We start from the raw sequence: 144,179 nt of genomic DNA, 5'->3' as shown, positions 1-144,179 counted from the left end.
GTATGGAATATCCCTTTGATTGGTTTAGGTCAGCTGCCCTAGTGATGTTTCTCTCCTCACTTTTTTGCCCACCCCCTAGGAGGGTTAGAGAAAGGCCCAATGCTGTGCCACTGCTGCTCAGCAGTAGACACAACACTGGTGTGATAACACTGCTGTTCCAGCTACAAGTACAGAGTACGGCACTGAATGGGCTGCTGCCGGGAAAGTTAACATTCCAGCCAGACCCAGTACAAGGGAGTGGAGCATCTCCCTTAGGAGGAAAGGCTGAGGGAGCTGGGTCTCTTTAGCTTGGAGGACACTGAGGGGTGACCTTATTAATACTTATAAATATGTAAAGGGTGAGTGTCAGGAGGACAGAGCCAGGCTCTTAGTGACCTCAAATGACAGGGCAATGGGTGCAAGCTGGAACATAGGAGATTCCACTTAAATATGAGATAAAACTTTTTCACAGTGAGGGTGACAGAACACTGGAACGGGCTGCCCAGAGGGGCTGTGGAGTGGCCTTCTCTGGAGGCATTCAAAACCCACCTGGATGTGTTCCTATGTGACCTGATCTAGGTGTTCCTGCTCTGGCAGGGGGATTGGACTAGAAGATTTCAAGATTCCGTCCAATCCCCAACTACATGAAGTTCAACAAGGCCAAGTGCCGGGTCCTGCACCTGGGGTGCAATAACCCCAAGCAGAGCTACAGGCTGGGGGATGAGTGGTTGGAAAGCTGCCTGGCAGAGAAGGACCTGGGAGTGATGGTTGATAGTCGGCTGAATATGAGCCAACAGTGTGCTCAGGTGGCCAAGAAGGCCAACAGCATCCTGGCTTGCATAAGAAACAGTGTAGCCAGCAGGAGAAAAGGAGGCTCAGGGGCGACCTTATTGCTCTCTACAGATACCTTAAAGGAGGCTGTAGAGAGGTGGGGGTTGGTCTGTTCTCCCACGTGCCTGGTGACAGGACAATGGGGAATGAGCTTAAGTTGCACCAGGGGAGTTTTAGGTTGGATCTTAGGAAGAACTTCTTTACCAAAAGGGTTGTTAGACATTGGAACAGGCTGCCCAGGGAAGTGGTGGAGTCGCCATTCCTGGAGGTCTTTAAAAGATGTTTAGATGTAGAGCTTAGGGATATGGTTTAGTGGGGACTGTTAGTGTTAGGTCAGAGGTTGGACTTGATGATCTTGAGGTCTCTTCCAACCTAGAAATTCTGTGATTCTGTGATTCTGTGATCCTGTGATCAAGAACATACAGTTTTACCAAGGTGTTACATAAAATAAGAAAATATCCTTTAACTTTATTTCTTAAAAGCCTAATGGCATGTTAAATTGAAGTTTATATCCTATCAATATATACTAGCATCTCCAAAAGTCTATTATAACTTTAGTTTATGTTAAATTTCCTTACAAACAGGCTATTAAACGTGGCTGAAGTAAAAAAGATCGAATCACTTACAATGTAAGATTATGTTATACCTGATAGGTTACATATCTTATTGCTCTCTATAGATACATTAAAGGAGGCTGTAGCAAGGTGGGCATTGGTCTATTCTCCCACACGCCTGGCAACAGGACAAGGGGGAATGGGCTAAAGTTGTGTCATGGGAGGTTTAGGTTGGATATTAGGAAAAAATTATTTACCAGAAGGGTTGTTAGGCATTGGAATGGGCTGCCCAGGGAATTGGTTAAGTCACCATCCATGGAGGTCTTTAAAAGATGTTTAGATGTTGAGCTTAGTGATATGGTTTAGTGGAGGACTTGTTAGCGTTAGGTCAGAGGTTGGACTAGGTGATCTTGGAGGTCTCTTCCAACCTAGATGATTCTGTGATTCTGTGATATGACACAGATAAAAAAATATGATTAACTTTAATGCCTCAAGAGAAATATTCTACCCAGAAAGAATGGCCAAAAAAAAATAAAATAAAATAAAAAGAAGAAAATGTGCTAAACCATCTGGTGGAGCATCCATGAAGGAACCAAGGAAATGTCTGGCTGAAGAAAAAGGTAAGGATCAGTGGAGCAGCTGGAAGAGAACATCAGGCTGTCTGGTAAGACTGGTAAGACAAGGATAAATCCACTGGCAACAGCAAGTAAATCAAAAGACAAAAGTTAAATTAAATTGCAGAGTGAGTTAATTAAATGGTAGCAACGAATAAATACAGGCCAAAACCCCAAAGGCAGCAATGGAAAAGTTAATCAAATAGCAACAGTGAGGTGAAAAGTGACAGAGTTAATTAATTGCAGCACAAATGTCAGATGGTCAAATGGCAGGAAAAAAAAAAGTTAATGCTTATCAGCAGCAGATGACATGTGGAGTATGTGGAGAATCCAGAAGACGGCATTTGTACAAATGCTACAATATGCTTTTGTAGGAGGCTGGAGAGGGTCTTTCCTGGAGACCACCTAGTGCAGCTTGGCAGAACCATAACCAGCTACAGCCTGCCAGGTAGGTTAACCACAGCCTGCTCAGGATGTTTGTTAGAAACACAACTCCACTGTGGGGACTTGCTACATATTCCCCATGAAGACAGGAGAGGTGAGAGGGTGAACTCACATTCCTGGGCACTGTTTTAAAAGGGACAGTAATGCTGCAAGCAAGACTCATGTCAGTTTACATTATGAGGCTAAGCTGGGGTGATATATACAGCACTTTATTCCTAACAGGAAAAGGACTGTGAATCTTTGTGTTATACAGCAACCAGGTTATTTTGCTTCCCAATTAGACCGTTGTATACCAGAGACTAAATGAACAAACTCTTATAATATGCAAATAGCAATAAAATAGAGGTTTAGTTAACTATTTATCTATTCATTCATTCATTGTGTGGCCTACATAAAACCTAACGGTACCTCAGAGCAGCTTTTTCCATGTTTTGGCTGTAGTCAGTTGTGCTCACAAAATATGCAGATGACTTATGAGGGAGAGGAAACAGTACCATGTAGCATTTCTGATTTGGAAGTGAGTTCTATGAAAAACAATCACATATCCCCAATTTCCCCCTATTTTTAATGAGTTAGTAATGTATAGCTTTCCCTTCTAGCCTGTGAGAACTTAATTTCTAGATTGGTGAAAAAATTTTCAAAAGCTTTTTGAAAGGCCAAGTACACTAAAGCTACTGTATCATTCTTATCAACATGCTTTTGACTGGAGTAAAAACCATTAAGAGACTTGCGAGGAATGACTAACTCTACAAAAAACACATTTGTTGTTCGCAGTCTATTGAATTATTTATATTTCCCACTCATTCTTTTTAATAGTTTCCACCAACTTGCTTGAAACCATGACAGTTGCAAAATCAGAGCCAACAGAGCTGTAGTGCACTAACAGTGGGTTACAGTCAAGAATTTTATTACTCACACCATGTTCTCCAATCTCTGTACCAAAAAGTGAGACAAAATATAGGATGATTTGTTTAAAGAAGAAAACTCAAAGTAATGTCTCATCTAAATGCAGTGCCATGCTCTCTGACTAAATATGGGCTTATTTCACACCAAGAATTGCAGAAAGACAAAGAAACAAAAGTGAACATGTGAAACATCTGGATTTTTCTGCCTAGTGAGGTCCCATGATAAATGCCTTGTTTCTCTGCTAATGTAAATGAGCAGCTCCTTCTACAGAGAAGCAAACCTCTGGAGAAACAACACCCAGAATCAGGATAAATAAATAAATAAAGATAGATGCAGTCCAAAGCTAAACATAAATACCAACATCTCTAGGAAAATGAAACAGAGACCTACATTTCCATCGTAGATTTTACCTTTCAAAAGCCTTATCTATAAAATCATCAGTCAATCAGCACTGTGATACACTCACTGCAGTGACCTTGCATAAAAGCACATACTCATCCACCACAAAGAAGTTTAATAAAATTTGGTATAATTATATAAATATATTGATGCAAAGTACTCTCATTCAGGGTAACTCATTTGAGAAATGAGACTGGAATGGACAAAGGTCAAGGCCTGATCAGTTTCAGAACAACCAGTAAAGACATATCTGTTAACTGTACCATCAGAAATGCTTTAGGAAATTATAATTATTACTATTAATATTATTAATAATTATATCAATATTATTTTTAATAATAATAATAATAATAATAATAATAATAATAATAATAAATGGTTAAGCAGAGCTTACTAGACAGTAAGGACAGTAAAGAGAAACCAGTCAAAAAGACATGCTCGGAGCAAGTCTAATTTTCCCAGATTGAGGATATTATTGAAACACTGCTACATCAACAGGAATCTTTACATTAAATCCTGTTCTGAGATCCAAGGATGACAGACAGCGGTTGATAGTTACAAATGCCTATAGACAATTATATGGCTACAGCAGCACAACTTGAACTCCCCATCCTTTAACTAAAATAAATAAATAAATCTCTTACAGTATTACCACGTATGTCTGCTGTACAATTACAGAAAGCAAAAGTTATTAGCTGCACATAATTGTGAATAGCATATCCTAGAACTACCACAAAGACAACAATGGCTTAGTTTTTCTAAAATGCCTATTTTAAAAAGAAAGGCATAAATTATAAGTGACTAGGATGTAGAAAACAGCAGGTTTTTTTAGCATGAATAATTTCAGATTTTTTTCTGCTAAAAAAAAAAAAAGCAATTCTTCTTAAGCATTTGTTTATATACAAGCAAAAAAGAAACGGGCATTTTGATCAAGTAAAATATCTGTATAATTAAAGCATCTTTTTTTTTTTTTTTAAACAACATTAACATTTTTAAAACAACACTTAAAACAAGTCTGCTGCATTACTAATTATGGTTCATTAAACAAGAAGGAAAACACCTTCGATATTCCTGACAACTAATAAATAAAAATAAGACCTACACCTACAAGATGTGATTTCATTGCTTCCAGTTTTATGCAAATTAAATTCAACTTGAAGCTAATTTTTGAACGTTATGAAGCTTCAATTAAGACAGGAATACTTGCTCACCTGAGTGCAGATACTCTAGTAGAGTAAATTGCCATAAATTGCTACTCAACCACGTGAAAACAATTTGAACAGCTGGACAGAACACGTCTCCTAGAGGTAAATACTGAAAAGTGCTAAGACAGTTTTGAAGACATAAATTTCCCAGGACAGTTCCCCATATTTGCATTAAGACAACACTTTAATGCTTAGCGATGCTTCTTTTCAAAATAACTGCCATATGCAATAGCCTCATGTAAGTGAAAAAAGATTTGTTTGGAGGAGACTCGAGATCCATCACCTCTAGTGGGAATCAGGAATGAAAATAAGCTGTTTTTGCAAACTTAACACTTACATACAATCCAGAGCCTGTCTTCTGTTTTCTGCAGTGTTCAATATTGTTCTGTGTAAATTCATGTTTAATAGTAGATTGCAGCTGAACTATTCTTTATCCATAGTGGCCACTGGGAAGACTGTGGTGGGTGCAAGGGTGCAAGGGCAAAACTGGAAGTACACTACTGGTGAATTTTGAGGTTTCAGAGTAAACAGTAAGTAGCAAGGGAGGTGGAAAGTTGTAAAGCTTAACCACAACGTACTATTTAATCCATTCAAATATGATGAAAAGTTTTGGAAATGATCATAGGAGCCACTCCATGTACGGACTTGCAAGCAACAGATAGTAAAGCAGTGATAGTTAAGCTTAATTTAATAATGGCAACCTCTTCCAGTAGAGAACTCATAAGGAAAAAGTCCATACCATGAGGCTGAAGAAGACAATGATGAGTGTTTTTTGTTCACTGTTTTTCCTCTGTCCCAAATTCACTGTTTTTAGCGTACCTATAAAACCTCACTTCATCTACACACTTTTATTATAAAATTGTCTATGTTAATGTTTATGTAAAATTTCAAAAACTCCACAAAAAGGCTATTTTAGTTCTGCTTGCTTTATACTACTCCAAGTAATAAAACTATTTTTGTATCTATAATACTACATGTGATAGCAGCAGACTTTTTTAAAATATATGTTCATATTCAGGATTCTTACATGTAAATGTCCAATATTCCTCTAAACAATAAATTAGTAAATGTATTGCTGAAGTTGAAAGCCTCGTTAACTTAAAGAGGAAATGATTAGATATGCCAGCTCACATTCAAAAAAAGTCAAAATGAGATTTTATACAGGCATCCTCTTTATCTTGAAGTCCAACAATGAGGAGAAAATTTAGTCATCCATGGACATATGTCAAACAGTGAAGGTTTTCTGACCTCTTAACTAGTGCTTGTAACTTTTAATATTAATTCCAATTACAAGAAAGTCTTTTTAGATACAGGTTTCATGAGTCTCGATTGTTTCAGGTTATGGGGTGTAGGGGACAGTTAGTCCTATGTTGTTTCAATGCATCACTGAAAATGCATTATTTATTAGTTGTTTCCCATGCAAACTCAAAAACTGAAGTACACTGTGAAATCAGTTTGCAGTATGACAATGGCACTTAAACTCCAGACTTAAACATTCAAACTTGCTGTATAATATAATCACAAGCCTGAGATTTTAATAAACTGGCTTTTATCTTGTTGGTTATTGGAGGGTGGGGGGAGGAATAGAAGAAGCAAAATAAAAGCCTATGTAACACTCCACAGATTGAAATAAAATGTTGTTTAGTGTCATTTTAAAGTAGATGGGATATTTTCACAATTACATTATCTACATACACTGGAATCCTTAGTACTTTTGCACTTTAGGAAAATGATATACAGTACTTGACTCAACACTATTTCTCCATTAATATATGTTACTACTTCTCCTTTTCCTCCTTCAGAACAAAACCTCTCAAGTATAAATCATCAAAAAAACAAACAAACAAACAAACAAGAAGAGAGAATATATCTAGGAAAGATTGATGCCTGAAAATCTAGAAAGATTTTCTGGATTTTCTGTGAAGAAATATGAGATTTGAAGGATGTGTGAATTCCAGTCAGTTACAAAAAAAAAAAAAAAAAAAGTCAGGGCTTGGTGGTGGCAATAGATACATGATAGTTTGGTCACAGAAACCTCCATGTTTAATTGTTTAATTCTGTTAATTGACAGCCTGTGGTTGGTGTAGCCGTATCTCTTTCCATTGTTGTTCTACTGAAGATAAATAAATTATCTTTGCAGCAGAGTCATGTACCCTGAACACTAGTTATAGAGTATGTCTTTTTTGGTTTAATGAATATTTAGTTATACATAATGCATGAGTAGAATAACAGGAGAGCAGAACACACAGACATGCACTATAGGAAAACACATATGCATGTTAAAGTTGGACAAAAGATTACTACATACAACTCTACCCATTTGCATCATACTATAGAGGAGCACACTTAATACAAGGAGTTAATAGACTCAGCTGTTTGAGCAGAATTTTCTGAGCTCTGTTTCTAGATCTCCTGGGAACTTTGTCTGGGATATTTGAAGGACTCTGGGAATTCTTAAGGACCTCCAGGGTACTTGTGGTTCTGGAAGGATGGCTACAGAAGGTTACAGAAGGTGACTGCTAGTGAGCTCGAGAAGTCAATGGAACTGCTGATGTCTACCTGTGTGCTCAGCAATGGTGACATACTGCATGGTATGGTGCCCAGGACTCCCTGGGCAAGAAGCTGCCACACAGTACTCCCCAGCTCCCAGCACGACAGAGATTTGTCTCAGCTGAGCTCCCAAGGCTGGATGCAGCTCTCTATGTTTAGGACTGCTGGAAGTGCATGGGCAGGGGGAGATGGCACCCTTCTCTGCAGGAGGTGTGCACTGACATATTCCTAAGTTAAGAGTGCTACCATGGATAGATGCAGGCTTTTTAGGAAGAACAATCTGGAACAGCATGTAGTGGAGTTGCCCATGATGTGAGAGAGCGATGGGAATGCACAGAGCTCTGTCTAAGGATGGACAGTAGGTCAGGCAAGAGTTTGAGTGGCCAGGATTAGAAAGAACAGTTCAGGTGATGCTGTTGTGGGTGTCTGCTACAGATCAGGAAGGCCTTCTTCAGACAGCTTGAAGAAACTTGGTCCTTATGGACCTTGAACCACTCTTCAGGGTATAAGCAGGGCAGGGTGGTTTCAGGAGTGGCACAAGCACAGTAGGGGCATACTCCTTTGGGACTGGAAGATTAGAAACAAAGCACAGCAACCTAAACCCATGTTAGGAGGGAAGTGCCCTTGCTGCTCAAGATATTCTGTCATGGTTAACAGCAAGACACTGTTCACACAGTGAGCTCTAGTGTATAGATTTCTTGGCAAGATATGAACAAGAATGGCAAGAATGTGATCACTTATTGATCACAGAAGCAGAAAAGATCATAATTTGGCTTGTGTCTTTAGGGGAAATTGGTTACCTGAGATGTCAAACAGGCAAATAGTTCAATCCACTGAAGGCAAGAAAGAATGTGTCAAAATAAAAAAGGGGGTTGTTACTACTATTTTAACAGACCAAACCTTACTCTGTTTAAATATACCCTGATATATCACTTTCTATATTACACAGATAACTCCATTAGCACATTTTGAAAAATGTAACCATAGTTATTTTTACATTACTCTGGTATCAGAGATGACTATATAATTTTTCAGGAGTTAACCTACTCTTGAGGTAGTACATTCAATAACTTTCATTCATCAAAGTCCATGCTTCGGTATTGTTTGTACCATAAGTTCCAATGTTGGTGTAATTCACATTACTTCAAAAATAGTGCCCTCACCCACTCCGTAACACACAAAGTGCATGGATCCATTATCCCTCTTTTCAGCTGCTTTCCTCAATAGTTCGCAGATTTTCTACAGAGAAGAATGACTTTTTTTCCCCTCGTTTCTCCACATTCTTCATTTGAACTTATTTTTTTCCTCTCTTTAAATTCCCGATTTTATGGCTTTTAATCGAATTGTGTTTTCATCTTCAAAGTCTATCATTAACCTAGGTTTGCCAGTTGCCTTATGTCCTTCTTTGTTCATCTCTTGTCAGTATCCAGTCTTTTTCTTTTTGCCACCTTGATGTCATCTCTTGTTTCACCAGTACTTTCTAGTCTACATCCAGACTATATTCTTTTCTACACAATCTGTAAATAAATAAAAACTGAAGCAGGTTTTACTTTGGGTTGACTATTTTCAATGAAACTTTGCTTTTAGCCTCTGGTAACTCATCCTGAGTCTGATTTTCCACCAAGTTACTATTGTGATTATCCATACCAACGGGCAATTAAATATCACAATATTTAATGTGGGTATTGCAGAGAAATACTGAGTATGTTGATCAGTTAAGTGCCCAAATTCCAAGTCTTTCATATAATATCACTCAGTGAAAATGGCCCAATCTGGACTTTAATAACTATTCTAATAACACACAAGAGATTTACATTAATAGCTCAAACTCCTGCTAAGCAAAATCCTAAGTGATTTCTTTCAAGAAAAAAAGATGCATATGGGCACAACGCTTTAATACTTAAGTGTCTATTATAATTTATATTATAAATCTAGATTCTAGTCAATGTATACTACTTGCTTAAAATTAGATCAATAAATTTCCACAATTTATATTACTTTTAATAAACAGAATTAAGCTCTGTTTAAGCTTAAGTGGAAATCTTCATGTACTTTTATTCTTTTCTATAAATATAAAATTTAGAGCATAAAAACGTATATTATCAAAATTGACACAATTAGGGATTTTTTTATATATTCAGATAAAATAGTTTTAAATTTGCTACGTAATTTATTACACTTTACCTACAGTAAATAATTTTGCCAATAAGAAAGAAAATCAATTTTCACAAGTAGGATAAATACACAATTCAATGACTTTGCTATATGTGCATTGATATTTATATACTAAATTGGTGGAAATCAATATGACCATTTGATAGATAGTGGGATGATTTGAACTAAAATTTGTTCAAAAAAGTCTGGCAAATCTTGTGCATGAAGGGGAAAAACTGTTCTGACTGCCATGAACACAGGTTCATATGTATGGAGGAGAACTTAATCTTGATTATGGACTTTTATAAAAATACTCACTGGAATATTGCTAATGCAGTTAGGATGAGACTAGTTGCAATAGTGAAGCCTTCAATGATCATTTACTGCTTCTCTGTTAGGTACAGTGACTATAATGGGCAGTTTCTATTCTATTAAGACATCTCTTTTCACATTTAATTTATGATATAGTTGTATTGTGAGCTGGCTTCTCCTGAGAAGTAGTAAGAGCTATTTGTGAAATTTCAGGTGGCAAAATATGATGTACACTTATTGACAATATACTGAAAACATTAGAAACAGCTTCAGTTTCATAAAAGGATGTGTTTTGTCTCAGATACCAATAATGTCACCATAAAAATCAATCTTAATTAATGTCATACTACTTTGCTCGCTCTACCCCTGAATATTTTTCTTCATTTCTACACATGCTAATTTACCCAAGCCCTTCAGAGATTGTGAGTGATTAGGAGGGAAGCACAGAGACAACCATACAAGTCTCAGTATTTTTTTGTTCATATTTGGTCAAAAACATCATCAACTTTATCTTCTCCATTTTCCCTTATCTTTTCCACACTACGTACATGTGGAGTTTGTTGCTTTTACTATCTGTATCACACTCTGGTTGTTATTCAGTCTTTGACATTTTTGCTATATAGAACTAGATAACCATCACACTAACAAATTTGTCCTTTTTGCTTTATGCAATTCTTGTATCATGGTTGCATTAACAATGTAATTAAATCACATGTCAACATGTTGGCCTTTATATATTGTTCATTATTTGTCAAGCTATGAGCCATCATAATGGCCTAATGGGAGATTTTAAACCACCTCATTTGATCAGATTAATCAATTTACTGGTGTAGAATAATATTTCTGTGCTAGTGAAAGGCATACAGTTGCAAAAAAAAAAAAAAAAAAAAAAAAAAAGTTTTAGTCCAAATTCTAAATTTGAATATAGATATAAATATAAGTTATATAGAATCATAGAATCATAAAATCATTAAGGTTGGAAAAGACCTCCAAGATCATCTGGTCCAACTGTCCCCCAAAGTATATATGTAAGACATACGAAATTCTATGCCATACTATTCTGGTATATTTGAACTATTACTTGACTATTTACTATTACTTCTTTGTGCCCAATGCTTGTGTACAACCATACAGTACACAAAAATCATTGACACAGCTGTTGTAGACAAGACAAATACTACTAGTGTACAAAGAACAGCATATTGATCTTACTATACTACTAGTCATAACAGAAAAGGTTAAAGAGGCAATAGCTTAAAGTATTTCTATAATAATTGTATATCAGCAATATGCAATTACCAGTTTTATGAGTTCCTTCTATGTAATCTGAAGCCATAAAGCCCTCTTTAAGAGAATCTAAGATATCCTTCTTGAATTATTTTTCCTACTGATCTATGGCATGTTAGCTCCTGTCCTCCTTTTAAGGAAGATACTGTTAATAGAGTTCCATCTTTTGTTTCCTGTACTTGACAAGCTGTATTTAAAACTTACAGTATGATGTAGCCTACAATAAAGACATGCATATGATAGGTGGGAGATTATTAGGGTCTCTACAATCCAGATCTGCACATCACTGAGGCTTTAAAATTGCAAATAAATAGTGTTCATCCTGATCTGATCAAAGTCTGGATAAAAAGAATTAATTAAAAAAAAAAAAAAAATTAAAGGGGGAGGAAAATAACTTTGGTAAGACTGCATAGCAACATATGCAGCAGTAAAAATACTCTATTTTCCTACAGATAATGCTATATTTAGAGTGCTACTTGGGTAAGGAGGATACTTTTCTGTATTTAGTATTGTAAATAGAAAAGGACTCTCCATTAAATGAAACATTAAAAGTAGCTGTCTACATAAACTAACACCTACAGCAGTTTTCTGACATGCTGAGCACTGTTCCAAAGAAGAAAAAAAAATCCTTCTTCCATGATATCTCCTAAAGCATCTTTGTGTGTGTGATAGAATATGACATCTGTCTTATGTAGAAATTGGTCTAGAAATGCACCCATTGCTGTTGGCAATATTCAGAAAAGAAAGATGACAAACCACATGTCTCCAGAAAACTGGAAGGATATCTTTCTAAACTCTGGAAACAATGTAAGGTCCTCATCATTAAAACAACACAAATTAAAAGTATGATTAGTTACTTAGGTTGAGCCAGATGTATACAAGAAAAACTAATAAAATATTATTTTACTGAAGATGAGAGCCAGAGAAAATTCATTTGTTGTAACCAAGTAAAGAACTCAAAATGATGGGATAATCTTTTAAATGTTTATTTGCATAATTTGAGAAGTGGAGAGCTTACAGACAGGTTTTATTCTATTTCTGAAATATATACAGTACATCTGATGGCAGACTTTACACGACTTGAAGACTTGAAGATCTATGCAATTCTTGACTACAGAACTTTATGATCATTTATTGTCCGTTTTGATCTAAAGGTCTGTGGTGGTTTTACTCAGGTGGGCAGCCGAGCGCCACCACAACCGCTCTCTCACTCCCCCTCTCCTCAGAGAGGAAGGGGGAGAAACAACACAGAGAGCTCAAGATTTGAGATGAGAATGGTTTAATTAAAGGGAAAGGGGAGAAAAAGAAACAGAAGAAAAAATTAGGCTGTGCGGAAGCACAGAAAGAAGGAAAAAAAAAATTATTCTCTACTTCCTATCATCAAGCAATGTTTGGCCACATCCTTGGAAGCAGGGCCTCAAAACGTGTAGTGGTTGTTCAGGAGGAACAGCCCTCTCCTCCACAAGAACCCCCCTTTTTATTGCTGAGTGTGACATCAGGTGCTATGGAATATCCCTTTGGTTGGTTTAGGTCAGCTGCCCTGGCGATATCCCCTCCCCATCACTTGCCCACCCCCAGCCTGCTGGCTCTTGGAGGCTTGGAAGGAGTCCTGATGCTGTGCCAGCACTATGCAGCAATAGACACAACACTGGAGTGATACCAGTACTGTTCCAGCTACGAGTGCTGAGCACAGCACTGTGTGGGCTGCTGCAGGGAAAGGTGCCTCCATCCCAGACAGACACAACACAAGAATTCAAGAACTCTCTTAAGACCTGAGCTGTGCAAAGAGACAAGAAAAAGGGAGGAAAATTAATAAAGTACTCTTGAGCTATACTTGAAACTGAATTTAGGATAAATTTTACATATGTACAGTAGATAAGTACTCAGATCAGCAGATACTAATTAGTGAAGAAAAGCAACAGTTGTGTCTGATCTTTGCCCAAGAGCTCTGATTGCCCTTGCACTACCTTTTTTGCCCATGCACTAATTGTCACTAATTGTTTGATCAATTGCTACTCCTTCTTATTAACTCCTCTGGCTATTGGTATAACAGGGAAGGCATTACACCAATATGTAAGCTCATTTTTTATGACATAAATGTACATGGAGAGAAAATGGCAAACAGCTAACAAAATCTTGTAATGGAAGTAAACTAAAGCCATATTATTTCTTCTCTCTTTAAAATGTGCAATGCAAGAGTTTGAATTGCAGTTATCAGAATGACCTTAATTCTAGTTTTCTAGCTTCTAAGCACTTTATCTCCCTACTTAGAAAGTCTATAAAAAATATGTATATATGCACTTCTATATGCACATACACTTATATATGTAAGACTTTACTTCAGAATATTTCATAAGATACTCAAACATCTTAATTGGCATCTAATCATTTCCCTCTCTTAGTATTTGAAACAATTAGAGATTTCATATTTTGATCACTGTGAGATGCTAATGACTTTTTAAAGGAACAGTTGTAACCAACAGAGGTAATCATACTATACAGTCCAGTGTTATAAAATTATGGTAAAATGTTGAATAAACCTATATATTTAATACCGTCCCCTTCAAAGCTTGAGGAATCAGAGAAAATAGAGTAAGTCAGAAGAGAAAAAAGCCACAAGAGCAGAACTATAATTAGATACTTACAAAGAGCATTGTGGGTTTATTGCGTGGACCATTATAACAATGCCTCAAACAAAATTTGTGCTACATATGCTGGATTATGAAATCCATGTATGTTTGTTTGTTTTTCATTACTGTGAACTGGTATAGATTTATGTAATTATATCTACTAGTGACTAATGTTCTTCACCATGTTTTTTCTAAAATTAAATTTTAAATTCCTTGGCAAGAGATCATAACCTTTATTTTCCTATGTAAAGCACCTCATAGTGTTCTGTCCACTATAAATTAATGGATAAAACATGGTTGTTTAAGCATCTATATTCCACAAACCAAACACTGATTATCACACACTGAACCAAACTTCAAAATATAAAACCAACCCCTCAAAAAATCTGTTTCACACAGATTTCTAGTAGCAGGATGCAATTTACTTTATTTGTTCTTAAGAGAGTGACAAGATATTTGACTGCCATTGACTGTAATAAATATGAACATAGACTACTAATATCACTACTTTTTCTTTTTCTTTTTTTTCTTTCTTTCTTTTTTTTTTTTTTTTTTTTTTCAGACTGCCTGGAATAATTGCTGGAAAGGAATTAAACAGCTTATTCAAGAGTCAAAATACCCATGCAAGTCTGAGTTGAGCTTAAAGCATTTTTTCATCATCTTTTCTTACTGTCCTTTCATAATTTTCTTTTAATTCTAACCTTCTCAGTCTCTCACTAATTCATGATGTTTAATAGTTTCAAAAACATCCAAAAACATATTCCCTTTCCGAATTTCATATTTTGCATCAGAGCTTTGTTCTGCATAGCTTTTCCTCTTTTGTGCTAACAAATTCTTCTGATTTTCCCTAATCAGAATTATTATCCTGGAGCTAATGTTTGCTTTATATTGTGAACTCTTCAAAATGGAAAGAAACTCAGTCTTTTAAGCATTAGGTGACATGCAGTAGCAGTAGTACAATGTTTGCTGACAGTCTAAGGTAGAAGAAGGAAGGAAGGCATGTTGAGAGACATAGTACGGTGCCTTGCAGACATTGAGAAATTTTAAAACATTTTTGAATCTCTCTGTACTTGAGAGATTTACAAAATGGTTACATCAAATTTAGTGTTTATTCTACATTAAATTAAAAAAAAATAATAATAATTTTAAAAATCTCAATATGTTCTATTTCCTGACTACCTAAATGTGCAGTAAAGTACATAAATATTAGTTTACAATTTTCTACTTTTACAGCATTATTTACCTCAGATATTCACAGTATTATCATTAAACATTCAATAGCAAAAGAGAAGTGTGGAGCAATTGAAAATAAGTACACAAATGAAACCTTGCATATATCTTATGGCATATTTATGCCTTTTTAGTTTTTAAGTAGCATTCAATGTGACAATTAAAGGATATGAGAGTTTTTTTACAGAAAAATAATATTTAATATTAGACTAGGCCAAAAAGAAAATAATTAAAAAAAAAAAAAAAAAAAAACATTTTTTCCAACTATACCAATAATAAATCCTGTAAATCTTGCATAATTATTTTAATACACATTTACAGGAAATGAAAATGTTAATCTCTAGCAATGCTTTTGACAGGGAAAACATATAACATTCTTTTTATATGTGTATGAACTGTTTAATATAAAGCACTGATATTTACTTATAAGCTGTTATCTGCATCTTTTGTTTGCATTACAGAAATTGTATTACATCCATGCAATGATTGTGAGCACACAATAAAAGAAGATGTAAAGAATCATTGTTCAGTGCTCCAGCAATTAAAAATAAAGATGAAAAAAAATGCATTTTTAAATGGGGAAATACATACTGCAATATTTTTTGAAGAATAAGTATTTAAATAGTGTTCAATCTTAAAACTTTTATTTCTCAAAAGGTGGAAAAGGATGTATACCGGTTTCCACCTTTTTCCTAACAAATATTTGCACTACATTAAGAGCTGGCCCTGTTTTCACCTATCTTCAGTTTTTTACTATACACTGTCATTTCTGTTGATCAATGCTTTTCAAATTTTAAAGGCAGCCTGTCTAAGAAGACTCAGGGATGTGGCAAACTCAAAAAAGAGGAAAGACAGAAAGTACATTACTACTAGGTAATTTATAAACTGGATTTAATATAAGAACTTTTTTTTTTTTTCCTGTTTTTGGCAGAGGTATAGAGGGCACACATTCAAAAGCAAGGTCAAAGGTATTTTCAACATATGTGAGAGAGTTTCCAGGGAAATCTAGAAAACCTTGGGATGAAAAAGAGTATGATTTTTGCCAGATGCCACAAAACATGCCACTACATTACTTCTTTGGAATTGGAAAGTAGTACATAATTTAAGATGCTTTTGTATCAGATAAAGGAATTAAGTAGTCACTGAGAGTCTATGAAGTTTTATATTATCTCCATTTTGTTAATCTTCAGACATTAGAAAGGTAAGCACTAAAGTGCCTTACGTGTAAAGCATATCAAATACATACAATGATAAGATTTTTGCAGGTTGGACTGCATCCATCATGTCATTGTTTCATCAATATGTCAATAAGCTCATTGTGGATCATGCCACCAATGACAGTGGAAAAGCAATGATATTTATTAATGATCCTTTGATACTAAAACCATTTCTACTTTGAAAGTATCAAGATTTGGACTTTAAAAATGCTTTCTTAGACTTCAAAGTTCCTTTGAACACCCAGACTCCTCTGTTTCAAATGGATTTTCTTCAATGTTCATTAAAGATAAATGTTTCATTATGAAATTAATAGCCCAATATTCTGTATCATATTCTGTGAATACAGAATTGGAAAGGGAAGGGACACAACCTGACATCTACGCACCAGGCTTTTCCTGGTCCTGTCACTGGCCAGCTGGAAGAACAGGAGGTGGATGATCATTTCCGTTGCTCACTTAATTTCACAGCCCATTCTAAAATACATTTCTCTCATCATCCCAGGAGGCTCTTCTGTCATCAGGAAGCCAGAAACGAGGTGAGGAGGAGGCACTTCTGCCTTGGCAGTGCCTGATGCACAGCACAGTTATGCTACATTAAGAATCATTATTTTGTGGTTTCTCTGCCATGGAAATTTTTTTTTTTTTTCTTTCTGGTGTTGTACTCCTCTACGGAGGCTTTATCTAGTCCCAGTCTATATGAGGAACATTGAAAAAAATTAGGCATCTTGGCTGCTTGTATCAACTATCTTATACCAAAGAAGAGCTTTTTTTTTTTTTTTTTTTAACAAATAGCTGATGTCTTTAAAGTTGTCAGTCACATGCCCTTTTTAATTAACAACAAATTAAAAATGCCATCACTAGACATGTAGACAAATGCCACGTAGACATCTATACATACAGCATATCTATACATCCATAAAATGTACATCAAGTATACATAAATTATACAGAACTCATATTAGTGAATACTTATTTCTACTAAATATATGGAATTATTTTCATCCCCTATCAAACAGACTTAAATCTGAACTACAAAATAATATTTACCCTTACTTACTACACATTATTTTTTTTCATCCATTAGGGACAAAATTATCCCTAATCATAAATTTCTACACTGTTCATCCAAGCCAAGTAGTGTAAAATTCTAATGGAAGCACCTAGTATAAAATAAAATAAAATAAAATAAAATAAAATAAAATAAAATAAAATAAAATAAAATAAAATAAAATAAAATAAATAAAATAAAATAAAATAAAATAAAATAAAATAAAATAAAATAAAATAAAATAAAATAAAATAGATAAAAGGGAAACAAACAACTTACCAAAAAAAAAAAAAAAAAAAAGGCTTGGACTATCCATGAAGAGAAATGGAGGAAGTATGATCAACTTTTATGATAATATTTGACTTTTATGCCATTGCATAGAACATGGAAAGGATTATAAGGGAAAACATGGTGACCTATTTGTACTGTGATAGCCCCTACATGTCCCTTTTCATGGATAAGGCCTTGTAGCCTTGTATTGGCTCTAAAAATGTAAAGCAGAAAGACAAATTCAAACAAAGGTACTTACAGTCTAAATTGAACAAGTGCTAAGAATAGAGACAGTGTGACACAATTCTGCTTTAGCTGATAAGCACTGATCTTTTTGCACACTATCTAATTATGTGATATCAAGGTATGTTTCAAGAGGGATCTAAAAAAGAGACCAAATGTTGCTTTTTAAACTGATAATGGCAGTACAGGTATTTTATTGATAATTTAACACCTTAGAGAATTCTTCTTTTCCCCATCATAAAATCATAGAATGGTTTGGGTTGGAAGAGATTTTAAAAATCATCCAAATCTAACCCCCCGTTCCATGGGGAGGGACACCTACCAGTAGACGAGGTTGCTCAAAGCCCCATCCAACCTAGATGTTAGCTAGTGACAACTCTGGTCTTAATTAGTCCTTGTTTCTCAGCTTCCTTCTTTGTCTTTCACAATAAAACAGAATGGTTAAGGTTGGAAGGGAGCTCTGAAGGTCATCTGGTTCAATCCCTTTTCTTAGGCTGGGTCACATACAGCAGGTTGCCCAGGACCATGTCCAGATGGCTTTTGAATGTTTCCAAGGATAGAACCTCTCTGGGACACCTGTGCCAATGATCACTTACCTCCATTGTTTTGTTGTTGTTTAAAAAAAAAAAAAAAAAGTGTTTCCTGATGTTCATACAGAGCCTCCTGTGTTTCACTGTGTGTTCATTTCCCCTGGTCCTGCCACTGGGCACTGCTGAGATATTAAATTGAAACTTAAATCATCATATGGGTTTACCTCCACAGAAGTACCAATTTGCAATAAAAAAATAGCATTTCACAATAGTCTGTGTATATTACAAAGCAACTCCTCGTTCCCTGAGCTGATCTACAAAACACTACCCTTCCATTTTCTGCTTATCTCATCAGTGACTGTGCTAATCTTTTTAAATTAGTTTCCAAAAACATACAAACATTGTTTCAGTACTAAGACCACTGTGAGGATGGACTAGAAATATAGACTTACATACAAGTCATAGAAGATACTGAACTTGTGAGAGGAGAGGGCTTTATCTTTGTCACACATTCTCAGTGCAATCCTTCCAATTACTGTGCTTTGGCTTTCAAATTATTGCTGCACATGTTTTGTCCTGGAGAGCACAAAAATTAAGAATATGTTCTGTGTTGGAAAGGGGACGATTGGTGAGAACTCCGAGTTGGAGCCAAACAAAGTACTAATGACAACATGTACAGCAGTTATATCAATGTGGAGCTAATTATCTCTGCTGGGACACCCAGCTAATCAGCACAACTGTTAACCCATGCTACTGCACTTGTACAACTTTTTCAGTTAAGCTACTGTGCCTATTCAGGTCAACACTGATCCATGCAGCTCGCTTGGACCCTGGCAGAAGGACCACAGAGCATTGTGCTGGGCTGCAAAGGCATGCCTTGGAGTTCCTTGTGGAAATCAAGGAAAATGCTTTAATGCCACAAATGCCAAAACTTATTTTTGAATGTAACAAGCTTTTCACAACACATTTTGGTAGTGCTGATTCTCTGAGTTTCCTGTTTCAATCAGCTTGGATATATCTTTATTGGCAAAAGGTCTTGGTTTCTGTTCGTGATGCAGCATGCTCTGAGTACTTAAGCTACAGGAATCAGCTTTTTCCATATTTTAAAACAGAAAATTTCTTTCATTTACACCTGTCCATATGCCTGAGTTTAAAAATACTAGGATGAAGTTTCATTAGTACAATTTGCTTGAAATTTGGAAAAATTGCACCACAGATTGTGGCTTTATTAGTCTATGTAAAGGGTTTGATTCTATGAAAACAAACAAATGGTTGGGCAGTGATAGTTAGAATCAAAGCAAATAATTTATGCCCTTTAGATCTCTGATATTCGTGTTTTGACACTGCCACAAAATGTATGCAAAAATATGCCAAGCGTACATCCCCATGTACAAAATAAAACACTATATTCTACTAAGGTCTAGAAGTCCTGTCCTTGAAACAGAAGCAAGCATGAGAAATCCAAGGACTGTAATTATTACGCCAGCTGCTTGATGATTCTTTCAGTCTGGCTTTGTCTTTCATTTCAAATATATACCTGGGCACATTGTCTTCCCTGTTTGTTTGTACTAATTACTGTCATTCTGCCACTTTGCAATGTTTAAGTAATCCATATGTTTGAATTCAATCTCTTTTCCATGTTATTTCCATTCAACTGAATCATGCAGAAGAGGAAAGACAATCATTCAAGGAGTTTAATTTATTTGTAAGTAAAATACTGAATCTGAGTTACCATTTTAATTTTTACCTAAGATATATGTCTGGGAGCACCTACTAAAGCAACAATAGAAAGCCATAAGATCGAGCTGTTTTCAGAGAGAGTATTTTAAAATGCAATATGCACTAGGTTTGCTATTTGTAGTGACTACAGTAACTTATGTAAGTGTTATTTAAGGAAGGTAATGCCAGAAGATGAGGCAGATATGTTTTGTGATAATCAATTATATAAACATATTCACACTAAAGGAAATGCTGTCTGGCTTCATGTTATGTTAAATGAGTTGTTTAGGAGATTCTGGTTTTTCACTCCTACCAGTTTACAACACCAATTCTTTTAATCTCTCATATGTTTCAGATAATCACAACTTTTACAGGTGATATTTAAAAAAAAAAAAAAAAAAAGTAGTAAATAAATGTCTGACATGGCATTTTCTGAAGTTATTTTCCCAAATAATTTGAAAATAATAACTCTATGAACAAGATGGTGCCCATATTTTTAGGCCAATTTACCTAATAATTTTCAAATGAAACATTTTAAAATATTTCAGATACATACCAAGCCACTAAACATGAACTCAGAAGTAAAAGAAATGTATTTACATCAGAAAGTCCTTTGAAAACATTTTCAAAGTCCTTTTATGTTAAGTACAAACTACTTCTCTTATCATTACATTTACTGCTGTTACTCATTATCCTTTCAACAGCAATCATATCAGTCTGAGAAACTTTAGTCTTTCAGGCAGACAGCTTTTTCTGTTTCTGTTATGCTTTCTGGCAGTGTTGTAACCCACAGCCCTTATTTCTCATAGGCTACTACATACTTCACCATCCTAATGCCAGCAATACGTTGCTTTCAAACTGAAAGAACTCATGGAAACTAAACCAGATGTTAGGAGCTTATTCTGTTTGTTTCATTTACTTCAAAATAGTTTTACTTTTAAAAGATCTTAGGTTCACTTCCCTTCTCCATTAATTATTTCCTAATAAGCAATGAGCTGGCTTTTTCTACCTAAATTTAATGAAACAGGTAGGAGCCATAAGACATTGCATATTATTGCTTAATTGCCTGACTGATTAACTGCTCATTATTTGCCTAAATGTTAATTTTCTGTATTTCACATTAACTGCATGGTTGCTAAATGGCTATATTGCTTATACTTTTCTCATCTACTGTTCTTTCTTTGGAATCTATGCATTTCTACCTCTACAGCGAAATTTCTGTTGCCTTCTTTGTTCCTCCCACATCAACAGCAATCCTTAGTTTTGTTTCTCTCTAAACATTGCTTCCTCTTTTCTTATCCTTTTTCAATTCAATAGAATTTGCAATTACGGTTCCTTCTATACTGTTTTTCTTTACCCTACATTTTCCTCTCTACTATGTTGACCGATAGGCCTGAAATACACTGCCCTAAGCAAAAAAGCTTGTATTAGACTGATCTGATTTAAAGCCTATTTTAAGAGACCTCAGATGGTATCAAATAATCTAATGCAAACTGCATAGTTTATAACAAAAACAGGGCAAGGGATCTTTAGGGCTGAAGCTAAAGTCACAGTTAGCATGACAAGAAACGGGGAAAATTGGGCCATGAGGTTAGTAGTAGCCTATCCAAGCTGTGCTGTAATAATGTTTTCTGTTCTTTGATCTAGATATCAAAATAAAGACAGGTAGAGCTGAGTACTGACTTTAACGGGTGCAGGCAACCTGTTGTATTTTACACCTTTCAGACAAATCCTTCCAACTTCAAATAGCCAACAAAGTAAAATAAAATAATTATATAGAAGGTGAGCAGGCAATCTCTGAAACAGTTTATGCATACAAAATTGTCTATAGTGTCAGAAACTGGCCACGAAACAGTTAAACTGGGATCTTAGGAACAGAAAAAGTTCAGGTCGAGCAACCATTGAATTCAATGCATATTACGTCTCTCAGATTAATATGCCTGCTACCTTTCTTGTTGTAGATGTTAAGCATATGACAAATCTCATCACATCTTTCATTTATATAGGCAGGCAGGCAAACATAAGTCTGCTACAGTCCTGTTCTATGATTTTTTTTCTACTAAATTTTGTTTAGGAAAATCATTATATTTCAAAAGTCCAAAGTACATTTTCAACTGTGTTGAAAAATGGTATCAAGTTACATGGGTGGAATATAGCCACTCCATTTGTTGCTGTTGTTGTTGTTTGTTTATAAATTCCATTAACCATCATTTCATGTCCTCTCTTATTACATAAATGGATGTCTGACAGCCAACCTAGCTGGCTTATGAAATCTCTTTATTCCTTTAACTCTACTGAGCACACACAAAATCTCATCAGTGCAAAATACTTGTTTACTGTCTTGAACTAAGCAAACATTCTAAATCATCCTTCCATGGAATAGGTGTGCTAGTTGCAGACATGGCTTTAATAGAGAAAAAAAAAATAAATAAATAAAAATAAAAATAAAAACTTCAACTCTTCACACATATCTGGCCCATTATCCACAAGGAAAATTTAATTAATCTCCAGGAAACACTCATTTTGTTCTAGTCTGTGTACCTGAACTTGGTGTATGAATTGACAGAGACAGACCTTGCTGAGACTCCAGTATACCACTAAGAATTTTATTTGCAGAGAGAGAGATTTTATCAGTCTGATAATACTATTGAATTCAAAACCACAAACAATTTTATTCTGTAACAAATTGAACATTGTGCAGATCTAAAATAGTTCTGGTTGAAAAGCCTACACACTTTTTACTGCTTACAATAATAAAATGAAGTAGTACTCATATGACTTGGATATTTATGCCACAGAAAGAAGAGTTTATCAGCATCTTGACCACCAGATTCAAGAGGAAGGTTTTTGTCTGTATGCTTAAGATATTCTTTTAAAATTTATTTCACAAAGAATTATGTGGATGCACATAATACATATTATGTGGATGCACACAATATCTGCCTGTGGCTACAGATACACTCTCCTATTGCATCCTCTGCATTGCCATGAATCTTAATTCCCACCATGATCTACTATGCTAGATAAGACCCATCCAGACACCATCATGCCCAGGCTGCTGTGTCAGTCAGGCATATGCCAACAGATGCTCCCTCCATCTCAGAGGAAAGCTCTGAAGTACACACCTGTGACCATGGCTGGAGCCAAAGCCCCACAGCAAGGGCAGAGGGCACCTGTGCCAGGCAGTGGTGGACCATTTCTTTCCCCAGCTTCCCAACACAGAAGGCTGGGACCAGACCTTCAGCCAGGTGGGAGTAACAGGGGCTGAAAGGTCCCACATTTGCCCAGACTGATGGAACATGGCATTACTGGGGCAGCCTCTGGGCTTTTCACAGTGCTGCAGGACACAAGCAACACTGCACGTGAATGTGGAAAAGCAGTACAAAATGCCAGGTCAAGATAACACACACATGATAACAGCAAGGAAATCCTCAAAGGGATTTTTGGGATCCCCAAATGACCACACAAACCAGAAGACTTGTCTGATGAACCCATTAATTGTATACAATTTTGAGGAAAGATCCACACAGAGTGTGGGTGGGTTGGGACCACACAGCTACAGTAAGGCTCTTGCAGTCTTCAGGCAGGTGCCATACACCTTTATTTTTCCTTGATTCAATGCTGTTTCATGTAATTGCTCCAGTCTGCGTGGGGGTACATCTCACTTGGGGTCTGCCATCACTTCACATCCTCTTACTACCTTCCACTGCTTCTGCTCCTGCCTCCCTTTGGTCCCCTCCTTGCTGGCTTTCTTCTAGGCTGCAAGGATGTGCAGAATCATATGAAAGACTGTATTCAATTTACATTCATTTAAACCGCAGTATCTAGAACTGGATGACATGCCAGGACTGCTGTGGAAGACAACAACCTTAGCCAATACAAAGGCCTGAAGAGGTTGTTTTTTTAGTGACTTAATCTGTCTTTCAGGGTTTGCATTATTAAACTTTTGTCAGTATATTTTTCCAATTTTGTTCTAACAGTTCTGAAATTACTTTCTAAATAAACTTAATGGCCTGAACATAAAGTATTTGAACCGTTTCTTTTTTCTTTTTTTTCCTATTGTGAAGTAATTTTTCTTTAGAAGTTACTAACAGAATATAAGATTGATGACACAAACCTTTTGTGTCGTCTTTTTTTTTGTTTGTTGTTTGTTGGTTGATTGGTTTACATTGTGTTTCAGTGTTTACCTCTGGAAGAAACATGCTCTGTAGTGGAATTGTGATAAAAATAAGTTTCTTCCTACCATGATGAACTTACTCAAAATATCTGCCTGATTCTTGTGCAGGTCAATTTTTCTTCAGCCTCCCTTACTTCCTCATAACAGAGACTTCTGGAACTGGACTTCATATTAACTATGGGGCATCGATCATTTTGCTGCTAATCTCAGGAGAGACTCAGCCACTGTTCTCAACCATAACTGCTGCACTGTACAACCTGGATCAAGATCTGTACTTAATGTAGCTGTCATCTCCATTTCAACCAGTTAGCCAGAGAGCTAGCCCTTGATAAATTATTCAGCAGGACAGTCAATGGAAGAATATGATGACAATGCACACCAAAATAAATAAATAAATAAAGTTCATTAAAAGTAAAACAATTACTTTTTATCATTATTCCATTGATTTACTTTTTTTTTCTGTCTTGTCCTACTAAAGCCGAATGCCACTTCTTCTTCCTTACAAACTTTTTCAAATTTATCTTGGATAAAATGGATAATGTAAGGTGAATAATAGAGAACGAGAAAGTGGGAATAATAAAAGGTAGCTGACTTTTTTTTCCCAATGTGTATCAAACTGTCTACAACATATACGAAAATAGAAGCCCAGTGTTGTGGTTTAACCTGGCAGGCAGCTAAACACCACAGAGCCATGCACTCACTCCCACCTAGTGTGATGGGGGAGAGAATCAGAGAAAGGTAAAATGCATGGGTTGAGTTAAAAACAGGACAAATAAGATAGAAAAGGAAGGGAAAATGATAATAAATAAAAAAATAACAATAAAAAAAATAATTATAAGAGACACACAGTGCAACTGCTCACCACCCACTGACCAATGCCCAGGTCATTCCCAAGTAGCAGCCATCCCCCTAGTTTTATTGTTTCCCAAGGAACAATAATTGCTTCCCCAGTTTTATTGTTCCACATAATATCACATGGTATGCAATATACCTTTGGTCAGTTTGGGTCAGCTGTCCTGGTTCTGTCAAACCCCAACTTATTGTGCACCTCAGCCTCCTCACTGGCAAGGAAGCATGAGAAGTTGAAAAGTCCCTGACTTTGTTTAAGCACTGCTCAACAACAGCTAAACATCAGTGTGTTATCAACATTGTTTTTCTCTGAAATACAAAACACAGCATCTTACCAGCCACTATGAAGAAAATTGACTCTAATTCAGGTGAAAACAGGACACCCAGGAATTTTTTACAGCTGCAGAAAATTGTACCAATCATATTGATATGAATGGAGAAGAGCTATAAAAATGATGTGTTGGTGACATTAGTAGCAGTGGGTCACCAAAATCCTAGTGCGTATCTACCTGCAGATTCTCGGGACAATCATATTTGAAATAGAGACACTGACTAAATGCTGGTGACTCACATGGGTGAGATAGGCTGGAGAGATTAACCACTGTTATTCCCCAAATGATATAATGAGATACAGCTAAAAACAGCACGCTCCTATGCAGAACTCAGAAATATTAGGAGGAGCTTGAAAACTGATGCCCCCCTGTCCTCCATGTTATTGCAAGCAGCCTTGGCTGGATTGCCTGGCAGTCCAAAGATTATCTTTATGCCTGACCGCTCAGCAGACTGCTTACTTGCATCTGGGCACTGGTAAGTATGAGGCTGAGAGTTTGAGAGACTGAAATCAGTTGTGCTACAGGCTGGGAGATGAGTGGTTGGAGAGCTGCCTGGCAGAGAAGGACCTGGGAGTATTGGTTGATAGTCAGCTGAATATGAGCCAGCAGTGTGCTCAGGTGGCCAAGAAGGCCAACAGCATCCTGGCTTGTATAAGAAGCAGTGTGGCCAGCAGGGTTAGGGAAGTGATTGTCCCCCTGTACTCGGCTCTGGTGAGGCTGCACCTCAAGTACTGTGTTCAGTTTTAGGCCCCTCACTACAGGAAGGACATCGAGGTGCTTGAGTGTGTCCAGAGAAGGGCAACAAAGCTGATGAAGGGCCTGGAACACAAGTCCTGTGGGGAGTGGCTGAGGGAACTGGGATTGTCCAGCTTGGAGAAGAGGAGGCTCAGGGGCAACCTTAATGCACTCTACAGGAACTTTAAAGGAGGCTATAGCAAGGTGGTCTATTTTTCCACATGCTCAGTGATAGGATGAGGGAGAATGGGCTAAAGTTGTGTCAGGGGAGATTTAGGTTGGATATTAGGAAAAACTTCTTTACCAAAAGAATTGTTAGGCATTGGAATGGGCTGCCCAGGGAAGTGGCTGAGTCATCATCTCTGGAGGTCTTTAAAAGACGTTTAGATGTAGAGCTTAGTTGTTTGCTTATGGTTTAGTGGAGGACTTGTTAGTGTTAGGTCAGAGGTTGGACTGGGTGATCTTGGAGGTCTCTTCCAACCTAGAGGATTTTGTGTGATTCTGTGTTTTAAATTTATCTTTCCTTCCCATGAGGTATTGCACTGAGCTACTTAAATGTTATTATGCACAGGGCAACTGAACAATTATTATGTTTTCATGAGTTTCTAAAGATACATAAAGTGTATCTTTTGGATATATCTGGGTATATATATACTGTGATAAGCAATTCAACATTCATTCATGCAGTTATAGGTAGTGAGATGAAATCATTCATTTGTTAAATAAAGGGTCTCATTTCTAATGCTAAAGTACAAAAGAAAACCAACATTTCTAGGACTGGGCTGATGCCTTCATTCTTTCTTCAGGCTTTCTGCACATGGAAAATTCTCAGGAAAACTGTGTTAAAGCATGCAACTAAGTTAACAAAATTTGAACTGACGTTGTATTTGAAAACTGTAAGAGTCAATGGAGAATATATACAGGTATATATAGGTTTACAGTAAAAGTCACTGTTCCACAGGTCTTGAGAAGGTCTGTAACACAAGGACTTTTTAGATACCCATGAGGATGTATTTCTTTAAAATGTCTTGGAATGTCAAGCTGTCCATAATTTAGGAGACGGATTGTGGAGAGAAACATGACACCTCCAATGCTTACAGTAGACCTCAGGGTAACATGAAGAGATGAGGCTACTCCCAGAAGCACGGTCCCCTATGGACTAAAACAAGAGGATTAAAAAAAAATAATAATAATAATAGTAAAAAAAAAAATAATAATAAAAAAAAAACATAGTAATTAAGGTTTTTACGTTCCACCTTGTTAAGTTCCTATTTAAATATAGAAAAGAGAGATTTTGAAAAGCAACTTCTGCCAAACTTAGGACACCAGATCCCATACTGGAAAACTGCCTGGTTGCTCTCTGGAATTTGTAGCCAATGAAAGGGAAGGCCATTGCACCAAGTTAATGAGGACAGAATTACAGCAAATTTGTGGGTCCGTTACTGAATTACAGTATAAATACAGTTTGTGGAAATTGAATTTCCCTAACCCTGCCGTACTTGAATTTTTAACTTTAATATTTTCTCAGTTTTCTCATATTTTTAATAAAAGTGTTCCTGCAAAATATGAATCAAAACGGTTTTATGGTAGAAAATACTGGTTCAGCAAAATATTTTCTGGTGGATTTGCTGAACAAATATATTCTACATAAGAATTCTCAAAAATTAAGAACAACTTCAGAAAACAAAAACAAAAAGAAAAACCTCCACCGCCACCAACAAAATATATAGATTTTAAACAAGTGTTTACATTTGTTGTTGGTGTTGTTTTTATTGCTATTTTATATTGTCTTGTGATATTAGCAATGGTAATCTGACAGGTGAGAGATTTGCATTATAAACACATGAAAAATATGTTTATATATACATATATATATGTGTGTGTGTATATCTATCTATATAGATAGATAGATATACACTGACCAAAATACTGTAGAAATTAATTGTTCTGGTCACATGTGGGATAGCCAAAGGGAAATTCTGACAATGGCTTCATGCTCAACACGATGGTCTTTAAGGAAAATATCTGGGAAATTTTTACAGGGCAGAGGAGGGAGACTGTCAGCAGCCCAGATCTCCTCTGCAGTGAAGAAACTAGAAATGCAGGAATGCTTAGTATTTGGAGATTTTCACTTTCAGCTAGTGAAGATAGGTTATGCTAAAAAAGCAATAAAGTAAGTTCATATTTGTTCTGATTTTCCACAAAGTTGTTTTTCAAATGGATTTTCTTACAGGACCACTAATATCAGTAAATTTAGTCAGTGACTGTTTGTTTGTTTGTTTTGGTTTTGGTTATGGTTTTCTAAATGTGGAAGTTCTATATTTTTCATAGCACAAAAAACTCACCATATGACTATTTGTACTTTCTGAAGTGTGTATTGGCATAAATGCAAGTAGAAGAAGCACAAGCCTATTTAGTTACTATGCATCCTAGCTACAGGATCTCAGAAACTGGAAAGTAGATTTGCTAAATTACCTTGACTGTAGTTTCGGGTAATAAAATACTCAACTTATCAATGTTAAGTAGGCCTCATATGACAATTGAGAAATAAAGTGCTGTGATGCAGGAATTCAAAATTTGGATAAATTCCTTGTAAACTGATTTATGGTGCAACTTTTGTGTTACTGTAGGGGGCCAGTGAGGACATTGGTATTCCTACATTTCTAAATAGAATTGCATATATACTTAAAAAATAAATAAATAATACTTTAGTGTACCAAAGATACATAGCATTTTGTTGGGGGTAGTAGCTTTGGCTTAGTGGGAAAGTGGGGGTTAATAAGGAACTAAAAAATTTTTAATAACATTTCCACACAAAGAAAAACTTATAGCAGTAATGTTTTTTAGATAACATGAGTATGCAACTGACTTATTAAATAGTTATAGCCAGTAAAATATATAACTTACAAGCTTTTACTTGTTAAAAGGTGTCATTCACCTTTAAAAATCCAATAGTACAGTATAAACATAATGATCAAAAAAGTCCACAACTGTGATAACAACTGTGGAGTGACTGAATTATTTCATACCACATACAAAACAATCAATCTTGTGAACTGTGGCTGAAGATGTAAACAGCATTAAAGAATCACCTCACACCTAGTAAAAGTTCACCTCCTTACAAAGAGAACAAAGATAAGTAACAATATCAGTGTTTGTTAGGGTGACCGATACAGGTCCAGAAGTAAGAACTAAGTATCAATCCTATTGGCCTCATCCTCACATAAATACCACATGAGTAATCGTAGACATGAAAGAATTTCTCTTGTAAAATAGGATAAAAGACAGAATGTATCTTCTGAGGAATAAGCAAAGTAGTTGGGTTGGTGGGGGAATCAAGGCCCCTCAAAGGAACTTAAAGAGGAAAAAAGAAGAATTGTTGAAACAGATTTGTTTGGCATGGCTGCAACATTAGAAAAAACACCCTCAACTATGTTAAATCAAATAGAGTTATTAAGGAAAAAAAAAAAAGTGTAGAAGCTAACAGCACACTTCTCAGATACAAGCTTAGCATAGTTTGCCTCTTTCCCATTAATCTTTAAATGCATTCACTGCATCACATAGCTGTTCCATTTTTTGGAAGGCATGTTCATCTCAGGACATGGAAAATGATAGAAAAGATATTAGAATTTTTATCTTCATCTCCACTGAAATTAATCAATATAGGGTCTACTAAATATTTAAATCATTACTGGTGAATGATTTTTGTGTTAATATGCATTTGATTAATTTGTTTTACCTACTCATCTTTACAAGTGAGTTGCGATTAGTATGTATGAATCAATCGTTTTTGAATAAGCACTTTGAATAAGCACTGAGTGGATGCAGTAAGTTGTGAACAGCACCGCTTATGGGGGCATCTTTTTGTAATGGATTTTAAAGGTAAGTTAAAGTTTCTCTCTTCAGAGAGAAAAGGGGGGAGTAGGAAAAAAAAATATTAGCATACCATGGAGTTCATGTACATTTTGTTTAGACAATATGTTGTAGACAAAAAAGTTTGTTTTCAGTAGGAAAGATAAATACAATTGGATTGTTAAGAGCATTGTATACACTTCAGGCCACACAGAATATTGATAAAACTTTCACAGAAAATATAGAGTAACTGTAAAATGCTCTCTGTCACTTCACTTAATAGACTCTCTGGCCTTCATGGCACCTCTGCTATGAGGAAAGACCGAGTCTGTTCAGCCTGGAGAAGTGAAGGCTTGAGGGGATCTCAGCAATGTGGATAAATATCTGAAGGGAGGCTGTAAAGACAGAGTATGTCTCTCTTCAGTGATGCCCAGTGGCAGGAGCACAAACTGAAACACAGAAGCCTCCATTTGAACATAAAAAGAAACTTTTTTACTGCGAGGGTGAGTGCACACAGGCACAGGCTGCCCTGAGAGGCTGTGGAGTCTTTACCACCTTCTGCACAACCTGCTGTGTAGGTCCTTGTTAGAGCAGGGAGTTGAACCAGATGACCTCCTCCAGAAATCCCTGCCAACCTCAACCATTCTGTGATTCTGTGAGTAAGAAATTCAGTGAAAGGTACTTAGGGTTTTTGTAGCAGCGGGCATAGAAGTTCACGCACCTGTGATATACATAGTTTGAAGAGTTTAGTTCATGCTAGATTTAGTGTTTTTGTTTGTTTTTGTTTGTTTGTTTGTTTGTTTTTCACATACCAAGTATATCACCAGGCTTGTGGCTTGCAGCTGCATGAAGGACCAGTCATTGTCTCAGACCCTTATGTTTCTTACAGACTGCAGAACATTTGATGTGCATTGAAGGAGTTTCTTGTTTAATTTTGTCCAGAAGGAAATCATGTGGCACACACCAGAGTGACTACAGTGTGAAGCAAGATAATGTGCATTAAGTAACCAAAGAATGTACTTAAAAACTGATGTACTGCTGTTAAAAATAATAAATAATACTAACAAAAAAGTCATATAGACAGCCAATGAGCATCCCTCATAAAACACAGAACCTCAAACATGTAGTAGGAAAGAATGTTTATTTTATATTTTCCTCCATGTACAAGATTACCTTTATTGAAAAGGAGTTTGCAGACCAAAAACAAAAACATTGCTCCACAATCAAAACAAATATTTTTTTTTATGTCCCTTGTGTTTCTTTACAAAATTCACCTCACTTTTCTAAGTATGTTGCTGTGGTGAAAAAGCAGAACTTCCTCATATTGATACAATTCTAATAGTTTTTTTATTATTATTATTTATTTCATGTTGTAACTCATAGAATATCCTGAGTTGGAAGGACACTGAATCATTGAATCCAGCTCCTGGTCCACACAAAAAAATCAGACCCTATGTCTGAGAGCATTGTCCAAACACTTCTGGAAATCCAGCAAGCTTGATGCCTGGGGAGCCTGTTCCAGTGACGAACCACTGCCTTTTCCTGATTTCCAACTTGACCCTCCCCTGTCTCAGCCCCATGCTGTTCTCTCATGTCCTGTCACTGTCCCCAGACAGCAGAGCTCAGTGCCTGCCCCTTCACTCCCTTCAAGAGGAAGCTGCAGGCTGCCGTGAGGCCTCCCCTCACTCTCCTCTATTCTGGCTGAACAAATCAAATGACCTCAGCCACTCATATGTCTGTCATCCCCTCTAGACCCTTCACTAACTCGTGTGCAGCAGAAGAGAAAAATATCCTGGGTCAGCTGTACCAAAACACATTTTCTCCCTCTCTTCCTAAATGCTGTTCTTAGTATAAAGATTTTTTTTTCTTTTCATATGAAATTAAATCATACAGCTCTACCAAATCTATGGTATCTACTAAATCTTTATATTGTAGGCCAAGTATAGATTTACTTGGTGGTTCTAGTGGTTAAACACCATATTTACAAACCTTGTATCTTAAGTCACAAAATGCATTAAAGGGGTATGCAGTAGAAGGATGTGTGATTCTACATTCTTACACATTGCATTTGTACTCAGCTTCACATAGAAAGGACCTCAGTCTTGTCTTCAGTGTCTCTGCTAAGGAATTGCTGGAGAACTAGAAAGTGGCTATGAAACAAATTCTGTCTTTAATATTTGCTTTCTCCTATGCTTTTTGAACAAATTTACTAAGTTCCATCATATTTATTTGCTTGTAATCGCACTAAAGTTAGTCAAATGATTGGTTCCAAATCTAGACTATGTGTTTAAAGAAAAAACAACTTCAAAATTAATCTAATGCACTGTAAGGGCTCAAGCTATGATGAAAGTGAAAACAAACAAACAAACAAACAAACAAAAGCGATATCTTAGCGATATGGTTTAGTGGAGGACTTGTTAGTGTTAGGTCAGAGGTTGGACTCGATGATCTTGAGGTCTCTTCCAACCTAGACAATTCTGTGATTCTGTGAAAAACCCCTATAATTAATTTTTAAAAGCCTATAAAATATATATTTTTTTATTATTTTCTTTTTTTGCTGGTACATACTGGAATATGTTTCTACTATTTCAAGTGTAACAGAGGTGTATGGACATCTGATTAAAAAACTAACCTTTGCAAAAAGTGTTGTCATGAGAAGATGTGAATTGGATTATTTATTAGTGAAATTAGGCCCATATGTAAAAGTAATAAAGATTCCTTCTCACGGAGCTGAGCATAAGATAATTATATCAGTAGCACATGAGAAAATACTGTATATATTCTTCATCCAACAGAATTCCTATTCCACCACCACAAAGGAATTATTCTTTTAAGGGATTCAAAGTCACAGCTTTTCCTGCTTCTCTCTCAGAAACAATTTTTTAATACTTTCCAGAGGAATAGTTGCCTCCGAAATCTCACGCTGGAATAGCCAAAAGAATATATCCACGCTCCAAAGTCTGACATGAAAGAGTGAAAGCCTTAAGTGACTTCTTGATTTCTAATTAAACCAGACAGATCTCTGAGTACTACAAAATTCCAAATAATGTCAGAACACATTGTATTGACAGTCAGCCCCAAACTAAAAGGACCGAAAATTTAGCAGTCTTTCAGGAAATATAGCTACAGCTTTATTTTGGAATAAACCCTCATAAAGAGCGAAGGAATGGTTTCAGTTTTGCTACACACTCTGCAACTGTTGCTGCACCTTTGCTACCCAAATAATTCTGTTGCCATATGAATGACTGTGTAATGCATGTTGGTATGCTGATGACATTTGCCAACAGCTCAGCTATTATCTTTATTTCAATAGAACTGAATTTTATTGACACGCAAATGAGCAGCCTAGGAACATCCATTCTTCGGATCAAATACAAAAATTGCATTCTACTGTAAAATATGCAGATTAAAAAATAATACATAATTCCAGTACATATAATTTCAATGGCAATATTTCATTACAATATATTTTTTCCTCAAATCTTGAAAGTTAATCACACTGGGACAGCAACTGTTGTGATGGAATATAAAAATTCAGATTTAGAATATGAACTAAACAGCTTTGGCATGAGTTCTGATAAAAGAACATTCAAGTACCAGAAGTAAATCATTCCAGTATTTGAATTACATGTGAAAAATATTTAATCTACCATTCTTTCCTCTTCAGTATCTTGTTCTTCCCAGTTAAAACACTAATGAAGATGCCTTAGTATTTTGACAGATAACAAAAAGCATAACATCCTCTCCCAGTGCTTAATGATATATTTGCTTTAAAAAATCAGTGGTACAGCAAAACCCTATGATGATGACAGTCTATCATTCTTCAGTTCAGAGTTCCTCACTGTTTTCACAACTGACATTATGTTTAACAGATCACTCTATTTTAACTGAGTCTCCTTCCTCCCCCAAAGTGCAAATAGTACCTCTGTATGATTTTAACACTAAATGGATCTTTAAAATTATATGCATATTTAAGACACATATTTAGGAGGGAATTTTTAGAAAATTTAAATAAATGCGAGTGCCACAAGATTGCCATCTCTGTAAATGTTTTACCAAAACACAAAAAGTCTTGATTTACAGCCCACCCCCACAAAAATCACTTTATGCTTACATTTATATATAAAAATATTTTAAGCTGAAATAGTGTCTGATGTCCGAGGCCACCAAACTTGAATTCTGGTGTAACTCTGTGGTTGTTTACTCTGTGCATTAGGCAAATGAAGCTCTCTGGCTCCTGTGTGGAGTTTTATTTAACTTAAATTAAAAAGGAAGAGATTAGAGCTTGTTTTCGCAATCATACTGATTTGTAATTAAGTTAAAAAAAAAAATGAAAGAAAAAAGTTATATATACAGTATTGATGATACTCTGTAGAAAAAAATAGATAAAATATAATTCCTTATTGAAAAAAGATTACCTATGACAAGAAAATATCTATTCTTGACAGGAGAGGATAGGGATACATCAGAATTATCCAATGATTTATATTTCCTACCATTGAAACAGAAATAAAACAATATCATAAAGTATTATATGATAGGATACCAAAAAATTAAGTCAAACTATTATCTTAAACTATTCCCTCTGAAGTGTCTTGCAAATGGTATTTTAATAGGTTCCATTCATGTAGCACTTGGCTTTTTTCATAGCTACCGTGAAGTATCAGGTACACATTTCTTCTTAAGACCATGCCGTAATCCAGAAATGTTTGAAATACATTGTAAACCTGTAAACACTACTTAACTTCTTCCATTGTAAATATATACCAAGACACCACATACAATATGTTTCATACTATAAAACATTATGCCAGTGATGTAAAAAATATAACAAACAAAACAAAAACAAACATCCAAGTGTACTTGAAACTCAGAAATACATATAAAATATTTACAAACAAAAATGTATTGATTACTGTAAACATAAAGCTGTAGTATTAACCATTAAGACAGATCATGGCTTCATAGCAATCCAAGGTAAATAAATAAATAGATAAAATTAAAAAACAAACAAACAAACAAACAAAAAACAGTTCATCAATGATAACTATGATATTTATGTTTTGGTGGTTTTTTTTTTGTTTTTGTTTTTTACTTGTTTGTTTGTTTTGCCTTTTTCCTCATATTTATCTACTTTATTTTCTTTTTCAGTGCTACAATGCACAAAAGGGGAAAAAAAAGACAAAACAACAATAACAGCAGTAACAGCAACATAAATGTACAGATAAGAGAATTAAAGAGTTTTTCCTTGTATTTTCTCCTTTATTATACTGAGGACATGAGGCTCAGCATGCAAGTGGACAAAACAATGAGATATGATCCTGTATTTTGTGTTTAGTAATATAATTTAGATACATATAGGTAAATGTTTTGTATCTTTCTGCCCCCTTATTTTTCAAAGAAATAGAGGAAAATATATTTTTGTAATCTCAATATTACACTATGCACCACTTATGTCTAGCATATACAAAATACAACCCCAAAATAAAGCTCTAAAATGCCAAAATATAAATGCCATCCAACTGTTGGTAGAATCATAATGTTTATTTATTCAATTTTGCAATTGTAATGTAAATTACATTTAATTACAATTAAATGTCTATCATGTAAATATAGTAACATAGTTTGTTACTCTCCCGTACAAAAACATAACTTTTGATGGATGATTTACAAAGGAAAGCAACTAAGGAGAAGATCAAAAACATCATTAAAGTCTCAGGCATATGACAATTCATACAAAAACTTTGGTTACAGCCCTGTACAGAGTGCCTTTGAAATCAGCAGAATTTGTGTGTTTGGGTGTTGAATATGCAAAATAAACTTCCAGAGTTTTTGATGTAGAAAGGAGAATGCAAATTTAAAATGGGGGGAAAGAAGTACCTTTGCATTCATACTACCAGGTATCACGACAGGGGCTGACTCCAGCAGAAGAGCTGGGGTGACCTGAGTGCAGGCAGGGTGTGCCCTTACCCTCTACCCCTGAGCAGAATGGGCAGAGCTGGGGGTGTTAGTGTGGCCCACCAGCAGCCCCGGGCACTATGAGGGGACAGGCTGGTATTAGGGCCAGTATCCCATAAGGAGACAGGGCTAGGGCCAGAGACAAGACATGCTGCAGCATCAGTCCATATTTCACTAGGGCCAGGACTGGGAATGGGCTGCTGAAGAGGCTGGAGTTGACATGGGGCTCCTTGGCCTTAGGCTGGTGGAGCAAGAGGTACACAACAGGGCTGCCAATGTCCCTGAGTGTCCACATGTTCTATTACTAACAAATTAATTTCTAACACATAAACGAAGAACCTGGGTGGTGGGTCCACAGCAAAGACTGTTTGGGGAGGTCAAAGAGGTTATGAGATTGCACTCATTATTTTTGTCAAAAAGGAAGCTGTGGCCCTTGGACACCCATTCTGGAATAGACTTATCTTGATTTTCTGCCTATGGCAGAACCTCCTCTGGAGCAAGGGAGAAGTATGAGGAGGAAAGAATGGCAGAGAGAACTGTTATGGACTGACCGCAGCCCCCATTCTCCATCCTCCGCTGGCACTCAGGGTAAAGGAGGCAGAAGCTGAAGGGGGAAGGCGCTTCAGTTTTTGTCATTGTTTTTCACCATCCTCCTCGCTTCTTAATTAGTAATAAGTGAAATTACTTTTCACCAAGTTGAGTCAGTTTTGTGTATGATGGTAACTGGTAAGTGATCTCTCCATTCTTACATTGATCCACAAGCTTTTACATCTTATTCAGAAAATAAGATGTCCTGCTGAGGAGGGGGAGTGAGAGAACAGCTGCATCGGCATTCAGGAGCCAGTCAAGGTCAACCCACCACAATGCTATTTATGAATCTGGTGAAAGTAATCACAACCTGGGAAAATATGCCAATCCCAGTTCAGGTATAACTCAAACACAAGCTACATTTACCACTCCACCCCCCCCCCCCCCCCCCCCCCCCCCATCAAAAGGACAGCCCAACTGATCCTTGTTGTACTTCCTCTGCTGCTCTCTGTGACATCATTAGCATTCAGATACCACTCTTCAGAAACAAACCTTGGGATTAATTTGTCTGAAAATTAGTCCCACAAAGAGAGAATAGTTTTCAATTGTAGCAACTTATTGATCCTCTTCAGCATGTGGCTTTATGAGTATTTGTGGGTAAATCAAGTTTTCTAGAGTAAAATCCTTAAAATATCCAAAGTACAATTAAATTAATAACATTGTGAATGATCTGGGAATCCACAGATAGACCTTGCAACATGTTATGGAGAGGAGAAAACTTACCCTCTGCGTAAATGCTGTTTGATATGTAGGATTTGGAAATACACTGCATCTTTAAATAACTTTCTACAGATGTACATAAAATGTCAATTACTGTAAATAAATGTAAAATACTCAGCACACGTTATATATTTTTATAGGAAAAATAGTTCTTTTACATCCGCTAAATGCCAAGAGCATATATCCAAATATATAGAGCTGCTTTCAAAGGCAGCTTCATTCCTATCATCAATTGAATTTACTGGTTTTGGAAAGGCAGCCAGAACAAAAGTAGTCATCATCAAAGTTAATACCTTTTGTATTGTATAAAAATCTCTTTGATTTTCACATGCAGATCTTCTGTGCCCATTTCTTCACTCATAACAGAATGCTGACATGAATTTCAGAGGAAATTGGATAAAGATGGATAAATTAAATACTACAGTATGCTGCTACAGGAAATCATAGGAGTTCCATAATGCTGGAGGAGAGGTTCAGATCCATATGAAGGAGACACTGCTTATGATTTGAAAGCTCTGAAATATTTGACAGTTATTATCTATATATAGCTAAAGTGGGGAACAAGGCTGAAATCATAGTCTCTCACAATGAATAGTCAAATTGTATTTCCCTTCTTTACATCTTGGCATAAATAGTGTATTTTATTAATTATATTATTAGTATAGCATTGAGCCTGGAGCTGCGTTGTACAAATATGTTTTTATAGTTACCTTTTTACCTTTTGTTGTAAATCTTTAGTGTTGATACAATTGCTGTATTACCACAGACAGGACAATTTTACAGAGAAATCTGCATCATACCGGCAACCGGTTTCATTTAAATGCAGTGTAAAATTAAGCACCTGGAGACAAGGGGTACCTACCAAGCTTTGTGATGGGTAAAAATCCTCCAGATACTCAGACTCTGAAAGGAACTTTCCATTAGTGCTTCATGATGAACTTGCACAATGTGCTACAGCAAGAGAGCTAGCTAGATTCTTGAGAAGAATGTAGAAGAGGTAGGAAAAGTTTTCTCTATATGATTGATAAAACACATCTAGTTCTGAAGTTCTGCAGAGGGTATTGGAAGGAGACATACACATTAATAAAATGTTGTATAAACACTTCACAGTAAGGACCTTAAAAAAAAAAAAAAAAAACTATCAAAAAGGAAACATAAGCAATTAAAGTAGGTGCAAAGTGCAAGTATTTCTACAGGTTAAAACTATTAAGTACTAGTGGACACTTCCCTCTAGTGAGGCAGAAAACAAACAAAAACAACAAACATGGCACCCAACAAAGTTCAATATTGTAAAAATAAAAATGGAAAAAAAAGGCCAACATTTTACACCATAGAAGCAGTCCAGGTTCCTGTATGTATTGCATGAGTAAATAAAATATATTTTAAAATGTCTAAAAAACAAAAGTTAAAACTTATGTAAACTTGTTAATAATTAAAAATATTGTATATACAGAACAATTAACATAATGATACAAAAGGTTTTACATGCACCAATTAGGTATGACCTCCATAGTTTACTTCTCTATGAGTAAATAATGAAGTCTTCCTAAACTCAGAATAAATGCTTTTCCACCAGGCAAGATAATTAAACTCATGGGCAAGAGCTCTCATCTTCTCTTCCGCTCAGTAGTGAAATACATTTTGTATAAAACAATAGATTATAAGAAAATACCCTCTTACCTCCTCTTCTCTTTTTCTGTTATAGATACAGTGAGAGAAAGAACAGTCACTTTACTGCTTTCCCTCTCACATTTTTTATTCAATGCAAATCATCCAAGAATGTTATCAGCTAAAATATTACACTAATGAAAGCTCAGATTTATGGCAGGACATGGACCAACTTTTTCTTCACATTATGACAAGCACCTCTATTAAGAAGCTAATTTTTATTAGTCTTTATATAAATTTACACGTATCCTGTATTAATAATCTAAGGAGATTTTTAATGAAAATATCAGGAAATAATGCAGAACACATCATCAAAAGTTAGGCAAGGCATGACAGAAGTAACCTTGGTCCTATATCCAACCTTTGGCAGGGCTTCCTCAGAGCTTCCTGAAGCTCAGAGACTCTATACCTAATACTTTCAGTGCTGATCCACTGCCTGACTTTCTGAGCAATAATGTTGTTAAAGATTATGAAGACATATGCTATTACTGGCAAAACAGTTAAATGAAATGTGGATAAATGCTAATAGAAGTTATTTGCCCGCAGGACAGATACTTGCTTCCAGGCTTGATTTCTGTTAGCTCAGTGACTTTATGAGTTGCCACAGACTCTAAGCAGCCCTTTCTGATCCATTCTGTTTTCCTGGCTGTTTGCAGGAGTTCTCAGAAATCTCCCCTCTCTGTGACTCTGCCCCACCCTCTGCCTGTCACCTGCCTCTCCCATGCAAGTCTTCTGCTTATGAGGTCATTATGAGTTCAGTTCTACCCAGGTGGGAACAATTTATCTTCCATTCATAGGATTCTCCATGATCAAAAGAGCCTTATTTTTCAAAGGTACATATAATAAACAAATTAAATATATAGTGCGTGACATAATGTGCCAATAGATGTTTCTTTTACAGCTACCAAGTAGTTAGAAAAAGGTAACCTCATTAGTAACATCCTGTTCCTGTGGAGTTTCAGCCAAAATGCTCATTTCAATGCAGATGGTAATATCTATTGTAATGAGAGACAGAGAGAAAATTCAAACTTAGAATTCCATAAGTGAATTCCTAAAGTGAATGCTCCTACTCTAAGAAAAATTAGCCCTTATATTAGCCCTTACATTAGCACTTAGCCTTTATATTCTGTCCCTTCCCTTAGCCTCTCTCTATCTATTTAATGAGCTTTTAATGGAACACAACAGATACTAGTGGTATTTACACTTATCACATAAATAATATTTGCCAGAATGAAGAGGCACAGATAGATGTATAAGGAAACCTATAAAGATTGACATATGTACAGTCAGGCTACAAATAAAGTAAAACCTGAAATAACTTGTAATTAGAAAACAAAAACAAAAATAAAAATCACAGGACTAACTACTAACACCTTCCCCACTCCACCCCACCACACCCCCCAAAAAACAAAACAACAACAAAAAAAAACAACACTGTCATACAACACAATGGAAATTAATCCCAAGCTGTTTTGAATATTTACAGCTACACAGCAACTGGAATATTTTAAGAGTATTTTGAAGAAATTATTAAATTACACTTTGTTTCTTTCAACTCAATAAAATAGTTCTCAAAACCTCTTTCTATCATGTTTTGCAATCTTTAGCCAGCACTGCCTAGAGCTTTACTGATTTAAATGATCTGCTTTGTTTAAAAAAAAAAAAAAAATCAAAATGAAAGGAAATATACTATTTAAGTCACTTTCTATAGTTCAAAAATAACAGCTTTTAAGAAAATGACTTCTCAAGCATTCAGTACCTTTCCAAATTATCAAATACAAAGTCTTATGACAATAGAAACAGGTTGTGATAATACAAGTTACCAGTAGAAAGGGTAAAATCAATTAATTAGCATAGGTTATTAACATTTGCTTGGATATTTGCTTAGTATTTGCTTTGATGTAGTACCAAGTTTCATTACTGATCAGAGGAGAAATTATGTTACCCACAAAACAAGCATGTAATTCTCCATAAGTCCTAATCTAACATTAAAAGAACTTGCAGTACATTTATATAAAAAAATTTGGTTCTACCAGAACACAGGATAAGATAGATAGGAATCTACTATTTCAGGCTCCTTTGAAAATATGACATTGAATTCTCACATATTGAAGATATTTTGACATCTATATGCACATACATTCATAGCATTGCAAAATGTTGTCTGCAGATCTAATGCAAAGTAATGAGTGATTTACAGGAGGGTCTGGAGCACAGAACTTTCCCTTTCTAGACAGCCCGATAATTACCTTGCAGAGCCATTTTACTCTTTCATCTTCTGAAGTACATTAGTAAATATTTTAGCATCCTACTCTAACTGGGAGAGCTTGGGAAGAAAGAAATCAGAGCATTTTCCTTACAACTCCCACCAAGACATTACAAAGTCATTATAAAGAAGCTCTGGATTTGGCTGTAGGCACCTTTTTTAGGGTACTGATGAACCACCCTCTCAAAGTACATAGGATTGTAGCTGTGTCCTGGTTTCAGTTAGAACAGAATTAATTTTCTTCCTAGTAGCTGGTGGAATGCTGTGTTTTGACTTAGGATGAGAAGAGTGCTGATAACACCCCGATGTTTTAATTGTTGCAGAGCAGTGCTTATACCAAGCCAAGGACATCTCAGCCTTTCGCTCTGTCCTGCCAACAGGCAGGCTGGGGGTGCAGTAAGAGCTGGGAGGGGACAGACCCAGGACAGGTGACCCAAACTAGCCAAAGGGGTATTCCATACCATCTGACGTCATGCTAAACAATATATAGGGGTGGCTAGCCAGGGGAGGGGGCCGGACTGCTCGGGGTTAGGCTGGGCATCGGTCAGCGGGTGGTGAGCAATTGCATTGTGCATCACTTGTTTGTACATATTATTATTACTTTCCTATTATCACCATTGTATCATTATTATTATTATTGTTATTATTATTCTGTTATTATTATTTTCCTGTCTTATTAAACTGTCTTTATCTCAACTCACGGGCTTCACTTTCCATTTCTCTCCCCCGTCCCAGAGAGGGAGGGGGGAGGGTGAGCGAACAGCTGTGTGGTGTTTAGCTGCCGGCCGGGTTAAACCACGACAAGCTGGAAGGTATATCACTCAACTCTTTTTAACTTACATTCCTGGGTATCTCCAAAAAAGCTCTTTAAATAATAGTTTTAACATATGTCAGTGTAACTGATCTATAATGAAGTGAGAAAGATTAGAATTTACTGGAAACTATTTGGTAGACATATTAGTTTAGTTAGTCATGAAATTGGTTGATAAAAAATAAGAGATTAATAACATAACCGTGCTTTTTCATGTTTCCATTCTATTGTTCAGTAAACATTTAGTTGCATTACGTAACTGCATAATTGGTGTTAGCCACAGGGTATATATCAAAGAAGATTTTCAGATTTATTCATCCATAAATGTCAGGCTATTGCTAATTTTACAGATAAATCTAAGTACTGGAAGTCATCTGTGATGAACATGATGTATGAAAATTAAAGATCAGCATGTTTTGTGTTCCTGTGCCAAGATATGCAGGAATGTGTGCAAAAACGGAGTGTTTTCTGAATATCAGACAGAATTCTTTTAAGATGCTGTATTTTTAAATAAGAAATGATATTGCTTAGGTTGGGGATGGAGAATATAATTTAAAGACCTCAAGGTCTCCATTAAAGAAAACTATATCTGTATAATCATTTTGGCATGATCAAACATTTTTTAAACTTTTCTGAAAAACTGAAATGTAACAGCATTAAATTACCTATAAATTGCAAGGCTGTAATTTTGTGTGCTCATATCTTTTATTCTTCTCTGGCTCTGACAGCATAATCTCTTGATAATATTTTAATAGATACATTTCCAAGCCAGTTCTTAGCAAAAAGTCAAAATCTACATTGTAATTCAGACACATTATATTTTAAACCCCTAGTGCCTTTAATTATTAACCTTTTTTTTTTTTTTTTTTTTTTTTTTTTGTCTGGCTATCTCTGTTCTACTTCTGTGTGCATTTCCATTATTTCAGGAAAAAACAAAACAAAACAAAAAAAACAACAACAGAGAGAGATGGCTCAGGTACAATTTTTGTTTTATACTAATTATACAAGACAGCCTTTTAAAGTTCAAATACAGTACATTAAGCAACCTAGAAACAGTAGCAAAGAAACCACAGATGTGAAACTGTTTGCGAGATCTCTTATACTTGTTTCATTTGTTTCCCCACCATTTTATTTACAGTGTTTTGTTACTTAACTCTATCAGGTTATATTTATACAATGAAAAAAAAAAGGTAGAATATTAACCTTTTAACTCATATATGTTGAATAACAGACACAGACAGGACATACAGTGCCTCCTACAGATATGAAAAACCTCTCAGGTACCCAGTGCATTTTATTTTATTTTATTTTATTTTATTTTAATTTTGTGGTAAAATGTGCTGTTGGGTTAGCAAATACGAGCAGGAACTATTATGTTGGTTTGGCTGTTTTTACCTCCAATACCATATTGCCCACTACTTTGAAACATTTTGTCTTTACACCATTTCTTACATTTGCAGAGAATCCAGATACTATGTATGCTCTGTTCAAATACTAAAGGCTTTTTGTTTGCTTGCTTGCTTCCTTTTTTTTTTTTTTTTTTTTTTTTTTACAAATTTCAGTCTTCTTTACTTCTTTTACTTATTTTCTTTCTGTCTTAAGTTATTATGAGCTAACATGAATGACTCTGTGGTATCTAAGGAGAATAGTGGTTTCATTGGATTTTTAATATATTTTTCTTTCGATTTATATTTTACTTTTATACCATCACTACCTACAAGTGCAGAGTAATTTATTGATTTTAACAACACTTCTATTCTCTCCCACTACCCCCTTAAAAGGGTTTCTATGGTCACAAATGATTATGAATTCATGACCCAGGAGAAGAAGGATAGTAGAGTGATAACATGTAAGACTTGCAAACACAAGCAAGGTTTAACACCACCTTTGAATAAATTATTGTATTTTCCAAGAGCTGAAACAAACAGATCCAACCTGCTAAAGCTTATTTGAATACAGAAGTGGTTATATTTAAAATCTAATTCTTAACATTTATCCTTGACTTATTATCTTTGTGTTCTACATAAAGCTTGGGAAATATGGGCTTTTGCAAGGCATACTCAGCTTCCTGAGGAAGCAGGAAGCAAATCTGCAAGAAAAATATCTCCTGAATGAACTTCATGGAGTTTACTTATTGCCCCAGAGATACTCATGCAAATGTAGATACTTAGATATTTAGAAGTGTAGACTTCACCTGATTTTGTGCCCCATCTGGTGCCTTAGTTCTATGTACCTATTTAGATTTCTTAACTTGAGTACTTCATAATCCTTGCCATATTTTTGTCATGATGAAAATTATGGGTGTGTACTATAATTTCACAGTATTTTTTCTTGAACAGCTTTTTTTTTTTTCTCTTGTATGTACTTGCATCCCCTAACTGAAACATAACAATATAACCCACCTGCTTTCTTGCACCTTTGATTTTGTTTGCATTTGAATATCACAATGATGTGACATTCAATGATGTGAATGTCACAACTGATGAAAAATTCAGAATTACAAGAAATTACAAGAAATGTTGGCTTCTATACTAGCATAGACTTGCCATGAAAGATTTTGCTTCCTTGCTTTGAAATCTTACCCCATCCTGGGGGTTCATACAACAGCTTTTACAGGAATACAATAAACTTAACTCAATGCAGGGACTATTCCTTATGAAATAATTGCTCCGAGTCTTAAGAAAGGGCAAGGTAACCTTTTTCATTCTGTTCTTTTCCTTACAGCTTGGTTATCTGAAAATGGATTAAGTACAATTTTCACTCCAGCTCATTTTCCCAAGACTCTAGGTTTCACCCAAAGCCCACAGTGATTGGCCCAGGTGTAAAGATGGGAAAAAAGACAGTGAAAGACACTAAACTATTTTTTAGGGATCAAAATACTTAGTAATGATTCAAAATATGTAATCTCTAGTTTCTTCATACGTACTGAGAAGTGATAATGGAAACAGATACCCTTCATACCTTTATACCTTTATAACTGTAAAAATTAATTGCAAGTATAAGAGAACACAATTTATTTTGTATGTGAAAGAAGTGGAAGAACACGTACATGGAGTGGTGACTGAATATGCAGGCTGTAAATGAAGGTACACCAATACTGAGGTCATAGTGACTGCAGTTAGTATAAAACTGACCTAGATATATTGCGACACTTATTTAGTTTAAGTATTAGTACCAATTTGGCTGTGGCAGCATGAAGCACTGCATCGGCTGCAAAACCCAGCCAAGCTGCAGGGTACACAAATCTGTGCTCTGTTCAAGGGCAGAATCCCACTAGTATATAAGACAGATATTTTAGATCAGATTGGGGATCTCTATGCACTTGCTTTTGTGCCTGCCCTACAGACATAATCTAACAGGGATTTTTTTTAAATGAGGATGATGGTGGGTAAAGAGGCTGTCGAGGCTGTGGGAGGCAAGTCTAGAGACATGGTCATGCATGAGACAGAACAATCAGCGTGCAGAGCAGAGGCTGCTCTGTTTTTTTTTCCAAACAGCACATAAAAGAATCCTATGATCTGACAAAAATGTTTTGCTCAGAATAAACTGTGCATATAATCAGAATGTTTCCATTTCCACTAGGCTTTTAAAATCTTTTCTTCTTCCCCATACTACTTTTTCATAACCTATTTGTGACAGGATTTGAAGTATTTGCTTTGTGATAATTAGTGCAGTTTTTCAGTTTTCTCCCTCTTTATTCAATGAGGTTGTTTGCTTTGTTTACTCAAGTGCCTGGTACTGACTATGCAGGAGTTGGTAACTCACAGAGATAAATGAGACTATTTACTCCTTGCAGCATGACTGTTCAGTCTTTCTACAGACTTATTTAGGTCTCAGTGTAATGATTACATATTGCATACACTGTTTACCTTCTGCAGAAAATTTATTTTTTCCCTACAACCACTTACCTAAATATTTGCATTTTTTCAATAGAAATTAGAAGATGATCAAGGAGAATATAAAGACATTAAGACAGTTAACTCAAAGCATTTGACATATAACTATATATTTAGGATGTAAAATATTTGATTCTAAGGCCTGAAAAGGTCTGTGAGCATTGAAGCTTGTTATTAAACATCCATTTGAATGATAAGTACTCAAGATAGATTTGACAAAGAATGATAAAACTCTCTTAACCTGCCTGGATATGATAATAAAGTGAAATAAATAAATAAAGGTATCAAAAGGAAAGGTAAGCAACAATACTGATAGGATAGGAAGGATGATCTTTAAGGTCCCTTCCAACCCAAACCATTCTATGATCTATTCATTTGAATCGCTAATTCTTCTGTGCTACGTATAGAAGACAGAAATAACCAGGACTATTATTAATACTTATTTTAATAATCCAACCTGGAACATCTCCATCTGTTAGCATTAAGGTCTTAAGCCATTTTGTTTTTCTATTTTTTCCAGTTCATTAGTCCTAGAAAATAAACTTTTCAACAGTCATCCAGTGGTTCCATCTCTTCAGGCTGTTCTTCAGAGGATTATCCTGAAAAAAGAAACTAAAAAAAGAGCTACTAAAACTGTTGGGTTAGCATATTTTTCCACTTATTATATTTACACAGTAACACAGTTACATTAATCTGTTAACTTAGTCTGAACTGTCCATGTGTGTCAGAGTGGTGTTTTTTGCTGTTTTTTAGAGACCTTGAGTATATTCCTTAAATTAATGTTATACTGTTTGGTGACGAACTCTAACACCTTGGATATATTTCCAAAATGATCAGCCCACTCCTCACACTGGGCTCCTATACCCACCACCTTGGGAATGCATATGTCAAGTTAAGGAATTAATGACTCCAGAGGAATTTGAGACTTGAGAGTAACTTTCCTCTTGTAGCCTGCTAGGGCTGAGCATACATTTCCAAATGGCAAACAAAAACAGAGCCAGCTACTAACAGATGCACAAAGAGAGACGAACTGTGTTTCTGCAGGCACCACATGCACACAAACAGCACTCACATAAACATGAACAATACAAATGGCCCATTCATGCTCTTACTTGCAGACTAATTGGACTTGATGCATGCTAGCAGATGTCACGCTTACATCCATCTCCATGGCAAATGCTGGCATCTTTTACTCAGACATCACACACTTCTGGCACCCAGAACAACAGCAACAAAAAACTACATCCTATATACATAAATATTTGTTCCCAATACATCCCCCTAAACAAACAAACAGAAAACAGAATTCTGTGCCAACCAGATAGTTAGCACACCTTCAGAAGAGGTGTCACACAAGCATGCCAAGGGCACAGTGCCAGTTATGCTAATGTACCTGGTGCTTTGAGGGGCAAAAACCTACACAGACCAATGAATCCAATGGGATAAGGTCTGAAGTCTTGTTTGGACCACTGAACCCAGTACAGAAAGTGTCAAAAATCACAAATTCAGTGTACCAAAAAGGTGATTATGCCCAAGCAATGACAACCAGCACATAACAGGAGTGCTTAAAATCACAAACAAGAGCGCAGGACTGCTCCATAAAACACAGACACCTTTAGCCTCATTCTTCACTGACTGTCATGGGCAATTATAAGGAAAAAACCTCAACACTGAAGAACAGAGAAATAAAATTTCAGATTTTATTTACTAAATGGCATGAGTATAGTAAGGAGATAACAATCCCTATTCTGCTGCCCCTCACCACCTCCCGGACGAAGGCTTTCAGTTTCTATTTGACAGAGGAGAACAAGACACTCACTTGAGCCAGTCAAGGCGTCCAATCCTATCTGCCAGACTGGCCTTTACAGGTAGTGGTTTCACCTTTAGCTCAGGCTTCTGCATGGTGCTGGATGCCATTGGACGTTCTCCCCTGCAAAAGGCTATTGTTTTCACTTTTTACTGCTTTCCAAATTGAGCATGAGATTGAGAGAAGGGATTATACTCCTTTAATCAGCACTGGTTAGACTACTTCTAGATACCGTGTTCAGTTTTGGATCCCCAGCACAAGAAAGACATTGATAAAGTGCAACAAGGTATGAGGAGGATCACCGAGCAATGTGGGTGCTGGAGCACTTGCCCCTTAAGGAGGAGCAGAAGGACAGGTGATTAGCATGGAGAGGAGACAGCTACAGGGAAGACTTAATTGCAGCCAGCCTGGTCTGTTGGGGAGGTCATGGAACACATGGAGCCAGATATAGACAAAAGGCATAAATTGAAACAAAGAGATTCAGGCTCAGTATAAGAAGAAACTTTTTCCCTATAAGGACAGTTAAGCCTAGAGACTTTGTAAAGCCTCCATCCTTGAGGTTTTCAAGATCCAGCCAGATATAGATCTGGTCCAATCCCATACCTGACTTTGCTTTGTGCAGGAGATCAAACTAGAGGCTTCCAAGGATGTCTTCCCACCTTAATTATTCTGTATTTTTATAACATTTATTTCCCACAAAGGTAGTATTTTTATTTTTAAAGATAATTAAAATTAAAAGTTCTATGCTGAAGGTTGTCTTATTGCAGTGATACTAATTCAAGAATGTAAATAGTTTGGTGTATCTTTTCAAAAGTTACTGAGATAGCATGCATTTACAAATAAAATTATATGAAATTTTGCTGCTTATACGCAAAGTAAGGAATTTTGTATCAATATCAATTGTAAAATAACATAGCAAGCTTAAATGCAATGCTACCACAGTACAGCATATACATCAGTACCTGTAGTTAGAACATCATTTGCATAATGCATAAATCATACAAATATTTCTCATAATTACTTTAGCCTCTTTCCCCCGTCTCAGTATGATATGAGCAGACTTGATGAAATACAAGCAGATATGCTCTAACAACACACACAAAAACTAAAGCTTCATATGCAAGGAGAGGGTTTCAGCACTTTTGTCAGCGTGCAGCTGAAGCTAAAATGGAAAAGTATAAATTATATATCATCTGTTTTGTCACCACAAGCTGTGTCCTAGTGGCAGTGGAAAACACCATTCACTTTAAGGGGAGAGAAACTGGTATGCCATTCTTTGTACAGATTATCAGTAAATGGAAAAGGTTTAAGGTCTCAGAAAGCAGTTTTACAAGAGGTTGATGTTGGGATATGTGATCTCAGATCATCATCTTCTACAGTGTTACACTGTTCTGGGCCAGCCTCTCTCTTGAGATTTGCTGGACCTAACTCAAAGAAACCCACCACTTGCAGACTAGGAAAGCAGGATTGTGCATTAGAACCTTCATTTATTTCAATTCATTGCTGGTTCATATATATATATATATAATTATTACTATTATTATTTTCATTCATTCTTTCTTCCATGTCATATACATGTACAGAGGAGCCTCTTGTCAACGAGTCTGTCTTGCTAAGACAGTCTTGGTCAAAAAAATCATGTCTTATCCCTTCTCTGCCTTCTCCTCTGAGGTTAATTATCCATCTCCAAGTATGCTGTTTCCTAGCTCCTCACACCAATGCCACTGAGGTTCACTTGACTGCAGCAGAGTTGAACAAAAGACAAAGTCTACAGTGGACTCTTTTCCCCAAAAAAGTGGACTAGTTTTCCCCAAAATGACAATATGGAAGGAAGATTCAATGGAGATTCTTCATTTCTGTTTTATTGTTTACAGTATTTTTCCTTCTTCTTTTTTTATCATTTTTTTATTCCAGACTATTCCTAAATCTTATACACTTTTTGCTTTCCAAAGTGATTTAGCAAATTCTTATTCTCTTAGAATTAGTAGGGATGGTATATGAACTTCTTACTTGCAGCTTCTGATATCTAAAGCAGCCCTTCACTGCCTATTCATTTCTTAGGTTCTCAATCTCAATTGAAATATCTATGGAAAACAGTACTTTTTCAAACCTCTCTCAAATTAACTCTATTGTTAGATGCTCACTTTAATTCTATAATTACTTCATTACATTTCCAAAACCATTCTGCATAAACTGCTATGAAAGATGAAAATCAAGGCAAAATTATATCAGAGGAAAAAAAAAAAAAAAGAGAGAGAGAGAGCTATAGGAAAGAATGAAGCTTTTTTGTTTTGTTTGTTTTGTTTTACAGAATCACAGAATCACAGAATTTTCTAGGTTGGAAGAGACCTCAAGGTCATCGAGTCCAACCTCCAACCTAACGCTAACAGCCCTCCACTAAACCATATCCCTAAGCTCTACATCTAAGCGTCTTTTGAAGACTTCCAGGGATGGTGACTCCACCACTTCCCTGGGCAGCCTGTTCCAATGCCTCACAACCCTTTCTGTAAAGAAGTTCTTCCTAACATCTAACCTAAAACTCCCCTGGCTCAACTTAAGCCCATTCCCCCTCGTCCTGTCACCAGGCATGTGGGAGAACAGGCCAACCCCCACCTCGCTACAGCCTCCCTTGAGGTACCTAAAAAGAGCGATAAGGTCACCCCTGAGCCTCCTCTTCTCCAGGCTGAACAAGCCCAGCTCCCTCAGCCGCTCCTCGTAGGACTTGTTCTCCAGGCCCCTCACCAGCTTCGTCGCCCTTCTCTGGACCCGCTCAAGCACCTCCATGTCCTTCTTGTAGCGAGGGGCCCAAAACTGAACACAGTACTCGAGGTTTTGTTTTGTTTTGTTTTGTTTTGTTTTTCTCTCTAAAATTTAAGGGCATAAGAGTTGCTCTTTGAGAGCCGAGTTTTCTCTTCAGTTCATGTTTATAGTTAATTCATGTTTCATTCCAGAACTTACCAAGTTTAGGCAGGTCTGAATGAAGGAGAGATATTAAAAAAAAAAATAAATAAAATCATCAATATTTGCATATTCAACAGCTCTAACTGGAAACTGTGAAATACGATTCTATTTGTGGATGAATAGTGTTTCTTTATTTTAAAAACATGTTTTATCTACATTAATGTTCTTTTCCATTTCTCCTTCTACCGTTTTTACATAGTTCCTATAAGGAAACACAGAGCCTTTCTTATATGGTATCTATCAGCAGATTCAGCAGCAGCAGCTGAAATGACAGAATAATCACACACTTGAAAATATTTCATTTCTTCTTGCCTAGCTTATTGGAATCATCTACAGGTCGTTAATTGAGACTAAATGTTTGAATGTATCCAAAGATGATCCACTTTTAGATGATAATATTTTTTTCAATACAAATCAGATAATCGTCTTTTTTACTTTATAGAAACCAGACATTTTCCCAGTCATCCTTTTCAAATTATGCTACTGTCCGACATCATACCACTAGCTGGAAAGATAATATTAAGTTGTTCAAAATAAGTTTGATGTAACAGCATTTATCACTTTACTCTTTTAAGAGACTATTTAAGGGAGTTGCACATGCAAAAGATTTGCATGAATACCAGGTCTACTAAAATGCTAACCTAAAATCCAAATGTCATGTTTTAATTTTAAAGTCTTCTGAAGTAAACTGTTCCACAACCTAGAGGAGAAAATCCCATAGAAGATTTTAGAGTTGTCAAAGTAGAAAATCATAGCAAGCTAGAAATACTCTACATATAGAGAAAGACAGCTGCAGCCTCTACCTCATCCAGCCTCAACACTTCCTGTACAGAGAGTGAAATTCCCATAAAACTCGTCTCTCCTGCTAAACCAATCACCTTTCTTTGCAAAGATTTGTATTCGGGATTCATAGAAGACAGTGGATATCACATGTTAGACTGAAAAAAAAAATAAAAAATCCTGTAGTTAAATTGCATAATCTCCATTATTTCTGTCACTAACAGCAATCTTGCTCACATGACTTCAAAACTCATAATAGTAACAACTACCTGAATTAAAATGCGTGTCATACAAATAGCTTCCAAAATACATGGCTGCAATATTTCTGCTATACCACAGAAAAAATGGGTGATAAAGCATTTTGTCATCTCCTTTTTTGGAAGAAGAAAAAGCTAAGATAGCACTGATGTCCTACACTTTCATAAGTAGTGAAGTGTTTTTAATTTCTATAGTGCCACAGTTATAGTTTCTATAATGTCTATGCTGACAGTTTAATTTCTTCTCAAAATGTTAAGAAATTCCATTATCTTGTTGCCATTCTTCTGCAATTATAACTGCAAAATTAAATGCAAGAAATGTAATCTAACTTCCCCATAAATGACTGAATATTATTGTATGAAATTTCAAAAGACACATAATTATTTTTTTTAAGCATTTGTTAAACATCAGTGAATGAATCACATTGCCACCACTTCTTCAGTTGTGTGATGCTGTTAAACACTACCTGAGTTGTGCTATTAGAGAAACATACTTGTGAGGGCAATCTTAATTTCAGCCTCGACTGAGTACAGAACTGATTCACTGCATGAAATGAAGTCTGCTTTGAAAACAAATACCAGGGTCATCAGAGCTGAAGTGGCTGCACAAGCACTCCAGTCTGGGATCTCCAGTAGTGTGAATTCTAAGTTTGTTTGTTTGTTTGTTTTTGTTGTTTTTTTTTTTTTTTTTTTTTTTTTGGTGGGGGGGGGGGTAGGGACTCACAGCTCCTCCAGAAAGCAACAGTGGCTTTTGAATGTTTAACTGCATGTGTTTTGCCCAAAAGCACACAGTGGCCTGCATGGATGAACAAGGTGCTCCTGGACAAACTCAAACACAAAAACAAAGCGTACAAAGGGTGGAAGAAAGTACAAGTATCCTGGAAGGAATACAGAGAAATTATCCAAGCAGCCATGGACTGGGTTAGGAAAGACCTGCTAGAATTAGATCTGGCCAGGGATGTCAAAGGCAACATGAAAAACTTCTGTGAGTATATATCAGTGATAAAAGGAACACTGGGCAAAATGTGAGCCTGCTTCTGAAGGAAATGGGAGATCTGGTTACTCTAGATATAGAGACGTCTGAGGTACATAGTAACTTTTCTGCCTCACACATCATTGGCAAGTATTCTAGCCATACTACCCAAATCCCAGAAGGCAAAGGCATGGACTGGGAAAATGAAGAACCGTCCACTGTAGGAGGTCAGGTTTGAGACCATCTAAGGAACATGAAGGTGCATGAGTCCATGGGACCTGATGTAGTGGGTTTACGTGGCAAGGTTTTGGTAGCAGGGAGCCATAGGGGTGGTTTCTGTGAGAAAGATCTAGAAGCTGCCCCATGTTTGGGAAGGGCCCCATTGTTTTCCAGAGCTGAGCCAATAAGCAATGTTGTTTGCGCCTCTGTGAGAGCATATTTAAGACAGGGAAAAAAACGCTGTGCCAGACAGCAGCCGGGAGAGTCAGCCTTGAACAGCCTTGCAGGTGCCAAGGTCAGTGTAGAGGGAGGGGGAGAGGTGCTCCAGGCGCCGGAGCAGAAGTCCCCTGCGGCCTGTGGTGAGGACCATGGTGAAGCAGGATGTCCCCCTGCAGCCCATGGAGTACCACGGTGGAGCAGGGTTCCACGCTGCAGCCCGTGGAGGAGACCATGGTGGAACAGGTGGCCCTGCACTGACGGAGGCTGCCGCCTGTGGAAGACCCCTGCCGGAGCAGATTCCAGGCCGGATCTGCAGCCCGTGGAGAGGAGACCATGCAGGAGCAGGGTGCCTGGCAGGAGCTGCTGCCCGTGGGGGAGCCAGGTTGGAGCAGTTTTCTCCTGAGGGATGGACCCCGTGGTACGGACCCGTATCTGGAGCAGTTCTGAAAGAGCTGCTGCCTGTGGGAAGCCCACGCCGGATCAGTTCAGCAAGGACTGTATCCCGTGGGTGGGACCCCACAGCACAGGGGACGAGAGTGTCCAAGAAGGAGCAGCAGAGAAGAAGTGCTGCAGACTGACCATAACCCCCATTCCCCTGTTCCCCTGCACCACTCGGGGGGAGGAGGTGGAAGAGGGTGGATGGGGGGGGGAAGGTGCTTTTGGTTTCTTTGCTTTGTTTCCTACTTCTCTAGCTTGTTAGTAATAGGCAATAAATCTTACTATCTCCCTATGCCGAGTCTGTTTTGCCCGTTACAATAATTACTGCGTGATTTTCTCATCCTTATCTCGACCTTTGAGCCCTTTTCACATATTTTATCCCCATTCGTCTTTGAGGAGGGGGAGTGAGAGAGCGGCTGTGGTGGAGCTCAGCTGCCCACTCAAGCGGAACCACGACACCTGATGAGGTGTATCCAAGGGTCCTGAGGGAAGTGGTGATGAAGTTGCTAAGCCACCACCCACCATATTTGAGAAGTTGTGGCAGTGTAGTGAAGTTCCCACTTGGAAGGGGAAGGGGAAGGGGTAGGGGAAGGGGAAAGGGAAGGGGAAGGGGAAGAGGAAAGAAATTTAGAAAGGGAAAAAATGAAGACCTGGGGAACTACAGCCCAGGCAGTCTCACCTCTTCCTGACAAAACAATGGAGAAGATCTTTATGGAAACTTTATTAGGTTACATAGAAAACAAAGAGGTAATTGGTGACAGCCACATGGCTTCACTAATGGTAAATCATGCCTGACAAATTTTGGTGTACTTCTATGGGATTACAGTGTTGGTGGATAAGGGAAGAGCAACTGACATCATCTACATGGACTTGTGCAAAACATTTGATGCTGTCCTGCACAACATGCTTATCTCTAAATTGAAAACCTGGGTTTGACAGATGGACCATTCAGTGGTAAGGAATTGGCTGGATAGTCCTACTCAGATAATTGCAGTCAACAGCTTGATGTCCAGGTGGTGACCACTGACAAGTGGTATTCTTCAGGTGTCAGTATTGGGACTGGTGCTACACGTATTTAACATCTTTGTCAGCAACAGGGACAGTGGGATCAAGTGCACTCTCAGCAAGCTTGTGGATGACACCAAGTTGGTACAGTCAATATGCTGGAGGGAAGGGAGGCCATACAGGGAGATTTTGAAAGGCTTGAGTGCTGGCTCTGTATGAGGTTCATGAGGTTCAACAAGGCCAAATGCAAGGTCCCGCATCTAGGCCAGGGAATTCCTAAGCAAAAATACAGGCTGAGTGGAGAATAGATTGAAAGCAGCCCTGATGAGAAGGACCTGGAGGTGTTGGTTGATGAGAAGCTCAACAGGAACTGTCAATGTGCACTTGCAGTCCAGAAAGCCAACTGTATCATGGACTGTATCAAAAGAAGTGTGGCCAGCCAGGTGAGGGAGGTGATTGTTCCCCTCTGCTTTGCTATCAGGAGACCCCACATGAAGTACTGCATCCAGTTCTGGAGCCCCCAGCAGAATAACAACATGGACCTGTTGGAGCAAGTCCAGAGGAGGGCCATGAGGATGATCAAAGGGCTGGATCACCTCTTCTATGAAGACAGGCTGAGAGAGTTGGAGCTGATCAGCCTGGAGAAGAGAAGGCTCCAGGGAGGCCTTATAGAGGCCTTCCACTACCTAATGGGGCTGGAGAGGGACTTGTTGTCAGGGAATGTAGTGATAGGACAAGGAGCAATGTTTTTAAGCTAAAAGAGGGTAGACAGGCTACACACAAGGAAAAAATTATTTACTCTGAGGGTGGTGAGGCACTGTGTCCTGGTTTCAGTTAGGACAGAGTTAATTTTCTTCCTGGTAGCTGGTAGAATGCTATGTTTTGGCTTAGGATGAGAAGAGTGCTGATAACATGCTGATGTTTTAATTGTTGCAGAGCAGTGCTTATACCAAGCCAAGAGCGTTTCAGCTTCTCACTCTGTCCTGCCAATGGGCAGGCTCGGGGTGCAGCAAGAGCTGGGAGGGGACAGACCCAGAGCAGCTGACCCAAACTAGCCAAAGGGGTATTCCATACCATCTGACGTCATGCTAAACAATATATAGGGGTGGCTAGCTGGGGGGAGGGGACTGGACTGCTCAGGGTTAGGCTGGGCATCGGTCAGCGGGTGGTGAGCAATTGCATTATGCATCACTTGTTTTGTACACACTATTATTAGTACTAGTATTATCATCATTATTGTTATTATCGTTATTATTATTTTCCTGTCTTAATAAATTGTCTTTATCTCAACTCACAGGCTTCACTTTCCCATTTCTCTCCCCCATCCCAGAGAGGGAGGGGGGAAGGTGTGCAAATGGCTGTGTGGTGTTTAGCTGCCGACTGGGTTAAACCACAACACACTGGAACAGGTTGCCCAGAAAAGCTGTGGATGCCCCATCCCTGCCCATGGCAGAGGAGTTGGAACTAGCTGGTCTTTAAGGTCCCTTCCAACCCAAACCATCTTTGGTTTTATGATTTTATAATTACTTCTATAATTACAAACTAGGAATAAACTCCCATTCTTGATTTACTGTGCCTTGCTTATCCTCTATGGTTCACTATTCTTTCATGAAAATACCATAGAGGCCCATAGCTTTGGCAGCAAATTGCACTTAATTCTGCTAGAATATTTTAAAAATTAGCCTAATTTTCAATATATTTTGGGTGGGATCTCATCTCTTCTGTCTTTTCTAACATACTGTTGAATGCGGTATTACTTGGAGAACTGAGTGTCAAAGAAATAACAAAATATAATATTTATACATTCTCTTCATAACACATCAGTACCCTGGCAGGGATGCTCAGTGGCAAGAAGGGACCAAGTAAACCATATACCTGTAAAGGCATATAGGTTCTTCCAGAGCACACATGAGAATAAGAACTTTCCTGAAGCCATGACAAGCTAAAATAGTATTCTTCTGTGATGGTAATTCACTTCACAGATCCCATAGACTTCCTCCTAGCTAGGAAAGGAAGTTGGATTTTTCAAGCATGCATTTGTTAAGAGAGAGAGGGGTACCTGAAGACGCTGTTACGCAGTGTCCATTATGTAGTACTGTTACATATTACATAGTATTGTGTAGTGTATCTGTTTTTAGTTTGAACAATAACAGTCTTAAACAAACTACAAAGGTGAATTAACATTAGATCACTACTAGCAAAGGACAAGTTTTAGAGCCAGATGTTTCTCCTTTAAGTGATGCAGACAAAAATAAGGATACATTTTGCTAAAGACAGAACAAACAAGCAGACAGCTCTTATGGATTAATATAATATTCAAAGTACAACATTTTAATGCAATTCAAAACATCAAAAAATAAAGGAAGTTAATTGATTTTAAATCTAAGTCATTCTGCTTTTATGTTGAGTTTTATATCTGAATGTATTATTTTGCCATGCTACAATTTATGGTTTCATAATTACATTTTCCTGGCATCGCTTTGTTTCTTAGGAAGTTTGTCTACTCTTGCACATAAGCAACAAAGCAAATTACCATCATGAAGTGAAATAGCAATAACTCATAACTTCTAAATGCACAAGATAAGAACAAGAACTTATTTTCCAGTCTTAAGAGTCTTTACCCATTACCACCATAGGTAGGATTTATAATGAAAAAGAAGTGATATATTTTACAATTTTATTCCTTTTACAATGTTCATGAACTATTTAAAGTGATATGAACAGAATAGTGGGTAGAAAGTTCATTATATTGCAATTTTGTTTTCCCATGCTTTTATTACAAATATAGTATTCATAATTGATGTATATAAGTCACAAGATAAAAAATAAAGCAAAGTTAACATTCAAGGAAGTTTTCCTCATTTGTGATGGTTTTGCATTCCTGTGAAAACTTTCAAGTGTTTTTTAATGCTTCCTATGGTCAAAATATAGAAAATGCATATTATTTTTGGTAGTTATAAAGACATAGATTATGCCCATGTACTCTTAGACTTCAGCTTCAATGAAAACAATTTTTTCCATTACAGTTAGAAATGAAATAACTGTCTGTGAAATTATATGCACCTAGTTATCTAAATTGCCTACTCTGCATGCATTTTAACAATTATGGATATTTTCTGCATTCAGAATATCGTTTCCAATAGGTCACCTTGCAGAACTCTGTTCCCTCTTTCTTTAGTAGTCATTTATCCCATTCAGCTCCTTGAAGCAAAATCTGTATTGATCTTTAATTAATTACTAAACTACCAAAAAGTTCAATGGGTTATTTGATATATCAAAGCTACGACCTGAAAATCTGAATTGTTACTCACATTATGACTTTTCTTCTGGTATCATTTTTTATGCCAAATAATATGTCACCTCACAAGTGATCTTCATGACTTCAGTATGACCATTTCCAAAAAGCTCCTATGCATATATGAATGAGATCAGCATCTTGTTGTTTAAAAGCAAGATACACCTCCATATTTCTGTATAGAAATGTAAGTGGTTTCTCAGTCATATTGAGTAAATAAAGATACAAAAAAGATAAGGAACATTCTGTATATCTGCAATACAATATTTTATAAAACTATTTCACAATTTCTTTAATTGTCAGGGACTGATAACTCTCCTTCAAAAGCAAATTTATTCCTTCTGAAAAAGTTTTTTCTACCCCTCCTACTTTCAGAGAGGAAATTCATTAGAAACCTTATTCTGAATATTTTAAAAAAAAAAAAAAAAAAGGAAAAAAAAAAAAAAGAAAAAGAGAGACTGGGATTCAGGGAAAGATGGGACAAATGATTCTGACATGCCAAGAAGACCCAGTATGGCTGGCACGATACCCACCAACAACTGCATTCTTCAGCAATGAACTGAGTAAAACCAGGTTATCTGCAAAGCAGTAAATCTGCTTTCTGAGAAAAGTGCTTGGAGATAACTTTGAAAGACCTCTTATCTGAAGAGCTGAGAGGTAACACTGCACACAAGTTTATCCCAATTTCCATGTTATATCATTTCTGCTGATTTTTCAGGTTTCATTTGAAATAATTTTCAAAGGAAAAGAATCCAGATTTATTTTTTTTTAAGTATACATGACAGCAAATATGAATACATACAGACATCTTATAAACAGTCTACCGTTCAAAAGGGGAGGAAAGTAATTAGACCATAATCATGTTTACTGACTTACACTTAACATCTTCTGAAACTCAAAGGACAAAAAAGGCAGCATTTGACACAATTTACTTATAGGAAACACTTCACTGAATTGAACTTCTTGAAGTGAATTGCAACATCTGAAACTTGATGAATTTGACCTTAAATATCAATGTTTAGAGGAAGATTTACACAGGAGGAATGGAACAGGACAAGACATGGGTAAGGTGACTTATTTAAAAGAAAATCACATCACTGACTACTCAGAAATTATTTCTCCAGTATTTTCAGTCTGCTACATTATTGGCAATACTATTACCTGTCTAATACCTTCCTCCTACTTAAGGATTAGGTAGGACATTATTATACCTATATTATGATTACTGTCAATGCTTCTGAATTCTAGGGCTCACTTATGTACTTACTTAATCTTCATTTCCTTCTAATTTTAACAGGAAAATAGATACTTGCTAGTTATTTTTCCATGTAACACCAGGTTTGAGTAAAGACCAACAATGCCTGGCATAAAGACTTTCATGTGGACAACACATTTTCCCCCAAAGTGGGGATTAGAAATAATAATAATAATTTTTAAAAATAATAAATAATAATAATAAACCTTGAAAATGAGAGTGAAAACACACTTCTACCAGTGACCTCTGCAGTTCCTTTCTCACCTCAGAAACATCCTTTCCACCATAAAGGCTGCAGACACACAGGCTTCAAATTGTTAACCTTACTAGCATTAGCTCAGGACCAATCTGAAAATGAATTAGGACAGTAGATCCTTTTATTTATCTATTATTTTTATCCAACTCTAATTTTAGGGTTTCATGTTTCCCTTTAAAAGACTGAAATTTTTTATCTTTTCACATTAAAATCAAATATCCATTAGTTAGGACAGCATAGGCTGACTGCAAAAGAAACATTTTTTGTTATCTGTAACAAAACTTTATCCTTGGAACCACAAGTCTGTCTTGATAAGGGATATTTCTTCTGTACAGCAGTGATTTCTATTTCAGTGTACTTTGGTTGCAAAGAATTCAGATACATTTCATCTCTTCAAGAGACATATAGTTCTTATGAAAAAAATGTTCTCAACATAAATAAGGATTCTGAGTGCTTGAAATGTCTTTTCACTTTCAACTATGTCAAGTGCTTTTCTCAATAACAAAATTTAAAATATACATTGGAAAATCTGATTTATTTTTTTTCCTCATTTGCTGTATTTTAATGTATACATAAGTTTATTTTATATACTATAAATATTTAATATAAATATAAATATATTTATATTTATAAAAATAAATGAATATATTTATTTTATATACAGAAGCACTGCCTGAAAGTGATGTAACTGTATCATTTTTTATGGTGGAGATTTATATTTATACATCCATTTGTGAAATGACTCCTCATTCCTTAAATTCCCCTGCTAAATGTTATTTGAAGATAAGGAAATCTGTTTAAACAGAGATGTCCCTTTTTGGAAAAAACAATAAAATAAAATAAAATAAAAAATCTACAGATTTTAATTCATCATAAATTGATTTTATATTCTAACACAGATCTGAGATATTAACATGGAAGTTTGTTACTTGCTTCTGTCCAGGATTGACTCAGCTTGCTGATTTGGACAGGGATAAGCAGTTCTTATGAAATCTGAAGAGCTTTGTTTAAAACAGAAGCTCTCAAACTGAAGTTATAGAAGGCTTACCTGAATAAAAATGGGAAAATAGGAATTTTTAATTTTTACAGTTTACCAGACAGGGAAAAAAAATGAGGTCTGCATTCAGTAAAGACATTCAGACACTCTCCAGAACCAGTACTATATTTTTACATAATGTTGCCATACCATATGATTGCCTTTGGCTTATGAAATTTCATATGCATGAGCAGATTCAGAAGGGAAACCCTGAAATAAGTTAAATTCAACTATATGTATTTTTTTAAACAGGCTGTAAATTGAATACCAACAACTTGCATGTGCTGATATTAATTACCATATCATGAAATATTGCAACTAAATTATGAAACTGTTTGGGGACTTAAGAAAAAATAGTAACAAATTCAGAAATGCAAACCATGGAACAGCTGAAATAAAATATACTAGAGAGGAATGAAGAAGAAAACAGTTAATTTTGACTAGAAAAATAAAACTGAAAAGTGGTCTGGACCCATCACTACAAGTTAAGAAAACATCAATCACAGCAGTTTATACTTATCATTCTAATAATCCTAGCACTTTCTGAAGTGCCTTCAGCAAACACAAATAAACAAGGGAAAATGAAAAACAGCCAGTGCAAGCTTGGAAATCCGTAAGACACTGGAATTGATTTAGGTATTTGTGTGTGTGTTTCCTAATTTAGTCACACAAACTATACAAAAGGTAAGAGTTAATGTTTGTTGACTATTAATAAACCTGTTTTAAATCTGAGCCGTTAAGAAAAACTCTGTTTTAAATACAAGGGAGTGAAATTTGAAATAATTAGTTCAATTAACCAAAACTCTATTCTAGGCACCGCAACATGAAGCGATAACATAAACTAGAAGAGTTTTACCTCTTGAGGTTAGGAGCTTGAATCTCCAAATCCTTTGTGCTTTGACAGTTTATTGAAGTTGTCATGAGAAGTTCTAGGTGGGCTTGCTCTATGAAAGAAATTTCACTGTTGTTTTTGAATTGGCTAATGACTTCTCTGTTTAATCATTTCTCACATATAATGCAGTAAGAGAAGAACACTCAAAGAATATTAAGCCACCAGGATGCCCTATTGAGAAGCCTCGCATTGCTGACTTTATTCACAATATGTCATCCATCCATCCCACGTACATACAGAAGACCCACAACTATGCTAATTAGAACAACATCATGCTGGTATAGTTTTTAGGTAAAATGGCAAGTACAGTCCTGACCATTCACTGAACAGTAACGAACCCAAAAAAAGCTCTGCAAAACAAAGGAGAAGTGTGTCCAATTATTTCTTTGCTTAAGTTTCCTTTTTTTTTTAACAGTTGTTAAACAGGCTGCCACATACTGAAAGGCATCACAAGATGCATGAACAGGGGCACAGACCTGCACAGCTGAAACTGATGAACGCCTTTTCATTCCATATTTCCCTAGAAGGTTTATTTCAGTGAATTATTATACTATCTTAAATTCGGATTCAACAAATATTACATAAAGCAAACTAAGCTTAATTTGCTAGGATAGGATTCTCTCCTACATTGTTAAGGTTGTGCAAGTATTCTCAATCCTATGTGCAACTATGCTACTTTTGATGTCTTACTTTAGGGTGTGTCTAGAGGACTGTACAAAGGATAGACTGGAGCAGCATGAAAGAGGGCAAAGTCAGTTTAGATTTAGATATCTTGAAACACCAGCCACAAGGCATCCATGAATCTGGGCTGTTGAGGTCCATCCGAGCAGCTGCTGTTGTTAAAGCTCTGACAACATAGCATGCTGCTTCCTACCAAAACCGCCACAAAGCACTGAGCTTCCCAGTGCAGGTGTCAAAAGGATTAAGTCACTTTCTTGTGGTTTAACACAGCATCTGCTTCACTCCTTAGTGCCAGTGCACAACATGACTAAAGGAAAACTCTCAGACTGTGACGTCCCTCCTGGTGCAAGTACACTGCAAGTCAAAGCCTCTCAATTTGCATTGCAATTAGGAGACAAGGACAAGCTGTAAAACCAAAGATGGACAAATCTGATATGAAAACAAATTTAATGCTGAGGGTTCTCAGGTGTTTTTATTAGGACTGACAAATTAGAAGTATGATTTGAGAGAAATCTGAACCTGACTCACCACTGTTTTCCTGCAACTTTACCCTTGCAAAAAGGATGATTTTGGTGGTATTAGCTACTGCAGTGCAAACCTAGGCAGGACCAGTATTTTTAAATCTCACTTGTCCCTTATTATTCAAAGGGAAATCTGTTAAAACCCCACATTTGTCATCGATACCTCTTAGCATTGTCACACTCAAGTTGAGCAGAGCACACCATGGAGGAGAATTACAAGGATTTTACAATTTCTGCAATTCCAAGGACAGAGATATTGTTGTATGTCAAGGAGTTAGTGATGCACACAGCCATTAATCTGGGCAGATCCAGGCCCAAGCTGTGCTGCAACTACAGTGTAACCATCAGGCTGTGTGGGACAGCTGTGCACATCCCTTGGGATGTTGATTGTAACAAAGGAGACCACAGGCAGCTCCCACTCAATATTAGCAAGTAAACTACCTACATGTCCTTGCATCTATCAAGAGTTACAGCAGCAAGTTCCCATGGGAACACTCTTTGTTGGATAGCAGAAATGATGAATAGAATTGTTTTCCTTGTAAGAAAATCCTGTAAGAGCTCAGAGGAGCAAACCAGTGAGCCTCTATATGGGCGGGATCTGCACAGCATGCTGCACTGTGATCAGAGTCCCATTCGATGTTGCACAGCTCAGAGCTCCCACCATTTGAAGGGACATAAACGTACCTATAGCATTTTGTGTTGACTCCGACAAATAGCATTTAAAATTGTTCTTTGCAGAGTCTGAGTGCCTTTCTTATCAGGATCATAAAAAACAGCACCTCCTGGTGCAAAATAGGGAAGAGTCTCATGGGTGTTTAAATTCTGCTTTAATTCCTCTTGTCTGATCTTGGGGCATAGTTGTTCTGAGCAAAATGTTTGTTTTCCCTTCTCTGCATAGGAGGGAAGTGAATGTTAGGACTGAGATGGCTAGCAAAGAAATTCATGTTTTTCCACAAGAACAATGCTAGCTAAACTGCTATTTAAAATGCATGTATAGTATGATGTCCAGAGACTTAAAAAAAATAATAAAATAAATAAAAAAATTGTTCATCACAAGTAACTGTCATGCCAAGCAATGCTTTTAACTAGAGAAGTGTTATTGCTAATCAGAACAGACTAAAGGAGCCTCTAAAGCAGATTACTGCCCTGACTATCATTCAGTGGGAGATTTTCCATCTGAAAATCTGTGTGATAGAACATTATATAAAAATAAAGTGTGAATATCAAAACTGCAAAAGGCTCAATATTATGTAATTTGTATTTAAAGAGTCATCAGAGTGTTCTGTTGGACTGCCTTGTAAAGACTTATTTTGTTTTCTTTTTAAGTGCTTAGGTGCTTGTGGTGATTTTACCCAGCTGGGCAGCTGAGCTCCACAACTGCTCTCTCCCTCCTTCTCCCTACCCCTCAAAGGGAAAGGGGGAGAAAATACAATGGAAAGGACTGAAGAGTTAAGGACAGGGAGATCACTCAACAATTATAATCACAGGCAAAACAGACAGCATAGGGAGATTAATAAAATTTATTACCAATTGATAACAAGCAGTGAGAAACTAAAACCAAACTAAAAACGTTCTCCACATCCACCCTCTTCTACCTCCTCCCACCATGCAAGGCAAAGGAACAGGGAATGAGGGCTGTGGTCAGTTCCTAACACTTGGTCATCTGCCGCTCCTTCACTCTCTGCCCCTGCTCCATGTGGGGTCCCTCCCACGGGATGCCGTCCTTCCCAAATTTATCCTGCAGGAGCTCTCCATGGGCTGCAGCCTCCTCCAGGCCACATCCACCTGCTCCACGTGGGCTCCTCCACAGGCTGCAGCGTGGAGATCTGCTCCATGTGACACACGGGCTGCAGGGGGACAGCCTGCTCCACCAGGGGCCTGTCCACAGGCCGCAGGGGAACTGCTGCTCCGTGCTTGGAGTACCTTCTGTCCTCCTGCACTTGGGGGCTGTGGGGCTGCTTCTCACTCCCTACTCTCACAGATGCTGTTTGCAGAAAGTTTTTTCCTTTTCTTAAATCTGCTCTCACAGGGGTGCAAAAAACATCATTTATTGGCTTGGCTCTGTCCAACAACGGATCCCTTTGGAGCCGGCTGAAACCAGCCCTTATTTAACATGGGGTAGCTGCTGGATTCCTCTCACAGAGGATATTCCTGCAGCCCCCTGCTACCAAAATCTTGCCACATAAACCCAATACAATACTTAAAATGCTGGAGGCAAATAGTATGGAGGAGTCCTGCCAAAAATCCTAAAAAGAATGGATCATGTCCTACAGAAATCTCAAGATCACAGAATCACAGAATCACACAGAATCACAGAATTTTCTAGGTTGGAAGAGACCTCAAGGTCATCGAGTCCAACCTCCAACCTAACGCTAACAGCCCTCCACTAAACCATATCCCTAAGCTCTACATCTAAGCGTCTTTTGAAGACTTCCAGGGATGGTGACTCCACCACTTCCCTGGGCAGCCTGTTCCAATGCCTCACAACCCTTTCTGTAAAGAAGTTCTTCCTAACATCTAACCTAAAACTCCCCTGGCTCAACTTAAGCCCATTCCCCCTCGTCCTGTCACCAGGCACGTGGGAGAACAGGCCAACCCCCACCTCTCTACAGCCTCCTTTAAGGTATCTGTAAAGAGCAATAAGGTCACCCCTGAGCCTCCTCTTCTCCAGGCTGAACAAGCCCAGCTCCCTCCTGTCCACTTCAGATGATATCCTTAAGAGCAGAGCCAAAATCATGATGTTAGTCTCTCACAGACCTGGTGGGGTACTATGTGTCAAATGAAAAAAAAATCATGTTTTCCTTGAAGTTCTATAGGTCTTACTTAGCCAAGGACAGCAGTAGTTTTTTTTTTCTTTCTTTTTTTTTTTTTCTTTTTTTTTTATAATATCTTTACTTGCTTTCCCTTTCTAGATTTATTTCTCTTCTGACTTGGAGTCTACTTCTGTAGCCAAGCATCAGATATGACAATCTGGTTTGCATGAAAGTTAAGAGGAGCTAGAGGAGCTTTGGTATTCTACTTATAAAATTGTAAGCATTGGGCAAAAGCATAAAAAATTGCCAGTGGCTTGCAGTATTTGATATAGCATTTACTGTTCCACTGGATTTGCTGTGGATAAAAGACAACTTCAAACAAGTACAAGCTCACTTATTTGAAATGTACCACAGCTTTTATATAAAATGAAAATGAGTGCTTAAAGAATACATGAAACAGGCATCATATACCTAGGAAATCAAAATGAAAACAATTTGTTCGTAGAAAGAGTTGCAGGTATTCAAGTTTAATTTTTTTTATCAGTATAACTGCATAGTTCATTGTCATTAGATTGCAGGCTATTCTAGGCATTGTAGATAGCAAGAATGCAGACAAAAATAATAAAATCAATGTTCTTTTTAAATACATGCAAAGTAGATACCAACAATTTGATTATTCTCCATGAGTGATACTATCATTATCCTGATATAAAGCATCCTCATTCAGGTTAATAAACATCAATATTTATCTAAATTCATTTCATTCTTTGCTCTAGCAAGTATAATAAAAACTTCAGTAATAAGTATTTTCTTTACTCTCAAGAGCATAAACTGAAGAAAAAAATCAAAAACCATTTTTTTCAAGTACTGATGCTGGAAATTGCTGATATACTGAAAAAAAAAATAGAGACAGGAAGAAAGCCTTCCTGATTTTAGCAAGGAAAAATAACAGGAGACAGAGTTTAAGAGCATGAGGAAGGCAAAGATGCTACATAATAGTTAGAAAATGGATTGGAGTACACACAATTAAAAATTAACCAAGTGCCTTTATGATGTACTTAAAAGATACATTTCTAAAAGGGCTAAAAACACACAGAAATCCATAAGGGATCATAATACAGTATGAATACTGTATATCAACAGAGGATGAGTGAGCTGACAATATTTCTAATATTTCCTGTTAAATTAAAACCTCCAAATGGCTACTGATATCCTTCAAAAGATTCCCTTTGAATTACAATGGAATGAGGTCTTTAAAGTGATATGAAAAACAGCAGTTTTAGAGAGGACAAAAAGTGACAGCTTTTGGAATGATACATAACAGCTCCTTAGCATCTGTCCTTGCCTTAGAATCACAGAGGTCTAAGCAACAAAAAGTGTTTTGTTTCTACGCCAGATAATATTGACAAACTTACATGAGTTCAGTACATGAAGGAATTAGACAGTAAAAGCAGCTTTATGGAAACTACCCAGTACAGCATGCTATCCAGTTACTAAAACTCTGGGTTACACGTAGGCTTTTTGAATTATCAGTATGACAACAAAAATGGATGGAGTTTTTGATGAAGAAAAGATTTTTTTTTTCAACATGTAATTTAAAATGGTATGAAAAGCAGAAGAATACCAATGTGTGCTTTGAGTCCCAAGTGAGTAAGGAGCAGAAGCATTGTGAGCACTTTCTTAACTTGTTTGGTCAAAAGCTTAAAGTCAGTTATATGAACAAAGATTTTATGGACTTGGGATTTCACATTGCACATTTTATCAGAGGATCACAGAGCTCCACTGAAGGTAGAGTTTCCTCATTTTTACAAGCAGAAAGGCAAGATACACTGAAATAAACTTGGTCACAGTCACACAGCAATTCAAGGACATTGCTAAGATGAGCCCTAGTCCTTCCATTTCCCCAGGCCAAATCACTAGACCATACTGCTTTTTAAAGACAGTTGAAGATATAACTCACGGAAAATGGTGACAAGTGCACTGATGGATAAGATACCTTAGAATCTTTCTAGAGATTACATTTATTAATCAAAAATTGACTCTGCAGTCATTTTAGAACTGTTATTCATGGAATATCTTATTTGTCTGTTAAATAAGTGAAGGACAAAAGTATGAAAAATTAATGAAATTATTTGAAAATATAACTTTCCTTGCATACACAACTGTACAGAAAGCTGTAGTTTATAGAAACAGCTATGCTGGCCAAGCCTGGTCTGTTACTTCCCTTGGGGGAGGAAAACTCAATCCAAGAAAGCACTTTCTTTCTTCTCTCGCTCTCTGCCCTTGGCAGTACACCAGCATGTAAGTGAAATCTGCTACTGTGCAGTCGTGCTATAAACTAAAAATGAAAAAAAGAGCTGGAAAATAATGGGAAGGGGAAAATGGCTGTGCAAACTATTCAAGCTCTGAATTAAGAAGTCTAAGCTGGCAATCTCATTGTATGTCATATAAGGTTTCGCAGTTTTGTTGCTAAATGTTGGAAATTTCAGTTGATGTAAAGTGCAGATCAGCAAGCTTCTGCTCTCCAAAATGACTTGAGGAAAAGAAGAAACTACTCAGACATTAGCATGAGGTACAGAATTAGAAAGAACAGTTTGGGGCTAACAAACCTGTCAGAACTAAACAGGAATGTTGCACAGTGAAAAACTCATGGAGCCGCAGATGAAAGCAAACCAAAACAAAAAAAAAAAGCAAAGTATAACTAGTAATGTCTTTTACATTTTTCTACAAGAAAATTTAGGAAAACTTTTCCTTTCTTCTAATGTTACATCTACCCTTTTGAAGCCCCTCAGAGTGATGAAGCTTGGGGGTATTGAAGTGAGCTATTAGTATTCCAAGGTCACCCTAGGAGGGATGTGACACTGGTGCTAAGGTTTCTTCCTCCTCAGTTCCCAGGTCCACTTGCATTGCTTTTTATACGTTCCCTTTATACATTTCCCATTCTTTACACATTTCCTGAGACATGTGACAGACTGCTGCCTGCCTCAAGCAGCAGCAAATATAACCGTATTTACTGGGCTACAAAATCAAGCAATAAAGGTCTGAGAGGTTTTCCCGGACTTCTGGGACACTTGGAGATGTGGACGTGATCCAACTGTTCAGGCAGGCTCTGAAGTTTCATCTTTACTTGTCCTTTATATGGTACTCAAACTGCTCTAGAAATGCATGCCAGGATATGGAAGATAAAACAAAGATTTAGTTTAAGAATACTATGAGGATTTACCACATCTTTTACCACTCCTGGACTCTTTTTTTTCTTTTTTTTTTTTTTTTTTAATTTTATTTATTTATTTATTTTTTAAAGTAACAGTTACAAAATACCATCCTCTCCACAGATAGTAATATATGAAGAAAAGTCCAAAGGGTAACTTCCCTTGAAGGAAAAACAAACAAACAAATAACTATATATTCTTTATCTGGTGAAAATATGTGCCAGAATGAACCTTGGTTTTCACAAGAATTGAAGACTCAGAGATGAAAATCAACCTGTGTATAGAAAGTGTAGGTATCTACTACAGAAAAGTTTGAGAACTACTGGAAGCTTAGAAATGTGCATGCGCATAAAATACTGCTGAACACAAGATCTTTCCTTTCTCACATGTCAAACATTACAATCATCTTGATAAACTCTCTTGATCTTTATCCTTCCCCTTATTTATGCCTTTTCTTTCTTTTATTTTCCACGTGAAGTTTCCATCATGTCTTTTCAGAGTCTCCTTCTCCAGCAAGACAAACACAATCCCTTTCAGTGCCTATGCACACAACTGCATTTTCAACTTTCTAGCCAATTTCAACCATGCTGAATGATGAAGTTTTGTTATGCTCCTGCAAAGGTTGTGAAAATGGGCAGCCAGGTAGGGGAGGAGGGCATGCTGGGCACGATGCTGAATAACAAGCTCAAGCATTATTAAAGTCCAGAGAATCACCAAGAAAAGTAACATTACAAGTGCCTCAATCCCAGGAAAGGCTTCATTCGCAGTTCACACACTTTAGAACAACAAAGGCAATCAAACTTCATTCACCCTGGTGATGTGAATTATTTTTTTTTCCACCTTATTTCTTACTGGGAAGTAAGGAGAGACTAAAACATAGCCTTATATATTGAGAAAGCTATAATGGTCTTAGCTCAGGCCACATGCATTTTAGTGAGCTGAATTTTGCATTCTGTTTGCCTGCATTTCCTTCATATAGCACTAAAAAATCCCCTGAAAGCCATGAAATTACCAATTTGAAATTGCAGTAAGAATATTTCAAGTTTTTACCAAGTCCATTCACTGTAATGTTTTTCAGGAAACTAAATCTGTATTGCACCATTGTGTTTTTTCCTCTGAAACTATGGTCACTGAAATTAAGTATCAGAATTTTAAGATCTCATATAATCTATGGCAGATGCTTTACTACCTCAACCTTTTCAATATGCTGTATTCTGATTGTCCTGCCTTTCCCTTCCACACAGTTTACAGCCTCACTGAACAGTGCGAAAAAAATGTACTTGCCAGCAAACAAAACCACAAAACATTGCAGATGAAAGAGAAAAGGTCAGAAGTTTCAAAAGCCACTGCACTATTTTATCTATTTCAGAAATATTAATAACCTCAGTGAGAATCCTTACCTTCATGCTATTTTAAGTAAGAGTAGTTTGCTATTGCAGGATTTTTTAAAACATGCAGTGATGAACTGAGAATTTCATTAATTTTTCAATTTAAATATAAAATCACATAAAATGCTCCTCTTTCCATTGCAGATTAAAATACACCAAGATGAAAATTTTCCATTCCAGGTATTCGCCATAAAAGAAGAGAAAATGAAAGCCTGGTTTCTCAATACTGCAAAACAAGGAGATTCCACCAACCCCATCCCCTCATCCACTTTTACCTAACAGTACAAACTGCATCAGTTTCTTTAGTGTATGGGAGATCCATTTTTCATTCTGTCACCTGCTTGAGAAGGCTGAAATCTCCAGTTTGCAAAGAACACTGTCTCTCCAGAGAGCAGACTTGGACTTCAGAGTATCGGGCAGTCTGATAAGTCTCCTTTTATTGCAGCTTTCAGGTATTTAAATGTTTTGTAAGTCAAAAACAAGAAGACACTGAGATGCCTTGTGGAGATGTGGCATTGGACACGTAACAGAAGTGATTCTTGTCTAAACTTCAGTGATCTAATTTTTCTTTGCAAAACAGATTAAATTACACTATGTGAGACCACTTCATCTCACCCAGGAATATCCAACAAGCCTGTACTAATCGTCCTTTTCTACTTTGCTGAAGCATATTCCCAACCTGCAGATTATTGGAAACAGAGAAGGAGAAAGTATTGCTACTGTTTGCTACTCACTTCACTTCACCCTCAGAGGGGCACACATGACAGTGGCACTATCCACCCATTGTGGACTGGACTGAGTCCAACTCTTCCATCCTATTCTCCCCACCTCCTGCCCCATAGCCCACAACAAATAACGCATTCCAACCGATCCAAGAATGGTCAGATATTTGAAGGGAAGCCCATTACTAAAACAGAAAGAAACAGATAAATTCACAACAGACGTCTGAATAGCCACAGGAAAACTATTGCAAATATAATATATAACAGTTACTGAAGACTTAGAATGAGATAGAAAAATTATTGCTTTGTACAATGGCAAGGCATAATAGAGAAATTAATTCTTTTAATCCCCTTTTTTTTTTGTTTTTCATAATTAAGCAAAAGGCTAATAATGATCTGAAGTGCCTACATCTTTGGACAACTTTCACATTAATGTCTACTTCTTCAAAATTGAATTCTGTATCATGGCAAAATGCACTTACATAACAACAAAGAATTGAGTCTGCATTTCTTTACCCATTTTTCATCTGCTCACAAAGACGAGCATGATATTTAAAGAACACAAGTTTAGCACAATAAACTGAAAAACTGAAACTTTCCGAAGTCTTCTCCAGCTACAGTTGCTAATCTCACCAATCAACCACAAACACTAAAATAAATATCTAATAGGTCTGAAATCATCCATGCTCAAAACCCCATATGACTTGGGGTTGCAGTTTACAGTACAGAAATGTTCCCACTCCATATAACAACATGAACTATCCTACAAGCAAAGCCATATCTCTTAAATCTTATTTATTATGAAAAGATCAGTGTCCTTAAACACCTGAATCATGCTGGATAATTGAATGTTGTTATAGTGGTTTGTTTTTTTTTTCCCTTTACTTTTAATTTAATATCTTAATAATAGCGTATGATAGAGATCCCATTTACAATTTTGGGATTTTTTTTTAATGGTCTGACTTAAGAATATGTTTCATTCTATTAAACTAAAAACAAGCAAACAAAAACAAACAAACAAACAAAAAAACAATCCTTCAATATTAGACCAGTGAAATGTTTCCTTTTATCTTTTAATATACAGAACAGAATATTTAAACTAGTGATACTACTTTTTCTGTCCTACTTTTAGAAACATGACTACAAATTGCAGTGGACATATTTGATATACAAGGGGTTAGTTGTTACTTTCACAAAATAAAGAATTATCCTTTCTTTCAATAACCCACTGTATTTAAACACTGCCAGTTGTATATATCTGCAAGAGGTAGAGCTGGGCCAGCACTACTCACCTCTGACCAATGAGAGGTCTCTCATTCTTATGACCAGAGGGACTAGTACAATTAGTGAGCTTGATGAATTCCAGTACAACTTTAATTTGGGTTAGAGAAAGATTTTGTTTTATATCTAAAGTATGTTTTAATACATACTTATGAAAAATAGATTAATTAATTAATTTTGTGAAATTATAAAATAAGCAGATGAAATTGATTTGGTGTCTGAACTTGGCAAGTAGGGAAACAAAGATTAACAGAAGTATTATTTTATGTTCATTCATTTTCTTGACACGACTTAGGATCCAAATTTTTTTCTGTCCTTCATAAAATGATTTTTGAATGGTGGTCACTTACTTGGTTCAGATCACTGAAGATAAATTCTTCATCTTTTTTAAAATAGACTTTCCCAGTAAGAATTTCTACACAAAAATACCAATTAAATGCGTCACTTTCCCAATCAAAATATTGGGCATCATTTCACCACAACTAACTAACTAACTAAATAAATAAATAAAAAGAAGCTAGAACTTGTGCACAAACTTTGGGCTTTGTTGAGATTTTCCTCATTTTTTCACTGCTATCTCTAGTCAAATCCTGAATTACTCAGTGTATCTATAATATTGCTATTTCCTGTTAAGTAATGAAATACCACCAGTTAGAGCCCCTAGTTATCACCTTACAAAGTTCCTTCAGAGCATTCACATTAGTGGCTACAAAATGCAGCATGTTATAGAGACCCTGATATCTGCACTAAGCTGCAGGAGATCACAGCTGTACCCAAGAAATGTTGCATTTGCAGCTCATCCACCTGCCAGGTAAGCTCATTAGCTTGCATACAGAGCTGTATTGCTTTTAGAAGCCAAGCAAAACCAGAACTGCATGCATATATATATATATATATGCACGCCTCCCCAGTTTTTTAATATAGCCATGGCTTACAGTACCTTTTCAATATCTTCCAAGAATGTCTAACTAGTGGATATAGCGTGCACCTTTTGTTTCTTTTGATTACTTGCACAAATGATTTTTAAAATGTGCAAATAGTGCAAATGTGCAAATAGTTATTTATAAATGTGCAAATACATTTTATCTAGGAAAAAAAAACCTTTGCAGCCAGAATTAGCTCCCAGGAATGCAAGCTGGGTGGACTGGCACTAGCCACAGCTAGCTTTGCTGTGGCAGCTGTGAAGCTCTTCCAGATTGTTCTTTCAGGAAATGTATGAATATAAGATAAATTAAAAAAAAAAAAAAAAAAAAAAAAAAAAGCTACTGGTATTCCCTTTTACAGATTATGCCTGCCAAACAGGCAAGTAATACTTGAACAAAAGTGCCATTTATGTAAACTAACTGTTTATGAAGTTCTTGATGTGTTTCTTATGCAATTATCTCTCAACGTTGCATCCTGACACACAGAGAAGGCTACAACAGCTGTTCACTTTATAACCAACTGTTATTTTTGCCTTCATACAGATAGTTTTCCAACACTTGTATGTACATATATATATACACACATATATATCTAAATGTACAAAAATGCATTTACTTATACACTTTCATATATATCTTAATAATTGGCTAAGAAAGCAGGCTTTCATTTTGCTTCATAGTGAATTGTTACATACCAAAACTGACACTTCTGATGAACGGCTGGGTGAGATAAAACAAAATTAATAATTAGAAGTAGATGGGTTTAAACAGAGATACTTTCTTCAGGAAAACAAAATAAAAAGACAAACAGAAAACAAACAAACAAAACAAAACAAACAAACAAAAAACAGTTTAAGCCATTGTTTTTATTCTTATAAAGTCTATACTTAACTTACCACATCTGCTGTCTGAGTTTTATTCTTTCTTGCACACAAGTCAAGAAACAGAAAGCTGGATTCAGTCATTTCACTCACACCAAGCAACCCGTTTCTTCATGTTCCATTAATCACTGTGAGAACATTTCATTAATCATTGTAAGAAAAGGTATCAGACATGGTCTACAGCAAACTCTGAATATTATACTAGATCAAGCAAATAAATCTTCATTTAAGAAAGATAAAGCTGCTCTTCATCCCCTCCTTAAAAAAAAATAAAGCAAGTACCAACTGGATTCATCAGTTTCCTCTGACTGTTTACCACTGCTAGGACAACATGAAATACTTAATATACTTGCACCGCGACTGCAGCTGTCCAGAAGAGAGCCAGTCTGCCTTTTTAGCTGACAAATGATCAGGATGTAAAGGTAGTAGAGGAAAAGGAAGAACTAGCTGTTAGCTGTCGTACCCTTTCCCACTGAACATACAGAAGACATGCCAGAGAAAAATAAATGGGGACAGACCACAACGGAGCAGAGCTCCTCTATTTAAAACTTCTACCTGTATGAAAGATAACAGCTACACTAAAATAATATTGGATGTTATTGCACCTATAACATAACAGATGGATATAAAATAAGTATATCAAGTATAATAAGTTAGAGAAGTTTCTCAGATCACTGGTATCTGCTATTACCAAATATTAATGTAGCAGTAGGTTTGTCATTTGCAAAGCCTGACATGAGAAAGTGTTGGAAGATCCATACTGGAAATTTTAATCAAAGCTCAAGAGCAATACTACATCAGGAGAGGCTGCAGTGAAATCCCCTCTGGTTTTGGAGGGAGCATTCTGCAGAATTTTCTGGTCATTCAATCTTCCAATCAAATCAAAGCTCACTTTAAATGTACATCAATTTCTTACCAAGTTCTAAAGAATAATCTTGATGTTCCTCCAAAGTCAAAATATTGAGCTGATAGGCATTCAGAATCCTAGGATTCTCCATGTTAATATCATAACACTATTTGTAGCATGTGCCTGACAATACGCAGTTAGCGTAAACGAAACCAAACACCTTTCTAAGATCAAACAAATAAGAAAGAAAATATTAAGGCACTGAATAAAAACAAAATGCAGTGAGCACAAAGGGACAGTGAAAGAGATGAAACACGAAAACTAGTGATAAACTTAGGATTTTATCAATAGTCAAATTTAAAATCTCCTTATCAGGAAGGTTTCTAATGTGCGTAGCAAGACATGCTTTAAACTAATATTGCTGTTATGCAGAAATTTCTTATTTGGCATCTCTTTCTAAAGGTCATAGGGTAAATTTTTCTAAAAGGAACACTGAAAATATTTATTCATAAATAAATATATTCCAGAACAGTTTTAATGGCATTTAACCACCCACTTATGTGCAGTCACCCATAACAAGTATATTGTTTCTATATACTGTAATTACGGTACAAGATAAAAGTCTCATATGTACAACTAACCACTTAGTAAATGATAGGTTATGTTGATAATTACAGACATTCCTGAAATCACAAAATGAAAATCTTTTTCTAAGTTTCCTAATAATCTTCCCTGTAGGCAGTTCTCCTATTATACGTGAATTCTATAAAAGCCTTAAGAAATTGTCATAATGCAGAAATATTTGTTTGAATAGTTCCTGCTGCCATCAGCAAACTATAATTTATCACACTCTGGGATACGCAGGCTGTCATTAATTCAACTTGCATCTGTAAGTGCTTATTATTCCATTCTGTGGTCACATGGTCAAAATTTGGTCTAAACAGCATCAGTAGCATCTTGCAGGATTTCTTGATGACATTGAAAGAAAGTTCTTCCATGTTGTTTGTTTATAAACATCTTCCGTACAGGCTTTGAAACTATTACTCAGTAATCAGTGGTAAAGGCAGTGAAATATTTTTTTTAATATTTTTTTTAATTCATCTTTGATGGCACAGGGAAAAGCAAGAAACAAACCCAAAACAAACCCTTTTCTAAGGGCTCACAAATTAAAGCAAAGACTACATCATTTCCAAAATGCTGAGAAAGAGGCCACAAAGAAAAAAAAAATTACTTTTTATTTTTTACTTAAAATGAAGCTAGGTTGAAAAGTATGCTATTCACACCTAAGCTGCTTGTTTCTCGATATATTTTTTTTTCATTAGAAGACTTAAATCAATAAAAGCATGGGGTCTCTTCTCATCTCAAGAATAGATCTCAGAAGCACTTGCCTTTTTCCTTGAATAAAAAAGGAAAGAAGAAATGATGCATCTTTTCTGCATTCCTCTCTACTGGTGACATCTTTCTTTTCTCTTCACATATGTATGTAGTCATTAAAATAATCATTCAGCACTTCTAGTCCTGAAGAACTCTTTTTGTTCCTCTAATCAATTCATGCATTCTATTATCTGTCCAATAGGAGAGAAAAAAAAAATTACTTACAGAGCTATTCTTCAGGCAGGTGGACACTTCCATTTTATTTCTGTATAAATAAGGGTATTATAAATAATTCTGTATAAATAAGGGTATTATAAATAATTCGCTCTCTATAGGTACCTCAAGGGAGGCTGTAGCGAGGTGGGGGTTGGTCTGTTCTCCCACGTGCCTGGTGACAGGACGAGGGGGAATGGGTTTAAGTTGAGCCAGGGGAGTTTTAGGTTAGATGTTAGGAAGAACTTCTTTACTGAAAGGGTTGTGAGGCATTGGAACAGGCTGCCCAGGGAAGTGGTGGAGTCACCATCCCTGGAAGTCTTCAAAAGACGTTTAGATGTAGGGATATGGTTTAGTGGGGACTGCTAGCGTTAGGTCAGAGGTTGGACTCGATGATCTTGAGGTCTCTTCCAACCTAGAAATTCTGTGAAACTGTGAAAGGGTGAAATTCTAAGACCAATGTCTTGGAGAAGTCAGCTAGTCCTCCTATCTAAAAATAAATGGAAAGTCCTCTCATCCAAAGAAAATGTGCATAAAACATGACAAAAGTTTTGACCCAAGACAAAAATTTTAAATAACTGTTATTTTAAGAGTTATTGTATATAATTAAGAGAACTCAAAATGAGCAGGCGTGTGCTTCCTAATGAATGCCTATCTCAGGGCTTCTTAAGGAAAACATCTCATTGTCTCAATCACAGAATGTTAAAAAGTGAGAAACAAAAATAAAAAGGAAATATTTTAGCAACTAAGACGTACAAAATACAATGTGATGTACACTATTCTGGAGGCTTTATCACAAGCTTCATTATAATTGGTATTTTACTTAAAACTTCAGTTTCTTGAGGTCACATGGAAATAAAAGAATTTTAGATTTCACTCTTTTCTGTTCCTCTAGACTGCAAAGAAATCATTGAATCTAAGGACTGAAAAAAATAGGCAAAGAACCAACAATTAATCACTTAAATGTAATCTTGTGTTTTGTTTTGTTTTACTTCTGAAGACTGATGCATGATTTTTTGAATGCTGGATGTTGGCAACACTTGATTCCTGTGATCATTAAAGACAAATAAATATTTATGGTTAATTAATACACATTCTCACAAACATTTGGTATTATATTACAGCTAATTTAAGGGGGTTGTTTTTTATTGCAAAGTGAACTGTCTCATGAGTGCCAAGATTTGAAACCTTGTGAGATAAACTACGCTAAGACCTTTTTCAACTTAGTTAAAACTTTCTCAGAAACATAAACACTGGATATTTTGCAAGTGACTAGCTTTTATATGTGTGCAAAGATCGTGGGATTTTGAAGAAAGAAAGAAAGTAGCAGTTTAGCAAACACATTTCATTATAGAATGTATGTGTTAGTTTACAGCCCCACTAACTTCCTGCACCTACTGTCAACATGAATGATTGAAAATGAGCAGTAAAAAAAAAAAGTCTCTCTCTGTATATTACCTATTTACATGAGAGACATACACAAAGACACATTCACATATGCCCTTCAAAATCATTACACATCTCCATATGTATATCTCCATCTCACATCTCCTTGCTGCAAGACTTTGAAAATAAACATGTTAAAGACTAAAAATTTAGTGGTTTAGTTACAGCTTGTCAAAGAAAAAGAGAACTGTGGTGGGTAAAACATTAATACCTCTCCTACCTTCTCTTTTATGCTGAATAAATTATTCATTTGTCATTTATTAGCTAACTGTGCATATTTTATCATTTTTTAAAGATTAATAATTACTTTATGCAACTCAGTGTTTACATGAAACTCGGTATTTACATTGAATTTGTATGACTTTTTTGCACACTGACAGTTTAAACACTCTGTCATATAAAATACAGTGATTACTATTGCCTTCTCTGAAAGGAGGTTGTAAAAACATGTCTCATTAATTTTATGAGGTCATCCAATTGATGTAAGAGAGTACTGGAGATTTCAGCTTGCAGCTGTAAGGCAGTCAGGTCCCCGTGGGTGCACAGGCAGTCCTGTCTGGTGGTAGCTGGCATTGCAGCTCTACCACCCAGTCCCCTCTTCAATATTTCTTTTTCCTGCTTCAGCAACAGCTGCCTGGTCACACATGATGACAGCAGCATGAAGCTCAGCACTTGAGGGCTCTCTCATGCATGCAAATTTCACTTAAGGACTCTGTCCTAATCTGGGGTTCTCCACTTCCGCTCATCCAACTCCTATTCCAGTGCTTTTCCAACATTATCATGCTCCTTGTAGGATCTTACATTCCCTCTTTTTCTGCATTGCTGCAGATATCCTCAGAATCCCCTATACTGGGCCTTCCAATAACAGCAATGCCCCCACTCATTTTTTCTGGAGTGCTGCCTGAAGGAAAGGAGGAGCATGCAGTGATGCACCTAGGTCCAGGCCCATGATAATGGGGCAGGCTGTTGCTGAGAGGCAGAATGGAGAACAGGCTTTCCTAGATCACAGACATTAATAGGTGTGTCACTTGTCTCCTGCCAGTTTAGAAACTTAGTATTCTTGAGCAGGTAGGTCCTTTACATGTAATTGAAATGTATTAATAGGTTCAAGTATTATATTTGAGATCCGAAACAATAGGAAATCATTTATTGTCAGCTAGGATAAAAATGTGCACTTGCATCATTTCAGTGGAGGTGGATAGCCTAAGATATCCTAAGATAGCCTAATTCCCAACATGAGAAGTCACATACACTCACAAATATTAATTGCAATGCAGAAAGAAAAAACAAAACCAAAAACAAGCAAACAAACAAACAAACAAAACATTAACCTCAGTGCAAGTCTGTCACTAAGTTCTTCAAGTTTCATTGAATTGGAAGTGATTGCATATTAATAGATAAATTGCACCTTGTGTTACCACTAGAAAGACTATACCAATATAGAACAGAGATACAAGAATTTGTGTCAAGATACAAACAGAATTACCCCATACAGATATTTTAAAATTTATATTATGGAAGACCTGTATTTCTTACTTATCTGTTGGTACTGGTGAGAAATAGCATCAATGAACACTTACTGAAATAAAATTCTTAATATTTGAACTGCATATTGTTGTAAGTGAAATGAACTATATCAAAATGACATTAAGTTATCTGCATTTCATCTTTAAATTTCACTGAGGAACATAACACTGCATATAAAATGCATATGAAAAGACAAATTATTGTTATAGTAATCTTCTGTTAAACAAAACTTATGAAAAATCAGTATTGCCTTATGATCTTTGGTGCTCAGACTCTGAGCCTGCAGTCAATTAATTGGGTCAGACACAACAAAATGGATTTATGAGGTTTATTAGAAAGATGTTTTTCCTATGCTCCCAGTAGTTTTGGTGAATAATACTTGCATCATATGACAAGATTATGCATTATTTTTTCAATTTACATGGAGGAACACTGCAACACAATATAAGGACAATCAAATGAATCAAAATGACATATCTGAAAACTTTTTTATCATCCTAACAATATCCAAGTTACATGATTTTATTTGATTGAATAAAAGCATTGGAGCAAAACTTCCCATTTGTGAAAAGTTATCATCAGAACTTGTGTTCTGTACAAATTCTCAAGTGTTTTTTCTTGACATCTTTCTAAGAATACTTAGCTTCCTGTGAGAAATGAATTTGAAAGTAAATCTAGGTAACATTAGAGAAGTTTCCAAACAAATTCCCTATTTGTTACCATCACCTAAGGAAGAAGAATTAAAAACAACAGTATGTTCTTCTATGTAGTAATGCTGCTCATAGCAAAGCTGTACCACATATTAAAAAGGATGACTTAGACAACCCTACAATCCCTTTCAAATGCATTTATTGTTTTTATATAGAAGTGGTCTCTGCTTCTTGAAAAAAAACAAACAAACAAACAAAAAAACACTATGTGTTTAATTGTGTTCATATCTTGCTATACAACAATGTGGAATGTCTAAAACAAAGAGAATTTTTGCTAATTACAGTCAGCACTAGAAACCAAGAGCAAACACCAAAGATCTATGTCTATTTTCAGCAGTCAGTTCAATTTCTAAGAACCTAAAGAGAGGGAAGTTCCGAAGTATATTTTAGAAATGAACACAAAACAGAACTTGCCTTCATCTCTATCATCTTGCACAGTATTATTGGATCTCACTGTACTCTGTAGCTATTATAACATGAGTAAATACTCCCCGTCAAAAGAATTGTTAGTGATTAATACTAATACCAGAATTCCAGCTCTTTCTAAAGTGATCAGTAGAAGCGGTTGACATTTCCAGAGACTATGCACTTGATAGTTGATTGCATATTTATGAGTATCTTATATGCTTAATGTTAAAGCAGAAATATACAAGAGGCTCTCTAAATATCTTTACTCCCCCTTCAAGTGACATTCATATAGCACTATAAGAAATTTCACAAAAGAAGGAGACTCAGAAATACGCTCAAAGCTCCTAAAATGAGGAGGACAAGAATCACAGGTACAGTTTAAAAGATTTCAAAGTGACCACTCAAGTTTTTACTGTTATATACATGCTTACATATCTCATTGAATCAAATTGATAGTTGCCCTTTCATTTCAGCTAAATTCTGAATGCACAGTAAAGCAACTCTTCATGCATCTTGCACTTTCCAAGTCACTGAGAACCAGAAAAAACATATAAGCATTAAAATGGGAAATGGGAAGCTTCAGTCATAGTCAGAAAAGGACTTTCTTCCCATACAGAATGGTGTTACCAGCTGAAAAGGACAAAGAATAAGACAATACTCATTGCTGGCTAGCCAATGGCCAAATATTGGGAATTTGCAAACTTCAGTGAATATTGAGGGTAGGATAGGCTTGATCATTACCAAAGATGCATTTCCCTGTTCTTATGCATACAGTTCTGGGCACTACCCAAAATTAGAATGAATTTAACTACATTAGAATGTAACTACAGAATAGTTACAGTTAGAAGCATTGCCTTTCCTGAAGACTGCTACCTCTATTAGCAAATGCTCTTTCAGAAGTAGAACACAACATTCAGCTCTGTAAAGCACCTTAATATTTTGTTCTCACAGGCAGTATTTCATAATCTTTATTTCTTATTTAATTGCTGTGTAATAACGCCATTTGTTTATTTTTTTTTTTCTTTAGAAAAAAATGAGGCCATGAGGCTAAGCTGTAGAAGTGTTAAGGGAAGTAAACAAGAGGCAGATGCAAAGCTAATGATACTGATAGCAGAGATTCCTTGACTTAAAGCAGAAGGCAGTCAGTACATTTGAACTAAACTCTGCAGTTCTGCATTAGCAACAGAGATTCCAGTGCTGACAGCAGTACAACTGGAAGCAATGCCATTGAAGAGATGTCTCTTGTTTTGATTTTTAATTCTAAAACAATGGAAATAAGTCCTTAAGATATCTGAAATCAAGGACAAGCAGGCCCTCCAAGGATTCTTCTTGCTCTATTAATGGACTGCTAGACAAAATGCAGGTATCTGTTGCTGTAGAACAAACCTCCAGATCAGATATGCTTCGAAATACACTTCAAAAATGTTATGATTGCAACCTATGCATGGTACAGAACTATTAGGTCTCCATTACCATAATACCTGCCATTCCTTAACCCATAGGTATCTTGGTTGTCCTCTGATAGTAAGGTGAGGATAGTAGCACAAAGGGTAAAGAATCTGTTCAAGTAAGTCTATGGAACTGTTTTACATCCACAGGTATTTGACAGAAGGAGACTTCCTCCCACCACAGACAATCAGTTACCTCTACAATCTCAAGGTTTGGGAGATGCTGAAGTGTTTGTCCTTCAACAACCGGTGCAAACTACAATTTAAAAGGAAGGTGTTTGTAGCTTATACAAGAGAGAAATAACCTGACAGCAGTCCTTGCTTTCACATTCTATAGAAATGTATTATCACAAGTCTACTTCCAAACCCCTGAGATTTTTGTACACTACAGTGATTTTCTCAGGAGGTGAGCAGACTGTCATAAGACTTAAGAGGTTTTAATGTTTGGGCTTAGACAGAAGAAAACAGGTAGAAGAGCATTAAGCTCTGCTGTATACTGTAATACTTGATCTTTAAATCTTTCCTGGTGACATATCATGTTCCTATGCGTTCTTGTGCAAATTCCACCTTAGGGGCAGTAATGAACTCCAGTAAAGACCAAGACCACACATGGAGACTTCATGTCTAACCAGTTCACAGCCAGGCTTTGAGGAAAGTCCTGAAGCAGCCTGTAAAACTGAAAACATATATATCATAAAAACAGCAAAGGTTCAGTTTACCTCACAGTCACAACTGTATTAGTCTGTGTAGAAATTAATCAGTCATTTTCACATAGTTAATTATACCTTATAGACAATGGCCACATCTTACTCAGTTCATACAATTAAATATTTATGATATCTTAATGTTTGTTAGCATTTTCAAGCTATTCTCCACTTATTCCTTCCTCTTTCTTTCCCCCCATGGTCCTTTTTTTCAACAGTGTAGCAAATTGAAATTCTCAATAGGCATAATTAAGTTAGCATTATTCAACCAATTTTTATACACCCACATCAACTGGAAATCTTCAGGAGTTCACTGTTGCTGCCCATCCAATAACAAAGCTTTTACATCCACTACGGCTTCTGTAATGGGATTGAAATTATTTCTAACATGCTCCTACCAAAATCCTTACCCTTACCCAAATCATAATCCTTACGTCATTTAATTATACTGCAATCTTCTTGTATTTCACCCCTCCACATACAGTCCTTTGCACAGTAATTTATATTTATCCTTAGACTCTGTGTTCTGCTTCTATTGTTCCATTATATTTTGAATATAGAACTGTAAAAACCTTAATTTCAATTTCTTAAAGTCAAATATAAGTTTTTCCTCTGACAAAAGTGTGTTAACTTATGCTTTGAAATCGATGCAACCTAGTCATGTCTGGAGGTACATGAAGGGTAATTCTTTGACAAAGTACTGCTTTTAGAATGTATATGAGCTGATCACATTTTGTTGTTTCTGGAAGGAAAATAAATAAATAAATAAATAAATAATTTTAAAATATCACTTTCTGCAGTTCTTACATGTTCACAGGGTGGAATTCTTCTCTTCTCCTTCCTCTACTGCTTTTTAATCAGAAATCCTTAATTTCCAGAAAAAAAAAATAATAATTAAAATAAAATAAAATGAATAGTCAACATTAGGTATAAGTTAAACTCATCAGAGCAGATGGTTCTGGAGTATAACTTTACAGCTGAGCTAGACAAAACAAAGGTAGCATTTTTATTCTTTGGCAGTAATATCTCAGCTTGCTTTTGCCTTCAAATGAAAATATATATGAAATTATTGTTCTTAAGTAATGCAGTTGGACAGAACTGTGAAGTATGCTACCAGGATCTAAGACAGCAGTGTCTAAATGCTGGAAGATTTCCTTTGCTTTAATGTTCACATTCCATTTGCTTTAATGTTAACATTCATTTTATAGAAGGATGGAGGCAGGACATAAATGTGTATGTGTATGCATGGAAGTACACTGCTTTGAATGAAGGTCTGAAAAAGTCATTGAGAGTTTTTCACTCACTTTTAGACATCTTGTTGTATGAAGATGTATCAAATCTTCTGCAGAATTTAAACTAAATGAATATGAAATGCAGTGGCATACTTACTCAGTGCCATTAACAGTAATATTCATTTTATGTCTATCAGAGCTCTTTAAAGCGGCCTCCAAAAATTAATGAAATGGACTTAACTTAGCATTACTGTCTTAAATTAAAGTCACTGTGTGACACAGATTGCATTTAAAACCTACTTCTTAAGCTGTCTATTTTTATGCCCCTACACCCTGGCAACTGCGTAAGAAATCAATTTTTTTTCTGTGAGAAAGGAGCAAATGATCATCCTTTTGCTATGTGGAATCCAAAAATTTTCAACGTATTTTCCCCTAAAAGGGCATCCTTTATATTAACCTTACTGACAATTTCTGCATTTTTCTTCTTTTTCTGTGTTCTGAAATTGTAACTCTTGAGTTAGTAATGGAAAAAGCTGCATAAAGGCAACCACCACAGTCAAATTCAAATACTTTACACTGAAAACCTACAACCAAGTCAAGCCATGATAAATTCATGCCGTACATCACAAGGTATAGAAGATCAAAATGTCAGTGCAGCCACTCACTCCTTTTGACAGTAACGAGATTGCTGGAGTTAACCACACACAGGCTGTATTCGCTACGGCATTCCCCAGTCTAAGTGCCAATTACAGGATTTCGGAGGACCAATTTCATCTGGATTTCACTGAGGGGTTTGTTTTGTGGCGTGGCTTTGTTTGATTTGTTTTTCTTTGTGAGTGTGTTTTGTCTAAAACGAAACAAAACACAAAACCTTCTAGAGATAGCATATCTTCCAATACCTACATTCTCACTTACTTTGACTTGTTTAGATTCCCTGATATTTGTGAAAGTACTTCCTACTCTTGGTCCCACAGCACTGTTCAATTTAAAAATTCTTCCAAATCAAATCTGTTCACTACAAAATCTTGTTTTGTAGTGCCTACCCAGAAAAACCTAGTTTGGTATTAGTCTTGGTCTTGACATCTTTCAAGCTCCCACTTTCTCCCAGCACTGCTGTGGTGGGAGGTTACCTTCCTCCAATCTTCTACAGATGTTCTCACTTAGAAGCAAACATCATGCTCCTAACTGCACTCCTCCTGAGGGTAAAGAAAATCTTCCTCAGTTCTTCAAAGCATCCAGAATTGTTATTTTCTTGGGTGATGTCCTAACATATGCAGCTGTACTATGCTATGCTTCACAGAGCAGAGCAAACCATGAAAGCAGTCCAGAACCCAGACTTCAAGTATGCCCAACCTGCAAGCAAGATTTTTTTAGCTGTTCATACATCAAAATTGAAACATTAACAGACAAGCACAGATGGGTTCAAAGCAGATATTCATTTGGTAGAATATTCAGAATCCCACCAAATAAATCCTACTTAATATTTTTCAGGATATTTTATGAAGAAAGTTTTTTTCTTGCAAACTTACCCATCTGAAAAGATTTGTGATCAATGTCTCACTGCCTCAGATCAACAGAAGAAAGATTATTGAAGAAGCTTCACATTAATGCCTACAGTCATTTAATTAATTTACAAAGTGATCCAGTGGGAAACCACTGAATACCTTCAGAAGAATATCAATTTGTTTATCTCCTCTCCTAATGCTGGGTACACAAATGGGCACAGCTTTGGAATGCTCTTTTGAAAAAAGATGTCACCCTTAAACTGAATTTCAGATTTATAAAACAGTCATTTGAATCTGTGACATTAAGTCATGTACTATTATCTACATGAACATGTCTTCCAAATTAGATTTTTCATACAGTCCAGACATAAAGGTATGTAGATTTCTTTGAATAACATCCCACTTCACACTGTGACCACAATTAAGAACAAGGACTTACTAGAAAAGTTCTAATAATGAAAATGATGGGCAATTATTACCTATTTGCCTATTTGGAATTTGCTTCAGACAAGATTAATCAAATAAAACATTTTTTCCCAGTTATTTTTAATGTATGACCTATTTTGATTTTTTTGGAGGGCCTTTGTAAACAGCATGTAAACATCTGTTCTGTTTAAAAGAAGTATATATATGCAGGTTTGAGATGGTCTTATGCAATTGTTTGATCTTTTAGAAGGGTCTTATTTGCAGCAAAAAGACACATTAATGTTACATAAAAGGTTTTTCTATATGTGTGGGGGTGGCTGGAAGATAAAAGTGTATTCTGCACAGATGTCATAAAAAATCAAACACATTAGTAGGCAAATATGCTAGTGGAAACAATTTTGTCTAACAGTTCATTTTTCAGTTCACATTATTTTGTGTGACAAATTAGAATAGATTAAAGATAGTCTGCATAAACAAATATAATTATCTGAAAATAATCATTACCATTCAAATATTTATTATGAAATGTTCCTCATCAGTTTTTACAGGAACACTTCCACAGCAGATTCCTTATCAAAAGGACTGCAGATAACTCAGGCTTAACTTGTAAATCAGGTGGAGAGACTATTCTGCTGCTGGATGCAACCCTCTCCCCTGTCCCTCAGGATTCTGACTTGGAGTTATCAATATAAGCCTGTACTGTCTGCTCCTCTGGAAAATTGCTCTCTCCCCTTTTCTTTACTACTTCAATAAAACCTTTCCCTGAAGAAAAGTTCTTCTCTGAATACCTAAAGTGCTCAAATTGGAAAATGCAAATGGTTTAGGAAGATTTTGTTCCTTCCCACAAGTAGTATTTCTCCATTTTTTCTTACTAAAAATTGTGCATTGGCCCAAGACAGACATCACGACTAATGTCCTAATTAGCAAAGATTAATCAACCAACAAAACATTCTCTCGAGGAAGATTTCAGATAAAGCGCTCCAATGATCATTTAAACCTGGAGAACATCTAGCATTCATTTCAATTATCTCATAATCCCTTCATATCCAAGTAACATTTTGACTTTTCCTCCAAATTATATTAATTTCCCAACAATAACTTTTTTTTTTTTTTTAAAAAAAGCATCCACTTCAAAGTGTTTTTTTTTTTTTTTGTTTGTTTTTTTTTTTTTTTTTTTTTGAGAACACTTTGAAGTGTCTTTTGAGAAAGAGAAAAGCAAAATTTTCCAGAAAAGAACTTCATCATGTTGGCACAAGACATTACAAAGAAGCTTGAAAATAGCATTTGCAAACAATCCTTTATGAAGTAATTAACAGAGAAGACACCAAGAGATGGAGAAGTCTTCTCTAGTTATTTGTTGAGAGCTGCCTACAGGTAGAAGGATAAGGAATGTGAAAAAGGATGGTAATTTTCCAGGAAATAAAAGAAAGACTGGGGTTCCCAGACATGACAGTGATCTGAGTCCCAGGGCAACTTGTAGTAGGAGAAAGAAACTGGATTGATGATGCAAAACATGACGGGTCAAGGTAAGAAGGTGCTTGTGTCATTGCCAGCTACAAAGTATCTCTGAGTAGGATGAGAGGAGATTTTTAAAATCATGTTGAGAGAAAGGAGTATGGGTCTTTCTGCATGCAGAAATCTGAGATTTTGTGTTCCTTTGACTCACTAGCTTTCCTTTATTCATACCTTCCACTTGAGCCAGATGCTCTAAACCCAACTGATAAGAACCAATCTGACACCAAACTAATAAATAATTACTAGTTGTTATTCTTCTCACAGATGTGAGGAGAGGAGGAATGGGATTTGTGACAGAACTGCCCTTCCCTTTGCTCCCTTCTCTTTTGGTGGGATTCTGCTACTTCTTGCTTGCCTGGCTTTTTACTGCATTGTAACAGGATCTTGCTCAGCAAATAGGTGCATTTAAATGGCTTGTGCAAGTAAGCATGTGACTACGAGACAAGAGAAACTAGCTATTTTTCATTAATATTTTAAGAACTCTAATGCAGCATAGTACAGCGACATAAGCCAAGCTATAGTTTCAAATCTACTTTCCTTTACTAGAAATGGAAGAGTTAACGAGTTATTAGTATCACCTTCTCCTCCACAGTTTATTACAATGCAATGATTCTTGTAGATGCATGCTATTAAGTTATCGAAAGTATACCTTTTATCCTACAAAAGTCTGCAGGGGAATTAGAAAACAGGGTTTAAGTCTGAAACACTGACTATTGTAATACCCTCCTAAATCACTGTCCACAGCCTCTCCTATATTTCCTAATAGCAATCCACATTTTTACAGATGTAACTAAAATGATAATGAAAAAATAATTCACATTTGCCCTTAACATCCTCTCATGATACAGTCTATAGGGAACTGGATCAAGAAATATGCTACACAACATTACATACAAAAAGAAAAATAAATTAGTTATGGTCCCACTGCAGACAGCTGGGTCTGCAACAAATAGGACAAGAGAAAGAATTTTTTAAATAGCAGGAAATGAGAGTTATAAACAATGAAGAAACCAGCTACTGTACAAGGACAATGAGAAAACACAAACCTGGCACTTCACTCGTTCAGAGAGAGAGAGATGTAAACTAAAAGACAATGCCACCTTTAGACACCTACTTTCTAGGTGTTTAGTACTTTCTCTGTTTTGTTCCCAACTCCTCTTCAGCAGGATGCTGACTATGGAATAATTGTCACATATATCACATAATTGTCACAGTTATTATGTTGTCACATCCTTCATTCATGTTTCCTCCAGAAACAGCTCCAAATCATTGCCCATAAATTGCCAATAGCAGTAATAGTCCTACAGCAGACTATTCCAGATTAAAAAATAATAATAATAATAATTCAGATATCCATCATTTTTTTTCATTGTAACACCTTTTTTATTCCTTTTCTTACAATGTAGAACACCACACAAATCTTTAAAAAGTCTTTATCTACCAATTATTAGAGAAAGAGAGAGAGAAAAAAAAAAACAAAAAAAAAACAGGCATGACATCAGGACAGGGAGCAGAACCATGCTCACTAGCCTGAATGCTCCATCGTGCACTCACTGCTACTCAGCAACCCAGGTGATTATAGATACTTGCTCCAGTCATTTGTCTTAAAGTCAATGTTGAGTTTCACTCATACAGGCAGATTTGCAACTGATTAGATTTTACAGAAAGTAATTTTTTAAAATAGAGGACACTTGTTTCTAACCTCTCTCCTCTTGTACCTACTAACGGCACTTCTGCTGCCTCTGAAGTAGTTCAGAGTAATAACCCCAAAGTGACCACTTCTTGGTTGTGGATCAAAAACTGCAAATTGCAAACAATTTCAAACCAGAGAGCAATTTCAAACAAGTAAGCAGCAGGAAACATTCAATATTCAGAAATACAAATGAAAGATACTGTTCAAAATATTCTCTAAAGAGTTAAAAAAAGTAGACAGGAAAATACAGGCAATTCCAGAGAAAATATAAAAGTTAACTGAAGCTGCAGAGTGATAGCTGCATATGCCTGTATTCTCTACAGTAAGAATAGATAGTTTCTCAAAAATTGTAGGAGCTATGAAACTAGAATTAATACTTTAAGCATTCAGTGAGAACACAGATAAACCTCTATCTCACCCCTATGGACTTCTCCATGTTAAAATGATAGATATCAGCTTCCATTAATACAGTAAATAGAAATAATCAAGCACTAAGCTCCCAATCTTAATATAATTAATTTAACAAAGCCCTTTAAGTGAGGAAATGAACTTTATAGTAACCTATTATGTTGTGAATACAGAGAGAAATATACTGAGAGGACTCAAGCTCTCTGAGGAAAGTTTTTTTTTTTTTTTTTTTTTTTTAAAAAAAGATTTATTACTACAATGCGTTGATTAATTTCCAAAAGTGAGCTGCTTTTAATACACTTACTTTGGATTAGTATTGAGTGTTCAACAGATATTGAAGATATCATTTTACCCAAGTTAAATCTTTTCAAGAAATGCATCTGTTCAACTAAATTATTATCAAGCAGGGTTTTTCAGATCAAGAGGGACTTTTTTGGCAGAGAGAGAGTTCAATCAGAAATAGTCTGCTGATCTATTCATAGATAGATTCTTTATAGGGAGATAAGAGGCACATGTCCTACTTAAGGAGTTTGAATTTAGGTCTCCCAGTCCAAAGAAGCGTATAAGCAACTGCCTGCATTGTTAAGGCACTACATCTGTTTCTATCTAATAAATGTTTAATTTTACATGGAGTTGGTAACAGATCATTTGAGCTCACTGCCAATACCTATATTGCCACCATGCTCCAAGAGAGCTATGCTTGAATGCCTTTGGGGCCCATTCCTCTCTGTTTTTACACTTTCAGGCAAGACAACACTCTTGATTTGCACCCTGTTAGCTGAAAGGGAAGACTCAGTGTGGAACATAGTTGAAAGAAGTAATATGAAACAGTCAGAGAACTTTGTTTGTATAAACTTCCTGACCCCCCAGCAAATAACTTCCTGGAATGAGAATCAGCAAATGTATTTTTCCTCTGGGAAGTTATATGAAAAACTTCTAATACATACAATCTAAATAGAGTTATCACATAGAACTATACACTTTTTTTTTTTTTTTTTTTTTTTTTAATAAAAACATTTAGCTTGCATTCCACTACAAGAAAAAATGTAATGCTATATTTGGACTTCAACACATCATAATTTCCTCAGCATGAGGACGAATGTCGGCTAAAATACAGTTTCTCTGAATCTGTGGTAGCTGAGACCCATTTACAAAATGGATTAAGAAATTACTATATAGAAAAGGAATGGAAAAGAACTACTGTCATGATTGTTCTTCAGTAATGCTATTCAGAAAATGAGTTTATATATTTCAGCTGCACATACAGTAAATGACCCTTTTCTAGTTTACTGCTCCTTAGGCCAATGATGTTTTCACTCCCTGGCACTCAAATGTGGCTGAAATGATGATTTCTCAAGCACAAGAAAAAAACTAGAATCTTGTTGCCTTATTTGCTGGCAATAGCTTTACTCATTACTGTCTTTATACAGACATTTCAATAGTCTAGTGTATAATGTTTTGTAGAATAAAAGCTGTGAGAGATGAGATGTTACTGAAATGTCCATCGTTACACAAATAACCATCTTTTTTTATGGAACAACTCATTTACATGCATTGATCCATTAAAATGAATGTTAGAAAGTATTATATTATTATGACAGAAACAATAAGGCACAGTCCCCTTAGCAGAGTCCAAATCTTCCTTAACAAGCCATCTTTACTATCCTTGTCCTGCAATTTCAGTCACACTTAAACAGATGGCCTGTTAGACTCAGCTGTTTCCTGCACTCTTCTCTAGGAGTGTAAATAGAAAATGTACTAGACTAGAGGTGATGTTTGCAAATGATTACAGTATAAGAATAGCATGCATAAGCCTAGACCAATGTTAAAAAATAAATAATTAAAAAGTAGAAATATTGAATATGTTTTAGGTTGGAACGTAAACAAAATACACCTATGGAAGCCTCAGGATCTGAACAACTGAAAAAAAAAATCACAGGAAATCTAGTATTTAGTAAAACTAAATAATAAGTTTATTTATACATATCCACATATCTCCAGATGCAGTTTTCCTGCAGTTTAGTAGCCTATAAATAAGAAAAAACCTATTATATGAATGTAATTGGACATAGGTAATTTTAATGTTATTCATTTAAAGCTTTTTGACCTTACTTTTGATCAGCATAGCAGACTTTTTTTTTGTAGTTCTTTAAAAACAGCCATCTGTATTCTAACATCTGGTATGTAATCCGTACCTGATTAGCTCCCCTACTCCAAGCCACAGTGAAACAGGATGCAAAGTGTCTGAGGGGCCATAAAGACATTATTAGTAAAAATAATAAAATTCCATTTGACTATTGTTTATGACACATTGTTTATGACATATTGTTTACGATATGACCTTAGGATATAGATAGATATGTTTGCTGTTATGCAACATAAAGACAGCTAAAGAATGAGTTTGATGGTACTTGAGAAATCTAAGATAAAACCACATCAATAGATTTACATAAATTTAAGATAAATATATCTAGTCCAGTGATTTTTTTTTTGATATCTTGCTTTTTTTTTTTTTTTTTTTTCCAGACAATTAAATATCAATCTTCACAAAATATACATTATCTGGCTTGGTTAAGAGATGGCAAAGCAAGGTACTAAAAACCCAGGGAGAGTCAATTCTGAAGCAGTCTGAGGCTGACTGAGGGATGTCTTGGTGCTTGTCAAGCCTTGCATACCACACTGAAGATTTTTTGAAAATATCAAGAAAAAAGCACATGTGCTCTGATCTACCCTCTGTCAAAAACATCTTACTTCCCTTTGGTATTGGTTAGTGCCACATTTAAGCTCTCATGAATTCAGAAATTCCACTCAGGCATTAGGTCTCAACTACATTTTTAAAAACTGCTTCAGAACGCATGCTCATTTTGGGTAAGTTTCTGATTCCACACTCTCTCATGAAAGAGAAGTTAGAAATAAATATGTATCATCTCTATCATGAAAATGACAAGCCTTTTTTTCAGTGAGAACTGGACAGGCTGGAGAGCTGGGCAGCAAGAAAACAAATGAGGTTTAACAAGAGCAAGTGTACAGTCCTGCGCCTGGGAAGGAACAACCGCACATATCAGTACAGGCTGGGGGATGACCTACTGGAGAGGAGCTCTGAGGAGAAGGATCTGGGGGGTCCTGGTGGACAACAGGTTGACCATGAGCCAGTAGTGTGCCCTGGTGGCCAAGAAGGCCAATGGGATCCTGGCATGCATTAAAAGAAGAGTGGCCAGAAGGTCAAGGGAAGTGATCCTCTCCCTCTACTCTGCCCTGGTCAGGCCTCACTTGGAGTACTGTGTCCAGTTCTGGGATCCCCGGTACAAAAAAGACAGGGATCTCCTGGAAAGAGTCCAGTGGAGGGCCATAGAGATAATATGGGGCCTGGAGCATCTTCCTGATGAGGAAAGGCTGAGAGACCTGGGTCTGTTCAGCCTTGAGAAGAGAAGACTGAGAGGGGATCTTATTAATGTTTACACATATCTTAACTGTGGGAGACAGAGGGATTTGGCCAACCTCTTTTCAGTAGTGTGTGGGGACAGGAAAAGGGGTAATGGCCACAAAATGGATCACAGGAAGTTCCACACCAACATGAGAAAGAACTTCTTCACAGTGAGGGTGATGGAGCACTGGAACAGGCTGCCCAGGGAGGCTGTAGAGTCTCCTTCTCTGGAGATATTCGAGGCCCATCTGGACACCTACCTGGGCAGCCTGCTCTACGGAACCTGCTTTGGCAGGGGAGTTGGACCTGATGATCTCTTGAGGTCCCTTCCAACTCTTACAACTCTGTGATTCTGTGATTTGGCAGTGGTGAGTTTTTGCCTTGAACAATTATAACCCAAGAAAAGTGGGGGAGTCCCAGTCCATATTTCTAGGTTAGACAGCTGCAAAACAACAAGAAAGGTATTTTATTCTGAGAAAGAATATATTAAATGGTTACAGGCAGCACAACCAATCAATTTGCCATGCTTGTTTTGGAAATTAGCATGGCTAAACCACTGAGACTTGATCTATGAGTTTCAGGCTTGCTGTTTTTCTATTTTGCTAACACTTGCTTTGAAAATATGTTTGGCAGGAACACTTCTTACCAAAGCTGACAAATTTTACAAAGAAATAAAGCAACATCTTCTGAACAATTACATTATTGCACACTTCAAAGCACACTGAAATTACAGAAATTTACACTCATTTTTTCTTGAAAATTCTTGTGGTTAAGTAAAGATACTTGTTTATTTTTGTTTCCAAACAACCCCCGATAAACTGTACATTCACAAAACAGAGCTGCTTGATTACCTTCTTATTAGCTGGTCTGCACTACAAAGCTGGTGAAGATTATTTCCCATTTATTACTTTTTAGTTATTTTCATATGTCATTTTCATGCTTTAGTTTAACACAATTTAGCAGAAACAATTCCAAATTGTGGCAAGCAGATATACTAATAACATATTATTCATTAGTGTTTCATTATACCATTTACTAATTTATTGCAAAGTGCACATCTGAACTCCCCAAAGTATGGTTTGTTGGAGCTTGGAAGAATCTTCTAGCAACTTCTAAAGTAACAACTTCGCAAATTAATCAGACATTTTAAACAGTTAATGGGGTTTGGGGAAGGACAGATTAATTTCTTGTTTGTTGAAACTAAAATACAGACTGAAAGATTAGGAAAATATTCAAAACCTTTTCACCGGTACTGTTGGATTCCTTCCCATGTAAAATACATCTCATTTGCAGGAGTTCACACCAGAGCAGAAATTGGTAGTGAAAGCATGATTTTTCTTTCAGTCATGGAAAGGACAAATGGGCTACCTTGTCACACAAAGGAATCTGTTTTGTAGCATCCAGACCAGCCTGTATTTTCTTCATTAACACTCAGAAAACACTGTGGACAACTTTGAATATACTAGAAATAGTATAGTTGTTTATCCAGCCTTGTATCATTTAAGATCTCCTTCCATACATATCATTTAAGTATCCTACAGTAAAGGCTATACCAGCCTTCAGAAATTCTAAGAAATACCAGGTTAAAATGATGTAAGAAGCTATGACATTAGATAGAGAATTGAAGTAGCAATGGTACCCTAATTCCTTTGATCTCCAATGAAAATTCAGAGCTGGTGAATATTTGGGGCACACAAAGACCTCTCTTCTCTTTTGGTTTAATAACCAATGTAAAATGCATCTAATTTGCAGAACTGGCATGTTAAGAGCAACTCTGAGGTAATTCTTCCTGGCAGATCTTGATGCAACATGCTGTCATAACAGGACATTGAGTGGTTCCCCACTATGGGATGATAATGAAGATAATGCTTCTGCTGATGACATAGAAAACAGTTAAAGCCTAAACACTTAAAGCCTTTCAGATGGCAACCTCATCTCTCCTGCTCATCTATTTCAATTCCCACAACACAAGAAGAGTCTAAAATTACCTCAGTCCCTTCTGAAACTCAAGGAACACTGTCAGTCTTATGAAGACAGGACTTTTAAAAATTATGAAAACAATCACTAGAGAAAAAGAAATAGTATGGCTTTTGTGAGGTTTACTTGTGAGCATAAATCAAGAGCCTCAGATGAGGGCAGATGTAGCTGTATGCATGCAGGTGTGTGTGTATCTGTCTGTCAAGTCAGTGGTGAATTTTCACTCAGGGTGAAAATTCAGACCTGGTATTGATATATCCTTAAACGCAAATTATGAAATCTCGCTCTTATTATTGCCAGCCCAATATGTGACAAGAAGCAATTGCAACTTCACCTCATGTTTTCCACAAATGTTTGCTATTATATAATAGTTGCAATGTGCTGTAAATGAATTAGAAAACTATTGCCCATTAAACTCACCTGAGAAAACTGGTTACTACAGGCATCAATTTTCATGCCATAAATAGTTCTTCACTGTTTCACATTTAAAGATTGTGTCTTGTGTCAAGATTGTGATTGTGTCAAAGCACTGAGGTCTCAAAAATGTATATATTTTCCATTTATGTAAAGTGGACAACATGAAAGCAAGAATTTATGTCACCAAATAAATGACATGAAGGCCTTCTATCTTAGTAATCCATTCCTAGGTTTACAAATCTAGTGTGTTTCAGGAACTAAGCAAAATTATCCCCTTAGATTAGATTTTGAATTTCAATCCATGAATTAGTTTATGTACATAAAATAGCAAATAGCCTTGCTACACTCCAGCACCTACTGATCTGTAAAAGCTGGTTGCTGTGCTACAGGTAAGCTTGGCTAGCCTGAATACATTGACTTGCAATCACAATTTCCCCTTCAGATCAGCATTTTTATACAACCATATCTGGAGATGATTTGAGAGATCTACTAACAAGTGAAGTATTTCATGGAAGTGAACTAACCAGGAAATCTGTTTGGCACAATGACTACTTTATAATCATATAAAAAGATCGAGGTAGAGACTGTACCTTAAATGAACAAAATCCACAGCAGTGTGACAGATCTCTGCAGTCTGACCTCAGAAATAAGGTAAAAAATTCTTTTTCAGAATGAACACAGTTGAATAAACCAACTGTTTTAAGAATCTAAGGAAGTAGCAGTGCTGTGATGTGTCCGGTACTATGCAGCATAAAGCCACTTCCAGTCTAAATGTATTTATATTACAGACCTGCTCAAGAACCTGGTCTACAAATGCCCTCTGCATAAAAATAAGTGTAATTTAAATATGACTTCTGAAAAATTTTTCTCCCATTAAGATTGTTTAATAATAATCAAATATTTATTGTATATTATTAAGCGTACAAAAAAAAAAAAAAAAAAAAAAAAGATATTGCTTATCCCACTTTATTCCCATAAACTATTTTCAGTAGTTACAATCAAAATCAAATGAAGATTTGAAAACAAATTTGGAATAAACTAAAACCTGCCAATGTAGCTATGATTTAATAATTATTTAAAAATAAACTGCTGTTCAAGATAGACTCTTCCAGCAATGATTGCATAAAGAGATTTGATTTCCTGAAACAGCTAACACAAAGAGGATCTGAATCTAAAGACAGAGAATACAATGTCCTTGGGTGAATTTTTAGCAGGACCTAGGAAATTAATTCTGCAACTCTTATTATTGTTAATGGGAGTTATTCAGCCAAATCTTCATGCACGAGTTTCAATTAATATGTGCCCCCTTATGTTTTTTTCTGCATAATATCTGAATTTAATTTCAATAAACAAGTTCCCAGCAGTTATTTAATACATTAGATCTGATTCTGATTCCACGAAAGCCTCTTGAATCACTCTAACATAAACCTGAATGCACAGAAACATTAAAAGGAGTAAAACACCCAAATGAATACCTTAAATTAAATTAAATACTTGCCTCAGTGTAACTCAACTAACTTCAGCAAGCTAGCCCGAAGTTACATCAGTATAAACGAAAGCAGAATTGGACCACTCTTTCTACAAACCAATTTGTTCCACAGCTCATCCACTGTGACATTTCCACATCAGTAACTTTGTGGTCTATAAACACTTCACCTGCTTGCTTCACTGGCAACTGCTCTACTGTGGAAGGTAGTTTTGTTGGAGAGTGTTCTAGACAGATCTTCTGATGTTTCCTTTGAAAATGAAACTCTGACACCTTACTGCATTGAGAATATACTTTGATATGAGAGAACTGAGGAAAACTGATTTCTGTTTGTTCCTATCTTTAACCTCACTTGCACGGAAAGAGTAATCCAATATATTTCAGTATTGGTTCTGTCATTCACTACTTTTTGCACAAGTCCTCTTGAATTTCTTAGCATCTCTTCTGCAAAGGAACTGCTGAGTTCAGCATAGGGAATACTTTTATATAGATGAAACTGTTTAGTTAACTTGCATGCAGCATAAGCCATTCCACACAGGAGGAAAAACCTTACAATCGAATACACAATTTATGGACACAAAATATAAGGGCCATGGCTACTTGCATTTGTATTTGGGGGAATCTAGTTAACCACATTTTACTGCAAACTTTTTCATTTTGAGTGTTAGTCCACTGGCAATGGTGACTGAGATGAAAAATCCTACTGGACAGACCTTTTCACTGTGCTGTGCAGGTATCACTTGCTCCACTCCTGAAACTCCAGACCTGACATTGTAAGACGCAGCTATGATCACAATGCCACCATGGTTGCATTTTCATGACATGGGGAAAAAGCACTGTCAACATGTAAATACTAACACTATCCAAACTAATTCAAGCTCTGTAGGATCTGGCCATTTAGTATACCTTCCCAAGCAATTCCATCTTACTTGCAGTTAGACAAAGTCAAAGCAAAAATTTGAACAGATTTGCCCTAGATTTTGCCATGCTGTCTTAAAAATCTCCAGTCTACAGTATCATTTGCCACAATACTGATCATGCTAAATTCAGTCACTGCATGTTGCCTTATGCAGTGATAGCAGGAGTGAACCAGTTTGCACAGCTGAGTGGGTGCTGACAATATGCTAGCCTGCTATTTCTGCTGGAGGTTTCTCCTCCTCCTTATTGGTACTAAAAAGACATCCACAGGCAACTAGCTGATGCTTAGGTATTTATGTAATGAATCCCCACTACTGAGCCAGAGATAATAAAAAAAAATGTCCATTTAAAACCCTTGAGAAGATTTTTTTGTTTAAATATTATCATTAACAAGAGAATATTTTTTTTGTTCTCATGTTATCATTAACAATTTGTACTACGGAAAGCAAGTTTATAAAGTGGATGTTAGTCTGGGGAAAAGCTCAAATGAGCTCAGAGCTTATCTGCTGTGATGCTGCTAGAAGTGGTTGTGTTGCTGAGAAGGCCTTGGAAGGAATATAATTATGCCTGCGTGGTGCTGCATTTGCGTTAATAAATCCTGCCTCCTTCACGAGTCTCTGTGGAACCACCTCCCCATCTCTGCATCCACAGCCCTGCTCATTTGCAAGCCAGATAAACCACCCATGGATAATGAGAGATGGCCGCATTTCCATACCAGGACTATCTCTAAACCTAGCTTATATATCTTCCTACTCATTCTCTGTTATACAATTGTGTCATGTACTGATAGATTTGGCCATCTAATGCTGAGTGATGTCCTATTTGTGAATGCTAACAATTAGAAGTCATGAGAAAAGAGAAAAGAGTCCAAAATCTTACAAATACGTATACAATTGAGATCACAAAATACTCAAAGAATCAGTGAAATCAGGCATTTAGGTAATGTCTTGTCTTTTAAAAAATAGTATATTTGTTATTTAGGTACTTAACTATCTGAAGTATATTTAGATATCAAATCAATAAAGCAAAATAAAATATATTTAAAATATTTTTAAAACACAAAATAAAGTATTTGAACAGTGGGAGACAAAATAATTAATTTAATGTTATAAGATGCTATAAATTAACAAGAAGAGAGAAAAAGAGCAAGACGATACTTTCAGATTCGAAAAGACAGGAAGCCAACATCTTGGCATGTCTGGAAAAAACATGAAAGAATAAAGTTATACTACTGTCCCAGCAACCCTAAAATATGGAGAATGTTTTTCAACTAAAATTTGCCCATTTCAGTTGAGGATCTCTTCCTGTTTGATAATAAACCCACCTATTTCATTTAGGTCAGCTCAATACTAATCAGTTCCACAGCAGCAACTCATGCTTCCCATCTTCTCTGTTGTCCAGACCATTACATCTCTGCAACATACTCAGACCTTTTTTCATGCCTCATGGGGGAGACAGTACTACAACTGAAGTACCCCAGGTTCTTAGAACCCACAGGTTATGGGATATATGAACTTCAGCTACAATAAGGCACTATGCGAAATGCATGAATGTAACGAAGTCCTAATGCAACACTTCATTTTTTATTTTTTAAATATATATTTCCACATTTTCTAGAAATATTTTGATTTTTTATTAAAAATCAAGAAGAAAATGTGACAAACTGACCTGACTAAATACCACATAAACTAAAACAAAAACAAAACAAACAACAGACAAAAAAGTGCACCCTTCTATAATTTTTATAAATCAATATTACATGGTTTTGTTTAATATTGTAATTATGATAGCTATTGCAGAATGAAAATTTGTCATACAAACCCTAATCCTGCAAAACTGTGTGCACAAACATAATTCCCCTATTGAATAACTTAAGCAAACTAGCAAATATATTCTCACATAGGAATATGGTTGCTTCCAAACAGATGATACTGATAAGCTTAACTACTATTGTTAATTCCTTCAGGAGTATCCTGTACTGATATCTGGATATTCTGTTTTGTTCCTATATTATTCTCTCATTCTTTATACTGAGAGAAAGCTAAAATTTTCCAAATTTCAGAGATACTAGGATCCTTTAGTTTTGCTTGCTTTCAGTGACAGTATATCTGCAAAACACACACAAAACAAAACACACACACACACAAAAAGCAGACCCAAAATATCAAATGTAGAAGAAAGACCTGGCTGCTGCAATTCTCTGATGTTGAATTAAGTCTCAGAAAAAGGAAAGAAGCTCTTTACTGATGTACTAGTGCAAGAACATATCTTAACAGCCCTTGGGTCCTTATACTATGAACCCTGAATGCCCATCTAAGGTTATACAAACAGTTCCTAACATTAAGCTGTAACTTCAAATTTGCCCAATCAACAATAATTCATACAGAAATAAGACAGAGGAATTAAGATAATTTTGCTGACACAGACTTATTAAAAAAAATAAATAAATCTTGTATTAGAACAGCTGCATACAGAAAACGCATTTTACTCCAAAACAACTGTAAATGATTAGTCTATAAAAAGACTCATGTCTCCTAGAATAGAAATGAAGCTAGGAACAGCTTTGTTCAGGCATCTGCTAGCAATGGAAAACATATTTTGTCTTTGGCCAAATGTCTGAAATAATATTTTTATTCTGGAAATGTTTTGCTATTTTATATTCCTCTCATTTTTTGTTTTGTAGATTTCATGCTGTAGCCACAACAGTATTATTAACGCCACTAACTTTTTTGTGTTCCTTAATAAGGAAACCTATGGTTTCAAATTAAAAAACACCACCAGAATTAACATTTGCATAGTCATTGTAGAGGAGTGATTAGACTGATTAAAATTCTTTGATTAAAGAATGTTTCCCAAGTGTCTATCCCTGATAATTACTAGGCAACCACAACAATTTAAGATACTATAATTGACGGCATTCCTACAGATGCTTTTTTACACAGCAATCCTCTGTTTTTTCATTTTACATATATTGTGCACAGCTGATGCAAACACAAGTCTTTAGGACCTAGTATTTTTAGAAAAAACAGCGAATATTGTGGAACTTGCAGTGAAATCACAAGTGCTAACAACACTACAAAACTTTTAGTCCAGTTTTCTTAATACAATCTCATTTTCTTCCTCCCTTTCAAACTGAAAAGTGTAGCACCACAGGTTTATTACACACTACTGAATACAAAAGCTGGAAAAAAAAATCAAAACAAAACACAGACAAGCACAGCAGCAATTATTCCAAAAAGCACACCTACTCTTTTTGTATTAATACTCCCTTCCTATGATGCCATGCGAATTTATCATACTTTTAATGCATTTGCCCTTGACTGTGTGATGTAAGGTGATCACTCACTCCATTTTGCAGGTTATTTTCACAAAACCAACATCTTGACTCAAGCAAAGTATCCACAGCCTTCCCTAGTTAAGGACTCAGCTATAGTGAGAGAAAAAAAAAAAAAAAAAAAAAAAAAAAAAAAAAAACTAAGCTATTTTACAGAGAATCATTATTAATGAGCTTTATTATTTTTTATTTTTTTTTAATTGACCGAAGAGAGGCCAGCTACAGCACAGAGAGAGATGTGGAGGAGGGGGGAGGGAGCTAGCTTGGTGATTACAGCACTTGTGCCAACACTGGCAGACCCAGCTCCTGTTTCTTTGCACGGTTTTCAGCCTTCATCTCCCACCCAGCAGGAACCTACCCTGGTTTTCCATCTGCAGACTGTGCTGGGATAAGAACTTTCTCTAGCTTTCCTGCTGAACTTGTCAAATTTTGCTGAGAAGAATCAGAGACTAGTAGGCTGGTCATGAAAAGAAAGGAGAAAAACCAATTCTACATCCCTGAGAGGAGAGTGTGCATTTCAGCACTCACTCTAAAGACTTTGAATGCATTTTACAATAAATAAAATACGCCAGACTTTAGAACAAAGACCAGAGTCATGCCCTGGAGTATTCTCCTCCCCTGATAGTGGGAAACATAGATGAAAGAAGAAAATGAAGGTCAGCTGCAGCCTAAATATCAGAACCACTTGGAAATGGTCTGAAGGAAAAACACACATGTTCTCTGGCTATATTTTTGAACAAGAGTTATAACCACTGCAGGCATCATACACTGACTTACATAGGGCATACTGAGCACATAGATGTGCTCACAAAAAACCTGCACAAAGATTTATATTTATTATTATTATTTTCCAAGAATAAGGTAGCAGATTTATTTCTAGTCACAATTTGGGTATTTCAATACAGTTTAAACAAAACAGACACCACACTACTCAGCTATTGACAAGACACAAGAACATTCAAAAATGGGAAAGTCAGAGACAAGGTATTAAACATCTTCCCAGTTTTTCTGCTAAAATCTGCGTTCCAATTTTGAGAGATACATATTCTTATTTACGCCTTTACACACAGCAGCAATTTGCCCAAGGCCAGGCCATAGACTCAAAGCTGAGAGCAACTTCCAAGATCAGCGTTTTAACCACATGTTCTTACCTCACCAGAGTAAAGTTTAATAGCAACTGTAACACAACATAATTGCCTCATATTTAATTGAAACCACTATACAGGATAACAACATTCCTTTTACAGTATATACAAAATATATACATCACACAATCTCACCTTTTTCCTCCACTCACAGTGTTTGAATTATTTATGTAAACAGTAATTGGAAGGATGATTAAATAAAACCATCTGGAAGAAGCTGTGCATAAATTTTACTACATTTCTGCAGTTCACATTTAGTGTCACAGTGAAACATACATAAACCATAAACAAAGCTTATGTCTAAGTAAGAAAACGTACAGATAAATGAAATTATTTTCATTTCTTAATTGATCTCTGCCTGATAAAGGTAACAATGCTTTTTTGCTGCCCTATCTTCTACAAAAGTGCATGAGTCTGCTTCCACAGGGGCCAAACTCAATCAGCATTAAGAGCATCTGCCTGCTTCCATGCATAGCGTGGTAGCAACAGCAATGTTGTTCTGGCAGGAAAGGGAAATGATTGAAATTGCTGCATCTGTAATAAAAACTGTCGAGTTGGTGATTTGGTACTCTGTCAGGCGCAAGTGCTTATCTGATAGCTGTTCCTGGGAGTGAGTGTTGTTCTAAGTGCTCTGGAGGAAAGGAAAGCAAAAACCAGAATGGGATCTGTCTATAGGGTTTTATATTTGTATTGAGGAAAAACAATGATACCAGGCTTTAAAAGCATGATGACAGAAGTGGCTAGAAGCAAGAAAGCAGTATATAATGTTCTTTAGGGAAAACAAAGCAACAAGAACAACAAAACTTCAGTCTAGACCCTACCAGTGATTTTTCACCCTATCATAAACCTCTATTCACTGGCAAGCTAGCAAAAGCTTACAAGGCAGATCATTACAGGTGAAAATTGAAGAATTTCACTAGTAGAACCTGTTTGTAAAAGCCTGCTTAACACAAGGTTTATAGATCCCTATATTTATTTTTGTTGTTGCTTTACAAAAACATTAAATTCCCTAAAAAACAAACAAACAAACACTTTGAGACACAAGCAAAGAATGGGTCTCCTTCCCTTCATTTCAAATATTGTTTAGTCTCAGTACCTCGTTTTGTATTTAAAATACTAATGCTTGTTGGTCAACTGATAGTGAAAAATTAAAGTCCTTTAGCATAAAGTTTAATTTCATGCCTTACATAATAAACATTAAAAACAATGTCTTCTATCTTCTTTCTTCAAAAGAACAATGCTTTACCGCTACTGAGGTTACAGGACATTAGCATGACTTGAAAAGTTAAGATACTTTTATCACATATCCTGGAATTATTCAGGTTCTCCACTTTCACAGTGCCTGGTACAAGGAAATATTGATTTATATAACATGAGTAAAAACAATAAAACAGAGGACCCAAGATCTCTTACATCCTGTATATTATAGACAGTACCTCTTTGAACAGAGAAAGATTTAGTTCCATTCTGTACTTCTAGTCTAAGAAAAGCACTTGCTTTGTTAGTCATCAATTACAGATGATAAAAGAAAAAGGTATTAGGATGTCTAATTGTTAACTTGCAAGACTGATTATAATTATATTAGTTCCTTCCTATAAACACTTCATCTCAGCTATCCTGAGATAATCCTAAACCTGTGATTATCTTGAGATAGACCATGTCAACTCTGCTCTTTCTTTCACTTTCTTGTAGCTTTGGTTGAAATCCTAGTCTCGAAAGTATTGCATGCAAGGCTTCCATTGCATTCAGTGGGGCCATAACTCCACAAACCAGGCCTCCCCTTACCACATAATTATAATTCATGACCTAAGACTACACGAATTTAAAACAGACCACTCCCTGCTCTCAAGGGATGCAGAAAAATAACACTACCAAATTCCATCAGAGATGAAACTTCAGTGGTAACTTTAGTGAAGAACAAATAGCAAAAACTAAATACAGGAAACAGACTGTGATTCACAAAAGAATTCTCATGTGTTTCAGAAAAAACATACAAAAAATCCCCTTAAAATAAATTGAACAGGTAATGCCAAGAATAACAAACTGGAAAATAATAACAGACAACACAAATTCAGTACTTCAATGCAGACAACTTAGCTTGAGTGCATTTGTAAGACTGAGAAGAAAGTCTTCCAAGTAGGTGAGGCAGTAGACGTTCTGGCAGTGGACAAATGTGTGCCTGACAGTTGACTGATTAATTGATTGATTTTTAATGAAACAATTATTAAACAAAATTAGACAATAACTCTACACAATAATACAGAATTAAATGCAGTTTTAGAAATACATGAAAAAGTTACAGCTTCTATTGACCCAAGACTGCCATAATCCTTACTGTTTAAATACTCCATTATTTGTGCCTTTCCATGCATCCTTAGGCTAACTGAACAGCAACTGCTTTTCTCTGCCACATACTAATTCTATTGCAAGTTCTCCAGAAGGTCTAAAATATTTTAGAATTAGATATTCTGTAGTCTAGATGTACAGACTGAATCTTACAAACTGAGATGAAAGCTTAAGAGATGTCTGCAATGAGTAATTTGCGGGTGCCCAAAAAAGATGATCTCATTGTTACCAACAGCACTGTATTTTCTTTTCTCTGGTTCCATGATTCATCTCTCTCTGCCTCCTCAACATATGTTGATGTTCCATGGTGCTATATGAAGGATATGCTCCACTTACCAATAGAATTTAAAAAAAAAAAAAAAAAGAAAGAAAAAAGGAAAAAAAAAAAAAAAAAAAAGACTTAACAGTTATTTGAGCTGACCTGAGAAGCTAAATAGTGACTGTTTGAAGCAAAACAGTACCTGGTGTTAACATACTGCCACCTTCATCTATCTACACACATACACATATAAATATTTTTTTCACTGATGTATTAAAGAAGCCCCCTGGATGCAACAGATGTGTCAGCTTAGCTTTCATTTGCAAGATGGCTTTTTAAACCTGCCCTCTGCTGTGCTGTGTTACAATTATTGCGGCAATGATAACAGTTTGTCTTTTCTAATGCCACAGAGTCTATAAAGAAAAAAAAAATTAAATGCACTGTGCAACTTCACTGCAAGGTTATAAATGAAGTTAGAGATGCAGATAGGGGTGGCATTCTTCAGTTTTAACCGTGAAGAGTTATTTTTTGCTTCTGTTTAGAAAATGAGGGAAGACAAAAGATTTACAGAGGTATTTACCAAGTAGCTGCTCAGAATAAGCTGAACAGTGCTAACATGCAGCACAGCCTTAGTGAAGGAATGGGGAATCCAGTGTCTGGGCTCTGTGATGAGGCCAGACCCAGTGGGACAGAGTTCTAGTCCTCTGACCCACCAGTGGCTCACATCCATAGCACACAGTCTGGAAGGAGACCTATGGCAGCAATATAGCTTTTAAAATGCATCCACTAGAAATTTCCTTACTGAATCTAAGCATTTAAGTGTTGTTGTTGTTGTTTGTTCTTTTTTTTTTTTTTTTTTTTTTCCCCAATGTAAGAGCAAAGATCAATTGTTGAGTAACACAATGCCCAGCTTTACCTTTTCTCAAGTCCATTCCTCAGGTAGGATCAATCCTAACAATGTAACAGCAGCAAGACATGAGCAAAGATGCCAGAACCTGTCCAGACACACATTTCATCTAAAGTGAAATGCTATCATTCTTGAGGAATGCAGAGCACATTTCTTGAAAACAGTATCTGGCCAACTACAATATATCCCAAGTAAAACTCCCTGATATGGTTCTCATGCAGTCTTTTTGGCTGCTACTTTGTTTGTACATCTATCTTTCAGACCTTCACACAATCTGAGATGCATAAGCTGTTCAATATAATGTCAGTAACTACTAATGGCTTCCTGAGAAGGTTTTGGTGTAAGTTCAGTGAAAGGTATAATTTAGCAAGCGGATTTAGCAAGCAGCAGATAAAACAATTAGAATAAAGATCTTTTGTGAAAGAAGTGGCTGGCAGCACACCCGCTGCGAAGACTGACTTTGTAATTTAGCAAGCAGATTTTATAAGTGGCATATACAACAATTAACAGAAAAATCTTTTGTGAGTGAAATAACTCATCAAATATGCACAGAGAAGGTACATTTGCATGAAAATGATCTGTGGATTTCCACTGAAAAGCAATCTTTTTTACTGCCCTTTTTCCCCCCTCTCTATATTACCAGGGTCTGTGGTAGGAGAGCATTGGAAAACAGAGCACTTAATAATTCCAAATGGGGATTGTAGATGTATTTGAAGCATCAGTGTAAAAAATTCTTGCATTAGAACTCAAACCATTCTGTGCACCAGCTATCCCCCTCCCCCCCCCCCCCCCCTTTTTTTAATCAGGCTTTCTTGTTTTATGATTGCTATGCTTTACTGCTTTATTTTAACAAGATGTCTGCAGCCAAATGTTGACTGAAATATTTTGTTGTAAAATTATTGGTAAGAACGTGACATGTTGCAATTTCTGTTACTCTGTGTGGAGGAAGGGGAAGTCTGTGACCAGATTTACTACATAGTCCTCGATCTCAGGTAACTATTTACTTGCATGGCATTACAAATGCACACAGAGCTGTAAAATGTTGACAAAAACCATGTTTAGTCTCTGAAAAACTTACAAACTTGGTTAACGATTTGGAAAGTGTATTTGCCCCTTCAAGTACAACAAAATTTGCAGGAGACATTGAGTATTTCTTGTGACAAATCACAAAGCTGTGAGTATCTCCTTCCAGTCACCCCCTCCAATCACTTACAAAGTTTCTGGGGAGGAATAAACATGGTTTTCCGGAAGGAGGCAACTGGACACCAAGCCTACATTTATCCTGTTTATATGCTATCAAGGTCGCAGAGCTGGTCCAGACAGGGACTTACCGCTCAGCAGTGCCCTCCCTAACTTACCCCAGCACATCAAGGATTTCCAGATGGTCTGGACAATTTAGATTAATTTAGAACAATTTAGATTGTTCTAAATTGTCCAGATTGTTTAGATCTTGTTCTAGTTGTATGGTATGTTAGCTTTAAGAGAAACAGGAATCAGGGCATGGATTTTGCAAAAGGCGTCCCATGCATGCCATTATGAAGAAAAAATGGTAACTACTGTGACCATCACAAGGGCACTATACTTGCAAAGACTATACAGTCTTTGTTGAAAGGGTTGTTCCCATGAATGGCTGTTCAGCTGATACCCAAGCTTTTGATCTGAGGAACTCAAACCCATGAAACTACTGTGTCCCAGCTGCATGATAGGGAATTGCAAACAACACCATAACTTTCTATCATCCAAGAAAGGATCAAAGTACATATCAGGTTCAGGAGATACAGTGAAAAGACAGCTTGGCCTTTTCCTTGCTCTTGCTTTTTAACTATTTTTGTTCATTTTTTGATTCTTTTTTTTTTTTTTCTCCTTTTTCCCCAAGGGATATTTTTATACATCCCAAAGCTTAGACTTTGCTATTTACATGTTCTTCAGATTAACAAGACTGTTTGAGCATCTTTATCCACTTACTAGTTTGAACAACTGCTATATGATACCTTTTTAAAGGTATTTTACTTCTCCACGAAAATGACTCGTGCACATCCAGATTCAAACAATTATGACACAGATTATATCATCTTTTCAAAACACAGAATCGGACGGCAATTAATTGTAATTAGAGGAATTCTATGTATTTGGGAGAGAGAACTAAGATTATAAACTTGATTTTTCTTCTTTGAAAATATATTTTCTCTTCAAAATAATTGGAAATATCAAAGTTTAAATCACTTTTTTTACTGGAGTGCTTACTGGAAAGTAGAAATTGAAGACTGGAATATTCATGTTTATATTCCAATTGCCAAGTAGAAATGTCTGGTTTCTCATCACCTTCAAACTGATTTTCATGAAATTTCATTTATGCAATTCCCAATATTTTTTGCCCTTTATGGCAACTCTAAAATACCTGAGGAAGCTTTTAAAGGTACTACTAGAAACATTTTAATACTGCTAAAACTTTTACTTTTGGTAACTCATGTTATTATGCATGAAAAATACTTCTGCAGACTATAACAGTATAGCAAGTATTAGCAGCAATCTCTTTTACATTGCAGCAGCTAGCTAACAAGGAGCTATAGCAAAATACAGGAAACTGCATCCTTATTTCCCCTCTTACGTACAGTGATTCATATTGTTCTTTTTGTTTGAATAACAGTCAGCTTGCACTGCAGCATATATTGCTAAAGGCAATTCATTCTGAATGGTATGAAAGTTATGTCAAATATTTATACACAATATGTACTTTTCCCCTAGAAACAATTCTAATTACTTCCCCTCTAGAAGCCATGAGTGTTTTTCTCATCACTTTGTTTCAATACAATTTTTCATCCCATCGATTGGTTAAACAAAAGATCTTCTAATAAGCAATGTTTCAAAATGTCACTCAAGGAGGCTTCTGTAAGGCATAACAGCTCAGCACTTCTCACAGGATTAGCAATACATCCTTTGTCTTCAGGACCACATATTCTACTTACATTTTAAACCAAACTCGTAACTTCAGACGGGATTGCTCATCAATCCTCCCCAAAGGCACTTCTTTATATGACACACAGCCAGGAATCAGAAACTGATTTGAGACAAAACTTCTGCAACCTCCATCCTAACCACAACATTTATTCCTATTTGATTTCCACCCTCAATGCATCAGTGTCACAAAAGCGGACATACCCCTAGCACCACTACTTCCATCTTTCCACAAAGACACATGATAACGCATCCATGATAATGCAAGATACAGTTTGTTCATACTGCCATTAATTTTGACTAACAAGGTAACTACCGACCTAGTGAGGGAGTACTTTTTAAATGACTTGCTTTATTTAAACCAGGAACAACTGATTCATCTTTTCCACAGCTGTTCTGGCAACATTACACCTGGGGATACAATTTAGGATGTTTTCAATGGAGGTTGCTAATACCTGAATTTTATTGAAATATAAAAGATGTGTAGATTTGGCAGTTTAAGCAGGATAACAGGATTTTAAGTTACACAGAGAAACCTTAACTGGTAAAGCAAAGGCAGCATTTTTGTTTAAAAGTCTATAAGCAGAACTAATGCAACAGCAGTTTTAATCAGTAAATAGGAATTAAAAATGTCTGCTGTGTTTTAAGCTATGATTATTTTACTCGGCTCTGGTGAGGCTGCACCTCAAGTACTGTGTTCAGTTTTGGGCCCCTCGCTACAAGAAGGACATCGAGGTGCTTGAAAGAGTCCAGAGAAGGGCGACAAAGCTGGTGAGGGGTCTGGAGAACAAGTCCTACGAGGAGCGGCTGAGGGAGCTGGGCTTGTTCAGCCTGGAGAAAAGGAGGCTCAGGGGTGACGTTATCACTCCCTACAGGTACCTCAAGGGAGGCTGTAGCGAGGTGGGGGTTGATCTGTTCTCCCACGTGCCTGGTGACAGGATGAGGGGGAATGGGCTTAAGTTGCGCCAGGAGAGTTTTAGGTTGGATCTTAGGAAGAACTTCTTTACCGAAAGGGTTGTTAGACATTGGAACAGGCTGCCCAGGGAAGTGGTGGAGTCACCATCCCTGGAGGTCTTTAAAAGACGTTTAGATGTAGAGCTTAGGGATATGGTTTTAGTGGAGGACTTGTTAGTGTTAGGTCAGAGGTTGGACTTGATGATCTTGAGGTCTCTTCCAACCTAGAAATTCTGTGATTCTGTATTTTGACTACATCTAAAATGAATAGCTGGAAGATGCCTGGAAGCATGAGGACTGCAATCTCCTGTTTAGACTGCCCCAGTTGATGACAGACACCTCTATCATTTCAGGGACAATGGGGTGGAGGTTGGAGACAGCTGCTTCCAGAATGCTGGAAGGCCTTCTTGACAGGCGCTAAGCCAAGACACACTAAAGTTGATTCGGGCAAGCCTCATGCAATGAGGTCTATGTCTGTGTCCTCTGCTAGGCAGTTCTTACCACCTTACTCAAGCAAGTATTTGTACCTCATTTACAAAATACTACTTGGCAGCCTGCATGCATGTATACAATCAAATACACACACACACACAAAATCAGCTCACCACATTTCTTCACCAAACTGGATGTGGAAATTTTACAGTCACCTTGGACTGTGTTGCACAGCCCTGACTCGGCTCTGAAGAACAATTCTCTTGCAAGGCACCTCCAGCTTCTGCATGTCCAAGACCACATGTTTCTAGCTCCCGGTTCAAGAAAGCTTTTTTCCTTAATCAGTAGTGGAGAGAATCCCACCTGTAGTCTCTGTTTGAATTTTGTACTTAGGAATACCTGTGAACAGAGGTGCTGTGGTTTTCTATTCATTAATTTAATTTCTCAAGAACAGGCTCCTGTGACTGAGCTGACAACCATCGGTGGTCTTCTCTCCACAGTACTTTCTGAACCCAGTTTCAAAACGACTGGCTGTAACACACCCCTATAATTTAAAACATTGCTGCATTTCTGATTTTTTTTTAAATTTTTTTTTAGAAAATTGTCAAAGAATGTCAAAAAGTGTTGACAGTGAGAACAAGAAAGGCTGCAACAGGCTTGTTTGTTACCTGTTCAGCGTGGGCCCTGCCAGCAGTGTGGCAGCTCAAGCCACCCACAATCCCCTCCAGGTCCACGCATATGGCACACGCCTTGCCCACCCAGCCCTGAGTTGGAGGGAACAAAAGGAAGTCAAGGAGACAGCGTGGGACAGAAAGAGGAGGGGGAGAAGGTGGAGTACTGGTGGTGTGCACCAAGATGTTTTTTCATCGTGTCTCACCATTTACAATGCTTGAAGATTTATACATAAGAGAAAGGTGAGGTCAGTGAAAATGCAGTAAGTGCATTTTGCTGTGTAGTGAGACCAGCCAGACCTACCATGTTCAGCTTTTGTGAACCACTGGAATTTTGAAGCCATTCTCATTCAATGCACTGCAACTTACAGATTTTAAGAGCAGTAGAAAATGAGTTTCTCCTAAAATCTTACTTTAATTTAGCCTTTGTGCTATGGACATTATTAGTAACAGCAAACAACACAGAGTAATAGAACATGAGTTGTGGATAAAATGTATGTTCATGTTCCTCAGAGAACTTCCATGAAACAGATAGTCTCAATTAATTGCTAGTTAAATACTTTGATATGACTAGATGATTGCAGCTAATACAAAAGTAAAACAACAACATAATTGCAGTTCAAACCAGTTCAGGGTAAACAAATTTTGACAGCAAACAAAACAGTAGCCATTACGACTAGGTGGACTATGAGTCGAATTCATTTTCTGCCCATTATTATTTGTACTTTACTTATGCAAGGAAGTTTTCCTTCAAACAGCTTCACACATATTTTATGTCAACTTATTAGAATGTAATGAAAGAATATCTGTTTGCAGAAAAAATTATTATACTTATTTAAACTCAATTGCAGATTGACATACTTTGGTAACAGGCTAATGTTATTTAAATGGCTGCACTACAGTGTTCTCTGCACACAGAATTAGGTTATGGTGCAGGACTAGTTCTCATGTGCACTTTCCAAACCACTTCTCTGTATTTTTAAATAAAATCTACAAGATAGGTATTTGAAATGTCAATGACAGTTGTCTGAATTGTTTCAAGTTGTTTTCATTTGAAACGGGCATGAAAAAAAAGAAAGAAAAAAGATCAGTTGAGGTTGCATTTTGCTCACAATTCAATGAAAATCAAGTAACTATTTGCACATATTAAGCCAATTTACAAATGAAGCATTTCACACACAGACATTTTGAAAACACACAGCTAGCACTATTAAAAATGTAGGAAGGAAAGAAGTGGGAAAATTAATTTTTTTGAAGATGTAATAAATATTAATAAATATGAACCATCCAGTGAGGAAGAAAAACTGTTTCAAAATAATTCAAATAATTATCACTTATAATAATTAATAATTATAAAAATTATTCAAATAATTATAATTATAATCATATAATATCACATAAAACCCCCAAGAAATCACTAAAATCTTCTTTTTTTTTTTTTTTTAATAATTAGGTCCAGAATATGAATTTTGGTATATGGATTTACTTTTATGGGAAACTGTTGTTAGTCTCCATTGTAAGATCTCAAATATCTTGGACTACAGTGAGATTTTATGTCTGAAAATATCTTCACAAGGAATGGCTGATAAAGTAAAAGCTTACAGATATCTTTTTCTTATATACTTGCAACCATTTGTACATGGACACAATATAGATATAAAAGACCATGAGCTAACTTTAAATTAGCATGACTTTAAAATCGATCTCACTTTAATGCCTCCTCTTCTTTCTTTTATTCCAAAACATGTCAGCTATTAGCAAATGATATGCTCATTATGATTTTCATCATCTTGTACTCTCTCCCAGTAAGTAGTAATATGCTCAAAGGTAATAATTCTCGACAAGCTTGACTTGTGGTAATGTATTTCAGTGAGAGCCTGGGTGATACCTCCCCTGAGGTGTCTCATTGAGACGATGTACCAGCGGTCACTTTGCAAACTGCTTAATCAGAGCTATGCAGGCTTTCCAAGATTTTTTGAAAATGGAAGGCCAAACTTAACTAAGCACTGCTAACTAGAATTTAGTAAAATTATCACACCTATAAAGAATAATGTGAAAGGCTATAAGAAAAACGCATACTTTTATGCTCACGAATCAAAGGGAAATTACATTTTTTGCAACCACCGACATGTATAATATGAAATTGAATCACATTATCACTCAAAACAGTGCAGTTTCTATCATAAAATAATAGCTGTATCATTAATTTGATTTTTTTTTTTTTTTTTTTTTTTTTTTTAAAAAAAAAAGGACTTTCTGAAGTAGACATTGAACTTTGCTACCATGTTGCTCCATATAGACTGCATCAAAATGGGCTTGGGAGTGGTAGGGTTCTGAAAACATTTTGCAAAGGCAAAGAATTCAACATTCAAAGTGGCTTCAAAGAAATTAACAGGAGAGGTGTTCCCCTCCTTGGGAAAACATGCATGATTTTTACTCTTCTGAAAGGGCAAATTTACTGAATCAGATTCTGGAAATGAATTCAAACAACTGAGTTACTTCATTTCCATGATTTTGAAAAGTTTATTTTGATGTAATCTCTCTCCATCACTTATTTCACTGTATCTCCCCATTTCCTCAATACATGGATGTTCAAAAGTATTTTGAAAAAGGTGTAAACAACATAACTTAATTTTTAAATGAAGCAGGTAGAAAATATTTGCACAACTCCCCAGCTAGAGCTTGTTGGCAGAATTTATCTTCACTGCAGTTTCCACTAAATGTAAACATTAACAAAGATAGACTTTAGATGCTTAAAATGACAGTATCAGTGTGTATTTCAGTGAGTTTACCTGTGGGTACAATTCATATATTCCCATGCATCGATCTAAAATCTAGACCCTTAAAATGGAACTCTAACATTCCGTTCTTTTGTTTCCATCTTGGTTAAGAATGTGTTCAGTAATAGCATTAGTTACATTAATACATCCATTTACAACCATCTTGACTCTCTCCCAATATGTAGCAATATGTTCAGTTGTAACAATATGAACTATATGAGTTTAAAAATGCACAATTCTGCAGTATGAAAAGTCATATGAAATACATCTTAATATATGTCCAAAAGTGTTAGGTTTTTGGTGTTGGTTTGTTTTTGTTTTAGCTCAGTTATGTTTTGAGAGAGGTGGTTGTGTGTTTTGTTGTTTTTTGTTTTGTTTTGTTTTGGGGGGAGTAAACTGTTGGAAGTCTGAAATAACTGAATCAGTGGTTGAAATTATCTACGCAAAAATCAACTAATAACAAAATAAAACATCTACACTTTTTTCATTCCCCCAAAAAGCCACATTTAATTTTGATATGCTATATGAAATGATGACTGGAAAACATTTCAGGACTTCAATTTGTGATAACAGAGGGGTTTTACTGCAGAGCAGATGAGTAATACTTAAGAAAGCAATTCAAAACCTGGTAAGAAAATTACCAGAGGCCTTCAACAAGCCATTTCAGGAAGACTATAAAGACTGAGTCAAAATAACTAGATAAACAAAGACAAAAATATTACACAGAGCAGAAACGAAAATGCCAGAGAGAGAAAAATTGGACAGACAAATGTTTTCCAAGAAGGAGGCTCCATCAGCCACCAGACAAAAATGAAAATGTGAGAGTGCACGGGGAAGGTGGAATCCAGTGTGCCCAGCTTAAGCATCCACATTTGAGTGAAGCTCATTCAAGTAAAGCGAAATACATCAAGCACTTTGTATTTGTAATAGACAATGGGAGGCAGAGTTCAGAGTCTTTGTCTAGAGACTTGTAAAACATATTTCTACTAGCTACAAAGGAAATTAAAGCTAATTTCACATAAAATGTAGGCAAAAGCTGTCTCCCAAAGCTTTCATAGGCTATGGCAACATATAAAAATGGTCCTAAAAATATTTTAAAAACTCTTTCACAAAATTGGTTCGGTTTGGAGAGAAATATTAAGTAGGGGAAGAAGTTTGTGTTCACATTCTATTCTATGAGAATTGGTAGAAAATAAAGCAATGGGTTTAACACCAAACTTCGGCTTGAATAAAGGGAAACCAAATAATTTCCACATTTAATTTGTTTCTGAAGTGGATATGGATGGATTAAGAGTATCATGTAAGTTACAGTGAAAAAGAAATGTGAAGTCAAAAAAAGTGTGGTCTTCATAGATGGAATTTTAAAACCTACATTCTTTGAAGCAGGACAAATGAAACAATTTTCATTCAAATAAGCAAGTCAAACACAGGAGAACACGATGAGATTCAGAGCTGCCTGGAACTGAAAGCATTACCACAGCAAGGAGAGGGAAGATTACAAACAGCTTCCAAAAACAGACAATATTCCACAAACTTAGCTGAGGTTGCCTCAGGCCAGAGGCTGGCACAGTACCTGCTGCACCATGGCATCCCAAAGTGAGACCTGATCAGCTTGGCCTGAGAGCTCTGGACAGGAAGGAGCAACAGTGGTCTAATTCTTGCCAGTCCCACAGAGGTAGGAGTTGAATAACCAAACCACCACCATTATTTCTTCTGTTGTGCCACCAGGAAAGAAAAAGTCATAAAGCTCAAAACTGCTCCAACCTATTTGGTTTTGCATGCATGAAGTCCTCCTCACCACGTGGTCCTGGTTCTAAAGCAAAGTTTCAAGTTCTACACTTGACACACACTGTGTTTTAATATGATTTCTTTCTTATGTCCCTCTGTCGTGGTTCCGCTCGAGTGGGCAGCCGAGCTCCACCACTCCCTCTCTCACTCCCCCTCCTCAAAGAGGAATGGGGAGAAAATACATGAAAAGGGCTCAAGGGTTGAGGGAAGGACGAGAAAATCATGCAGTAATTATTGTAATGGGCAAAACAGACTCGGCATAGGGAGATAGTAAGATTTATTGCCTATTACTAACAAGCTAGAGAAGTAGGAAACAAAGCAAATAAACCAAAAGCACCTTCCCCCCCATCCACCCTCTTCCACCTCCTCCCCCCGAGCAGCGCAGGGGAACGGGGGAATGGGGGTTATGGTCAGTCTACAGCAATTCTTCTCTGCCGCTCCTTCTCGGTCACTCTCGTCCCCTGTGCTGTGGGGTCCCACCCACGGGATACAGTCCTTGCTGAACTGATCCGGCGTGGGCTTCCCACAGGCAGCAGCTCTGCCAGAACTGCTCCAGATATGGGTCCGTACCACGGGGTCCATCCCTCAGGAGAAAACTGCTCCAACCTGGCTCCCCCACGGGCAGCAGCTCCTGCCAGGCCCCCTGCTCCTGCGTGGTCTCCTCTCCACGGGCTGCAGCTCCGTCCCAGAATCTACTCTGGCAGGGATCCTCCACAGGCAGCAGCCTCCGTCGGTGCAGGGCCACCTGCTCCACCGTGGTATCCTCCACGGGCTGCAGCGTGGAACCCTGCTCCTCCGTGGTACTCCATGGGCTGCAGGGGGACATCCTGCTTCACCATGGTCCTCACCACAGGCCGCAGGGGACTTCTGCTCCGGCGCCTGGAGCACCTCTCCCCCTCCTTCTACACTGACCTTGGCACCTGCAAGGCTGGTCCTCACTCCTCTCACTCTCCCAGCTGCTGTGTGGCACAGTGTTTTTTCCCATCTTAAATATGCTCTCACAGAGGCACAAAACAAGATTGCTTATTGGCTCAGCTCTGGTCAGCAGTGGGGCCCTTACCAAACATGGGGCAGCTTCTAGATCCTTCTCACAGAAACCACTCCTGTAGCCCCCTGCTACCAAAGCCTTGCCACGTAAACCCACAATACCCTCATATAAAATAACTATAGTAGGTAAAGACAGTAGACACAAGGTCTTATCAATTAGTTACTACGGTCTCCTGCAAGCCAAATGAACTATAATAGTTTGTCAGCAACATCCTGGTAACACAGAGCTTTATTACAATGACTTAGGCTGAGAAACATTAGCACATTCCCCAGGGATGCCAAAATTAATTGACAAGCCAAAATTAATTGACTAAACAATAGTTTAGTTTTACTGAGAATTACCTTTCACTCTGCCAGTTATTTATCTATGCATGTGGTGTTAAAATAAATAAATAAAATCAAGGTGCACAGGTGTCAATGTGTTTCAGTCAATTTCAGTGTGGAAAAATTGACTGCTGATGCCCAATGATGCAACTGACAGGTTTCAACTACACACACAATTGGGAAGGTTAACTTTCATTGAATAATTCACTCTGCCCGTAAACACAAGAGTAATAGGAAGTGTTTGCATTACCAGAAGCATTGCATTTTATCTTGCATGGTGAGCAGACAAGCCACTTAACTTTCATTTTAAGTACCTGATAACAGCCCACTAACAACAACACAGGAAAGCATAACATGGACCAGATCTGGATACCTTTGTATACATATTTTATATATTAAAAGCATTATATATGAAGACTTTTCTCCAGGTTTTGAAGTTAAAACTCCTAAAGTTTGGTATCGTTTCTTCTACTTTTAAATGTGCACTCTCACTTGTGACTGCATTAACCCCTGCCACCATGAGTACCACACCTCTCTTCAAAACACTGAAGGTGGTAAGCTTGCCCACGTATCATGAATTATTCCATTCAATTAAATGCTGGATCATTTGCCTATTAAATAAATAGGCACATACTTCTTCTCTATTTTGACTTGGCAGTTGGTTTTTCAAAGTCAATGGTGGTCAAACCTAGATGTCTTGGCTCAAGATGACCTGGCTCATTAGATCTTGCCATCTGCCCAACTGCAAGTAAGATGCAATTATCTAGCTTTGAGGCATATTTTCCAAATGTCTCTATGCCTCCTTCTGTCCACTAAGATTTACCCTTTCCAGTTTGATTGCTAAATCAAATTCTAAAGCTTACTCTTATATTTTGCCAGTTTGGCACCCAATGTTAACATCACTGCAATGAAGATACCAACATTTCTTTAGACTGCTTAAAAAAAAAAAAAAAAAAAAGTATCTGGGAACTGGATTGTATTTATTGAAAGCACCCATTCAGATCTACACTACTATGATTTCACTACCTAAGATAACTAACAGAAATAATATCCCTAAAGCATTATGTTTTTTTCCTACATCCCACAATAAATAAGGCATAAGTCCTTCTAAATCCTAGTTATGTAAAGGCATATTAGTAGATGTTAAGCACCTGAATATCTCCGAATACTTGTATATATAAAATCTTGGATTGGCATGTAAATAGTATTCAATGATTCAGGTCTTGGTTACTTTTGAAATAGGTAACTAGAATCCATATTTGCTTGGACACATGAAAATGCTAACAGATTAAAAATAAATGAAGTAATCTCCTCACACACAGTACAAAACAGACAACTATACACAAAACTGGATATTCTTTTAAACAGATTAATTTATATGCATTGTGTCAATTTACCTCCAAGTTCATGAATTCCATTAAATATAGCTGAATTTATTCCTTCTCTTCTTTAAAAATTCTAACCTCTTTGCAACTATGAAGAATGTATTTGAAACAAGTGAATTATTCGTTTCAAGATTAGCATTTACTGTGGTCTGCAGATGAACAAAAGATGTATGGACATTCAGAAACAGCAGATATAATTCTTCTGTTTATACATGCATCCTCTAAATGCAAGCAAGTCTAACTCAGTAATTTTCTAGTTTTTATTTCAGGCAGCAGAGCAGCTGTGACTTCATTGCTTCAGTTTAATTTTAATTGAATGTGCAGTTTGGAATATGTTAAAATGATCCACGTGACATGTTAAAGTATCTCGTATATGCAACTGCTTAAAATCCATCAGACTTTAAGGGAAGAAGAGGATATGCACAAGATAAACAGATGACACTACTGACCCGTTGCCCCGTCCACTTCACCCAGAACAGTTATCAAAGAGCACAAAACTATGTTAAGTGCAGTAAAACAAACAAAGTACAACTTTTACTATGGAAAATAAGATTTTGAAATGTAGCCATTCAAAACATACCTATTTCCATTCCTAAGGGGTTTTCTTGGAGGCAAGAGAAGTTCATGAAAAAAGTTCCATAACAAAACCAAACCCCCCCACATTTTTTTTTCTAATTCACAATAAGCATTCCTTCAGTATATATTTTCTAAACATTAAAAAAAAAAAAAAAAGTTAATTCTCAACTCTTAATTTCTGCAGGGCTTTTGTTTGTTTGTTTTTTAAATGTGTGAGATGTAACCTGAATGATGATGTTTGACTTTGGTTTGGTAGATGTACTTGGTTTACTGGGCTCTGGAACACCACAGAGCATCATCTCCAATGCTTCGTTTAGAGGGATGCAGTAGTGTAGAAAGAAGGCTCCAGCTAGACAGACCAACCGCCCCCAGCACCACCTTCCCTTTCCCTCCCCAGCCACTGCAGCCTGAGCATTGGGGCAGGCACATTGCTCATCGCTTGCCAAAGAACTGCAAAGACAGAGGACCCAACCAAGCTCAAAAAATATTTTGTGTAACTGGGTAACAAGTTAGCTGAAAGGTCACAGACCTTATCTATCGACTAGAACTATTGTTTCCTTTCCAGTAACATAAAACATTTCATTGGGTTATGCGTATATATAACAGAAAGCAAATACTAAATGATTAAGTTGTCTATGTATAATGATGAAGTATGCCTATGTATATATACTTTCCTCATTTTCTTCCATCCCAATTTTGTTTTGATGGCTATATTTCTTTCATTATCCTCAATCCAATTTCTGAAGAACATTAAATAATAACATACTGTCGACACTAAATTGCTAAAAATGGCATTGCTGATGTTTCTTTTCTTTTCTTTTTTTTTTTTAATTATTCTGATCACATTATTTCATTATTTTGAAGCTAATATTCATGTTGTACTCCATCCAAAAAGTCTTTCTCACAGAACTAGCTAATAAAAACTGTTTGGTTATGTAATATTATGGTCCTTGCAACCAACAAGCCTACTTGGTTTGAAAAAATTAATCAGAGTACCTTAAAACCAGAAATGTCATTGTTATTCAGCTCTGTCATGCAGTGGTGGTATGCTTTACAGCTGACTCTTGCATTGTGCCAGTAGCTGATAATACTAAGGAAGACAGCGCTCAAGTGTCAGACACTACTGCTTCTAGCATCTGACAGTCAATGTTTTCGTGTAAAATTTCCAGGAAAAACAAACAAACTGAAAACCAGTTTCAGAAAACCACTGTCACGTCTAAATTAATGTAAGCAAATATCTAAACACTTCTGCATTTGTCATCTTTTGCCATCCACCAATCTGCCTCCACAATTCTATGAAAACATTTCTCATTTCTTCTTTTGTTAAAAAAACAAGAAAAAAAAAAAAAAAGAAACAACAATTGAGTAAGAATTACTTGGGAATAATAGTTTTTGAAACTATACATCTGTGGGAGAAAGGGAGAAAGGCAATAGGTGTAATTTTGCTTACAGTGAAAATAACTGGATATTACAAAACAAGAAGAGTCTCTCGACAAACAGCATACAGTGAGCTCAGAAAGTCTTACTAACACTAACTGATAAAATTGCAATAGAATTGATGGAGGTATTCTGAAAAAACATATTTTTCTCCTCCTTAGTTCCTTTACACTGTCCTCTCCAAGCGAGCTTCTTTACTCAATTATCATAAACCTTCCATACAAAAATTTGGTGTGCTGTTTTCTCAAACATAACCACACTATTCTTCCCATTTTCATTTCCAGAATAATCCCATTTCCTTTTTAATATTTGTCTACTACAGTGAGGCATTCATTCATAACCAGGCACAACAATGAGCATGATGTAGCACGAGTATGGGTGCAATTAAAGTATGCAGCAATCTACACACAAACTTGATCATTAATATTCTCTGTTTATTATGGCCACAGTTACAAAGAATTACTCAGATTCCAAAATTATAGTCTAATATCAGGCAAAACAGAGAAAACAGTTATCAGAACAGTTCGTAAAAACAGCAAAAAGAGAGCACTTGCTGCATTACCTGTTTCAGTGCATGTATGACTCGTGAGATTAGTTATTTGCTTTTGCATGTTTTGCATTCCTTATTTCCATAGTCTTCTTCCAAACAGACATGTTGATTCTGGAGATTTACTGATTAAAAAATATATATTAAAAAAAAAGATAAAGTAGCATCCCCTGTGTTATCCCTACAAAATTAAGAAGAGCTAACTCTTTATTCTGGAGAGTTTAAGGTAAGAAGATTTTACAGATGGTGTAACTTTCAGAAGCGCTTCTCTCAGCCGTGAAATGAGATTTTTCTGGAGGGAATGATTCTTTGTTGCCTGAAAACTGTTCCAGCAAGTCCAGGAAAAAATCTGCCTCTGGACTGGTGGGAAACATGCAGGGCCTTCAGATTTGAAGTGGAGAAAGCCCCAGTGCTTTTAAAGAACAAGATTACCACGAGGAGTGGAAGCAGATCAAGTGCTGAGCTTAGCAAAGTCTAACATGAAAACAGTAAGTAAATTCCAAATGATCCCAACAAAGACAGTGTTTACCCAGATGAACAAAGTTTCATTATGTGATGGGCTTGTCCAGTTGCTCAGGCTCAGTGCAAGTGGTATTCTGTGCATCACTGGCTTCCTAGGGCCTGTCACTAAAACCACAGCAAAACACTCCCTGCTATGGAAGCCACTGTCAAAAATACATACACAATGACTCAGCCTCAATCTCAGTGCTGGCGATACGGATTAGCTAAGAATAGCTACCTCATCTATAGTATGGTTTCTAACATACTAACTGGTAACTGAGGCGATCCCACAAGAAGATTGGCTAAGAAAGGATATTGTAAAGCATGTAATGGATATTTGTTCAGCATGAAGAAATAGATAATATAGCAGAGAAAACATTCATTCGTTTATTTTATAATCAAAAAATTCTGTAATGAAGCATTGTACTACAATGAAGACACCTACATGTTCATATGCAGCATTGATTAGAATGCATCAGCTCCTCCAACCCAGACACAACAGGAATGAACGTGGAAGAAGAGAAGAACAAAGCTCTCATACTTTATTATGATATAGTGACATCACAAAACACTGGTAAAGAAAATGTTACATAGCCCAATACAGCAGCATTCAGTATGCTCACAAAGGAAAAACAACAAAGTTGATTTTTCTTGGGTTTACTTACCCAGTGGCCACTTACCCTAAGTAAAGCACAAGATGTGATTCAGATGTGGTAATAGAGAGCACCTCCTAGCTTAAGTTGCCACCAGGAGCTCCACGTTACTACCTCTAATTTACTCTCATTTCCCAGCTGCACCACACCTGTAGGCACTGCACAGACTTTGCCTCAGCAGCACACCAAATATAAGGCACCATACTCCATTTATTGAAGTGAATACACTTCAGTCAGCAGTAAAAGCAAATGGCTGGTACCTGTACCATGCAATGAACAACCAAAAAAATCCATCCTAGTTGATATTCTTTTCCTATACATGTGATCTTTATTAGAAAAAAAATAAAAATAAAAATCTATGTAGTAAATAACTTCTGCTATGTGTTTATATTTATTTTCATAAGATAGTCTTCCACTATGATTTTAGCATAGGAAAAGTTACAGCACACATATCTAAACAGCTGAAACATTATACATTTACTTTCCTGTTTGTTTTGATTCACCTTAATTAAACATCTTTAACAGGTCGCAGTAAAAATTACGTTGCTCCAAGCTATATATTTTGCTTTTCAGAAGCAGAGCAATAATAAACTGTCAATGCTTTCATCAAAACTCGCTCCTAAAGAATATGTATACAAATGTTGGCAAGAAAGAAAGAGAACCAGGAGATAAAAAAAGGCACACGCACACTGAAGTACATCAATATGCAGTTGTTAATATGCAGTCCAGAATCCCCTTTTCATTTTGAAGTGCCCTTACCCTTGAGCGATCACAAAGAATAGGAGTAACTTGGCAGATGTAACAGTATCAGTAACAAAAGTAATAACAGGAAGATCTTCCTGCCTCTGTTTGAATGACAGTTCACTTACCTGCCTTCTCCTTTTTCCTTTCTCCAGTAACCACAAAATGTATTACATGTTTTGTACTGCGTGTTTTGCTTGACTGTAAGTGCACACAGGCAAGAAACAATTTCTCTGATGATATTACATGGAGCAGGCTAAATGCTAGAGTTTTGTGAGTGGTCTGAAACTTAATTTGTGCAGCTTGTGAACCATGCAGCAGTACACAGCACAGGCAGCCCTGCGTAACTCCCAGCTGCACTTCCATCTCAATCTCCTGGCTGTGGTTATGTATTCATATGTGCTTTGTCTCAGGGTTAACAATTTTATAAGAAGGTTAGTAAAAGAGCATCTGCTGATGAATCCAAGTCCTGCTTACCTTGATAACTTCAGTTAAAAGAATGGGTAAGACCTTTGTTTCAGGTAATTTCCCATGCTTACATTTTTGCTTTGATTTTGAATCCATTTTAATAAGGACTAAAAATTGATCAAAACTAAGAAAAAAGTGCAATATTCAGTATTTCACCTAAGTCACAAACACTTCTATAACCCAGAAAAAAGATTCTCTGCCTTTGACAGAAGTGAAGTTTGAAACATCTAGCATGTAACGTGTGCACAAGCGCAGATGTGTGTGTGTGTTTAAAGAGATTTCATTTGAAGAATGTTTCTCCTTTTATAACTGTTAATTCTGTGATTTCAGTGAGAAATACCAAGTAATTACCTGCATAAAGACAATGAATTACCTGCATAAAGACAATGATCTACTAGTATTTAATTTCTAGGCCTCTTGAACTTGTTAAGATCCTAATCTCAAATAACTTCTCAAAAATTTTTGGAAAGAACATTCATATTATACCATATTACACCTATGTCTCTCAACACATTTGGACGATCACCTACTATATCAGGTAAGTAATTTGTAGCACACAACAGCAGAAGAATTGATTTCTCCCTCTTTAGGTGTGTATCTTAGAAAGGTATCCAGAAATTCAACTTTCATGATGTTGAATAATGTCAGAATGTCAGCAGATAGCATTGTCACCTACAAGGTACCTTGTAGTAAGTAACCTACAGCTTTCAGACATGAGACTGAGTATTGATATTGTCACAACTAAGAAAAAAAGACATTTACATTTACCAGTCTGATAAAATGGTTATTGGTGTTTGTGTTTGGATTATTCTCTTACCTTTTATTCTGGTAATATTGTATTGAACTGCCCTTTTGCAAGTGGGAAGCTGGCATAGGTTGTTCTGGCTGTGAGCAAAAATATTGCCTCCACTTCATCCAGCTCTCCCCGACAGTTGGAAATTGAGGTGTCTTCCAGCACACCTTAGTTTCCAACAATCTTCACAATCAGTTCTGTCACAAATTTACTTTTCAGTGACATTTCACTTTCCAAAGAATAGTTCATTTTATGACTGGAGAACTTATCATTTGGACACCAGAAATGTTTCTGAACTTTACTAGTAATGGCCATAATCAGTAGCTGAAAGTCTGCTGAAATCAGATGAAGCTCAGCTGTACCCAGCCATAGCTTAGAGTTGTAGCCAGTGAAGCAAGCAAGAACTTTACTTGTCTCAACAAAGCAAAAAGGGAATAATTTATGAAACTTCACATTTGGAAAAAGTTGTAAGGACCACAGTCAATGTAGAGAGCCATTAATTTAACAATTAACTGACTGAGAAGATACAATCAGAAGGGATATATTTTTAAGTATAAGGATTATATATTGACAAAAGACAGGTCAGCTGATAACTAAATAGTACAAAAACACACAGCGAATCTACTGATTCCAATTTAAATGCTCGCATATGTATTGAGTGCCATTTAAATATTTCAAAATGTTCTACATACTCTTAAAAAAAAAATCATTAAAATCAGGACAAACATTCATGCTTATTACAGCCCATTTTCATTTAATTCTTTTCTAAATCAGATTTTGTTCATAATTAAAGAGAGATAAAAGCCAAACCAACAAAGCAGGTAAGCTTGTTGCAAAACTTTCTGGGTAGAACTGTTTCTAAAAAATAAAGATTTGTTACACACACTTCCTGCAGAAGGTCCCATGATGCACTGGATTCTTTCAGAAAGCAAGTATGCTATCTCTTTTTTACTGCTCCACTACTGCCCATTAACTGAAAGACTCCCGGTCTCATGGCATAACTGAGAAAATTAAATACAATCCACAAATATACACATATACAAATATATTAAGTTACAGACTTTACAAAAAAAAAAAAAAAGGAAGGAAAATATAAACAGCCATTAGTTCCTACCTTTCGAGGTTCTGCTAATAAACTTGGAAAGCTGCCGATGATCGGAATGTTGGTAAGAAAGTCCTGTAGCCAATTATCAGCAGCTGAAATAACGTCAAGGTAATTTTGACACACAAGTCACATAAATACTGTGCAATTGTTACTGTCTAAAGGAAATTGAATTTTCTGCTTCACAGGAAACACCGATATTTCTTATTGGTTTTCATCAGTTATTGGAATAGATACACATATATAAGTCCAGATATATAATTACGTATTTTATGTTATACATATAATTTTGAGTAACAATAAAATTCAATAACTATTTTATTCAAAACTTTCAATGCATTAATATTGTCATTTTAGACCATATTTTTTTCAGGATGCAAAATATTATTTTCATTTTCATTTTACACATAGACATACACATTTAAACTATATTGACTCTAAGAAGCCTCAATCTATTTTAAATAAGGTACACCAGACACCCCAGATATTTGGTCATCCACTTCCTTTAATAGCCAACATCAAAACCTGTCTTAGAGTATTCACTTTCTTTAACATCATTTTTATCAAAAGATCCACTGAAGATCCTCATGGTCAGAATTTTCCATTTAAATTTATCCAAAGCAGGTGTTGTTCTCAGCTTATGTTACTTTCCCTTACTCATTTAAAGAGAGATCATATACCAGTCTTTAGTTATGAGCAATAGCTAAATGCTTTTAGCCTTGCCTTTTAAAAGAGATTCTTTTTTGTTCTTTTTTTTTTAGATCTTGCCTTTACTCCAGCTAGAAGTCACCATCTTTGTGTATACATTCCTGAAAAACCTACATACAACAACTCCAACAAGCTTTCGTGAGTGTTTCCATCCAAAAGAATCCTAATACTTCCCACCATCATATTGTCTTTTTCCCTAAGGATAATTTTTACTTTTTCAGACACTGAAATTCTATCTAAGGATCACTACCAAAAATTCCTGCTCAGCTCTACTAATCTAACGGACATGCAACTCCTCTAAACCCCTGCCAGAAAAGGTTCTGCTGTTTAGGATTTTCTTTATCTTTAAAAAAGATAAATATCCCTTTCATTTCTTGTTATGCTTAACCACACACTGCCAACAGACAGATCAGTTATTCTCTAAATGTCTCAACTCTGTATCAGAATGACAAAATCAACCTATACAGCAGTCTTTGTTGGAGGGAGAGAATTGCTTTATCTATGTGCAGGCTCCATCTATTACAGAACTCATCCAGGAGCCGTACCAGGTAGCACATTACTCTGAACAGCCCATTAAAACTGAGCCCTGTTCCTTCAAGCAATTACTTTGTACTTAATACGTCAATCCCACTCACTCCAAACAATGTATTAACAGTTGAGCTAATGTCACCTAGAAGCTGAAAACTGACATTAAGATGCACCCTCTGGAAGCCTGAAGTCCAGAGCACCCACCCATCTTCTCCCAACCTCTTCTTGCAGGAGCAAAGCAAGAGAGGAATCAGAAAAGAAACCCCATATAATACAGAACAGCTTCATATTCCTCACAGCAAACTGTCCTTGGATCAAGCACTATTACAAAGAGAATAGTAATAGTTACAGTAATAGTAATAGTAATAGTAATAGTAATAGTAATAGTAATAGTAATAGTAATAGTAATAGTAATAGTTACAAAGAGAAAGGTGGCTAAAATAGAGATAAAGCTCAGTTCCATTCCTTTATTCCCAAAAACAAATAGCAGAAATAGATGGGAGACAGAATTAAATTTTTACTGGGTGGGCTAGACACAATTGATGTTTTTTTCTGGATTTTCAATATATTTATGATTTTTTCTTTGTACATTTTTCGCACACACACATCTCCAAAAAATGATTTTGGAAAAAAAATGATTTCACAAAACTTCATTGCAAATCTTTCAAACTGAGTTTGCAACTCTGGATGAGAATATCAGGTCACTCCAAAAAAATATATTTTTTTAGGACTGGCTTCAAGTAGTTGCTGGAAGAGCAGAGGTAGGGTCCTTTATCTAACAGATCAGATATTTGAATACTTATGCAGAAGTGGAAAATTAGGGCTAGCCTCTCCTCTGTTTGAGGAGAGCTGATTTCAGTTTTCTTAGACCATGTTAAGCACTATCACACAAGATACAGAAAAGATGAGAGGATGGCTAGACTTCTCAATTGCACATCAGCACTGCTTAATTAAAATATTTATGTAATTAAAATATTCACACCAGGAGGGCTATCTTCCCATAGGAGCACACTTAGCAGCAGGCTAGTCATCCTAGGATATGTTCAGGTTATGTAAGTGATTCATAAAATATTAATTGCTCCATTATAACTAAAGTCATACTTCTAAGTTCTTATAAGAAAGAGGACATTCGGTTCAGAGGTATTATTTTCCTGATCAGTAGAAGGAATTCCACCCAATATTGTGTACCAAAAATCAGCATTTCATTTTGTACTACTCTGCCCTGGTCTCAAAAGCAACCTGTATTTCTATCTGGCTTCTTCTTCCCTACTTAGGATCATAGATGACTTCAAATTCAGTCAATTCAAATCTCTTTTTAAAAGGTCTCTTCAGTCTAGTTACCAGCCTGAAAAGTTACATAGCCTTTTTTTTTTTTTTTTTTTGGCCACTTTCCCTTCTTCATCCTTCCATTGCATTGTTCTATTGGAAGACTTCTACTCTCACCTGTAATCTCCATCAAATATTACATATGTTAAAAGAATGGAAAGGAGAGAAACAAACAAACCAGAAGATTACTGCAAAAGAGAGGCTGTGAAGAGACAAGAGGAGCTATGAAGTGGGCAGATTGAAAAGGAAAGCTGACAAGAGCAGTGCTTGATGAGCAAGTTGGTGAAACAGGATTGTGGGAAGCTGAATGAGTGACAGAAATGAAGACGACAGCTGAACAGGTCACTAGACAGCAGCAAGTAGGCAGACAAACTTAGTTCAAACACAGCTAACTAACCCAGCTAACAGCAACAACAAAAATGCAATATTCCAAAGTATTTATTTAATTTTTTTTAACTACTAAGCATAATGAATTTTAAATACAGATGCTCTTACAATGTGATTATAAGAAAAAGACAGATGTGATCAAGGAAATCAGCAGTGACCTACACGATTCAAGGCCATATTGATATTTTATAACACTGAATCTCCATGGAGTTTTACACTGCCAAACACACGACCTGAACACCATCAGAACTGGAGGCTTTTTACAGAACCGTATCTCTTCATCCACTGCTGCTTTGATGGGAGCATAAGTGCTGCTAGCTGGGACAGATGGCATCGCAGCCACCTCGCAGAGGTGATGATTTTCTGGTGATATTCTCTTTCTCTTAGAAAACCAATATATTGACTACCCCTGACAAAAAGGAGCAAGAAATTGATCTTTACAGCAGTAGGTGGCTTAACTGTCAGACACTGGCGGTGTCTCCTTTGATGATTTAGAAGAATCCCACTGACAGGATCCCAAAGCTGGTTCCCTTGGCAACCACAGATGAGGCATGACTGTATTATGTTTGATTCTCCAAACATCATTTCGGCTCCTCCCTGAGATTTAGTTCTTGTTTGTTTGTCAAGCCTGTGTCTCTGAAAAGCATGTTCCAGTGAAAGACTCTGAAAATTAATCTTCCACCTGTTTCTGGGTAAAACATGTCCTTTCACTTACAGAGATTTACACTTTCAATCAAACAAATGAGATTGGGCCCCTCTCCAGACTTCACTGCCAGGCCCAGCGAAGTTCTTCCCTGGAGGGATAAAAGAGAATTTGTCACAAGAGCTAAAGTTACCCACCACAGCCCATCAGGTGGAGGTGGCTGACAGGGGAAAGAACAACAGATTAATATTGATCTTGTGCAAAGTGGAAAACCGAATACAGACAGCATCTATTTCAGTCTAAGTTAAAGAACCTAGCACAAAAACTTGTTGAGCTTGCACTTCAGGTCATGGAATATGAGACCTAATTAGCAATTAAAAGGGTACTGTGGTAAGAAGAGAATATGAATATTATCAAATATCAGCCCTTCAGGATACCAATAACAATATGCTCCTGGAGGAGGACCATTTCATGGACGCAAATTAGTTCTGACTGCACTTACTCACAAACGTGCACTAGAAGGCTGCATTAAAGCAGTAATAAAGTATACTCCTCCACTCATAACACATGTGCAAATGTTAAAAAGGCAAATGTGGAGGATGGGGAAAACAGACCCACTCTGACTTCAAGGAGAATGAAAGTCAGCATATGTGAATTTAAATACTCTCACCTAAAGGGTTTGATATGTCATTTTACAAAGTGCAGAAAGAATGAAACATCTTTAGTAAAGCAAAGAGTTATGTAGACATCTATTTTTTTTTTTCTTGCTTCCCCTCCATCCCCTCCCACTCCCAAGCACCTGAATTAGCTGATTCCAGTCTGTATGTGTTTACTATGTTTTTCTCTCATGTACTTCCTTTGTACCAAATTTGTTTTGTAATAATGAGTTTTGACTTTGTTTTAGAAATATGCTCACAGGAGCATATAATTGAGTTAAAGACATCTAACCATTCCTGAGGAGGAAAAAAAAAACACACACAAAAAAAAAAAAAAAAAACAACCACACACACACAAAAAAAAAACGAACACCTGCACACTACTGCACTACTGCACTAGAATGCCAAGTGAAGCAAAAAACACACAATAGTACCATGCTACAGTACGGTTATGTAAGGGAAATGGGGGAATAACTTTAGTGGTAGAATGAAAAGTCGCCTGTCACATCATCCAGGTTTCTACTACTGCATGCATAGTTTAGCAGACAGTAAGAAGGATGTCCCTTTCTGCTTCCAAGCCACAGCTACCAACTGCATTCAAGCAGAACCATACAGCAGGTCCATACAAGCAGAACCTACATCAGTGCTCTTACACTGCACTATTTAAGCAAGATACATGAACACTACCTAGGAAGTATAGACTATATTTTAAACACAGTACAGCTGGGCTGCTTACAATGAAGACAATGAAGTTCAGAAAGGAATATTTAAACTTAAAAAACAGGGAAAGCCAACAGGCCTGGAATAGCCTGATACAGACTGATGTGACCTGCTAGGTTAAGCACACATGACTAACTTTCAGTACACCACTGAAAAGGTCAGGAGGAAAACAAACTTCATCATCAAAATAAAAATTAATTGCAAATTAGAAAACATGGACTTGACTGACATACGAAATATTAAGAAATGGAGCAACGGCAAAAAAGACAAGTACTTTGAGGTCAATGACAAAAGACTAAAAAGCAAGATGGGAATAAGAATGCTTGGCATCAGCTACCAAACCTGCCTCTCTGGGGCATCTTAGAAAGCCAGAGAATAAACCAGTGAAATATCATGTTGTCACATTACCAAATTTGTAAGAGTGATGGATTCTTACAAATAAATGATAAATCCACTTATAAGAATGATAAATTTGGACATAGAGAAAGTGTGGGAAAAGCAGCACAGTAGGTAAACAGTTTTATCAATTTCAACAGCACACAACTTTTATATGAAAAGAGGAGCACAATGAAATTGTGGATGAAAATCCCACAACATACATAATAAAAACAGACTACTAGAAATGTAATACCAAGCTTCAGGCTACAGAGATCAGGAAATGCTGAGTGAGATTCAGGATGATGAAAAGTATATCAGTTTAGAAAAGTAAAAAATTTCCATGACTGTAACAATGTCTAATCAGAATAAGATGTAAACTTACAGATGAGCAAAAATGTTTAATCAAAAGGAAAAGTAGCTTTGGAACAAAAAAGAGAAGATACCTCTCCGTATTTGGTTCAGTGCTGTAGAGGACCTTATTCCACTGGTATTAATGGGAGATCCACTATAAAAATAGTCACTACAGTATAATTAAGGTTCAACCTCATGGTATGAGAGTGTGCCAAACAAATCCTGCCTGTAGACAGCCCATTCTGAGACAGGAACCTCCTAGAATAGTGGAAAAAAAATAGTGTGCAAAAGCAAAAAAAAAAAAATAATAAATGACTGGATCAACTGAACAGCTGAAGATGGAAAAAAAAAAAAAAAAAAAAAAAAAAGAGAGAGAAGAAGAAATGAAGGAAACCTTGTAAAATGGTGGAGAACAGAAAAGCCTAGAAAACATTGGAGGTCAAGAGTAAACAAGAAATCAAGGCAGCTTAAAAAAAATAGTAAAGAGTACCTTGTAAAATATGTTCAAACTGATATGAAGAAATTCTTTAAGTGCATCAGAAGCAGGAACACTGAAGGAACTAGTGGAACCACCTTGTTCACAAAGGTTTTGAAAGCAGGTTGGGATGGTAAAGACACAACAGAAAAGCTATGCTTTGATCTCACCTGCCGAAAATGTCATGAGGATTCCTGTACCTGGCACATTCTTTGTGTCATTTAACTCAGAAGAGCAATTTCACATTGTGGTGACTATAGAGGAAATACCAGACCAAACAGAAATTAGATATTAGTAAGTCACCAGGATCAAACAACATTTATAGAAAGGAACTGTCATATCAAGTTGAAAAATTGCTAGCCCAGGTATACAACCTGTTCATGCAAATAGCTACTGTGCCATAAGACTATTGATTGTCATTGTAAACTCCTGTCTGCAGGAAGGGATCTCTAGTAAGACAGAGAAGAATAGAGTACAGAATACTATCACTACTTTTGTGGAGAACAGTTTCTTAGAAAGCAATAGGTCAAGTTGTGCCTAACTAGCCTTACTGACTTCTGTACTAAGACGGCTCTGAAGATAAAAGGAGAGCAGTAGAATTTTTCTTTTAGTAAGGTCTTCCATACTTTCTCCTGTAAGTATTCTCACAGTCAAATTTGTGAGTTATGGCTTCTATAAATGGACCATACAAGGGAGGGGTTGATGGTAAGCCGCTTTTCAGAAAAAAGATGTGGGGATCCCAGTAGACAACACGCTGAAAAGAAGCCAGCCATGTCCCTTTGCAACAAGGTGGGCCACGCAAATCCTGGGCTGTATTAGACAGTGTAGCCAGCGGTTTCAGGGCAGTGATGCTCCCCTTCTGTCTGGCCCTTGTGGGACCTTACCTGCAGTCCTCTATTTTGATTGACTGTGTGAGCACAAGATGGTAGATGTGCTTCAAGGTAGATAAGCAGTAAGTAATAAAAAAAGTAAAAATGATCAAAGCTATGCCTGTGCAATTCTGACCTCTGAAACTGCAGACATAGCTCAGGATCCTGCAGTCATTATTGACAGTTCTCTGAAATCTTTCAGTTATTTTGTAATAGCAGCTAAAAAATGTCAACAAAGAGCTGAGCATCATCAGAAAGGATACAGGAAAAACAATACAACAAGCACCTTCTAAATCCTCAGTACACTCATCTCTCTAGCACTGTATGTAATTTTGATCTCTATCTTAAAGACATCATGGAATTAGAGAAAATTCAGAGGACAACTGAAATGATCAGAGATGTGGAGCAGTTGCTTTATAAAGAGAATACAGAAAAGTCAGGGACATTTCAGATTGAAGAGGAAAAGGTTGAAGGGGAAAAGATTCATGTATACAAAACCTTGATGTTGGTCAATTGTATGAAAAAAAGCAGCTTCACACCAAACCCTGCAGTAATGAAATTAAGGAGCAGTGATAGCACATAAAAAGTACTTGCATGCCAGAACACATTTAAGTACAGGTATTTCCTTAATGTAGTTAAATATAATCCTGTGGTTTAGATACTTCATTAGTAAGTGGTTTTACCCTGATCTGTGTATTTAATAAGTACTGAAGGTCTTTTCTTCCATGAATTTCCCTAATTGCTTTTAAACCAATTTATACTTTGGCATCAACAGCATCCTTTGGCACAGAATTCCACAGCTTAATTAATCATGGTTTGAAGCAGCACTTCCTTTTGTTCCTGTTAAAACCTCTCATCATTTCATTTTATACTTTTCACTTCTTGTTTTATAATACATCATGGGTAATCATTTCCCAAAATCTTTTTCTTGATTTTGGATATCGTTATTTAAATATGCTCCCTTATATCTTTATCCACGTTGAACAGTACTTTTTCAAAGTATCTTTATTTACTTATTAGTATCTCTTATACCTCTTCTATACATCTGGTAATCTTCATATCCCTTCCTACCTTTTTCTAGTTTGTTACACATTGGTGGTGAGTAGATCACAACATAATATAACATTAAAGATTTTTAAAGTGCCACAAATATATATATGACTTACAACAGTGTCTGTTGTTTTTCCCTTTCCTTTCTTCCATTCCAGAAAATTTCTGCATGCATTTTGACAACTTCTGAGCACTTAGCTGGTGTTCTACTGGCACTAAGACCTCTTTCCTGAGTGGTAAGTGAAGGCTAATACACAGTTTCTCAGTGATGAAGTATCTAGGGTTGTCTTTGCCTTTATCTATCCTGATTTTCATCTGCCATTTTTTTACTCAGTCATTAAGATATCAGAATAGTGAAATAACTCAGAAGTTTGGCTTTGACTATGCTGTACTATTTTGTATTATCTACAAACCTAATTATTATTATTCAGTGTTCCAATTTATTTACAGGTTGAAGAGGACTTTTACCTTCCCTTGATTTATCTGTACAACAGGAGTAGTTTTGAATGCCATTTTCATCTGTCCTTGTGTACTGTTTTACAGCCTTTATAGTTATATTTTATTACTGACTGCATCACTATGTTTAGACAAAGCCATTCTTTTCTCTTGTTGTTGTTATAGTTTTCTTTTTGAAAAACTCTAATTTTTTACCAAAAATAAATAAATAAATAAATAAATAAAAGTAGCTTCTTATCAAAAGAAAACCTATCACTTTTTTTTTTTTTTTTTTTTTTTCAGGACACTCGGGAGTTTTATCGTTTTATCTCCCCACTAACACCTTGAACTCTGAGGCCAGAACCTTTCTCCTGCATCCTTGAAGATCACCAATACAAAGAGTTATGGCAACTACCTCTGCACTCAAGAGGAAGCCAGAAGCATGCAGTTCTCAGTAACACCAGAGGGTACCCATATAAACACCTACCCACTGCCATTTCCTGATTATCAGTTAAACTCTTACTTTGCCACTGGGCATCCTCACTACAAAACCAACAAATCTGTTGTCTGGTACAAATATTCTGCATGTGACCTACTTCAGCTCAATGCTTTCCGCCTCAAATTGTCTTCCTCTCTTACTTCTAGCTTAGAGATAAAACTGTACTCTGACATGATAAAAATGTAATCTGACATGCTGAAAATGCAGCGGTTTGTTTTCTTGAGCTCCTGTTGTAAGGCAAACACACTGGCACAAGCATAAGTATTTTGTAAAGACTGTATTTTGTACATCACTCATGTAGCAGACATCATTAACCTTCATGGAAGTAGTTAGTTCCAATATGCTCCTTAATGAAAACTCTGAACTTTCTTTCATCCCAACATGAACACAAATACTTTTTTTCAACTTCTTTGTGGATTTCCTTCTACATTTCCATTTGGAGGAGAAGATCACTGTGAAAAACAGTAGATTTTTGGTTACTTGTTTATTCTTCTTTCAAACCATGAACTGAGTATCCTCTTTCCCCTATCTTCCCCTGTGCCCCAACTAGTTAGTTATTTGGCCTCCACAAGCTCCTGGCTTTTCATCTCTCCTAAACCTTGGTTTGCCCAGTTTAATAGTTTGACTTGTGCCTGGGTCTAAACAGGTCATGAGATTCCTAAGCAGAAGGCTTTTCTTCATACATTTTAAATGGTAGAAATATAGGATCTATCAAAGTAAACATTGCTAATTTCTGAACCGTATTGTAATAGGGATGATCATTACCACAGTTTCAAAACTCTGCATCTCAATAGGACCAATGTAGTTCAATATTTTATTAGAATCTTAAGCAAGCAGAATTTTAATGGTTTCTTATGAGGATACTTTGCCATTTGTACATCCCAAAGTCTAATCATTGTTTCCTAAAATATCTCAGGTTGTTGTCTGACATATTAACTCACAAGCACAATCTAATCAAAACCAGACTACGGCATTTGCCCATAGACACTTCTTAGGCCTCATCATCGCTCCTAAATCACTGTTATGTGGAAATCATTTCTCTCCTGAAGAGTCTTTCTTAGCAATCACCTCATGAGAGTCTAAGTCTGTTTCAACATACCTATTGACACATATTAAAAATATTATTGTATGAAATACAAAACCAGTATTTTTCTTGTTCCGATTACACAAAAGATGAAACACTAAATAGGCTTGAAAAGATTTGATATCTGAGATATATGTCAAAGCCATACATGTGATAACAAAGCAAAATTTTGCTAAAAGGAATTTTATAAAATCATGACAATGAACCAGCTTCCCTGACTTTGTATTTAAAAAAAAAAAAAAAAGAACTTAAGCAAAAGGAAGGCTTGTCTACCATGCTGGCACAGAAAAAGCTTAGAATCCAAAGCCTATAACTTATAATTATTTTACTTGTCCCACGGTAAGTTTGGTTTTGTTTTGAAGGAAGTGTTTATCCTGTATGGAAATGAAAGCAAGTAAGTTAATTCCAAGTGTCACCCTCCATTTTAGCTTGTGCTGAGAATGTCCTTGATTTTGTCAGATTTGTAGTTTAACTGAAATGTATACTAAAGCACAAAAATCTACAAGTTACATAAACTGGTTTTGCTCATGGATAGGTGTTTAAAATTAAATGTACTCTCTAGAACAACACTTGCAATAATTTATCCTTAATACAGAAGAGAAGGTATTATCAAGTACAGATCCAGATATTTTACAATAAATAAAATTTCTGACTGCATGCTGAAGTACCATTTACTATGAAGTATGCCATCTACTTCACTTTATTTCATTCTGAAGAAACTTTAAAGATTAACAAGTCAAAAATCCATCCTATTAATCAACATCTAAATTTCATCCCAAATAACAGCTATATCATGAATCATCATAGCAACATCACATTTCTAGAAGACTTACCAAAAAAAAATAAAAATTGAAAATGAGTAAATGAGTATCTGCTGAAGTGTTGTTGCTATTGCTACTGCCATCCTGCCCCATTAGGGAGGAAATCAGAGTACACAAAGAAAGCTTATTGATTCTTATTCCTAAATCCTTTTCAATATAAATCACCATATTTTCAATATAAATCACCATATCACACATGCATTGTATAACCTCAGTCCTAGAGTGGTTTACATAGTTAATGCCAAGAGCAAATCAATACGGAGAATTCACATCAATACAGTAGAAGTCATCAAATGAATTTAACAGAAGACTTGTATTTTTTTCATTCTGAGTGTCTCTGTCAATTTACATTTTCATTCTCCTTTGTCATTTTTGCTCCCTTATTGACTTTTTAAATCAACATTTTGTTTCCTTTTGTCTTGAACTTTTTCCAGACTAAAGGCAGCATACTTTATCTGTGTCATGCATAATATACAGGGTTCATAATCATCAACACTTGAAGGATTCTTTTAAAGTTGCATTCAAGCAAAGAGAACTCTTCAAATACCTGCTCTGACATTATTTCTCAGTGACAGCATGTAGTCAACCAGGCTCAATACCCATGATAAAAATTTCAGACTAAAGACAGGAGATTTTAAAAAGTAATTTCATATATGAAGCAAAAACTGAACAGAGAAAAGTTAAGGAGATGTCTGCAGAACTGACTCCGTATCGATAGTTGCTCTATCAAACCATCAAAAATGGAAAGTAGTTTGAAACAAAAGCGGTAGACTCATAAAATATATTTACAGAGATGAGAAAGTATTATATAGTCAAAAATTGGCAAAGAGCATTAGAGAATCCGTCAAAAGCTAAATGCTGATGAAGAGTAGCAGCATAAGTAGCACACTTTCCATCTTCATTTCAGTATTTTATGTATCATTATTTTTAATAGATTTTGTACATAGTTGCTGAAGACAAACAAACATGCCTTTGAAATAAGTATCTGTCCTCTTCCTTATTACATAGTAGGATATCTGACACTAAATATATTTCAAGTTCTAAAACTAATGCTGGAATAAAATCAAAAAACTACTTCATAAGATAAATGGCAACTTACTCTTTGAACTTCCCTGGAAATCACAATAAAAATCAAATGAAGGGTAAGAGGGAAATTGTCCACTAAGATCATTTCTTATTGACTTTACTAAACAGTCCAAAACAAAGATAACCTCAGGTATGCTATGTGGATAGAGACATTATTAAAAGAACAGTCAATACTGTGAAAAAATAAAATAAAAGACAATGAAAAGCCATATGTAGATAGCTGCTCATCTCTGACTAGCTCAATAATCCTTTTCCTTTTTATCCTACTCGAGAACTGCATGCTAGCCAACTCAATTTTATGAAGAAGGATAACAACAATGTTGTGTTTGGGGCAAACAAGTTTAAAAGGTAGCAATTGTATTCTACAATGAAAGAGGATTAAATGCAGTAATGATTTTCAAACGTTATATGGGCTTCTGGTTGAATATAGATGTTTTCACACATGTACTTTACATGTATAAACCATCTGAATAGTATATCAGTTGTCAGTCACCAATTTCCATCAGTAAACCATTAAATTACATAAAAACTAGCACAGAAGCTTATTGCATGCACAGTCTTGTCTTGCTTTAGAATTTGGGTATTACCTTTACCTGAATCAATAACATATTCTAGAAAAAATATGGAATAAGTGCATAGTGTTGTATACAGTGGATTAGCATATCAAAGTAGTTATACTAAAGTCATAAACACATAAACACTTTTTACAAGTAGGTAGAAATATTTCTTCTTCCACTGTTGTACTAATTCACACTGAGACTAATTTATCTAGTAAAAGAGTATCTTTTGATCATCATGTCAACTGCAGGCATTATGATGGCTGAAGGCTAAAGAGACCAAGAAATGAGGAGCAAGAGATGTGGGGATAGGAATTTGAATAGTAACTTTGTCTCTACTAAGCTAAAAAGTTCAAGAAAGAAAAAGAAAGAAAGAATAAAAGAGAAGAGTAATTGTCATTGATTTTCTGCTATTTATATCCATTTATAAGCCCTTTGCATTTCTTTTTAGGACTCATTTCCCTCAATTCCTAAGAGAAATTGTAAGCAGGGAGAGTGCGACTGCTATAAAAATATATATTAACAAAATTAAGAAGGTGACTGTTAGTATAAGATCTGGGCAACATGAGAGAGCAAATTCTATTCTTCAGACCCATCATGTATCAAGCAGAAATTTGCAGTATAGTAGAAAGGAAACATGGATATCAACAGAGGAGAATTTATAAAACTGCCATTACAGTAACAGAGCATCCACTGGTTTGATTTGAATTTAAGAAATCTCAAGTTACAAAAATGTTTATACAGGCATTAGAGTGACTCAAATATATCATCTGCAGAGAATACACTTTATTTGTCCTTGTAGTGTGACTGAACACCAAGCCATCATATTTTAATTCACTGTTCAGAGCAAATACATAAAAGGTTTTAAATCAAAATCTGCACAAGCAAACACTAAAACTATCTCAAGAAAGTATATTAAAGAAGATTTTGACAACTGAGTTTTCTGCAACTAAACTGGACCATACCTATTAGCTTTGTACTGGCTCTAATACAACAATTGTATGTTTCCTGCAGCTTCATAGTTAGTCCTCAAATACTAAGAACAGACAGACTACTGAGGGGGAAGAAAAAAAATAATAATAATAATGGAAAGAAAATTACTAATTCCTTGTTTCAGAAAGTGATTTGTTTTAGGTTTTTTTTTTAGCTTTTTTTAGAACAAATGTAATGATGATAACAGTCTTGCCTGTGGCTCAGTTCAAATCATATTTGTTTCTTCCTATCAAGAATTCATTAACTCCTTGATTAGATGAAGTAATTATTTCAGATAGCTTTCATAAGATGTAACAAAAAATTAAACAATTAAATAAATAGCATTTGTGGGAAAAGGCCAGGATCTGAAATACAAAAGGAATACCACAATCTGAAATCTATTTGAGAGCTTTCCAGAGAACTAATTAAATAGACACGATATGTAAGAGACATGCATGTTCTCTACCATCCAGTTCTGTTTCAATGACTAAAAACAAGTCCAATTTACTGGGGCTTGAATGCCTGTTAAAAAATATATAGGGAACATCGTTCAAACAAGACCTCAGTAGTGTACTGCATCTCAGCAAATGAATCACATTTTGAACTTCCTTTGCCCATAGTATCTCAACATCTAGACATACCTACAACTAGGATGCCATACTTCAGTAAATCCATTCTCCCCAAGTTCAGTAAGAAATATCATAAACACCTTTCCCATTTCAGTGCACACTATTTGAATTTCTTCCCTAAGATCAATGAAAAGGGAATACATTTGTTTAAACTCTTAATATTGTTTAGAAAATACAGGCATATATTTTTGAAGGTGTAGAAGAACTTGATTACCATATCTAAATAATGTGTGAAATATGCGGTTATTATAATTTAAAAAAAAAAATGCAAAAACCTAAGCTCAGTCTTTTGTCTTTATTTTCATGGTCTTTGCTTTGGAAAAAAAAAAAAAAAAAAAAAAAAAAAAAAAAAAAAAAAGTCAAAACTTAATATAAAAGAAAATCTTTTAAAAACCTTATAAAACAGAACCAAAGTTCCATACTACAACAGTCCTGTCTACAGTGAGACACCCTATGTACTACCTCGCTCCACCATCTGATGTTTCAGAACTTTTACCTGGGAAGCATCCTAGATAAAGACATTATACAAAGAAAAGAAGTGTCTCACTGATACACAGTCAACACCAAGAAACAAACATGCTTAATAAAAGAGTTAACTTACTACTTAATACCCACACCGAGAATATATATTTTTAAAATTACAACATATAAAAAAAAAAGGAAAACGATAAAACAAGCTACTAAATCCTTCCTTAATGATCACAGCACAGAATTAAGTGCTTTGAAAGGAAAAGTGAGAGCAGTAAAAATCTTTTCTTTTTCTTTCATTCTTCAGCATCCAGAAAGATCCTGGGGTATCCCAAATGACTGTTGGTGAACAATTAGGGTGAAAGGTGAGTCATTTTTTTATTTTCCTGTTGCACTTTATAAACAGCACTTAGAACTAAAAAGTATGTTGACACTATGCAATTTCACTGTTATTTCAATGCTTTTGGCATTCTTGTGAATGGCATTCTTCTGAGAAGCATGTTGACTAAACCACTGTAGATTAAAGTTTTAATGGGTTCATATGTGGTAAAAAACACTAAAGCAGTTAGCATAGGTTCACAGTAAAAATAAAGCAAACAAACAAACAAAAAATGTGTTGAATAAGATCAGTCAAGTGTTTATCCTGGATTCAATACTTCTCAGTACTTTCATTAATGAGTTAGATAACAAAGGACCTTTCTTGAATTTGAAGGCAATTTGAATATAGGAGGTAGGGGAAAGGTGTGTAAAGTGCTTTCAGTGCTGCCAGGAAGGATGTGATTTAAAAAAATGCTCGACTAATTGAAGCAATACCCTGAATTATGTAGGATGTAATTTGGTTAAGAGGAAGAGAAAATTGTTATTAGGCAAGAATAATCTGCTGTGCAAATACAAGCACTTAGCCACCAAATAGCAGATCTACAGAAAAAGATGTGTGGGCAATAAAAGGAGATTTATTTGAAGACTGGGGAAAAGTATAACTGTCCTAAATATGTGCTAAAAGCTTCCTTAAAAAAAAAAAAAAAAAAAAAAAAAGTGTATGTTCTCCACATTCACTCAAGATAGGACAAGAAGTAATCAAGTTAAACTGCATGAAGGAATTTTCATGTTAGATGTTATCTGAAAAAAAATCTAGAATTAAAATTAACCACAGGTTTGTTGAATCTCCATTACTGGCAATTTTTAGAACAAAATAGATAAAAGAAGGGGTCTGTGTATTTGACCCTGCCTTGGAGGACTGAGTGGGACTCAATGACATCTTGAGGTCACACAGCCTTACCTTCTGTGATTATTAACTTGCTTCTGTCCTCTGCCCCGTACATTTCAGTTGAAGAGAACTCAGTCTTTCATTTCATTGTCAGTTCAATCACAACCTCTTTCCTAGCTATGAACTTGCAGTGCTGAAATAGTTTCTTTTTTATATAGCCTTTTTTTCGTGTTATTTGTCCTTCTGTGCATATTTAATGGCCACTGCCACTAATAGTATGCAACATCTTAAGATTACAGTCTCATGAGAGCGAAGTGCCAAGAACTTTAACAGCTTTGAGCATAAAGCTGTCACTTTCTTCCATCATTTTTATTTTTGTAAAGTATGAGACAGAACTCTCCTGACTCACTCAATGTATGTCATCAATTGCAAAATCAGAGCTAACTGCAGTTTTCATACCCTGCAAACCAGCATGTCAGAAGCTGAGCTGCAGTCATCAGTTAAATTAGCTCCTAGCATGCTGGGCTGCTATGCTCTCAAATTATTAATTTTTCATAAACAGAAGTTGTTTCAAAGAAAACAATCTATGCTAACTTAGAATAATTCCTATTCTATTCTTTTTCTGTCTCAAGATTTTGCATTAGTAGTGTGCATGCTCCACTGCTTGGAACACTATAAAACGAGGGATATGATTAGATTTAACTAGGAGACCTGTACATGCTGCTTAGCTAAGTCTCCTCAAAAGAAAATTGAATTGGTATAACATGATGTTTTCTTACCTTGCCTACCATATCAACTGCTGTCATATATATCAACTAGTGAAACATTTTAATGCTTAATTATGGGCATGTCAATAAAAACCATAGTTACATATAAGTAACTTGCACTTCAGCCTAAGACTCTATATCCCACATTAAGTATCAATGTAAATAATCCTCCCAAAATGTCAACTCATAACCTGGGCAGAGACAGTATTTTCTAAGCAGATAAAAGTAGCAGTGCAAATTAGTCCACAGAAATAATATTAAAATATTTAATAAATAAATAAATAAAAATAAATTAGACATCTCATCAGAAAGCAGCTTTTCAGAAAAAGAATAAGACGAGGGGATGCCAGTAAACAACAGGCTAAACAGAAACCAGCGATGTCCCTTTGCAACAAGGCAGGTCAATCACACCCTGGGTTGTATTAGCAAGAGTGTAGACAGCAGGTCTGGGGCAGTGATGCTCCCTTTCTGCCTGGCCCTTGTGAGGCCACACCTGCAGTCTTCTATTTATCTTGAGACTTTACCCAATAAGCAAAAGACACTGAGAGACCAGAGCACATTCAGCTCCAAGCACCACAGCACACAGTGTACAAAGAGAAGCTCAGAAAACTGAATTTATCCAGCCTCAAAAACAGAAGAGGATCAGGGAAGAGCTGATTGCTCCCTATAACTCCCTACCATTGGAGGATACTGTGAAAGTGGATCCACAACCCTATCAGAGGTGTTCAGTGGGAAGCAGGGAGGCAATGGGCACAAACTGGAACACTGGAAATTCTGACAAGAATCTTTTTCACCATGAGGATGCTACATGAAACCTGCAGAGCTTGCCCAGGGACACTATGAAAAAGCTCGACTGGACAAGACCAATTGACTTGATTCAAATGGCTGACTTCAAGCCATTGGTTAAATTAGAGACTCTGAAGGTCCTTTCCAGCTTATATTACTCTGTGATTCTATACTGTACTGCCTGCTTTTATATCTAATAGACCATTTGAATTACCCAGGTACTTTAACTCCCTGAAGTCTTGTGAAGACTGTTTCACAAGTATTTTAAGGAGGAATGACAATTTTGATCATTTGTCTTCATAGTGGTGCCTGTAGACACTCATTCTGCTGAAGTACTGCATTTCAAAATAGTTCATCTTTTAGGTTTTCCCTGTCTTTCCAAGGAGTTCTGCCATGTAGATAACTTGTGAACAGGCTGCCTCTCCTTTTTATGGCTCAGTATGATTGATTAAATACCTTAGATTAGGATGAATACATCCATTCATCCGCTTAAGAACTAGTTGCCTTCAACTATCTTAAGAATACAGAAAGGATATATCTGTCTTCCAATAAACTTTGCCAATTATAATTTTCTTACTTATAAACAATGAAAGTTGGGAACATTGGTGTGAAAGACTGCACTTTTTCACTAAATTCTCTACCCCAGAACATTATTCATCAATTTCTTCTGAATATGAGTAATTACAAATAAATCACACAGAATATAAAATAATTGACCTAATCAGAGCAAAGTTATACTGTAGTTTACAAGTTCTATCTTACCAAAACAGTCCTATAGAACAATGGAAAATAGTATATAAAAAACTTACACTGCTGTTCCAAAGAATTATTTGCACGATTCAAATAGGTTGTATTTAAGGATAAAATTGAATCCAGTAATATATACTCTTGAGATGAAAATATACTAAATATATCACCATAGTACAAAGGTGATAACTTTATACCTTCCAAATTAGAATTTGTTTATATAACATTCAATTTCAGTTTTCTATACAAACTAAAAAGAAAAAAAAAAAAAAAAACATTCTTTTTGTATATCACATACTGCACTGTGATTCTTGCCTACCATACCTGATTTTTAACTGTTTATAAATCTAAGATATACAGTTGAGAAAGTATGTAGCAATTATATAAACCTTTATACTTTTTAAGCCACAGAAACAATTTCCTTCACTTAAATTCTTGAGATGATGCAGTTAGTAAAGAAGTTAACATAGCCAGACATACACACAGATCTCACTCTCTGTCGCGTTAAGGGGTGTAGCTGATTAACCGTTACAGGCCCGGTCAGATTCAGGGTACTGAACCAGTTGGACATTCACCAAAAACATATTAACTGTCTGGGGGTCCAGTCAGACATTCACCATCAACGCATTAACGGCCTGGGGGTCCGTTCAGACATTCACCAAAAACACATTAACCGTCTGGGGGTCTGTTCAGACATTCACCAAAAACGCATTAACCATCTGGGGGTCCGTTCGGACATTCACCAAAAATGCATTAACCGCCTGGGGGTCTGGTTAGATTCAGAACACTGAACTACCACGGATAACCACCCTCACCCTCTTTGCACTTAATGAGAGTTATCACAATGCAATCAAGTATGGTTTATTACAGCAACAGATAATCAGGTTCTTTTGGATTGCCGGCGATAGTGACTGTCTGCAAAAGCAAGCTAGTATGCATAAAATACACAGGTGTTACAGGTGTTATAGGTGTTGTAGGTGTTACAGATGTTACAGGTGTTATAGATGTTATAGATGTTATAGATGTTACAGGTGTTTACAGGTGTCACAGGTGTGCAGCCTAGAAATAAACGCATTAAAAGGATCAAAGACTCTATAGAGATTTATAAGCAAGTATTCAGATCTCACCCAAAGGCGTCCCAATAGGGGGGGAAGAGAGGCTCAGCCCGTCGACTGATCCCAGGAGTCAGGAGGTCCTAAGGATGTTGTCCTCGGGATGGTATCTCCCCTGACGGTGGTATCTTCCCTAACATCCCCTTTCTCTTGGGCCAATTTATATTATTTTCTATCTTTTAGGTGGAGCTTGAGTGGCTCTAGTCAAGCATATCTTAGTTATGATTGGTGTAAAGTTTTCCCGTCTCCGTTTAAAGTAATAGGCTCCGAGGAATTCAGAGCGCATGCTCAGTGAGGGGTGGTTGCACCTTGGAGGCGGGTAGCTTTTGGGATGGAGATGTGTTTTGGTATTATAATGATATTATA

At 36.3% G+C, this 144,179-nt stretch overlaps 1 long non-coding RNA gene across 1 annotated transcript; it reads right to left on the bottom strand.

Annotated features, from left to right (window-relative positions):
* Positions 1–68,749: 68,749 nt before the first annotated feature.
* LOC311442121 lies at positions 68,750–121,499 on the bottom strand. Its single transcript, XR_014696453.1, has 4 exons — positions 121,476–121,499; positions 73,745–73,857; positions 72,276–72,340; positions 68,750–70,601 (listed from the first exon to the last, which is right to left on the bottom strand). It is a non-coding gene; the product is annotated as an uncharacterized lncRNA (long non-coding RNA).
* Between the last annotated feature and the right edge of the window lie 22,680 nt (positions 121,500–144,179).

This window comes from Aythya ferina (assembly GCF_964211825.1).
Source record: "Aythya ferina genome assembly, chromosome: 1".
Lineage (NCBI taxonomy): Eukaryota > Metazoa > Chordata > Aves > Anseriformes > Anatidae > Aythya > Aythya ferina.
The sequence above is the reverse complement of the archived record's forward strand: the minus strand, read 5'-3'. Positions and strand labels throughout refer to the sequence as shown.